This window comes from Mastacembelus armatus, chromosome 10 (genome assembly GCF_900324485.2).
Source record: "Mastacembelus armatus chromosome 10, fMasArm1.2, whole genome shotgun sequence".
NCBI classification, from domain to species: Eukaryota; Metazoa; Chordata; class Actinopteri; order Synbranchiformes; family Mastacembelidae; genus Mastacembelus; species Mastacembelus armatus.
The window spans coordinates 9,693,452-9,837,630 of NC_046642.1; the positions used below are offsets into that span (position 1 = coordinate 9,693,452).

General features: G+C 41.0%; 6 protein-coding genes across 16 annotated transcripts in view; 1 reads left to right on the forward strand and 5 right to left on the reverse strand.

Annotated features, from left to right (window-relative positions):
* Positions 1 to 7,027: 7,027 nt before the first annotated feature.
* f9a (coagulation factor IXa) lies at positions 7,028 to 10,301 on the forward strand. The gene is made up of 8 exons (XM_026330965.1): positions 7,028 to 7,091; positions 7,181 to 7,368; positions 7,449 to 7,473; positions 7,649 to 7,762; positions 8,168 to 8,302; positions 8,393 to 8,772; positions 8,939 to 9,062; positions 9,503 to 10,301. Exons 1-8 carry the CDS (start codon positions 7,028 to 7,030, stop codon positions 10,090 to 10,092), a joined length of 1,620 nt encoding a protein of 539 aa, XP_026186750.1. The 3' UTR covers positions 10,093 to 10,301.
* A 435-nt stretch (positions 10,302 to 10,736) lies between these two features.
* On the reverse strand, positions 10,737 to 34,847 carry mcf2a (MCF.2 cell line derived transforming sequence a). Of its 4 annotated transcripts, XM_026330851.1 has the most exons (30): positions 34,324 to 34,847; positions 29,747 to 29,815; positions 29,432 to 29,546; positions 28,950 to 29,040; positions 27,443 to 27,562; positions 27,115 to 27,231; positions 26,740 to 26,889; positions 26,471 to 26,586; positions 26,205 to 26,319; positions 25,841 to 25,960; positions 25,504 to 25,695; positions 25,231 to 25,422; positions 24,848 to 25,019; positions 24,241 to 24,317; positions 24,041 to 24,126; positions 23,846 to 23,912; positions 23,590 to 23,705; positions 22,951 to 23,020; positions 22,753 to 22,845; positions 22,416 to 22,508; positions 21,740 to 21,865; positions 21,318 to 21,539; positions 20,700 to 20,792; positions 17,022 to 17,100; positions 16,815 to 16,878; positions 15,500 to 15,600; positions 14,975 to 15,084; positions 12,925 to 13,037; positions 12,640 to 12,743; positions 10,737 to 12,550 (listed from the first exon to the last, which is right to left on the reverse strand). In XM_026330851.1, the coding sequence occupies exons 1-30, from the start codon at positions 34,436 to 34,438 to the stop codon at positions 12,510 to 12,512; spliced, it is 3,339 nt and encodes a 1,112-aa protein (XP_026186636.1). In that variant the 5' UTR covers positions 34,439 to 34,847; the 3' UTR covers positions 10,737 to 12,509. The 4 variants fall into 4 exon arrangements, 1 of the variants encoding a protein (XP_026186636.1); XR_003297174.1 differs by lacking the exons at positions 10,737 to 12,550; positions 12,640 to 12,743 and having other exon boundaries at positions 13,022 to 13,037; positions 14,975 to 15,133; XR_003297172.1 differs by lacking the exons at positions 10,737 to 12,550; positions 12,640 to 12,743; positions 12,925 to 13,037 and having other exon boundaries at positions 15,039 to 15,084; positions 15,500 to 16,541.
* Positions 34,848 to 36,043: 1,196 nt separating this feature from the next.
* On the reverse strand, positions 36,044 to 73,296 carry atp11c (ATPase phospholipid transporting 11C (ATP11C blood group)). 8 transcript variants are annotated; one of them, XM_026329892.1, is made up of 32 exons: positions 72,733 to 73,296; positions 60,852 to 60,971; positions 59,378 to 59,467; positions 54,666 to 54,746; positions 53,493 to 53,600; positions 52,765 to 52,893; positions 52,130 to 52,218; positions 51,466 to 51,516; positions 50,973 to 51,037; positions 50,792 to 50,873; positions 50,552 to 50,702; positions 49,894 to 50,091; positions 48,998 to 49,168; positions 48,389 to 48,621; positions 48,187 to 48,258; positions 48,024 to 48,097; positions 47,804 to 47,907; positions 47,461 to 47,642; positions 45,542 to 45,808; positions 45,267 to 45,441; positions 45,048 to 45,150; positions 44,793 to 44,938; positions 44,472 to 44,531; positions 43,645 to 43,772; positions 42,833 to 42,968; positions 42,656 to 42,721; positions 42,392 to 42,495; positions 42,104 to 42,260; positions 41,363 to 41,447; positions 40,019 to 40,895; positions 38,585 to 38,616; positions 36,044 to 38,327 (listed from the first exon to the last, which is right to left on the reverse strand). In XM_026329892.1, the coding sequence occupies exons 1-30, from the start codon at positions 72,757 to 72,759 to the stop codon at positions 40,834 to 40,836; spliced, it is 3,516 nt and encodes a 1,171-aa protein (XP_026185677.1). In that variant the 5' UTR covers positions 72,760 to 73,296; the 3' UTR covers positions 36,044 to 38,327; positions 38,585 to 38,616; positions 40,019 to 40,833. The 8 variants fall into 8 exon arrangements, with proteins under 8 accessions (XP_026185677.1, XP_026185683.1, XP_026185681.1 ...); XM_026329898.1 differs by lacking the exon at positions 41,363 to 41,447 and having other exon boundaries at positions 40,019 to 40,124; XM_026329896.1 differs by lacking the exon at positions 41,363 to 41,447 and having other exon boundaries at positions 36,044 to 38,333; positions 38,592 to 38,616; positions 40,019 to 40,127.
* Positions 73,297 to 118,010: 44,714 nt separating this feature from the next.
* Positions 118,011 to 119,733, reverse strand: sox3 (SRY-box transcription factor 3). The gene has a single exon (XM_026330327.1). It carries the CDS (start codon positions 119,541 to 119,543, stop codon positions 118,641 to 118,643), a length of 903 nt encoding a protein of 300 aa, XP_026186112.1. The 5' UTR covers positions 119,544 to 119,733; the 3' UTR covers positions 118,011 to 118,640.
* An 18,806-nt stretch (positions 119,734 to 138,539) lies between these two features.
* LOC113144939 (P2Y purinoceptor 4) lies at positions 138,540 to 141,354 on the reverse strand. The gene is made up of 2 exons (XM_026331270.2): positions 140,905 to 141,354; positions 138,540 to 140,141 (listed from the first exon to the last, which is right to left on the reverse strand). Exon 2 carries the CDS (start codon positions 140,089 to 140,091, stop codon positions 139,003 to 139,005), a length of 1,089 nt encoding a protein of 362 aa, XP_026187055.1. The 5' UTR covers positions 140,092 to 140,141; positions 140,905 to 141,354; the 3' UTR covers positions 138,540 to 139,002.
* A 1,859-nt stretch (positions 141,355 to 143,213) lies between these two features.
* Positions 143,214 to 144,179, reverse strand: part of inppl1b (inositol polyphosphate phosphatase-like 1b) — a 28,145-nt gene continuing 27,179 nt past the window's right edge. Inside the window, exon 29 of the mRNA XM_026330809.2 lies at positions 143,214 to 144,179. This exon is cut by the window's right edge and continues 1,245 nt beyond it. The gene's annotated coding sequence lies outside the window, so the exon portion shown is untranslated.

The window sequence follows — 144,179 nt, forward strand, 5'->3', positions numbered from 1 at the left end:
ATTTTAGGTGACAGGTGTTTCTGGAATGATACCATCATATGATCCTAGAAAGTGCTGGTGACTTTTTACTTCATACCGTAGAGACTGGACACGAGGTAGAGCTCTGAGTCACTAGTCGGACATGTGCATGTATGCTGGTAATGTGGTATAAAAAGTGAGGGTTAGAGAGAGTGTAAATGTCAGTGGGTTGTGTTCCCACTGTGTCCATAGCCTGCAGCCTCCTTTGACCTTTCCAGTAAGGCATAACACTACAGTCTCCCCCTGCCTGCTTAAAGCAAAGCCCTGCAGCCTGGTTGGTACAGGACAAACTCCTGACTCACACTCTGTCACCTCTGATGTCACATCACAGGCTGAATGCAGCCTGAGTGAATAACCCTGATTCACTTCTGTTCATCTGATGATTGCAGGATTTCTCCTCGAATATGCAGCATCATGATGTGTGCGATTTGTTTTTGCCATATATAACTATGTCTCATGGTAATGGGCAGGCTAACACATAAACCTAACAAGCTTGTGTTATAGCTCCAAGATTTGTAAACCATGACCTGCAGAGTACCTCTTGATTAGAATTGATTACCATGCCATATTATTACCCAATATACTTTGCACAGGGAGGCAGTACAGGTAGCAGCATCAAGTATTATACTGGCTTATATGGAAATGTATTATAAAAGATTCATTTTAGTTGTTATTATTGCATGCATAAGCAACCTAACATCTGCAAATATCCTCAGTCTTTCTCTCTTCACTGTTTCACTTTGAAAATCAACTTTAAATTGCGCTTTGGACCAATGATTTGCAATATGTCTGAGACAGATTTTTATTGGAGACTAAAAAGAAACAGTTACAACCCCGGTAGTCATAAAACCTAATTAAATACAAACTGATACACAGATGCTTGCCCTGCTTACAGTATACTGCAGTGTGCCATTGCAGATTGTTTAGATTTGTGCTATTTGTGCTAATTGAGGTGTCTTTCTTAAGCTTTTGGGAGCTTCATCCTTTTGCTGAAACTGTGTATTTAACATGACAGTCAGTTCAAAATCAATTTGCAACCACATGGGTAACAGGCACACTCACCTCATCTGCTCACTAAGCTGGCTTATAAAGCATTTGCATAGAATGACAGAGATGCACAGGACCGGTAGTGAAGGAGCTTCTTGAATTATCACTCAGCTAGATTGAATTTCACTCAGTGATATTTGTAGCTGAGTATGGGTGCTAGGAGAAATGAGTCCCAAAAGATGATTCTCTGAAGCAGGCAGCGAGGTGTTGGAGGGTGATTAATGCTCCAGTATTGTGCAGCAGTGTTAGTTGCCTGCCTGTGATTGTAGGTGTTTTACACTGATTTCAGCTCTGAGTGAGGCCGATAAGGTAATCAGGCTGGTTCTGTTACAGATGCGCCGGTGACTGTGGATACAAGCTGGAGGTCGAGGAGCGCACATAGAATTGATTGTAATTCTAGTTCAAATGTATCACAAAACTATTCAGTTTAACATTCAAATTGTGCCAGGAGTTACATGAATTACTAAATATTGTGATTTTCACTCTTTTGAAAGAAAGGCAGTTGTATACAGTTGTAGATGGTTTAAGTATATTATGGGTTTACTCAGGTAATATAGAAAACTGGAAACAATAAAATCTATTTGGTTGACCTGAATATATATGTACTTGGAAATCTTTTCCTATAGAAAAATAATTCTACAGCACTATGCAAGTGTAGTCTGTCATAGTCACATATGAATATCATAAGTGAATGCGATGAATAAAAGCAAAGTGGCAAATGCGAGGTAATAGAAGCTAAGGACAGGAAAGCCATACAGGTGTTTGTGCATTTGTGTGCACCTTCATAAGTTTGCACATAAAAGTGATGGGTTTCATCAAACATTATTCATCAGACTGTTGCACCTACTCATTTATCTCTGAGTATCATAGAGCTCAAGCACGTTGACCCCATTTCAAAGGTCACAAAGGGTTCAGCTGGTTATTTGACAACTAAGGAAGTCAGGGTCGAAAGGTGTGACAGGGTTGTATTTCTGTCACCTCTTCCTATAACACACCACATAATTGACTTGGCTGCTCTGCAGATTGCATTTTGAAATCTGTCATGTTATAGAGTTGGGGTGTATTTCATCTGTGGGGGAGATGGTCTACATGTATTTAGTGCAGCTGACACTCAGGTGACTTATTATTACCTGAAGCAGGCCTTACTACATGTAAGTGCAACTGGACCTGATTTCTTTTTATGAAAAAATACTTTGACCCATTTCAACCTCATTGGGTCTGTCCAGTAAAGCGTTTTGCAAACAAATTTCTGACATTCAACAAGAAAACACTGAGCTTTGCAGGCACTTTGTGACCAGGAGGGATGAGAGCTCCACTTTTCATTAACGGTGGCTGAACATCCCTGAGCCGGCAGCATCTGTCAACTTGACTGTATCATGGCTCACAGAACCAAGAGCGGATCTGAGCTGAATTTCTTTTAGGAATTCACAATAGCACTATATTTCTGATTCACTACTGGTACTGCTAAGTACATCTACTCAGGCACTAAGATAGTTTTCTTACAGTAATTGATCATTTCCCACACCTGAATGTGATGTGATTATCAAATAGTTTTACCTAATTTAGCTTTACCCGTTTTAATAAGTTCAGTCTAGAATCTGTACAGGATCATAGATACAGTATTATTGCCTTTAATTGGCCTTTGAGTACATGGATTTTCATAAAATAAGAGACTTCAATCAAGTTATATCTCCATATAGTCTTAGAGAATTAAATGCCAAATGAAACAATGTTATAATGTTTGCATCTACTGCTGTTTGCACTACAACTGCAATTGCATTGTGGTTTTAAACAGACCTAAATAGACTTTTTACTATGGATTGGCAGGATTTCATCTGAAAGCCTTCCAACAGTCTATTCAAGACTATTGGACTGCGACTCGTGTTTTGAGTCTGTAAATCCAAACACTACCTCTCAGTCTTCAGCAAAATATCAAGCCCATTGTTAAAATGTCAGGGTGTTTGGCTTTGGTGGGAATGTGTGTGGGCAAGCGGAGGAATGGGTGTGAATTGTGAGGCTTTTAAATTACAGAAAGGACTGTACTAATTAACAGAGCAAGACTCAAATATCAAATTAATTTTAATGACTTTATCTAGATGGGGGATGATGGAGGGGGGTTGTTCTTTCGGGCCCACAGTTCTTCTTCATAGATCTCATACCACTGGAAAGTCCCTGTGGATATCACTGGTCCACCTTAAACACCCACTAACACAAGTGTAGATTCAGGCTTTAAATCTATCATATTTCACTTTATCTACACTTTTATCATAATGGCTGGTTGAAACCTCTTAAAATAGCCCCACTATCATAGTAGTGATAATGTCAGCCATAGCTTCAGGGATGTACTGTAAATTGCCAAAAATTAAGTTTAACTGCCTTCTAACACATTTGAGACAGGGAATCCAAAATATCAGTGTTGCTTTAAATACTATTTCTGATATTTTAGAGAATATGCTTTAATTTGCTGATATACCACTCTAATGTCAGCCCATTATAATATTATATATGTATAGAGATAGTGCAGCTAGCCTGGCTAGTTTTGTCACCACAGTGAGCAGAGAATCAATTATTAAAACTTCAAACTGTCATTTTTACACTTTTGTTTTTGCATAATATGACATGAGTTATTAAACTATAGAAGCTATGGTTGGTAGATCGGTTTTTCTTTGGATAGTGTCCCCTTTCCCAGTTTTCATGCTAAGCTAAGCTAACCATTTTCTCTTCATATATGTAAGGGGCCGGTATGGGAGCAGTATTGATTGATAGGCATGGATGTGCTCATCTTACTTTGGTCAAGAAAGAATAAGTGAATTTTCCAAAATGTTAAACTTTTTTAACTATTGTGTATTAATTTGGAATCATTTCACTTTCCTGTGTTTTGCATATTCTCATTGTTTTGTTTTTTTTCCCCTCATTGAGTCAACATAATTAGTCTACATCATCCTATCAACATTTTTCTCGTGTGGATTTCCATCTGCTGACAGTGCTGAGTTTTCTGTCTCAATAGGATTTCACATAAAATAACCTACTGTCTTGTTGCTACTTGCTGTGTGAGATGCTGTGTTCACTTTAAACACATATAAGCTGTGATGAATCAAGTGTGTACTGCCTGTTCAGGCTTCAGGTCCTGTATAGTGCTTCAACATTAGCTCATCTTCCCCAGAGCAGCAGCAGACTGATTATCCACAAATAGATCAAATATAGCTGAATGCCAACATATCACCAAGGGCAAATACTGATAGCTGAACTTGGTTCTGATTGCTTTTATCTGAATATAAACAAATGATTCTCATGAGAATATTAATAATTATATGTAATGCCTGAAATAATGGCTGACGTAATTGAACAGAACCCCTGTCGCTGCAGAATCTTTTTATATCATTAACGTTACATCAGTTAATTGTCACTCTGTAGAAACTCACCAGCACTTAGACTTCGTAGATATAATGTTTCACATGCTGCAGTCAATTAAAAACCCGAAGCACAATCCAGGCAAAGGTTGTTCAGACCACACATAACTATATTACTGAGAGTGTAGTGTAGTGTGTGTCTGGGGGCTGCTGATGAGTGAAGATGTGGGGTCTGTCTGGGAGAAAGTTTAGCAGCAGCCCAGATACAGTTAGGTCTGACTGTCACACTGCAGCTGAATGGAAAATCTGGATGTTGTCAGTTGTTCAAACTATCATAATTCAAATGCCAAAAGTTTTATAGCACTGAAAGGCATTACGTTAAGTTACCCTTTCCTTTATATTCAGATAATTGATTGGGCCTATTAAATGACAAGAATTCAGTTATTACATACTGTACAGATTTTCTACCCTTGAACTCACAAACACTCTGGTTTATAACTACAGAGGAAGGTTTTACCCCAGCAAGACATAAGCCCACTGCAAATGACACTGAATCCCTGGTGAAAGACTGAGGTCTGGGCTGTGTGATCTGCCCCAGAGCCCAGGAGATACTATATGGTAGCAATCAATAGCAGTGAGCAAGCATCAGAGTTTTTATTATCTGTGAGGCCCTGACTCGATCTCCCACTGTAGTGACTAATCTAATTGGAGCCGACACAAACTCCCCTGCTGTGTGGTGCTGCCAAATAAAGAAGACAGAGATGTCAGGGAGATCTTCATAAATCAGTAGTCATTTAGAGACTATTTTACTTTTTTCTATATGCATCCACACTGCTCATCTAATACACTCTTGTTAGCCTTAGCCACCCACATCTCATCACCTAAGAGCTAATAGCAAAAAGTCACTGTTACTATTTTGTCCTGTATGTACTATAGTAAGCCCAGTCAATGGTCTGTATCCACTCTGCTATTAAACTAGACTGAGAGACTATGCGGAAAGTATGCCATTGTAGTTATAAAGCCCACAGCCTCTCCACAAGGCTTAGCAACAGACTTAGATTTAGAAATATGACTCAACAGGGGCTGCACAGACTGAACCTGTGGTGATGTTTAGGGCTAAAGTTGGAATACCTCCAAGAAAGTCTGTTGCATCAGACTTCAAAAGTCTTTTTTTAGTCACCAGACAAAATTATAATACCATGAGCAAATATACTATAAGTACTTTATTCTGATGTTCATACTGGCTAGAAATGATCAAGAAGCTTTTGTATTGAATGGAATGTGTTATTTATTTAATTCTGAATTATTCAGCCTTTGATTGATTTAATGAAATATAAATGCCTCCTGTCAATAGACGCCAACACTCGAGAAGGCTCTGGACTCCTTCTGGGAGGATTTCAGAGCCAGTGATGGGTTGCATCTTATTGGCCAGACCACACAGTGACAGAGTTAAATCTTTGGCTGGCGTGCTGAATCAGCACAACCTTGAGTTGTGATTGATTAGGCATTGATCAATCATATTCAATAATTATGAAAGGGTATTTGCACATGTCACTTAAAGATGCAATATGTAATATTTAGAGCAATTTATGAGCAGAAATAGAATATAGTGTGTTGTAATCAGTGTGTAATCAGAAAAATACCAATTATTGTATTTTCTTAATCTTAGAATGAACCTTTTACACCTATATAAGCAGCAGGTCTCCTTTCTATGTTTCTACAGGAGCTCAGAACAGACAAACCAGACACTGGCTCTAGACAGGGAATCACATTTTGTTTTTAGATCTCACCACTAGATGCCGCTACATATTTCACAATTTACACATTACACCTTTTAAAAAAATGTCTGTACTGTTTGTAAAAGTAAATAAAAGTATTTTTAGTTCCAATAATGCCTTGTTTTTTGTTTTTTTTTTGCAACATACTCATTTGCCATACTGAAAGACATATGAATACTGTACATTTATCATTACATTTATTTACAGGTCAAACCTTCATAAACAGAAAATAAATTCTGTACGTTAAAAAGCAAACTGCTGGCAGACAAGATGGAGCATGCAGAAACTTCATTCATTGCACTGTCCCCCTTGCTGTAGTTTGAAAGATTGAGGAACCTGAGCCTAGCAGCATTATAGAATGACTTGTGTATGTCTGCCACCTTGTGGTAAAAAGTCCAAAGCGCATTTAGACAACTCATCCCTTATATTGACCCATGCAAGATAAGTCCAGTTGGGGGTTTCAGGAAAAGAAAACTTCAGTTAACTTAAAAAGCAAATACAGGTGTGAGTCAGTTCACAAATATTATCTGCCTAATTCTAAGTCACTAAATAACTAAGCCTGAAAAAAGGTGAAAATCACATTAAAAACTGTTGTGCAGACAGACTTTTACTAAGCACATTATGATTGTTTTGCCAGTCCTTTTTCTTGAAAACACCCAATCCCCCATCACTTTGTGCACATGGGTGTTTACCCGCTGGCTTTTTCAGACAGAGTCAGAATGTCTTTCTCTGAACAAACACGCAACTAATTGTGAATGTGCATGTGTAAACAGAGTTTTGTACTTTGGATTGATGGCTCAGTGTGTTGCACTCAGGATACCACAGCAGTTTAGAATGGCACTAGTTTCTTTGTCTTTGCTGTCTCTGTTGCTTGTGGGCTTTCAGCTGGGCTCTGGAGGTATTATAAGATTATTTATGATGCTCTGAAATAATTTAAACTGGACGTTGAATATCATTTTTGTTTATTTTCTTTATATTTTCTTCTAGCACCAGCTACAGAATCGGCCCCAGTGTTTGTCTCTGGTCAGGCAGCTAACAGCGTTTTGCAGAGGCACAAACGCCATAACACCGGGCTGTTGGAAGAGTTTCTGAGAGATAACTTGGAGAGAGAGTGTATTGAGGAAGTCTGTGGCTGGGAAGAGGCCAGGGAGGTCTTTGAGAATGATGAAAAGACAGTAAGTTTTCATATAGTTATTTTACACATACTGTTACCTTTATTAGCTGCAGTCATCAGAGACTCTACTCTGTGTTGTAGATGGAGTTCTGGGTGGCATATGCAGGTAAGTACTACCAAAAATATAAATGTGTGCATTTGCTTACAGAGTATTTCATCTTGTAACACATGATTTTATTTCAAGATGTTTCTCTTGCCGCTGTTGTTATGTTTCCTCTATAGAAATGCTATCACATGATGTTAGATGTAAGCTAAAGTGCTATGCCTGGATTTTTTTTTAGATGGCAATCAGTGTGATTCAAGTCCATGCCTGAACCAAGGGTCATGTACAGACCATACTGGCTACTACACCTGCACGTGTCTGTCTGGCTTCACTGGCAGGAACTGTGAGATTGGTAAGTCCTGTGGCTGCGTTAAGTGTAAACATATGTGATGAGATTTTTTTTTTAGCTACATGATCCACATTTGGTGAGAATATGAGAGCAGATCTAATTATAGTCTCAAAGGATAGAGAGTCAGCTGCCTGATTTTCCTTCTTTCTAAATTAAATCATTGGCTCAAATTCCAGCCTTCATCTGGTTTTAGTCTCAAAATTAGATTGTTTATTTTAGAAACAGCAGCCAAGGTGCCCTCTGTGTGAATAGTGACTGCATTTACAATTATCTGACAATGCAGTAGGTGCCCTGCAAAACAACTGGAGTTTGCACACAGACGTTCTAATATGGTAATGAAATATTAATCTTATATATTGTATGTAAGAAAATAACTTTAAATTCTCTTTGTGGGTTTTTAACCCTCAGTTGTAGTAAAAAGATGTGACGTGAACAACGGAGGATGCATGCACTTCTGCAATTTACTGGGAACCTCTGGCACAAAATGCTCCTGTGCAACAGGATACAAGCTGATGGAGGACGGAGCCAGCTGTAAACCAGAAAGTACTGATATATTCATGATTAATGTGGTGCTTAATATGATAGTAATGACTTTTAATTTGACTGTGTGACTCCATTTTCATTTTCTACTAGCGGAATTCCCATGTGGAAGAACTGCTGTGGCGGTGGTGGGTGTAAGATCCCGAAGGTCTCTGCTCGGCCATAAAAATGCAGGCAATCATAGCACGACTTCACTAAACAATGTCACCAATACTTCAACCCCAGCATCAACTCCAGCAATTTCTTCTCCGGCAACATATAATTCTGTGACAAGACAATCTCCAAAAAAACTGCCCCTGTGGGTTTACAGTGAGGCTGAAAACCCCATTGAAGACCCTACTGAAGACCCCACTGATGACCCCAGTGAGGACCCCACTGTCGACCCCAGTGAGGACCCCAATGAGGAACAACCGCATCCTTATAAACGTATTGTAGGTGGTACGGTGGTGATTCCAGGAGAGATCCCATGGCAGGTATTTTATCGAGATAGAGGTGCTGTATTAATGGTTCTGTATTAATGCATGTCCTATTAATCCATTTGTGTCTGAGACAGGAAATACATGTGAGAAAAGAAACAGCAGCTATAATATGTTCAATTTCTTGTAGCTATTCACAGCCTTTTTCCCTTCTTTTATTCAGGTAGCCTTGATAGCACGTCCCAGTGGTCACCTGTTCTGTGGGGGCTCTATTCTCAGCAGACGTTGGGTTATTACAGCTGCTCACTGCCTAGTGGAGGCACAGGGCCCCTTCTTCATCAGAGTGGGTAAGATTCACTGACTGCCATAATTTCACCTCTGATAAAACGTAATAGAGTAGCTCTCTGTAAATTAGAGCTAGAGTCAGGCAAAAATGTATGAGGGCCTAGTTTTAGCTTCCCACATGTGATCACTTGGTCAATTTCTTAGTCTTAATGTGATGGAAAACTGAATAACTTTGACTTTTGGACTCATAGTTGGACAAAACAAGCAACTTGCATATTTTGCCTATTTTTCTTATTTTCAAGCATTTTATAGATCAAGCAACAGATTAACTGATGTATACCTTGGGTTTGTGTATCATAATCCTTGAAATAATCTCATGCCATTTATTACGCTTCAAGGGGAAATTCTCTTGCCCTCTCTGTGAGATGTCTCCTGCAGGTGTTTGCAGAGCAAATCCACACGGGGCCTGTGTGATAACTGTGTCCAATATCTCTCCCTGCAGGGGAGCATAACGTCTACGTCAACGAGAGCACAGAGAAGGATTATGAGGTGTTGAAGCAGCATATACACCCACTCTACAATGCAAGTATAAACTGGTACAACCATGACATCGCCCTGCTGCACACCAAAAGCCCCATCGCTTTCTCCAGGACAGTCCGACCCATCTGCATAGGGCCCAAGGCTTTCACTGAGGCCCTAGTGAAGCAGTCCTCCCCGGCTACAGTCAGCGGCTGGGGTCGAACACGCTTCCTTGGATCCACGGCTGACAGGTTGCAGAAGGTTGAGGTTCCGTTCACAGATAGGACAGAGTGTAAGCACAGCAGCAGTGCCAGGATCACTCCTGTCATGTTTTGTGCTGGATACTATAATGTGGCCAAAGATGCCTGTCAGGGGGACAGTGGCGGCCCTCATGCAAATGTTATTCATGACACGTGGTTCCTGACAGGCATTGTGAGCTGGGGGGAAGAATGTGCGAAGGATGGTAAATATGGTGTGTACACCCGTGTGTCTCTGTATTACCAATGGATAAATAACGTTATGGGGTTAACTAAACACCAACTGCCATCTACTGTGGAAGATCCCGATCCTTAAATTTTAAAGATTATACACCGTGGATGGTGTAAATTGTAAAAGCTAATGGGTCCATCCCTGCCATTTGCCTATAACATAGTCAACTTTTTAACATCTTATCTGACATTGTGCTGAAAAATATGTGTGTATGCCACTAGATGTGTAATAGACGTGAAGAAAGTAGATATGTAATTTACAGAGGACTGAATAAATTCCACCTTAACAATTAACTGCAGGATATGCACATATCTAAAAGGTTTTGAAGATACTTTACAAAATATAATATTATAAAATTGATAAATGTTTTACAAATAATAGTATTCAGCAGCAGTGAAACCAAAAGGATCTTTGCAAGGCCCAGGATTCAAATTAAATATGACCAAAATAAACCCAAAAAAGAGAACAGTCTACACAACAGTATTATATGTTAATGTATTTTATGTAAGTTGGGTACTATAAAAACAAGAATACAAAAGCAATAGATAAAGTTAGGATGCATGAAAGTAGTTTTAGCTTTCAGCCAAACATACTGCCCCATCTTGGAGCAGTGTATGTTTTGAATTACGTCAGTTACCAAAACAATTGCAATAAATAGTTTATTTTTATTTATCTTTTACAGAACTGAAGTCGTACAAAAAGAAGTCAGTTTAAGACAGTGACTAATACAAACCTGCTCTTTGTTCAGTTGCCATGCATTTTCATCTTAAACAAGCACTTAGCAACAAGCTTAGGTTACTTGGCTCATCAGGATACATGATATTTTAAGCTTTTATTTATTTATTTATTTCCAAATCTGGAAATCTGTGCAAAATCTGCAGCATTTGGATTGAAGTCACAAAGAAACCACCAGCTAAAATGAAAAATAAAGGCCTTGTTTTTGTGCAGTCAAGCATAGCTCCTGTAAATATATGGAGATGTCATTTCATTTGTGGCTGCACAGAAACCTCACAATATGAAGGAACAACATGACAGCATAATAAATAAATTACCAACCTAGGAAATGTTTAGTGCACAGCAGCCTCTGCTGCTTTCTAGACTTATTTCCATATCAAACACAGCATATCAAAGGCAGCCCTCCAACTGGGGCCTTAATTTGATGTGGTAAATTCATATAAGTCTGCAATCAATATTTAATTAAGTGTTCAACAGAGAGGGTATATTTCATGTTGGCTGTATGATCCTTTTTAATGGGGAACCAGAGATTAACTGAGCTGTAATGGTGAGGGGGAAACAATCTGTGCTTTGTGTGCAGCTACATCAAGGAGGCAGTCTTTCTCACTCTGCTTGTTTGACTCTACCTCACTCTTCCTTCCCTACACTGTGACTGACAGTCAGCTCCCATTTATCTGCATAAATGCGCTGCCATCGAGCTTCATCATGTCCGCATGAGTCTTACAGGACATTATCATCTGTGACATGCCAATTGCTGCCTGCATGTCTCCCCAGCCCTTCTGACACATCATACATTCAAGAATAAACAAAGGGAATAACAGCATGAATTGAGGAAAATACATACAAGAGGTAAAGCTGCAAGCAAAGAACACATTCAGTAGACAATAGGTGCGTATTTATCTATTATCCTTCCCCCTCATTAAAGTGCCTTTGGATATTTGTGAGGTAAGGTTAAGGAGCAAGAAGAGCATTTGATTACATAGTATATACAAGAGACTCCAAAAGAGCAGGGATAAGAAAAGGCATTATGGCATGGCACGTTTTGGCATTTTAACTCCTAGTCTGTTCAAAAGAGTGATGCCTTAAAGAATGAAATGTAAGAAAAATCCAGCAAAGTAGTTCAATGGAAAATGTCAAGTAACTACACAAAGACACTGAGGTACAACAAATGTTAGAAATGATATTGTATATGTATAAAAGTCTTTGTTTTAGGAAATGTATCAGGCAAATCCTGGATAAGCATCCATCTAGCACACAGAGAAACAGGAACACACACACTGATATTGTAACCACTAATATTAGCTGGAATGAGAAAGGGTTGAAAAATGTCCACAGTTTGAAAAATGACAAATTGTTTCTGTAGCAGCCTCAAATCCTAACTATATCTGTGTTGCAGATAGAGTGCCAGAAGAGCAACATACTCATCATCAGTCAGAAAAGAAGACAACCAATCAGGATCCCGGAATTGGCTATTGATTGTCCAAAAGGTCTCAAGAGTTCCTGTGCCTTAGAGCTGGTGCCACCCTGACTATCACAAAACACTGGTCCAGGAGATCGTCAGTCAAATCCTGGGAGAAAATGAGGTCTGTAGAGCCACACTTTGTTTTTTAGTAATGATTGAAGTTTACTGAAGAAAAGCAGGCGGCACCAGGGAATGAGGAGTGGGTGACTGATACAGCTATGAAACAGCTATGGCTCAGTCTCTTCCTTCTGACTGTTCATCATCCACAGGGTATATATCAGATTCTTATTCTGTGCTTTCGTCTCTATGGGGAGCTGAGCTTTCTTACCTTCAGGTTGCCTGGGTCTACAAAAAAAATATAAAGACTTTTAAAATGACAATCAAAGTTAGAAAATACTATATTGTCATCTTGGAAGAAAATGTCTTTTCTTTACCCCCTAGTCTGGAGGAGTGTCCTCGACTGCTGTCACCTATGATCAGCTGCAGGCTGGCAGCGGCTATAAAACCCTCTTGTCTCCGACTCAGATTTTTCACCAACCTGAAGGATTAGGAAATAGTGAGGGGTGGGTTGAGATGGCAGAAGAAAAAAAAGCAGAAAAACGATGGAAATAAACATGACCAGGTTTAGCTTTACATTTTTTTTTTTTACAGTTTTTATCATTCATTTTGATAAAACAAGTTTCTTAAACAATTGTCTTGTCAAAAGGCTGAAAACTGACCAGCGACCCTTGTTGTCTTCATACTGCAGTTGGATCACATCTTCACGTTTGATGGTAATGCTGTCTGGTCCATTTCTGAGACAGTCAGCCAAAGCCCTGTATCTGCCTGGAGACTATCAAAGAACGAAAACAAAGTAAGAAAACATATATTTATACAGAATAATTATTAAAGTGCAGCATAAGAAGGCATGATTAACGATAAAATCTCAAAACAGGATCAGTATTAAGCAAAATGCCATAAAATAGAATTTAAAAAGTTCAGAAAAGTGAGTGGATGGGTACGGAAAGTATTCAGACCCCTTTAAATTTTTCACTCTTTGTGTCATTGCAGCCATTTGCCAAAATCAAAAAAGTTCATTTTATTTCTCATTAATGTACACTCAGCACCCCATCTTGACAGAAAAAACCAGAAATGTAGAAATTTTTGCAAATTTATTAAAAAAGAAAAACTGAAATATCACATGGTCATAAGTATTCAGACCCTTTGCAGTGACACTCATATTTAACTCACATGCTGTCCATTTCTTCTGATCCTCCTTGAGATGGTTCTGCTCCTTCATTGGAGTCCAGCTGTGTTTAATTAAACTGATTGGACTTGATTAGGAAAGGCACACACCTGTCTATATAAGACCTTACAGCTCACAGTGCATGTCAGAGCAAATGAGAATCATGAGGTCGAAGGAACTGCCCAAGGAGCTCAGAGACAGAATTGTGGCAAGGCACAGATCTGGCTAAGGTTACAAAAGAATTTCTGCAGCACTCAAGGTTCCTAAGAGCACAGTGGCCTCCATAATCCTCAAATGGAAAAAGTTTGGGACGACCAGAACTCTTCCTAGACCTGGCCGTCCAGCCAAACTGAGCGATCGTGGGAGAAGAGCCTTGGTGAGAGAGGTAAAGAAGAACCCAAAGATCACTGTGGCTGAGCTCCAGAGATGCAGTAGGGAGATGGGAGAAAGTTCCACAAAGTCACTGCAGCCCTCCACCAGTCGGGGCTTTATGGCAGAGTGGCCTGACGGAAGCCTCTCCTCTGTGCAAGACACATGAAAGCCAGCATAGAGTTTGCCAAAAGACACATGAAGGACTCCCAGACTATGAGAAATAAGATTCTCTGGTCTGATGAGACCAAGATTGAACTTTTTGGCGTTAATTCTAAGCGGTATGTGTGGAGAAAACCAGGCACTGCTCATCACCTGCCCAATACAATCGCTACAGTGAAACATGGTGGTGGGAGCATCATGTTGTGGGGGTGTTTTTCAGCTGCAGGGACAGGATGACTGGTTGCAATTCAAGGAAAGATGAATGCGGCCAAGTACAGAGATATCCTGGAAGAAAACCTCTTCCAGAGTGCTCAGGACCTCAGACTGGGCCGAAGGTTCACCTTTCAACAGGACAATGACCCTAAGCACACAGCTAAAATAACAAACGAGTGGCTTCGGAACAACTCTGTGACCGTTCTGGCCCAGCCAGAGCCCTGACCTAAACCCAATTGAGCATCTCTGGAGAGACCTGAAAATGGCTGCCCACCAACGTTCACCATCCAACCTGACAGAACTGGAGAGGATCTGCAAGGAAGAATGGCAGAGGATCCCCAAATTCAGGTGTGAAAAACTTGTTGCATCATTCCCAAGAAGACTCATGGCTGTACTAGCTCAAAAGGGTGCTTCTACTCAATACTGAGCACAGGGTCTGAATACTTATGACCATGTGATATTTCAGTTTTTCTTTTTTAATAAATTTGCAAAAATGTCTACATTTCTGGTTTTTTCTGTCAAGATGGGGTGCTGAGTGTACATTAATGAGAAATAAAATGAACTTTTTTGATTTTGGCAAATGGCTGCAATGACACAAAGAGTGAAAAATTTAAAGGGGTCTGAATACTTTCCGTACCCACTGTATGTCAATTAAACGGAATGATCCTACTGTAAGAGAAACTATTCCATTAGAGATGAATTTGTTACCTGGTAATCTTAGAGGATAGGTGGAGATTATATTAGATGTCAAATTCTGTCAAATACTGTACTGTATCTAATCTGACTGTTTTCCTTCTCACCAGCTGCACCAAAACCTCCTCCTTGTCAGACGGGTGGAAAGCCTCCCGACCTTGAGGCCACCCCTCCAGACCCTCGCACATGTCTCCTGAGTGATGAGCGCCAGGCCAACCTTGGACACAGACATGGCTTTGGCTGTTAAGAGGTACTGATCAATGCATCTGTCAAAACAAGACACCTTAAAGGCACCATGTAGATACTTAGTAACTCTTTAGACATTATAATGACCTGTGTCACTTTCTGGTAAAAGTCAACAAGAACGTAGAATCAAAGACTAATCTCAGTAGTTTGACTCCCCCCCCCCCCCCATATTCTTCATTGTACCTGGTTGATTAGCTCAAAGTACACCTGAACTGCTGAGGGGGGAGAAGTTCAATTATCTACATCAGAGATTATAGAGGAAAAAAAAGCCATAGTGTGCAATAAATATAATTTCCATCAATACCCTTAACATTATTTGTGCTTTAGTTAGTATCTACTTCATTGTGACTTATCGGTAAACATATATATAGATGAGATTTACTTACTCCTGCGGTTGTGCTGGTGTTTAGAGGAGTGGGGTTGGGGATCTGGGCTGCTCCTCCCTGACTCGGTGTCCTCAGAGCTCACTGACGCCCTCTGCTGCTTGCTAGGAGAACAACACAAAACAACAGATGACTAATGCTGTACATAGTTAGCAGACAGAATCAGGACAGAGGTCATCCTCATTCACACGATCTAGGGTCAGCTGTCACTTCCTGAATCTGCTCTACACCTAAAAAAAAGGAGGAAACGGTAAAGCTAGCCCCAGACCTGTGTCAAAGAACAACTCTGTCCTGTTGTTTCTCACATATCCACAATCATTCAGGCTTCAGCCAGACACAGAGCAGCCATGTGCAAGCTCCTCTGTAAAAGGTTGGAGGTAGGACTCACAGACCACACATGGTTCCATGTGTCAACACAAGGGAAGATGTACTCTTAATTCATCAAGATCCAATTTTTTAATCATTTGGCTACTATTATTAGATACTATGTGATAATGTTTCTGGAAAGCAATTTCAGCAGTAGCGTTATCAGACCTCAAAAAACAAGCCCCAGCTTAAAAAGCAGTTGTCATGAGGAAATTAATGAAATTGATGAAATGAAACCCAAACTTTTTTGTTTGCCCTTTGCATTACATGCAAAATAGCAAATCTGAAATGCAGAACTAAGAGACGATTTTAAAACCATGTTAGAAATACAATGGAGGCAAGGGGGTGTGGGAGTTATAAACCAGAATGTGGGTATAAAAAGGGGGGTGCAGGTAACGATCAGTATGCAAACATGGCTGTTTGAGTTTTTGGTTCCCAAACTGGTCCAGCTGGTTCATGCCAGGGCGAGGCGAGCCGAGCCAGGCTGAGTTTACCACTGAGCGATAGGGCAGGTCAGTGGCGCTGGGGGTGATGGCGGGGGCGCGGCCGGGGCCGTTGCCGGGGGCTTCGGGGGCAGGGGCTCCGGGAGCGAAGGCACAGAAACACATCAGCTGACAGCGAGACAAAATCCAGCCCCGGCAGACAGCCCCTGGGGACCCCTCTGGACGGCCGCATGCCCCTGCAGGTAGGGGATGGGAGGAGTGGGGATAGGCAACCAGACAGCAGTGGACAGAGTAGGGCCTGTGCCCTTTCTCACACACTACCACACACACACACACACAAGCTTTCTAACAGGGCAACGTGAAATGATTTCAGATATGAAGATTTAGCAGGCTAGCAAATGTAGATATTGGTGCTGTGACTGCGTGTCTGTTTTGCATGTGGCTCTGTGTTCGTAGGTCTATGCAACTTTAGCCTACATCATGCGCTTCAAATCCAAACATCCACTGACCTCTCAGAGAATGGTGGAGAAAGCTGCATATGTTCAAGCATTTGGCCGTGTTGATACACTTCATCTGTGAGAAGAGTAAGAACAAGGTATTGTAAGATGATATAAAAAGGGATTTGTTTCTCTCAAAACTCTGAAACTGCTACAGTCAGTGGACCATTGTGTTTAAATTCACTCGGCATATTAATTTTACTGTATGTTTTCACAGACCTCTGAGCAGCTTTTGCTGGTTAGTCAGGATTCTCCGAAGCTCATTGAGCCAGGCCATCTTCACCTCCACTGTAGGAGCCTGAGTGACAACAGAAACATTGCAACGAGGCGGTGAGTGTTTTGTTCTTTAACACAGTATTTTTTTTTTTTTTTATCAGAAGTTAGTTCCAGTGCTATTGTTTCTTCTTCTGTTTCATTTTAAATCAGTGAATTTATTGGTCTATAAAATGTTTGTAAAAATAGTCATCACAATTACCTAGAGCCATTGGTTATGTTTTTAATTATGGGGATTTATTCCTGTCTTTATTCAAGAGCATGGTCTTTCACTTTGAGAGTTCAATTTCTTGAGCTCAAGTTCAGATTGTGTAATGCCTTCTCTGGAAACTCAGACTCAAGTACACCCTGCGTGTGCACACATTTGGCCTGCTCATGTTCAAATCTGTAAGTCTGCTCTCAGACATAAAGCTGCCTGTGCAAATTTCCTGTGCTCATGCTTAATTCCTCCTCCTTTCACTCAGACTGCTGCTGCATATTCACCAAATGTGTGCGCTCTGATATTTGTGCAAAATGCTGCTAAAACACTTGTATTAGCTCATGTATTTGTATGTACCTATTCTGCTCATATAGAACATCAGTAAAACAACATCTGCTGGACACTGAGTACAAGCTGAAAAGTTTGGTTTGATGATGGTTGACATGAACTACTCCTGGAAAGCAGACGGCAGTGACAAAAAGGTGTAGTCAAGATCTGGTCTCAGTTTAATAAAATGTCACCAGACTAAACTTTTCAGTGTGTACTCAGCATCCAGTAGTTGTTCTGATGTTCTTCTTTTGACTAGAGTGAGCGCACAAATCTCATGAGCCTGCAGCAGGAGCCTGACAGTGAGGAGGAAGAGGTCTTTGTTTATATTTATAGCTTCGTATCTGAAAGCAGTTTTACAGCTTTTTGAGAGAAAGCATTCTAAACTCAAAAACATATCCATCCATTCATTTTTTGCTGCTTTTGGGGCTGGGTTGCAGGGGCAGTGGTCTAAGCAGAGATGCCCAAGCTTCCTTCTCCCTAGACACTTTCTCCAGCTCTTATGCCGAGGCATTTTCAGGCCAGCCAAGAGACAGAGTCCCTCCAGAGTATCCTGGGTCTTCCCCAGGGCCTCCTCCTGGTGGGGCATGCCAGAACACCTCCCGAGGGAGGCGTCCAGGGGGCATCCGGAACAGATGCCTGAGCCACCCCAGCTGGCTCCTCCCGATGTGGAGGAGCAACAGCTCTACTCTGAGCTCCTCCCGGGTTACCAAGCTCCTCACCCTATCTCTAAGGGAGCACCCAGCCACCCTGCGAAGGAAATTCATTTCGGCCACTTGTACCTATGATCTTGTCCTTTCAGTCATGACCCAGATCTCATGACCATAGGTGAGGGTAGAAACGTAGATTGACCGGTAAATCGAGAGCTTCGCCTTTCAACTCGGCTCATTCTTTATCATAATAGACAGGAACATCAACCGCATTGCTGTTGCCACTGCACTGATCCATCTGTCAATCTCCCGTTCCATTCTTCCTTCACTTATGAACAAGACCCTGAAATACTTAAACTCCCCCACTTGAGGTAGGATCTCACCTCCGACCCAGACAGTGCAACTGCCTTTTTCCGTTTAAGAACCATGGCCTGGGACGTGGAGGTGCTTATTCTCATCCCAGTCCCAGCAAACCGCCCCAGTGCATGCAGAAGGTCCTGGCTCAATGAAACCAACAGGACCACATGCTACAAAAAGCAGAGATGGAATCCTGTGATTCTCGAACTGGACTCCCTCCGGCCCCTGGCTGAACCTAGAAATTCTGTCCATAGAAATAATGAACAGAACCAGTGACAAAGGGCAGCCCTGAGTCCAACATGCACAGGGAACAGGTCTGTCTTACTGCTGGCAATGTGAATCAAGCTCCTTGCTCTTCCGTCCCTTGGCAGAGGGCTCCAGACTCCCTGAGCAGTTCCCGGACGCTGCCACGAGGGACACAGTCGAATGCCTTCTCCAAGTCTACACAGCACATGTAGAGTGGTTTGGCAAACTCCCATCAAACCTTGAGCACCCTGAAGAGGGTATAGAACAGGTCCAGCATTCCACAACCAGGATGAAAACTGCATTGTGTCTCCTGGATCCGAGGTTCTACTATCGACTGAATTCTCATCTCCAGTACCCTGGCATAGACTTTCCCCGGGAGGCTGAGGAGTGTATTCCCCCTGTGGTTGGAACACACCATCGGGTCCCCCTTCTTGAAACGAGGGACCACCACCCCGGTCTGCCAGTCCAGAGGTACTGTACCTGATTGCCATGCAATCATGCAGCGGCGTGTCAGCCAAGACAGCCTAACAACATCCAGAGACTTAAGACACTTAGGGCAGATCTCGTCCACCCCTGGTACCTAACCACCTTAGTGACTTCAGCGATGGATGGATCAGCCTCTGCTTCCTCCAGGGAAGGCACGTCCACAGTTGAGGTCAACAGCTCCCCACCTCCACTGTAAACGGTGTTGGCAAAGCAACGCTTCCTCTTCCTGAGTCGCCAGACAGTTTGCCAGAATTTCCTCAAGACTGAACGATAGTCCTCATCCATGGCCTCACTGAACTCTTCCCAGACCCAGGTTTCTGCATCCGCCACCATAGCACGCTTGGCCTGCCAGTACCCCTCAGCTGCCTCAAAAGTTCCACAAGCCAACCAGGCTTGAAAAGACTCCTCCTTGAGCTTGACAGCATCCCTTACTTCCAGTGTCCACCATCGGGTTCGGGGATTGCCGCCACAACAGGCACAACAGGTGTTTGTTATGTACAAGCTGTGACTAGCACAGAAGTCCAACTACAAAACTCGGGTTTAGATCGGGGAGGCCATTCCTCCTAGTCACAACCTTCCAGGTTTTACTGTCATTGCCTACGTGAGTGTTGAAGTCCCCCAGCAGAATGACAGAGTCCCCGGTTGGAGCACTTTCCAGCACCGTTCCTAGGGACTCCAAGAAGACAGGGTATTCTGTACTGCTGCTCGGCCCATAGGCTGAAACAACAGTAAGAGACCTATCCCCAACCCGAAGGCACAGGGAAACGACCCTCTCATTCACTGGGGAAAATGGTGGTGGAGCTGGGGAGCTACAAACAAGCCCACACCAGCCCGCCACCTCTCACCACGGACAACTCCAGGCGTCACCTTTTCGGGCATTGCCCAGCCAGGCCTCATGGGGAGAAACCCAGCCACCGGGCACCCCAGGCCTGGCGCCAGGGTGGGGCCCCAGCTCTGCCGTGCCAGGCGACGTTACGGTTCTTGGTGTATCCTTATGCATAAGAGGCTTCTGAGCTGCTCTTAGTCTGACCTGTCACCTAAGACCTGTTTGCCTAGGGAGACCCTACTAGGGGCATGTAGCCCCTGACAACATAGCTCCTAGGACCACTCTGCCACTCAAACCCCTCCACCACAATAAGGTGGTGGTTCAAGGAGGGAACAGCTAATCCCCACATTTAAAAAGTCTTGTTCTGTCCAAATCCCCAATGAAGCTACCAATTGTATTTGCAAATTATTGTCTGACCCTGTTGACAGGTCTAGTTCACATGGTTTAAAACTGCAGTCAAAGTATGAAATTGATGATTAATTAGAAACGTACTGAATCTAAATAATATGTTAAGATCAAACATATTGCCTTACCTGAACCACATACACTTCCTCCCTGCCACTGTACCAGATCTCAAACTTTTTCACATCTCCCTTGATGTTCTCTGTGATGCCCACAGCAGTCATCTGCCAAAAAGAAAGACAGTGTTTACACTGATACGCAGGCAGCACGAACAGCACTGTGTACATCAGACTTACATCATGTAATGCATCGGTTCTGTCAAACAAAAAAAAAAAAAAAAAACACACACACTTGAGGATCACACTTCCGCTGTGCAGCTGCATCCTCCACACACACTCAATAATAAATCAAGATCAGCAGCTGTTGGTGGGACAGCCTCCACACATCAACACATAAATAAAAAAGATAACACAAACACCAGTATGAACTAATGTGTTACCAGTAGATCATCCATGTAGTGCTAAAACCTAACTTTAACCAAATTAACCTTTTTTTTATATTAAGGTGTTAGTATTGTGGTAGTGCAATTTTTGGAAGGAGTACAAGTATGGACCTAATGTATATAATAATAAGAGAATAATTTGGTATTTGTGGTCAAAAAATATTTTAACATATTCAGAACCTGTTTTGACCACAGGACGCAACTGGTGTTTCCTGTATGATGCACACATACGAAGAAGCAGAAAAACCTTGAGACAGTGCTTGAAGCTGTACGACGGGGTCTTATCACAGCCGTCCCCGTGTTCCTCCCTCCGCTTGCAGAAGAGCAGCGCTCTCTCATACAAGAACAGATGTCTCTGCATCGGCTTGAAGCGAGCCAGCTCCTTCATGCGTGTGGGACCTTTCTTATGGCTGATCCACACACTGAAGGAGCCCTGCATCAACACCCGGCCCAGCTCGCAAATGTCTCCCTGCATATAATGGAAAGGGAGAATATGTGTGTAAGCACCAAGTTATTTTCTGTAAAATATAGGGCACCTTTATAGTTATGTATTATTTGCATGTTCTTCCTGTGCACATGGAGAATATGCAAACTTCACACAGGTTTCTACCCAGGAACCTTCTTGCTAGGAGGCAACAGTGGTAACCATTATCCCATCGTGGTGCCTACCTCATAACCTGTGATAGCTATCTGATGCATGGAGTCATTGACTGATTTGAGCAGGTCCAGCATGGCTGTTAGCGCCCCCTGTAGCGCTGAGGTCCCTTCACAATCCGTACTGTATTTTAGCAGCTCCTTAGAAGACACACACGAGACAACAGCTGTGCTGGCAAATACATCCACATATAAATACATACAACCTGACACAAAAAAAATATAATAGAGAAGCAGTGCCCTCTAGTGGTTAGACACATAGACATGCATGTGGTTTTGTAAACATTTATAAAAGGGGGTCTGGAAACTGGTAGTACTGTTAATGCATGGACATTAGCTCAGTCTACACATGTATTTCTAGTTAATGTATCCTAACAAACTGGCAGAAATAAGAAACTAATTTTAGGCAGCTGTTATATCTGTTGAACATTTTAGTGCTAGAAATGCAATGTTAAGTACAATAAAAATATTTTGATGGCTTAATATATTTTCCATTTCTGAAGGTGCTGGCTTGCTGTGATATCTGTGTTCAAGCTTCACTACTAGTGAGTAATGTGTGTATCATAAGCAAAATCCTCAACTATGCATTTGGGACCAGTCAAATGTAAAATTTAACATGTAATTCCCAATTTCACCTACATACTACAGTGTAGCTGACTGTATTTGTGTGATATGATGCTCTATGTCTAACCTTAAGCAGCAGCTGGTATTTGGTGAGGCGCTGAACTGGTTTCAACAGGTACGAATCCAGGCCCAGTTTGTGCTCCAGCTTTTTTTGACACTCCTTCACAGAGATGACAAATTAAACCACAACGAATGTTAACTGTTAACTTTTAACTGTACTGTGCGAGGATAAAGTTTGTTTTAGCTCAGTAGAATTAATCACTTTTTTTTTTTTTAAATGTAGACATACATTTTTTTTTTTTTTTTTTTAAATTGAAAAGATTGTAAACAGATCGCACATCACCAAAACAGTGAATGATTCTGACAACATTGTTTAGCAAAAAGGAAATCATAGCAAAACTTACCTGAAAGAAAGCACAGTCTGAGAATTGTCTCCACAGCGCCTCAGAACGTGGCTTATTCTGACAGTAGCATTCATACATCTGGAAACTTTCTTTCTGGGAAGACATGAAAGAAAAATCTTATTGAAAAATATGGAAACAAGATATGCAGAAAGTATCAAATATAAGGAATCTATACAACCTAAACATTTATCATCTCACCCGCTCCAGAAAACAAGCTCCCACACCTTCAGGAGCCTCCAGGCATGCTTCCAGGTCCTGAAGAAAAACCCTAGACAGATGAGAGGCCAAGAATTAGATCTCAAAACAGTTTATTGCTGAAGTATCAGCAGTGGTGGTAGCATTTTATACCAATTCAAGTACAATGTAAATGTTGCTGCTTTTGCTCAATCAACAATACAATATTATTCCATCCGGTATCTACCACTTTTTCCTACTGTCTGGAGTCAGATGGCTGACATTCACACCTTGGAGTCACTAATCAGCCTAACCTGCATGTCTTTGGACTGTATGAAGAAGCTAGAGTACCTGGAGAAAACCCACAGAGGCATGGGAAAAATGTGCAAACCCCACACAGAAAGCCTGCAGGTTAAGGGGGATTCAAACTCAGAGACTTCTTGCTATGAGGCAGTAGTTTTAACCACAGTCCACTGTGCCAGCCATACGCTGTCATTTTGACATTTTAACATTTTGACATGTTAATTGTATTCTTGATTTATACTTTTTTGTATTGTTCTAGTGTGTGTGTGTGTGTGTGTGTGTGTGATTGACCATCTCACACACACACACTGGGTTGTTAGTGTCGGTTAGTGTCTGTGAAATGAGTCATTCATTACTTGCCTGCTGTGAAAATTGTAGATCTCAGGCATGTTTCCAAACAGGATGTCTCTCTTGCTGTGCAGGATTGGGGGCAGAAGGCCAGACAGAGCTGGGTTGTCCATCTCAGCCCTATAGCCCTGCAATTTAGTAAACAGTTCATTATGTATGTATTAAACAAACTTAGTGGGGATCATTTAACAAATATATAGAATATACAGATGGTGCAATTGACACTGTTTTTGTGTGACATCCTAAAAAGGAAAAACACATTTCTTACCAGTAACACTGACAGCAGCTCTTCCACATAGATTCTTTCTGTCTCTATGAGTTCCCTCATCACATGGCTGTGACACAAACAAACAGACAGAGCCAGAGGGCATCATTACTGCTCAACAAAGAGAATCACAAAGTAAACAACATCAAGAGCAGCACTGAGGACAGACAGATGAGCGCACGGGTGCCACCTCCTCACCGCTTCAACAGATCTGGGCTGTCCTCTCCCTCCAGACTGTACAACACACAGCTCCTGTTCTCCTGGTAGTCATGTATCACCTCTATCTGAACACACCACAGATGGACAGCACTGACTCTTCCATTTCAATTTAGAGAAAATATTAGCACAGAACTAATTAATAAATAAAAAGTCTTAAAAAAATGTTTCTTTTCCCTTACTTTTCTCTGGTTGGGGCTCTTTCGAGATGCTCTCTTCCCAGGCAGTGCGAGGTCAAAGGTAAACTTCAAACCATCACCTGTGAATGACACTCATACCGAATCAGTCAGTAATGCACAGCATGAACACAACAGCCTTATTACAGGCAGAACAAAATCTTAAATATTAGTAATCCTTTTTTTTCACACATACTCCTTAAGAAGAGATACATTCTGAAAAAACCCAGTTAAAACCTACTCTATAAGACAGATAACAGCTCTATACGGTTAATGTTGTGCAACCTCCTTCTAGACGCATTAGGAGAGGAGTCTTTAGTGTATATGAACAACACATGGTTTTACAGCAGCTATCCTCACTAATAGAGCAGTCATCTACATCTTGGCAGATGGATTATACCATCTACACTTGGTCCTTCTGCTGTGTAAGGGTGCCCTGCTAACCCCAGAACCTTTTCAGGAACACCTAGTGAGTGGGACCCAGTGATGTGTTAATTTAAACACAGTGCCTAAAGAAAACATTCAAGGGAGAGAGTGGCCGGTGCCATGCCATAAGGGCTGGGACATTAATGCATTATTTTATTACACATCTATACGTATGTCTATACTGTACCATGCTTGGGGGAGAACAGCGGCGACTTGCAGTGTGGTGTGTTTTCGGGCCTGGGGGCAACCAGCTGGACCGGTCGGACATGTTTATCAGCCAGTTTCCTCAGACAAGCCTGTCGGTTCTGGATCATCTGCTGCACTGTTGTGTGCTTCTCGAATGTTTTTGTTATCTGAGCCTAACAGAGAGAGAAGGAGACAAAGGATAGGATATTCAATTGTGATGTCAAAGCCAGAACAACAAATAAATGTGGAAATGACACAGGGTGATACAGTGAACCTGTATTCTCATAAATAGGCTACTAAAAATAGAGCTTTAGTTTAGTGGGCAGTCTAAAAATGCTGGTGTTAAGTTCTTTTGACATATTGCATCACAGTTGTGAATTCTACCTGCAGTTGAGGTGTGATTACAGCTTCATATTCGATTGTCAGGACTTCAGGTCCTGAGCTCAGTACAGATGGCGCCCCCTCCAGGAACTTCTCAATATCCCTCAAGGCAGCCTGGGCTCCCTCCTTCGACTGGAACTTATCGACCAGCTGATTGGCTAGGAGATATGCTGCATCATCACACCAAGTTTGTACCTGAAGGCAGAACGCTCACATGTATCACTATAAAGTTATGTGGGCGCCAATGTGCGTGTACATAGATGCGCGTCTCAGTACCTGACCAAGACAAAGCAGCAGCTGGTGTGTGAGCATTAGGCGAGAGTGTTTGGTCTTGAGAGCAGCACTGAGTGTGTCACAGCGATGACGAAGCTCGTTGCAGCGCTGCATAATGAGAGCCATGGCGTAGTGGTGACTGGCTGAGAGCTGGTGCCCATGAAGGATGATGATTTGTGCTCGAGCCATCACCTCCTGATTGAGGCAACAACAAAACACAAGAAGACATTGCCTTTATCGTAAAAGGGGCTCTGATCACTGAGACATTCTAGGTTTCTTGTGCCCACTAGATGTCATTGTGGTGTCTTTGGCAAACCCAGTCGGATTGGAAAACAGTGACCTGTGCATTAGATTCCAGTCTGTCCAACTTTTTGAGAGCCTGTTCTGTTTGAGGCAGCGTGTCCACTGATATAGACACCTCCCTCTCCTGAGTCATCAGATGCGCCAGACATTTTTCCATCTAAACAGAAAAAAAAAAAACATACTGTCAGATATAAACAAAAACAACAACAAAAAAAAACAAGTGTAAAGGTAACCTGGTGGCTCTGAGAGGCATTACAACCTACATTAAAACCTGAGTCTAGGTACCACACAAAATGATACATTTCATGAAGTATCCAAAATAAAAAAATATGGGCATGCATGTAGATATAAATGCATAAAAACATACACATATACACATGATAAGTGCATGATATTCTTACCTCCTGAAAGCTTTGTTCATATCTGAGCAGCTGCAGGTACTGATGGAGTTTCAGATGATGCTTCTCAAAGAAGCCATCAAAGGCTGATTCCATGTCTCTGAGCTGGGCAAGAAGCCTAAAAACACACACCATAGATCTTCCCAGTGTAACTAACTCAACTGTAAGGATTTTCTTGAATGACAAAGGACATCCACCTCCGTGGCAGGTTAAAATTTGACTTTCAAAAACATTTTAGCAAATAACCTAAAATGTGAGCATAGCCTTACCTCTGTACTGTCTCCCAGTCCAGCTTCACATCCCACTGGGAATCATCTTCCTTTCCAGAGGTCTCCAGGCTAGAGAGAAGTTGATGGCCCTCCTTTGACACTGACCTGATTGCATCCTATCAAACAGATTTTACACCCTAGATGAACAGCTTTCAACATAGTACCTATAAAATACAACTAGACCTTATTTCAGAAAAACAACAAGTTTAATATCATTGTGGTAATAATAACAATAAATGCATCTGATATCAGGAGATTTGACAGCTTACCTTGAGTTTCCTGTACTTGTCAGTGTGAGACTCAAGGAGATACTCTATGGCTTTACCCTCATCAGGCAGCTCTGCCTCAGCCAGCTCAGTGCCAAAGCCCTGTAGCATCTGTGCAATGTCTTTGACTGTGACAGCAAAACTTTCAATAGCCTGTGATGGAAGCAAAAACACACAAAAATACAGAAATATTGCAATGCTGATGCTTGTATATTGTACAGGAATGTGGTAAATTTGTAAAGTGGAAGAAAGGGAAGAATGTGCTACTCAGAACCAGAGTTAGTTTCTGGCAGCAACAAGAAAAGACAGCACAGACATTTACAGTAGCACAGCTTACTGTTTAATCCCAATATGTTTCAGAACTAATCTGCACCGCACCGTTCGTAAGACAATCCAGTCACTGTGACAATAGTCCAAAGTGCCTCCGAACTCTGATGTCAGCTGGTTCTCATCGATGTAACGCAGCAGGTCTGTGACAGAGCTCAGCATCACCACCTAAAACACAGACAAAATCTGAAAAACTTGACACTTTACTGTACGTTTCATTTTGTCCCATAAATTCATAGTTGTTTCAGTATTTACAGCTGAAGTCTAGGGCTGTTCCTGGCTGTTTCCACCACAGAACATTGAACTCAGGGTTGTACAGACGAGTTATACATTGTTGTGGTGTGTCATACGTTTGGTAACTGAGGAGGAGCTGCCTTACTGGCATCTTGAGCATGAAGTCCTCTTGGCTGAAGCGAAAGCCAATATCGGTGACAGTGCGGTGGAAGAAGCTGGTGGGCCGGAGCACCAAGACCAGGTGGAGGTTCCCAGGAAAGGAAGCCTTTGAGCAGGGGAAGAAGATCACAGACATACTGGAGATGATGCATAAAAAAGCTGGAACCAGGATAAAACAAAAACTGTATTTAAGCTCCTCTGGTGCCCACAGCAAACAGCACCTTTCCCAGTGTCTGCACAGGCAGAAAGCAGTGCAACATAACAAGCTTTTCTCTTCCATATGTGACAGGAGACACTTCAGGTCTCAACTCCTCTGTCACTCAGGTGATTAGTGTCAGCTCAGTGGACTCACAGGTCAGTCACTAAACCATTTCCACGCACCGTCAAGACGTCATTACTACACCCTGGAGCACATAGATAATGAAGAAGACTTCATTTAACATTTAATTCATACTTTTTAAAAAAATCACGGTCCCACGGAGATTAGCACACTTGCATCATGCAAACTAACTACTGTACCGCTTTGTCCTATAGTATTATTCTATCATTTCTTCCCATAGCAACAATGCATTGGCATGTGACGCACAATGCTGCTTTCTGACATTCATCTGTCCTGCCTCGACCACACTGGTCGATACCTAAGTTTCAGATTTCAGGACGACCAGGTCTTGAAAAGCCCCACATCAGTCAGCCTGGTTTTCACGCACAGCCAAGCGCATGACTAAGCACAAGCCGCGCTCTGCACCGCAGTGCTGCGCTCGGCAGCAGCCACACTCGGTGCCACTGCGGCAGTCTCCCCTACCCGCCCCAAAAACTTCGCCCAAAACTCTTCCCACGGTAAATTCAACTAATCCGCAGCTCGTTACCGGGCTCCTCCGGATCTTCGGCACTCTCCGCCGATAAAAGCAATCAGCCATGGTGTTGGAAGTCATTTCGGTTAATGTTAAGTTCCCGCTTGTCTCCTGGAAATCGGTGCCAAGCAAAGACATGCAGCTCCCACCAGCTGCCTGAACACAGCTGCAGCGCTGCTGCTGCCTCACAGACGGAGGGTGGCCACTGACTGCAACGTTTCCCTCCCGCCTGGATTCCTCCTCATCCTCCTCATCCTCTCCTCCTCCTCTCCTCCTCTCTTCATCCTCTCCTCATGCTCTCCTCTCTTCATCCTCTCCTCTCCTCTCCTCATCACAGTTTTTTGCTTACTCACACATTTGCAGCAATATGCAAAGGTGGAACAAAATGTTTAGGCTACTCTTCAAACTGCGCATCATTAGGAAGCACAGGCTGAGCATATGATACATAACAATGCAGACATAATCATGCTCGGGTTTTCAGTAATACGGGCAGCAGCTCATTAATAAAACAGCAGCCTACAGCCACAGTCAGGCAGCTCACAAGCAGTGGTGGATATATGCTCTGTACATTATATATAAACTGTCTAGTAACAGTATTGATTAGATACAAATGGCATTGATGAAAAGAAATATGAAACTCACTGCTATCCTTGCCAGTGCAGTTTTGATAGAGGCCCATGTATCCAGTCTTCGGTCTAAAATGATGATAAATTTGACTCCAGGTTGCCTTGTTCTGCAAGACAAATGAGGCAGTTGTATAGAGTTATGTCTTTCTGTGCAATCAACTGCAAAGCTGGTTATTTAAAGCTATTCAGTAGGAAGATGAGAAAGGATAACCAGCCAAGAGCAGGTCAAACTATTCCTACTTTTAAATGTCTATCACTTACAGGCACCTTGCAGCTACAAGGCTAAGCTCTTACTCAGGAAAGTCACTGCAATGGCACATGCTCTGGACTTGATCCAATTTAAACTTTGACTCTCTTGGAGAGTAAGGTTTGACCATAGGCAGCAACACACTGAGCTAAGAAGCAGTGGAGGCCAGCTGTGATCAGAATACAAGCACTGGGCTTTTGGCGCACTGCAGAAAGGAAAAGGGAGAGAGTGACGGGAGGAGAGGGACACACCGAGGGATGAGAGTGAGGTATGTAAAGACTTTGGCTAAAGCTTCCTCTGGAATGTCACTGAAAGCTGAGCATTCAGGCAAGGTGATGATGACACTGGAGTCTTCCCCACGTCCTCCTGCAGAACAAATAGCAAAGGTCACTTTCTTTGTAGGACATAAGGTTATGTCCACATATGTTTTGAGTAAAGAAAAAAATGACAAGTGCTTTGCTACTAAGTGTATAAGAGATTGAGATTGGGAGAGAGATGCAAACAAAAAAAGGACAGTATTTTATATGACATAAACTGAAGGATATAACGAAACAAAAATGCATCACCTGACAGATATGCCACCTGTTTTTCTATGTAGCCTCCCACCTCCTTCATGCTCACAGGAACAGTCACCTCTGGAAAAAGATACATGTTTTAACAACCAAGACTTAAGAGAAGTGTTCTGATGCTGTTATATTACTTCCAAATACTTTTAACATTTTAGTTAAGAAAGCTTTTATCAGGTTTAACCCCCCCAAAAAAATGGGGCTCGTGGCTCATTGCGAATTGGCCTGTTCAAGACTATTTTCAATTTACTGTTACTGGGTGAGTTCCATGGGTCATCCAATTACTCTCAATGCTGCCATGCTGTGGCAGAGGTACATATTGCACCTGCTGCAGGAAACTCATTTGCTCTATAGCATATAAACTGATGTGGGTGTATTGCTAAATTTGCTGGCAGATGGCCCAGATTGGTGCCATAAAAGTAGTGTGATTAGTCAACAAACAAGAGCAGTAATACAGAGCTGCCAGTGCAATTCAAAACAGCCTTCCATCTGTGTGAATCATTCAACTGGATGTGTAGAATGCAGATTCACTGACCTCTACACCGTTTTACATATGCCCACACTGCACTGGCAGGTGAATGATGAACTATGACCTTTTGTAAGGACGTTGTCTTTTAAAAATAACTGTGAGACTAAAATGACAGTGTCTACATTCGCTCTTGCTTATAAAGGACTACACACATGACTCACTTTTCTTTACAAGGCATAAATATACATACGTATTAAACATACAACAAATATACAGACAACATGCTCTGTCGTATTACTTAAAAACACACTCCTTGTGTCAACTTCAGTAACAGTGTCTGTCTGGCTGTCAGGGAAAGAGTAATGAGCTTTGCTGGTACCTGCTGAATATTTGATGTGTGTCTGTAACAGAGAAGAGCTGAAGCAAGCCGGGCCGGAGCACGACCATTGCCCCGACTGTGCTAACCTACGGTAGATGCAGGCTAAAGTTACCGTCACATTGAAAAAGTTATATAACCACTTACACCCCGTGCCACAGGAGCTTGAGGAAGCTGAGCCAAGTCTTAAGTAAATAGAGGTAATATCATGTTGATGTCTTTTTCCATTGGGAAATCTGCAATTTAGTGTCACATTATGCTGTGAACTATTTAGATAAAATAATGTTCGAGCCTGTTAGATGTAGACTAGCACATGGTTCTTTGGGTTGTGCACAAAACTTAAATCCAAATACAAATCCAATAACATAATTATTAGAGCAGTGCTGACAGCAAAGCAAAGGATACACACACACACACACACGCACACACACACACAATGCAGTCCTGTGCTGTACTTAAACAACGGAAGGTCAGCCTGTGCTGCAAACTGCAGTGTTTTTAGTAAACTTGCCAATTTGTGAAGATATACTCCCTCTGCTGTTGAGTCTCACTAGCAGGTCATCCCCATGATGGAATGCATGTGAGAAGGCTGCCAAATAAACTTCCCTGTTCTGCATCAACCATTCCCTGTGATTTACACAACTAAAGAAATATAAAGGAAAGAATTAAAAGGTAATATATGTCACCCTTTTAAGCAGAGTAGTAAACGCTGAGCTCCTTCCTGAATCTGTGCCCTTTATATTCGTTAAACCTTAGATTTCTGTATAGTAACTAACTCAATCACACATTTTCAACAATCAAAGCCTGTAGAATCTTGATGAGCATATTGACATCCCAGTCACAGATCAGTATTATCTTTCCAGAGTTTAGGAAATGCTCCGGTTCCCTTCAAGCTTGTATCATTTCCAGGTGACATGAAAGTCGACTTAATCTCTGTTTACTCTAAAAATAGGAATGCCAGTGAGGATGGAAAGTGAGATTTGCTGCCAACCACGTAGAGTAAGACTCACACCAATACCTTCAGTCTGCATGCAAAGATGAAGGCAGACAGCTTATCTCTGTTGTCCAAACAGTGATAACCAACTGCACCAGTTTCATTACATAGAGCTCCTATAAAAGCATTCGCCAAGCTGAGTGTTTTTATTTTATAACACAAAGGACATTAGGCTTTCTGATGAGCCTTTTATGTGAACACTGATCTCTACAAACTGAGGAGTGGCCAAGGAGTCATAGGAGTGTGCATTGTATAGGCACCATAAGCTGCACATACTAATGAGCTGGGAAAATGTTGAGGCTGTTTGAACATGACTCCTCCCTGAAAATCTATTGAAATGTTCTGTGTAGAAAAATCAACACAGTTTAAGAGTGACTGGATTATCAATAGATGGTAAAGCACCACATCATACTCACAAATTATATAGAATGACAGTAAATAGAGGCTGAAATAAATGTAGAAAGAGCTTATATGCAACATAGATCTTGTATTAGGCCTGATTTTTATAGAGATCTAAAAAGCAGACACAAGTAATCCCTTCCAGAGCAAAAATCTTCTCTTACAGATATAAACATGTTCATAGTACACATCAGCCTAGCGTCATACTGCTTTTAGGTCATGAGATATTTTGCTTAACAAAGCTTTTACTGCTAAGGGGATTATAGTGCTGGGTGGTTACATTCTGATAGAAAAGGGTAGAAGAGAATGGGAAATTTCAGTGGCATTTATGAAAAGTAAATTGGTTTAGGCTATAAAGGCTTGGTGGTAATCAATAACCTTGCAAGGCTTTAGTGGCCTAGTTGCTTTAATGTTACTGTGAGCGATGATAAAAGGCTGGGTGAGATTTGCCACAAGGATGATGCTTAATCACTGAAGGGATTTGAACCATCAACACTGGAAGCACTGTAAATTTCAGACTCACATTTAGGCCGTGTAGGCAGTTAAACAGTTTGTATACAGTATATTGTAGTACTAAAAGTAGATGCACCAATAGGCAAAGAGTAAGTGGTGAAACCAGTTCAAGAGCTAAAAGCCAAAAAACATGTCAATGGATGTCTGAGCTATAAAACAAAATCAAGAGTCAGTGAATGTCGAAGCATTGAAAGCAGTTAGACTGTCAGTTGAATAAAGGGTAGAAGACGGAAAAAAGTTGAAATAGTAATTTGAAGTTCAAGTGCCAATGATATTTGAAGTCTTGTGCAATCTGTAGGCACTGACAGCAGTTGAAACGTCATTTTAAAAGTTAGAATCAGTTGATGTGTCATTTGGCATACAGACAATAGTCGAAAGAGTTCAAATGACAGCTGAAGCAGCTGTGGAAAATTTTACTGTGCTATGGGCTGTTAGCATTTGTGTTTAGTAAATCATAACTCACATGGTTTTATGTCTAATAATTTAATTTGACGGTGCTTTGTTTGCTACCCTGCTGTCACTGTAGAGAAATATATATTTGTTCATGTATCAGTTGAAGTACTTATTTATAGTTTTACACACACTTTACACAGACTTTTTTTTTTCCAAGATTGTTTTTCCAAGAGAGTCTTCTCTTCTATTGTTTTGTCTAAAAACAGTCATAAATGCCTGTGCCATGAGTACTGCATAAATTGTAGGTTTGTTTTGAAATCGTTGCATTATTTAATGGATTCAAGAAGGCTAACACATTCACTGGAAGTAGACTGAAGCAGAAGTGATTTAGTATGATGTTGAGAGTAATATTCTGTAAGAGGGAGAAAGCATAAGGTAAGCTATGTAATGGATATTGTATCATTACGCATGGAGTAAATGATCAAGCTGTGGTTCATTCAGTAGTGTGTTCGTTTTGCTCACCACTACATCCCCTATAAGCAGATTAGGACAAACCCAGAGTGCAAAGCTCACATTTCACACAACTGGTATAAACAGAAACCTAGCATGCTGTCCCAGCACACACCCTTTGCCCCAGGTACAATGAACGCAGACATAAAAAGGCAAAGGCCCTTCAATTAAATAATAATGCAAGGCTGCCAAGACCCCAAAGTAATCACATTAGCCTTTGGAGGAAGGTGCCCCATGAAGCTGTCAGTCCTATCAGGAGTTATTTCTGTCCATCATTATGCCTTCTTTCCCCAATTTGTCAGCCATTTGCAAGTCATACATTCAGAATTAATTCTGACAAATGATGAGGAACATTGTTTGTTAAATTAGTTGTATTACTGTATGAAAAAGACCATGAGCCTTTTCTTTTTGTGCAAGTTCAGTTGCTTTTTTTGAATAAAATTCGTAATACATTTCTCACTGTATTAGCTCTGTCATTCACTGTAATGCCACAATAGTATACCCTGAAAAAGGAAGGCTGCATTATGTGCTTTCTGAATATATTTTTTAATGGAATTGTTAACATGCATTTTTCTTCCATCACTAACTGACAGTTTTTAGTCCAGATATTCAGGGTACAAATCATACTTTGGATAAATATCTATCCATCTGTGGTGGCTTAAAATAGCTGATATAATCCCTGCAATGGCCCATTCAATGAGCAAAGCTGCAGGAACTGGCACATCAATAACACTGACTATCGTAAGCTATAGGTTACAGTTCTCCAGTTACCTCATGAAGTTACAAAATGAACATTGTAAATCAAAGTAAATAGACTTATGTTACAACACATTTCAGTTTGTTTCATTTTACTGAGAAGGGTGAAATGTAGTGATGGGTAGTGGGCTAGTCTGTAGTGGGCTGTCAGCATTATGTGTACTCACGCTGCAGAGTGCTCTCAAGCTGGGAGCCAGCCTGCAGAAGGCAGCGGTAGCTCTCCATTTCCTCCTTGGATGCTTTCGCCGGTTGTCTCTCCTCCTGCAGTGAGGCTGGGCCCATTCCCTTGACTCCAACACAGAATCAGGCTGGGAGAACTGACGCTCTTGTGGGAAGTATTGACTGTAGTCTAGGCTTCACATCCTCTTCAGAGTCCTATAGACTTCCATGGTGTCCACATATACAGGATGGCAGCTGCAGGGAAATGGCTCACTTTCCTCTGCAGGTCCCAATAACCAGATGGGACAGATGCCTGAGGCTGCTGGATCCTCCTGACCTTGAGCTTCATAGAGTGCCTCCGCACCGAGCAGCACAACTACACTAGAACACCTGTCCACCTGTACACATAAACACAAAACTGGTTTGCTGTCCTGTTGTTGCCCAGGTTGGGTGTGATGCGCTTTCCCCCACATACGCTCTAACGCCAGCACACTGTTCTGCTATCAGCAACAGTCAGCTACTCCAAAACAAACAGGGCTCCATCTGGCCACTGCTGTCTGTCGCTCGCCCCTCCCCTCTCTCTCTCTCACTAAGCTTTAGTGCGTCAGCTCTGCACACAGCAGGAATCAAGAGTGTACTCCTGACACAACGCCAACTCCCTCCCAACTTTTCCTCTCACTTCACAATCCTGCATGCTCCTTTTTGCTGTTTTCTATGCCTTCAGTATAATGCTGACTTTAACACAGTAGGCTGAATTGTTAGGCTGTCTGGCTGCTATGTTCACATCCCCACTTTCTCCTCTTACTGTAGTATTGATGCACACAGAATAGATCTATTGTAAAAGGAAAATGAAAATCTACCGCACCCTCAGCCAACAAGTTTGGCACATGCGAGCACAGAGTTTAATACACAACAATCACATTCAAACAGAAGAACAAATATGAAAGGGTGTCATTGTGTACATACGTACTGATACACTGAACCTTTCTCAACTCCCCACTGCTCAGCCCACAACTACTCTCAATGGGTCAGGACTCATTAACAGCAGAGACTAGAGTTTAGAAATATATATACACACACAGAGACATGTAACTTCCTCTCCACAGTGACTCACAGTGTTGGATGTTTTTTGGGTGACTTCACATGGGGCATTGGCAGAGCAGCAGCACAGCCGAGTCTTCACAGGCAACCACTTAGCTGATCCAGCTTAGCTTCTCAGGCATCTCATTACTGCACAGCATCTGCTTAGTGTAGTCAAATGCATACAAACACAAATACACATACACATACACACTGCAATCCGCCCACACACACACAAATCCCAAGATCAGACAGAATCTGCTGACAAGTTCTGGTACAACAAAGCACTATAAGACATTGTTTTATCTTCAAAACATTCTGCTTTATTACAGAAAATCTTCAGGTTTTTAATATACTAGTTCCAAAGAGGTACATTCAGCTTGGAGGTTTGAAGTGTTTAGGCTGGAGGCCCAAAGGGCTGGAGGTGTTCCTGCTGCATGACATACACCTGTTGAGGTGCCTGAAGGTGTCCACCCCCTCACAGACAGGGACAGCTGTCCCAACCACAGAGCCTCTCGTGCTTTTTTTTTTTTTTTTTTGGACATTTAGATGTTCTTATAAAAGTGGCTGGAAAAAGGTTGCATTAAAAATACAATCGATTCTTTTATACTTTTCATTTCAACAGGCAAAAAATTAGATTTGAAGATATTTGTAAGCTCTGAAAATAGCATCTCTGATGTCACTTAAAGGTTTATTTTTTGTTTTGTTTTTTTTTTTTTAAAACAAAGCAGGCAGCCCCTCTCTGTATCCTCTTAGATCCACTATCTTCAGCACAGTGCTGTCTGTATGAGACATCACATCACAGGGTAAACAGTGTCCTGTCTCTCCTAGAAAATGACACTGAAAGGCATGTACATTTTTCCAAATGAACATGAATGTATTTTTTTTATAATTCTACACTTGATGTTATGACTGCATGTGCCACTTTGCAAGTACAATGTATCAGGTATGAGAGGCTACACTCAGCAAGGTTAAATACAAGACCAGTTGCAAGACAGTACTGTAGTGGAATTATTGTGTAAGCAGAGACCAGTGCAGAAGAAATAGAATATATATAATAAAATATAAAAATCGCCATACTGACAGATTGTATTATACAGTAATTGGCTGTAACACAAAACACAAAGGATTATCGTGAAAACAATTGGCACTGGTTCAAAGGTTGTTTTTGGGATGGTGTGGGGCTGCCTGTTTTTGTATGACACAGATTGGATTGGCACAAGTTCACATCAGGGCTGGAAAAACACAGGCTAACGCAAATGGCACAAAAGCTGATCAGATTCCACAATAAAAAAAGATTTATGTAATAAAAATATAACATTTTGTGAGTAAAATTACATTTAAGAATAAATATTCAAAAGGGACAATACATACTTACAGGAAACAAAAAAAAATCATGGCATGTTTAAATGGAATGTAGAAAGCACTACACAAGTTAAAGGAAGGAACAAACAGCCAAACGGTCCATGCCATCATCCCATGGGTCAGCAGATATGACCAAAAACAGAAGGAAGCAGCATGAATCATGTCTGCTGTTTTTCTTTACACTCCAACTTCAGCATGACTGAGAAGAAATATGCAAACTAAATAATGGGTAATGAAACATAAATACCTCATTTAGGCTTTAGTGCATGTGAGCATTTAAGTGTATGGTTTATTGTGTGTGTGTAATGTTCATTCATCATATGTGCACGCGTGATCTGGCATATATTCACATGCCGTAGTGACCATCTACACCATGGCAAAACCAGTTTCCTAAATAGTACAGGAAATGTCTAATCCAACTACACTGACAAGATTCAAGTACTGGTTTTCATTACACTGTCATTTCTGGCTATTCCCATCAGGTACAGTTGCACACACTTAGGTTATACACACACTGACTTGCCACTTTTTCAGGTCACACCTGTGTGGTCAAAATCAAGATTATGTTCATCTTTTTGGCTTTGAGCAGATGCTATCATACGTCTCTAAGCTATATACAGTGCAGCACATAAAATCATTATCTCATCTTAATTGGACTCTTTTTAATTATCGCTGAGGTTAAAAAATTTAGGTCATGCTCCAGGCAATGTTTTATTGCCAGAAAATGTTTAACATCTCTAATGTATCTCTCTGTCTCACATAAAGTACACACACTTTTTGGACTGAGTGGTAATATGACTTCCATTAACATGTCTTGCACATTAGTAATGAATACAGATTCTAGATTCATTATTGGAAATACATCTATAAACCAGGAAACAGTTCTAACAGCTCTGAGCTGGATTGCAATCACTTTCAGTAACATATCTTTAACAACTTGGACCCACATAGAAGTATTTCCTGAAAGGTATAATTCCATTTAAAGAATAACTGTAGAAGCTTTTAACGTGTAACCACTGAGAATGGGATCATCACATCTTGATAAAACTGCAGAATAGAGTGACCGAACAGTAAAATGAAAAGCTCTTCTGAGCCTTCTTTCATGCAGGTAAATCATTCTTGGGGTGGATATTACAACTGCTTGTTAAAACACAGCAATCGGATAGAGTTACTGGGAAGGCAGCTGTGTATGCATTCATTTGTAAGCTAGAATTTTAAAAAAAAATCTAAAAGAAAAAAACTCATGCCTTTCATCTGAGTAGGTATTTTATAAAATACCGCACGTCATGCGTGGAGGGTTAGGACTTGTTGGGATTGGGCAAAGGGGGACAGAACAGAGAGACAAGCAAAAGACTCCTTTTCATCCCATTCCCACACCAGCACATCTCTTTTTCCTTTTTCCCCTCCTCTTCTCCACCTCTTTTCAGTTCAGGCATGGTGTCAGACAGCTCTGATCCAAGAGGCATGGGAAACTGAATGTGGCTGATGTTGCTGTTTCGTGAGCTCTTGCTGCCTTCTAGTCTTGCTCCTTCAAGTGCTTGTACGATAATGGTGTGACAGCTGCAATCTGGATAAAGAAAAAAAAGAGTTTACTCCAGATTATTCACTGCAAGCTTGTGCAGAAAAAGAGGAAGACAACAAGACACCTTGAAATGACATAAAATCAACAAAGAAAGACTGATTGGTGACATAACATCATACTTATACATCACCAAAAGAATACCTTCCCCACCACCAGAGAAAAACAAAGAAGTAAGTGCTCCAGATTTCACCAGACATGGTGAACAGAGACAGACTAGTTTGGTTTGACATTTTGTGGTTTACCTGGATTTTTGTAGGAGGCTGCCCTCTGAAAGCTACAGGGAGAATAGAAATGCATGTTAAACTGTAAAAGCTGATGCAAAAACCATGCCAGTGACCCTGGTCAAGGCTGATGAGAAGGTGCAGGAACAGGAACAGTCAGATTTACCTACAGGGGCTGACAAACAAATACAAACACCTAGAAACATCTAATGCAACATCAAATGGCCAAATCTTCTAAATAATTACCTTTATTATTCCCTATTATCAAAAAGACCAAATGCTAATAGATTAATAAGATATGATATAATCTTATGAACAAATACAGGCAAAATACATAAACCACAAAACGGTAAGAATCAATCTATTTGTAAAACATAGCACATTTTTAAATGGTATTTCTTTCTGTTTCAAGATAAGCATTTGTAGGCCATTTTATTTAACTCCAGCAGTTATCCTAATGAACATTTTATTGAGTTTACTGATTAAGTCTAAGGTCAGTTATATGGATTGATAGTTTTGGCATTCAGACCACAGTAAGCCTGTCCAAAAAACCCTGCAATAAATAAAGAAGCAGGATGAAATAATATTTTGTAATTAAGAGCTGAATGTTAAAATTTCCTTAGTCTATTCAACATATTCAGAATATATATAAAACCTGTTTGTTTTGTCTGTATTTATTCACATTACATAATTCTATATTCACAGTGAAAAAAAAATTCAATATTTCACTTGTATATTTTTTTTTAAATATTTTGAATTGGTGTTTCCATTTATTTTGTTGACTACCCACCATAGGTAATGCAGAAGCATTTGGCCCGAGGTTAAGGCAACATCCCATGTTATGTCATGCAGTGAGCTAAGTTCAGCACACACAAATGCATCCAGTATTAGCCAAAAATTAAGCGTTCAACCACCACCGACAGATCTGGACATGCACACAGCACAAAAACAGTCATGGCTAAAACACCACATTACGCACAGTGCATGAATGTCAAACCAGCGAAGTTGTAATCACAGGTCAGTTCTGTTGTTTTAAACTGCCATAACAAACTGACACAGACACTTCACACTTGCACATTCCTAGTCTGTAAATAAGATAGACCAAAATTACAAACATTCATTTGGGTTTGTAAAAGCACATGCAGAAGTTAATATAAGCTGCGCTTCCAAAGGGAGGCTGAAAGGAAAATGTGTCTCTACAAAAAAAAGTTTTTTTTTCCTGGAGATGCGTTTGAGTTACGCAAATGCACCTTTTAACTTAAGTGTGACATAAAAAAAAATGGAAGCCAGCCAATATCAGCTGACACATAACATAAGATCACTGGGTTTTGCTGGATGTGGCCTGTAAGTCTTCAGGTCTTTGATTCTCTTGTTAAAACTCAGAATTAGGGAGGAGAAGTTGGCTAGGGAAGCTAGTTTTTGATTGGCTTAGAGGGCCTAAAGTTAGGCTGGTACCTCTTTAAATGACAGTATGGGACTCATCTGAAAAGGTTCTCATGAGCAGGGGCCTGGCTGAAGACTGAGAAGACGGGAGGCCCCCCGCACTCGACTGAGCCAGCTTCTTCTAGAAGGGCAAGAGACAATGACATCACTACGCTGACAAATCCATACACACTTCACATTGTGTTCTCTCTCTCTCGCACACAGACATACACGCAGGGAACATCTTCCTCGGAAAAATAATCTTCAGATGCCCTTGCACATTTCTCCAACGACATACGATACAGCATGCACAGACAAAATGCAGCGGCCTGTAGGGACTGTGGTGAGGACCCAGGATGAAGTTGCTGACTTGAACCTCATGCAGGTCAGTTTGGGTGCTTTGATGTGCTGCATTCACCCGACTGGACATGCAGAGACAGCAGGCACTGGAGCAGCACAGGCAGCTGAGAATAGACACTGACTGATACAACTGGACAGACAAGGATGGTAGACTGACTGCATATGTTCAGCACAAACACCCAGACCTACTCCACACTGCTGGCTGAAGTGGGCACACGTAAGCCCACTGACCAACGTTCCTTCCAATTTAATCTAAAGAAAAGCTCTACCATTCCTGATGTAATCATTCAAAAGTGTGACTTAACCTGTCCAATCAAGCAGAGACTGTAAAAAGCCACAGAATACCAGCTCAATGTACTTTGGAGGTTAAGAAAGGAGTCTAACAGTGGGAGAAGGGAGGACACAAAAGTAGGAAACGAGCAAGACTGGCAGCGTAAGAGCTGACAAAGAAAGAGAGACCTCAGTCATTCCACGAGAAGCTGTGAGTGCTAGCAGTCTGCGACAACATGAAGATAGTAGATGTCCCCGAGGAAGGAAGGCGATGCTTCATCTTTAGAGCAGCAGGTCCAGACAGGAAGAAATCAAGAGATGGAAAAAAAAGAGTAAGAATGTGTTAAATGGTGAAGCATGAAGATCAGCTGGGGAAAACCAAACTTGGAAAGGAAGATGTCAGTAAAAATAAGGTTAAAGGGGGTGGTCTAAAACAAAAAATGCCACATACTAGAAAGTTACAACTGCCATGTACCCTGTAGACAGAATCCATACTATGCAAACATTTACTCTAACAAAAATATTGAGATATTTATTTTGGACATTTTTTATTTGCTACTTTGCTAAATGACTAATACAAACTCGATTATTATAAGGTATATCCTGTACAAAAACTGCAGTATCCTCTCATATGTGCAAAACATTTGGTTTGGTTTAATGCTTTTCCCAAATAAACAAGTCTAGAATCATTTAAAAAAAAAAAAAAAAAAAAAAAGTGTGGAACACACCCGAGAGCACAGCACATACCACCAAACATTTCCAGCTGCTTGGAAAACAGATTATCCTCATGGGGCACTGATGGAAATGACAAAACATGTCTGTCTGTTTCTTCCTGAGGAAATGAGAGTTAAATTGAACTGTCCCTCTCAGACGCAATCACATTTAAAACATGCAAAAATCCTGCTGAGTCTTAAAAGATCTAGTTGTAAAAATACATGTAGCACCATCTTAGATCCCTGTCTTAGTCTCTAGCCTGGAACATCTTGTGTGATACAGTAAAATAATATCAAAACCCTTTAATTACAATTATTTTTTAAAGACTAAAGCTTGTTATAGATAGTAAAACAACATCAAACATCTTTTGTAGTAGTGGTTAGCAGAGAGCTAGCATGGTTGAATGTCAGCTGATAAAAATAGTGTTTACATATTATATACATCTGTCCACCACCTCCTCATCTGACAACAAAGCTGAAACTGTTGGTAGAGCCCAGCAGACCTCTATAGTGAAGCATTACTCTGTATACATAAAGCTGCATTCATTTTGCAGTAATTCAATGACACCTGAAAGGTTCGATTTGGATCTCCTTTGTAATTATTTCCCAACCACTAATTTCACTTCACTTGGAAACACATTGAGGATGGTTTACTTTAACATTCAAACAACAGAAGTCTAGGAGTGGAGTACTTCAAAGAGGGAAGAAGGAAGAGGGGAAGAAAATGAGAGAGAGAGAGGAGTGCAATGCGTGTGTGTGTGTGTTACAGCTCTACCTGATGAGAGCGGGGGCCACGGGGTTTGCGGAACACCACAAGCAGAATCTCTGGCAGTAGACTGAGCAGGATGAGCAAGATGATGACCAGCCAGGCTGACACCGAGCTCAGCATGTTGGCAAACACAAAGTACAAACGCTGCTGCTTTAGAAAAGGCCTGCAGGAGAGGGAACATTTTGATTCAAACTGGCTGGAAAAGCTACAGATGCTGAATAAAAATGAAAAAAAAAAAAAAAACAGGTCAGGTAAAATAACTGTTATTTATTTTAACCTAAATAGTTTTCTAACCATATTATTCCTCCCCAAAAGAAGCTGAAAAACACGTAGAAAGCCAGGGATCCCCAGATTACAAAATGGTTGATCCATGTCCAATGCCGTGTGTCCAGGGCAAGCTGGAAGAGTGGAGAAAGGTCACTGAATGCACATGTATAAGATCCAACACACTTGACCCAAGTCAATGTTGTGCAAGAGAAGCTATTTGCTCCAAACTCATGTAACGGCTGCTCTAATAATACATCATGTCACAAGAGAAACAGCCAGGGAATGGTTTACCTTTAATGTGACCGTGAAGACAAGCACAGTGAAGACAATTGTTCCATATGACCAGTTGCCAAAAACCTGGGTTTACATAACACAAACAGGCAAATGTACTTTGGAGAAAATGCTTAACAATGCTTAGTAATTGGATGTAACATCCTTTTAGAAAGCCAAATAAATCAGATGGCAAACCTGGCCATTATCCTGGAGTGCAGGGTTACAGAACAAAAGTCGAACACCAAAGAAGAAGAGCAAGCCATGGAAGACTCCCAGTAATGTCCATTTGAGGAATGGTCCCCACCGTAGCATCGCATTCTTAGCAATCTCTCTAAAGCAAGTCAGGCAAGAGAAAAATGAACAAAGTCATTATTTTGTGTCTCTTTGCAGCTATAAAAAGGAGAACCATAAAAGATTTTAGTGACGAATGAACAGCTCTGCTTAAACAAAAATAAAGTCAAACTGCTTCATCACGTAGATCAAGAAGACATGAAAAGGACTATAGTTGATTTGAGTATATTTCTGGATAAAGGGCATATGTCTGATTAACTAAAGAAATACAGAAATACAACATTTAAAAAAGGTGGACAAAACAGTAAATATTATTAGTATAAAAATCACATGGCTAATGGAGCATGGCCTCCTATTTCTTAAATTTTCTAAAGAAGCAGAAACAGCTGGCTGCTGTATAACTGTGGCTTTGGACAACAGATTTGCTCAAACTTCAAAATTCAATTCAATTTTATTAAAATTTTACATTTAATGGTGAAAAGGTAATAAGATATGCCTTGCCCTACACCTTCAGTCAGTGCTGATTTGACTTCATTTTGGAACTGGAAGTACTTGGCCACATTTCTGTTTTTCCAGTTTTAAAATTATTTTCCTTTTAACCAAAAGACTCAAAGTTTGGCCATTCAGACCTCAGCTCTAAATCATAAATTAGGGAAAAATATATATTGGAAACAACTTAAAGTGTAATGCAAACAAGCAGCGATTCCCAGGTTTACCTGTAGAGGGAAGCATTCTCCAGCAGAACATCAATGCAGATGTGCTGCTCCAAGAGGCTATAAGCCAGGATGGGCATAGAGGTGAAGCAGATGTTGTACATCGTCAGATAGGCTGCATCGTACAGGGGCTGGGGAGGGTGAGGGCATGAGAGCAAGAGAGGGGGGGAGTGAAGGGGGAGGGGTTGGTAAGGAGGAGGAAGGATGGGGCAACCAGGGGTTAATATCAAAACTCATACATACAGTATATCACATAAGCGAGCTTATATTCATCTTTCATGTTTTTATGAAAGACCTAAGTTGAGGGTCATGTGGCATGAGAGAAAATAAAAATAACATACCATACCAAAACATAATCCATTCTATTAAAAGGTATAATAAAGATGTGACTTTATGAATCTATTTCTATGTCAGGAACAATTTTTATTCAGTGCCCAAAAATATTTTAAAAACTACAAAACTTTTATTCAATATATTTATTTCTCATAAAACAAGTGTTTTTGGTTTGCTCCAAACTGTAATGAGGTCATCTAATCCCTACCTGAATTTATCCAGTGTACTCTCAAGTGATAACAGTTGTGAAGGAATGACTACACACTGCAGATATAAGCACATGCCACAATGACTACATAATACCCACATATCATAAAACATGAAACATGTCTGTATAAGATGAGTACAGAAATAACAATCAGAGCACAAACATCCCAGGACCAGTAAGGAAGGGGCAATCTGAGGGAAAGAAATTCGGGATTCGGGACATGTTGACTCAAGGAAACGTGTGTGTTCAGAACATCTCTGAACCTTAACTGGCCTCTGGACATACTCACTTGCTGGGAATAGCCACAGAAGAACTGGTACAAAAACTGAGGTAAGATGAAGCAAAGGTTCTGTTGGTAAATAGAGAAAGAGAACAGGCTCACAGAAATGCACATGACTGAAAAAAAAAAAAAACCAAAAACAAAACATTAACCTGAGTTTGACCTAAAATCTGTTTAACTTGTTAAGCCCATTAATTCTGCCATATCTCCATCTTTTTACTTGTTATTTTCCAGTGTAGTTAGCATGTGGGTTTGCATGGAAAATGCAAGGATGTACCCTTAGCCTTAACAATGAGAAGTCAATATGACAGAAGTACCTGTTCCTCCTACCTTGTAAAAGAAATACTGAACCAGGTGTGCAATGCGAACATAGTAGAGATGCCCATGAGCTAACAAAAGTTTCTTGAGGTGCCTGAGTTTGGGGATGGCATAATCACTGTTCCTCACTGCCTGCCGACCCTCTTTACCCTTAATGCCTGAAAAACAGAGAACAAATAATTAGATAATACCTTCACAAAAAATTAGACCCCTCTCTGCTTGGGACAGCAGAGTCAGCTTAATCAGCTTCAGCGTGAGGTTTCTCACCAATGCCAACATGAGCTTCTAAAATCATGCTGACATCATTGGCACCATCTCCAATGGAAAGAGTGATTGGGCTGCCTTTAGAGTTCTTCACCATTTTAACAATCTAAAGATGAAGCAAGAAAGAGGGGCAGCTTTTTTAAAAAAATGATTAAATCAAATATTCACTGTAAAAGATATTAATGAATAAATATTTTCCACATTTTAACCGATTGTTCTGACCTGTGCCTTTTGTAGTGGAGCCATGCGGCAGCACAGCACAGCTGTACAGTTTTGACAGATCTGCAGGAGCAGGCTCTTGTAGCGACTTGAGGTGGATTCAGAGGAGTTGAGCACCATCGACAGAGTGGCTCCATCTATGATAAAACCGTAGTCCTGGTTGGTCGAACACCAGCTCCTGTAATACAGTGAAGAGAAATGGGCTAAAGATTAGTCAAGAATAAGATTGAATAATCGGAAAAAAAAAGCTAAAAAATTATAAAAACCTGGGTACCGACCTGGTGATGCCTGCCTTCACTGGTGGTGCCTCCTGCACAGCTTTTTTATAATATTCAATCAAGAGCTCATGCAGTCGTTCCTCACGCTTCTTTCCTCCGTCCTCCAAAGTACGGACCGTTAGCTCCAACAACTCTGTGTTTCTCTGGAACAATCTACAAGCATAGCAGGTGGACTTTGCCGTCTCCATCTTGTCCCCTGTTAGGACCCAAACCTTCATGCCTGCTGCCTGCAGTGCCTCCATGGTCTCAGCTGCCTCCTCCTGAAGCCTGAGAGATAAGAACACAAAAAAACACATTAAAGTTTATTACATTAATGTTAAGATAGCTAGATGATCACTAGAAAAAAAAACTTTGGGAAACAATTCAATTTTACAGGAAGCCCTGTGAACGACAACATAGGGAAGAGAGATGGGGATGTTCTAATTATGAAGTGCAATCCCATGAATGACATGTTTCTGTTTCTTTCTTACAAAAGTCATTGTTGATGTTAGTCTCTGGATAGGATATGAAGAAAAAAATAATAAAGAAGTAGAAAATCACTGGCCTTATTCTTTAAAGTTTTATATCATCACCCTCTTAAAATAATGGCCCAGGTCATATTTTCAAGTTTTTCAAAAAACTGAATCAGATATATTATATTTATTAATCATTTCACACAAAAAGGTTATGGCAACACATGACTATTGGCATGCAAATAATGCTGTCATTCAGTTATGTAACATAAGAGGATTAGATGACTTAGGCCAATTTATGAACCTGCCTTTGCAACTTACTCAATTTTGAACTTGACCTTGGCCAAATTACTTCTGGAATAAATGACTTCGGTAAAACGTTGCATTTCTTTTTTTTTTTCCCCCACTACTGTCACAGACCATGGGGAAGTGTAAGCCACAAACATTTGAAAATACTAGTGGAGCACACAGAAACTCAGCAGTGAGTGGCCCTTTAGTCAGTAAACGCAAACTCAAACAGCAAAACTGTAATCAGTCTTAGATTAGACCAAACAAATGGCAAATTTGCCTGTGATAATGTGAAAGGATTGTCCAACTCTGTGCAAAATAAAGCACAGCTAAACAATTAAACAAAAAGGACATGTGCATCTCCTCACTTCTCCCTCCACCTTATCTTTGCTTTGTTTTTGAATCATATCACTTACCAATGGAGTCTGGGTCCTGTATTATGGCAATAACTTCGCTACCTAAGAGGAATTTCTTTCTTTTTAAAGCAGCCGCCATCTTGAATAGCCTATAAAGTTCCCTAAGTCACTCTGTCTTGTGACTTGGGCAAATTAAAACTGCCTAAGTCACACTGTTGACATAGGTAATTATATTATGGGGTTGAAATTGCATGATCTGTTCAACTGAGGATTTGGGCAATTTTACCAGAGGTGGCCAGCATCATGAAGAACTCACTTATGCAAAAAAATCATTTTTGTCAAAAAATGACTTAGGCCATTATTTTAGGAAGGTGATATATGGTGATATGATGATATATGATATATGATGGATTATGGAAGTGTATCACATGTCAACCACAAGATGGCAGTGTTGACTTACACTAAAAATAAAACGGCTTTTTTCTTGCACCTTTAGATTAGATTAGATTCAACTTAATGCTTAAGTAAATTGGATAAACCAAATCATATACCAGATAAACAATTACCAGGAATCTGGAAATAGAGAAGGAAAAGGGATCTGAAAGGCAGAATGAAAGAATCAAAGCAACGAAAAAAGTGACAGTGACACATCTATTTATCTTATTAATCAGGAGTTTGACACTTTCAAGTTTGTAGAAAGGAAAGTGAAAGGAAGCAGCATACGATATACAAGATAACAAAAGGCAAGGCATTCAGCAACTTCAAGCATCAGCAGGCACATCAGTGAGGGCTGCATGGTTAAAGTATGCTGGGGAGCACTCACCGATCCTCCACAGCTGTAGCTCCTATTAGACTCATGCCAGTCTCCACTTGGTTGTACACAGCCATTAGTTTCTCCTCTCTGTCCTGCAGAGCCAGTCGAGCTTCCCTCAGCTCAGCATCTGCCTGGGCATACTCCTCTGGGCTGAGACATTTATAGGCCACACACAGCGTCCGGTAGCCTTCCTGAACAGTGAAAGACAGGACAAGACAAGTTATGACAAGAAAATACAAAAATAATCAGCCTCTACATCATTGCAATCTAAAGTTAAAACTGCTTGCATCTAGAATTACACAGCATATGCAGTATGTTAAATGTGGACCACCAGTTTGCTTATTTCACCCACCGTTGCGTTACGCTCCACATGCAATCGTATCCCTTCGACCTCCTCCTGTCTGACACGGGGGAAAATGGAAGTGTCCGCTCCCTTACAGAAGAGCAATGTGTCACCTGGACACAAAAATCAACAAAACATGCAGACACAAAAACACACAACATTTTAAGGGATGGGGGTCAGCACTAAATCAGGGTCAATGCAGTAAACCTGACAGTAAGTTCAGGCTCACCTGATTTGGATCTCACTATTACACTCATTCGCCTTCTCACGGGATCAAAGTTCAACACATGAAGCAGTTCATATCTTTGGGAAGTACGAAATGGAAATAATTATTTGTAGTACAACAGTGAAATAAGATAGATAAAAAATACAGCATGTGTAATAACACTTACATTTCAACATCCTTGTTCCTGTTGAGAATTTTCATGGTTTTACTTTCAAGACCCAGAAACGTGAAGCCATACCTGCAGATGCAGACAACCACGAGTGAGACATTTAAATAGCGATGTGTTGTATGAATGTAGTAATAAAACATATACTAACAAAGACATTGTGTAAATCCTGTAATATTTACTCATGCAGCCCATTCTTTACCTCATAGCACCTTTGACCAGAGCAACCTCATCAGGTGAGGAGGCTATAAAGCCTCTCTGCTCCTGTGCTGGCTGAACCCCATCTCCATCTAACTGGAGCACTTCTCCAGCCACCCCTAAGCCATCCACCTGGTCTGTGAGTCCATCCCTTTGGCCTTGGCCCTGTTCTATAGGTTCCTTCACCTGGACTGTGTGGCACAGGCACAGGGCACGCAGAAACAGCTCTTCCCTCTCCTGATAACATAACATGAACTTGGCTTAATATAGGAAAAATAACTACTATATATATATGCTGTTTGAATTTATTTAATAATTAATTACTTTACAGCTGCATGTGGAGTCATATACAGTAGCTGGAGTTCAGATAAAACCCTGGATGTACAATCATTTATCTAAATTAGCTTCTTATCAACATACATATTTGTGCAACTGTGTGTAAGGTGCACAGCCTTTGCTGTTGAGTCTATGTTGCGTGAATATGTTGCCATGTCAAGGAAGCCTGCATGTAGGTGACCTGTGAAGGGACTTTCTGAGCACTGAGCTATGTAATGGCCATATGTTGCTACTTGTGTGACTTTTGCAACAGATGGAGGGACACCACAACACAGACCCTGCCAGCTTTCTGCTGTAGTTTGTTTGCAGGTCCATCTGTGACACAGAATCCATCCAGCTCTGAAGCTGTGTCCCGGTAGCTGTACTGGAAACCGTCGATACAGCACTCTATGAACTCCATGTTATTCTGAGTGAGGGTGCCTGTCTTGTCTGTGAAGACATACTCCACCTGCAGGGAATGTGATAAAAATACATGACAAACACTTCCAACCCCATAAAAATTCAGTTGCCCATTTAACAGGTTCCAACCATAAGATTAGGCAATTACTCCCAGATAGAATTACAGTGCATTAATCAGTTTAACGAAGCATCACCTTTAATTGAGGTAATCATCTGGCAAACCAAGTGTGACTCATCTATAACCGCACTGTTTGAAGTGCCATAAAAAAAACACAGAAGTCAATGCTGCAAAACCAAACAGGTATTAATAAAAGCAGCTCATACTATGTAGTGTAGTAGCAATGTCAAGAGACCACTGTGATCATGGATTTTTTTCTGGAATTTAACTTTATTGTCTTCAAATTTAAGTATATTATTTTTTTTTAGGACTTAGGTAAAATCCTTCATGAACTCTGTAGCACTTAGTTGTACCTTTGACTATAATAGATTTATGTGCAAACCTCTTTTCCTTAACAATTAAATAATGGCAGTTCTATGATAGGAAGTGGTGATGTTCCATTTGAAAAACCTGGTATGTTTTTGGCAATTTTATAGTGCTAGTTTTTTTTTTTATACATTACATATGCAATATGGATGCTGCATTTTAACTTTTGAGAAAAAAGGTTTATAGTTTGAATTTATTTTCTATTTAAGCTATTACATTGTGATTTGCACAAACTAAAATCATTGGTGTGCTCCTTTAAAACATTTTGAGGCTTTGTCCATCTGCCTGACCTGTCCCAGCTCTTCGTTGAGGTCTGAAGTGTTGACCAGTGCCCCCTCCTTGATTTCAGGGTCAAAGAAGTCCTTGTCCCATGTGATGAATAAGGATCCCAAAAACTTTTGCATCTCGACTGTCACATACATGGACACCGGAATGATGAAGTTGAAGAGCACCATGAAGGACAGGAAGTCAGTGAACATCTTTAGGTACTGACAGGAAAAAAAAGAAACACAGGCTCATACATAAATGTGGAGTAAATATTAAAATATGTCTCCTATGCATTACTAACATTGAAACAACATATGTAGTGCACTCTGGAATCAATCATTCACACAGATGAAACAATAATATCTTGTCCTTAGATATTGCACCACTTGTATCTACACTTTAAGGCTACACTTCCAGGAAGGCTTGGGGAAATTTATTGGCACCATAGATCTTTACCCACACTGCACCTGTTGTGAATAACATCCACAAAGTGCCTTGTTTGAGAATCAATAATCCAATCCAATCCAATCCAATCATTTTACTAATATTTACCATACTAAATACATGATAATATACTTCTCACAGCAGAGCTAATGCCTGTGAAGCTATCAAGACATGTATTGCTCAACATCCATCCAGCTACTAACAATTTAGGCTTAATGCATAAAGAAGTGTACTCACTAGATTTGTGTCCTTCTCTCTCTGGGTTTTCTCATTGTACCAAGGCTCATCCTGTCCAGGCTTGCTCTGCCACACATACTTGAGTGTAGTGCACACTAGAGCCTTGCTCAACAATATGCAAAGGTAAACCAGAAGAAAGGCATTGATAGACCTGAAATCACACAAAAAAATCAAATTCGTAAAGTACCAAAAGTATGTCATGTATTTTAAACTTTTTAACGCCTTTCCCTTTAAACGTACTTCTCCACAGCAGAGCGTTTCTGAGACTTGCCCTGGTAGTTGAGAGCCATCTTTGTCTCCATGCCAGTGTAAACTGCAACACCTTGAAAAACAAAAAGGAGAGAGAAAAGAAGATGGATTAGTTTATTTTTTGTTATTGTCACTAATGTCACTGTAGTAATATCTGTATAATTTGACTTACCACAGATTTTCTGTGTGTTCTTTAGAGTTGCCCCTTTCAGCAGTAGGTTTTCTGGGCCCAAAGACCTAGATAATAACATCAGTACATCAAGCAATTTAGTCATAGAGAAGCTGTGAAATCCACACATTCCAATATTCACTAAATGGAAACCTGGCAGGCAAGCTGGCATCCACTCTAAAATACGCAGTGACAATACACAGAATGACTGCAGTCTGGGCTTACACCAGTCCCAGTGTTCTTGAGAAGGACACTGGCATTTGTTTATACAACCATTACAAAGCAGTCAATGATAAATGCCTGTGGGAGTGCTTTGGAAGCGGCGGCTGAAGCTATGCCAGTCTGTTTTAATTTTAATGCTTGCCTGCAATAAAGGATCAATAAAATAATGATTTGTTGGTGATGCAAAGGGAAACAAATGAGTGCTTAAGCAACTGTGCTTTGATTTTGCTCTCACTTAAAGAAGGCTCAGATGGTTATACATGAGTGCTCTCACCTCACTGCATGCTCCTGATTGTTTTTATAGATGTTCATCCGGCCAACAAACCTGGAACATAATTACATACACATCCTGAATATTCAGAAAAGCACATTTGTAAAAAGGACATGGGACATTTGTTGTGCATATTATTCAATATATAAAAACTCAAGTGTATTTGATTTTGAGGTATTTGATACATGCAGAGTTGATTTATTTTCTAAAACTGGGAGTACTCAGTGACCTACAGTCAGGTGTAGATGTCTGGGAGCCAGGTAATTACTGGTGGTTGGCCAGCAGCATGCGGTCAGTTTTATTGACACTGAACAGTAAGCATTTGGCACCATGGTTTACTTAGCACATCTTAAAAGACCATTCTGAAGTCTGGGTAAATGACAATATTCCTACTCCTTGCCCCAAGGGGGAGGCAAAGGCTATCCATTGACTAAAGTGAGATTCCTACAAGTCAGTATGGACTAACTCAGTCCTGGGCAGAAAGATTTCTGTAAATACACATTTTTACAATATATTCACAATGGCTTGCTAAAACATCCCCACTCACAACTGACATCTTAACATTGGGGCATTTTCAACTGGCAAAGAGTTAGCACACCATCCAACAAACCACAGGCAACACATATTTGTTGTGCAAATCTGCTGGGGCCACATGATGAGTGCTTACTTGTAAAGGTCAGACTGTGGCTGTTCACACTCGATCGTGGCCCTGAGAGTTTCCAGGTCTGTCTCGATGTCTGGCACTGTATAGTGTGTCTGTGCAAGTGGAAGAGGCAGAAAGACAGGCAGAGTGGGAGCTGTGACTGAATTAAAATTAAGTGATTGTTTAGGTTCCCTCTTGCTGTCACACAGAGAGAGGGAAGACAGTACAGGAAAATGGGAAGACAATTCATTCTGGCTTGACCACAAAAAGGGACAAACACATACTTATTTTTCTGGCTGATAAATACAATAAGAAAATAACAATGACAGAGATTAACATTCCTGTTAATTATAAAACTACAAACTTAATGTAGCACAGCATATATCCACTCAAGTGCATGTGGAAATGGCAGTAACAGTAAAACTCAACTATAAATTAAGGCTCTTTTATACCTACTTCCATTCTAATCTTAATAAGTACCTTCTTTATAAAAATGAAGTGTACCTACTCTATAATTCATATAACTTTATTGAGGTAAGCAACAGATTTATTCTTCCAAGTCAAAAAGTTTGATGAAAATATAAAAAATTACAGCCTAATTATTCGATTATAAAAAAGGGGAGTTGGGGGGAGGGGGCAAGAGAGTGGCCCCATCTTACTTTATGGTTGGACTCTCCATCCAAACTTGCTGTGGTAACAAAACATGTGTCATCATCTCGGCTGGACTGCAACAGTATTAAATCACAGGGAAAGGTCTCATCTTCCTTCACCTCCACAACATCTCCAACCTGAGCAAAGGAATCCAGTACATCAATCCTTTGCTCTCAAGTTATTTTGGTTAATGTGTTAGCAAACAACTGTCTACTTTGAGATATAGCATAAACAGACTATGCATGCCTTCAAAGCCCTCTGTTTGACTATCGGTCAATATCCACTCAGCTTTTACCTTTGGTTTGATCTGCCAACTACTGATAGAGAAAAATCTCTCACCATTTGGCTTGTGACATGTTTACTTAAGCTTTGTCTGTTTCATTCTAGGAAGGAGCTTACAATGAACTTGTGTCAGCTCCTGAGCTGAGAGCAGCAGCTGTCCACAGTTTGTACAAAGCAACACCGTTTTGGTTTTGACAGCTTTCTGAACGTGTCGGTGGTACAACATTTTAAACACTCACAACTATATGTTGTTTTCTGCAGAAGACGGATTAGAATATACTGGAGCGCACAACACCCTAGATGCAATAATTACTATCACAACCATGTTTAAACATCTAATCAGCTGGGTAGCCAGGCCAGAAATGTCAAGCGTGCCAGCAGATTTTGCCTGGCTCTGTCTCTAAAGAAATATTTTTATCCAGTGGATCAAAGCTAAGATGTGACTGAAAGGTACCTTTATATTCTCGCTCTCCTTCCGTATCCTCTGGCCATTCTCCAGCACTGTCACTGGGTACTTGTTTACCTCATAGTCAGCCCGATGCCGCAGCCAGTCCTCATAGCCCTACAGCAATGTATCAAAATCAGAATCGTGTTATTTCAGTGGTACAGCATAAAGTACAAGGTACTCATCAAGTGTATACATAGTCACAGTAGACAGAACCTTTCACCAATCACAAGGAATATATTCACAATAAGTAAGTAAGAGTATCTTTAAAAGAAGAATGGGATATTGACTGACTGTCCAGCACACTGGAACAGTATACTATAACAGACAAAAAAAAAAAAAAAAAAAAAACAATTCTTTGGCTTACAACAACAGAGAACAGAGCATAGTGTGGACTTCATTAGTGTTTTAAAACAGTGATGAGAGAGAGGTGAGAGGGTAGAAAAGGAAACTAATCACCAGTGTTCTAAAACAGACCACGAGCCAGAAAGCGGGATTACTGGGAAAGGTAATAGGTGAGAGAAAATCTGGTTGAGTGATGCAGAGAAATTATGCCAGGTGGATGAAGAGAAACAGAGAGGAGGCATTCCTCAGATAGTTAGTGGAATTATACAGTTCACCTCAATCTAACTAATAGTGTTGGACAGACTGCTTTGGTGTCCCAATTCAAAGCCTGGATGAAGGCGGTCCAGCACTATCAGTGCGCCCCATATATTTTCAGAGGGAAGTCCACCCACTATTGTGCATTCCAAAGCAACAGTAGTAGACTAACTAAAAGTCAGTCCTAAAACAATACATCTAAAACTGGGACATGGAAGCAAGAGAGTCAAAGAGACAGACACTCCCCTTGATAATTTGCATCTCTGTAATAGACTTGCTCTCCCTCGCCCTCTCCCTCTCTCTCCATTTGCTCACACTCCCAGAGAGCCCATTTTGTCTTCTTCCCAATCAGAATTCACTAGCAGAGTACATTAATATAAAACCCAAGAGAGCATTAGTCACGTACTTTATACAAAAAAATCACAGCAAGGGAGTTATGAAAATGGGGGGGCTTATTATATGTGGAGGGTGGATGAATATAATGCAGTGAGAGACAATATGAAGAAATGAGGACATGGCAAAAGAAATCACAGTTAAATTTCGATTATCAGCATTCACTAGCCTCATGCGGCAGCGCCTTACCTGCTTGATAGCCGTTACTGTAATCACAAAAAATAAAGGTAGGCCACTGGTGACTGGGCTGGTGGGGGTGTCCACTATCACCTATTGAGGGAAGAAAAACAAACAGAACTGTAATGGCAACGAGCTATGCACTGAATAGTATACATTATGTTTTGTGTCTTAGCACATGTAGCACTGTATATCTGTGGTTGCAGAAGGAGGGGAGTGTGGTCATGGTTTAGAAAATGGGCCCAGGCCCCTAAATGCAAGGTGTAGACTACTGCTGAGATATTTCTACTATTCTCCAGCTTTGTTTCTCAGTATACCACCCCCATGGGAGACTATTTACATTTTGCAGGGGTCGAGGTACTGGGCCACAAAAATCTTAATCAAGCAGTCAGTGACAGAGTGCTTGATCTACAAGCGTGCCAACACTTCTTTATCTCTGCCAAGAAGTGGGAGTGGGCCAACACAAAGCTTGATTGGACTCACCTAACCTGCTTAAACTGTGCACGAGCTAGCAGAACAGTATAGGTGTTAGGTGTTTTTATGATTGTGTATGTATAAAAATAAGTACAGCACTATTAATCAGATAATCCCAAACAACCAGTTTAGGAGCAACACCTGACCAAGGCTCTCAGCTAAAACCCCAGTTCACAAATGTCCTAGTGTGACTGTGTGTTCCTTAAAATCATCTTAAGATGGATTTGCTTTGGCATTTATGATCCTGCAGAATGCAGGCGAGTCTCTTGAGCCGGAGAGCATACTCAGAGCGCTCACAGAAAGTACCCAGGCCATAAGCTATTAGCATTAGCAAGCTTTGCTTTGATTACAATTAACTGGAGGATAAAGCAGAGATAGACTTGTCCACATCGACCATTTGGAAGAATGCAGATTCAGAGAAGAGTCTGCATTATATTTGTAGTAGTTAGCAATTCTGGTGAGACAGAGGCAGAAGTAATAATTCTGCCACAGTGGCCTCAGGTGTAGAGAGCCAGAAGTGAAACTATTCAGTGTTTCAGAAGAGGATCACAACGATATATGCTATGTAGCCAGTGGGTTATTTAATGGCTCTTGAGAAAAACAATAGCATTGTTAACCCTCGACTTCATATTTGGCATCACCAGGTCTTCAAAGCACAGATGTGACACACATAGGAGGAAGGTAATGCAGCACCTTATTTTTGCCAATATAGATGTTTTAAAATTTGCCTAATCACAGAACAAAGAACAGCAACTACAGGAAAAACTGAGGACAGCATGTATACTTGATCCAGCAGCCAGACAGACTAAACTTAAAGGGTGACTGCAACACAATATGAGAGCTTCACAAAGCCATATTTCAGCCTAAATGTTTGATTTTGATTCATCTCGGCACCTCTATGACAATTTTGATGTCAGATGCTCAACAAAGAACTATAATAAGAAACAAATTGTGGTTTTGTCCTTTTTTGGTTTCTGTTCCTCAAAAGTGATTCTAAAAAAACCCAAATAAACAAAAAATACTTTCTTTAATCTCACACTTGATAGACCAGGCTTGATAGACTTTAGAGACATTACTATAAATGACTATTTCTAAAGAAAACTAAAACCTAAATAAAACCTCCCGTACGTCTTCCAAACACAAAATTCTCCTTCAAAGCTTATCTTTCGCAATTTATCTGCACTGATTCACAGCAATCCCTGACAAGCTTCCAGATGGCCTAATACCTTTCCTCGTTTGCACCAAATGCAAAAACAAAACAATCTCATGGGTGAACTGTGTGCTGCTTCTGCTGGTGTGATATCAGAACAAGAGCAGCACAAAATCTCTTCATCTGAGCTGGAAGTGTGTCAGAGTGAGAGACAGACAGCAGGTCCCCAGGGTCCCAGGACTGCGATGTGGGCCTTTGTGTCCCCCCCACCCCACCACCAACTTCACCTTCTCTTTCTCCATCATTTTCCCTCTTGTGCTTTCATCACTTTCTCTCTTAGTCTCTCACAGCGCTCTATTCCTGTTCAATCACATTCAAGCAAAGAGATGCAGGGCTATTTATAGAGCGAGTGGTGTTTTTTTTATCCGCTTGTGTCTATTTGTGGCACTCAGAAGTACAGAGGGCTTCCTGGTTACTGTCGTCAGCAGAGACTGCTGCAGAGAGATGGGCGAATGCGGGAGAGAAAGGGAGGAAAAAAAAGAATTAAACCAAATGACAAACAGAGATAAATGCGATTAAGGACAGAGCTGGAAGTTGCATGAAATTTGGTTACTGGCAGAGCATTTGCATGATGCCTCTCAGGAGAAGCGAGGTTTATTTCAATATGTGAAACAAGAATGCAAAATCAGTGAACAGACAGCCTGTGTACCTGTTTCTGATATAACAATAAGCTGCATGGGAAAAACTGAGTGGTTAGGATAAGGAGCCCCTTGAGAGAGGCTGGATTAGTGGAGAAATGCCAACCACGCTGCAGCTTGGGTAAACACCGTCAGCAAACCGAGGACACCCACTGAGTCACACATCGCATGCAGACTCACTTACACGTATAAAACACTCTCGCACACAAACATTCTACACATCACACACTGACCGTTGTTGTGTGTATATGAAACAATTGCTAGTTTGTGAAATTGATGCAAACATACATAGTGGTTTACTCCGACATAAGTGCACTGCATTAGCTCATGATCATCTGACGCAGTAGGTGTTTCCAGCATATATACAGTGAAATTGCAGTTTATCAGGTACAGTAAACCTAATAGTCTTACAATAAGTGCTCCTTTCTCAAGGTGACAATGTTCCGTGTTTTTGTTAAGTTGTTTTCGAGAGGTGTTGATTCAACTCCATTATCATTCTGAAGGTTTTAATTTGTGCTGCAAACTAAATATCGTTGTGCTGTTAGCTGGACCTAACTGAAAATAAAATAACTTTTCATTATAATACAATACAGCTAAAAACAGCATAACCTACATCTTTCAAAATTTTCATATGCCTCTGTAATACAGTTTATCCAAAAACTGAGCATTATCACTTAATCACAGCAAGATTTACTGGAGGACCGGTGTATTAGACTGTTGTAGTCATAGCTACATAATAAACTGTCAACTGAGTATAGAGTTAATCCAGACAAACTTGAAATTAAGGCTGGAGTGTCAACTGTAAACAGTAGGAAACAAGGCCCTAGAAAAAATAAACACTCAAATTCATCTGCTATTCACTTGAGAATGATGGAATTAACATCAGCAGTGGATATTTCTCCATTTAGTACAGTGCTGTGCTTAGGGAGCACACTGTCTGTGAGCTCATTCAGTCAGTATGCGACTAGTGAAAGCACACCCCTCTTGACTAGGTCCAAAACCAGCACCTGTTTACACCAGAGCACTGTGTGCTGCTATAGTTTAGGTTACGGCTAAAAGGAGAAAGGCTAGTTTCCATCTTCGTGCATCAGATGAAAGAGGAAGCACAGATGTAACTGACAAAAGATTCTTTCCTTTTTTTTTTTTTGTTCTGTGCTCCAATAATCAACTGACAGTTCCCGGAGAGGAGATGGATAGGGAGAGAGAGAAAGAGAGTGAAAGAGAGAGAGAAGCGGTCACTTAAGAGCACTGAGCAAGGGAATAAGCATGCCAGTCAATGCATTTTAGTCAGCGGTCTTGGTTGGCTCAGTTTCCACTCATGAAGACAGGGCAGCACACACAAAGCAAACTAACAATTACAGACACAAAAAGAATTTTGAGATCAACATATAGAACACAAAAATCAGATGAAATAGGTTTCACTTTTCAGAGAATAAAGTAATGACAAAAATGATAACTCAATTCAAAACTTCTATTTTCAGGTTGCACAAAACTATGAAACATTAAAATCAAACCATCTCAAGCTCAAATGTACCCTTCAAACCTTGCAACCTAATTATGGGGAAATTCATGAAAGATGAAAATAGAATGTGCACCCTCAGAGTCCTGGTACTAATAGCCCATAAAAATCTACACTAACTACTTTACACATGATCTAACAACTCAATGAAGGTAGTAATTGAGAAATTGTGCACAGCTTGCTGCAACTTAAAATGGATATTTGTTTAGAAAGATGGATAATGAAGCAAAGTGAATACAGCTCGACTCTCTTAAGGTAATTAAATGCATGTAATCTGTTAGAACAAGATATTATGAATATATAAGTGTTCACATACTTTTGTCATGTTTTTATTTAATTCACTTTCACCCTTGAATTATTTTCTACTTTAACTTTTGCTCTTTTTAATCATATAATACCACAAAGTACAAAGTAAATGCAGAATGTTTTGAGTTCGTAACTATGTCTGTCTCCTAAAACAACAAAAAAAGTACACATGTACACTGCTCAAGTCTTAAGGGAACCTATAGCAATTTTACATATGCTTCAAATGCACACAGATTTGAACTATAATGCAGAGTTCACGCATTGAGGAACTGTTCTACACCTGCCATGTCCACATGCAAATAGACACACTTTCTCACAGGCTCTACTTTCTCACACATTTTTTATTTTACAGTTAGCAGGTTGTGAGGCCAAGTTGGAGGCACACACTGATCTAATCACACGCAATGATCATCAACCTGCAATACAGTGTTGTCTGAGCATGCACATACAGACCCTGGATACACATTAACTTGTTTCACAACGCAACAGCCACGAACAAAACAACATATATGATTTCATTATTTAACAGTGACAAACAAATGGTTAGGTTTGGCATACTTTCAAGGCCTGTCCTTACCTGCACCAGGAAGATAATAAGGAAGTAGAAATTGGCAATTCTTCTAAACTGTTCAAATAGGTTCTTTGGTAGGAAATTCCAAACTGTATACTGTGGGGGAGAGAGAAAAAAAACATGCATGTACTATAAGTCACAGAGGAATAAAACAGTTTGTGGACTGATTTTTGCCTACCTATTCAGTTATGATGTTTTTAAATGAAACTTAACAGGTTAAGGCAGGTTAATTAAACTTAACAGGTTAAGAAAGGCTTGGCAAGAAGAGGAAGATTAGAGGTATTCAATAATCACAGACTTTTACACGTGTGTATTCTGTCTGAGCTGGGCAAAGGAAAGAAGAAAGGCAACTTCAACAGTTTGTGGTGCCTCTGTTTATACTACTAAATGGATGGCTCTTGTGGAACCACAGCTGTTCTGTTCATTCAGATTAGCAATTTATCTCTTTCATTTGGCTACCCTTGCATTGCAAAGCACATACATTTATTAGAAGGTATGTGTATTTTTTTCTTTTTTTTTGTAAGTGGCCATGACTACTGATACCATCACAACTGATCTGCTTAAATCTCTGAGACAACTCAAAGTTTCTGCTGGTAACACGCACGCGCACACACACTTGCACAGAAACAGCAATAAGGCACTGTTTATGAAGGGGAATGTCCGCATGTGAAGAGTGTCGAAATGCAGCGACAGCAGAATGGCCCATCTCATTTTGCCAGAGAGAAAAGAGAGTGAAAGTAATGAGAAAAGGGGGGCAGCAGCGGTGTGTGGTGCTGCAGTAATGACAGCAAGAGAGGAGAGCAGGAGGCTGGTCATTGCAGAAAGCGAAAGCAACAGGATGATAGAGCGCAGAGGCATGGAGGAGCATAAACACTACAGTGGGGGTAATTAAAGACTGTTTACCCTGACATAGTGGCAGGAAGAAATTGATTGGCCCATCCTCACTGGGACCCTCTGCACCACTATAAATCCCACTGCTGTCTCACTCTCGCACCGATTCCATCTCCTTTATAACTTTCATATCCATTATAACTTTCATATCCATAAGCTAGACAGCACCTGCCTGAGACAGCCGCTGACACAGGGCTGAGGGGTGAGATTTAGACGAGGGCGCGGATAGAATCTATCAGAGATGTTGAGGAGACGGCCGAATTGCCCACCCTGCCCGTACATTATTAGCAGGAATGTATTTCTGCCACAGCTAGTGCTCCCCTGACAGATACATAATCACCTTCTGCTGGGAGTGAAGGCAAGAATGTGGAAATGAAGGAAGGAATAATAAAAGGAAGACATGAAAATGCTCAGGACTGTTCAAGAGTTCATTTTGCATTTCAAATGGTAACTAAAAGAAGAAAAATGTCTGAAGAAGTTTAAATTCAGTATAATACGCAGAGGAACTGAGAAACAAAGACTTATATAAACTTCATCTTGGTATATGGCCAGACAGGAGCTGGCACATGCATATGAGCGTGCTGTTTACCTTTGAGGACACAATCCTGTTATCACAAAACTTGGGTGGGATGAAAGCCTCATTGGTAGAGCCTGGCCGATGACCAACATAGACAGTCCTACTGTCTACTCTTCTCTCATCGCCACCAAGCTGGAGGAGAAAACAGCAGAGGAGGGGGTGGAGATCGGAAAAGATTAAGAGGGATAGAAAAGTGATAATACTTTAGTAATCATGAATACCTCTCTTCACTTAAACAGATTAGACACTGATCCAGTCCTGACATCTCAAACACAAGAAAAACTAAAATGTGCATTACACAATAATTACTTAAGGCTAGGGAAACCATCTGAAATATGGGAGATGTAGAATCAATCAATAAAAGAAAAAGAAACACATATACAATAAAGGTAGATTTGTTTTATGGTGCATTTTTATTTCTGTTACATCAATGCCACAGTGATCACAACAGAGATGTGGCCATAAAAAATAAAATAAAAAAAAAAAAAAGTCTTATTAGCCTCAGGTTCACCCAGAAGAGAAAAATTAAGGGATTAGAATTTCTACAGTGATGCAGAAAATTAAAAAGACTTGAAAAGCACTGTACTGGGAAAGTGTTGAACACAAGCCAGTAATTGAGAGAGGGGACAAAAACAGTATGACAAGGGTCAATGGGCCAAAATGGTGATTCTGCAGACTATAACTTAACTTCTTCTCTCCCACATGGTCACTCATCAATGGTAATCATGTAATAAATGTGAGCAGCCAGGAGAAAAATGCTGTGCTCAGAATTACAGGCTGAGCAGCCTTGTTGTGATGCAGATGCTAAAGTGATCTGTAGGCCTATACGCACACAAGCATAATGTCTCAAAGAGGAACTACTTGGGTTCATTTTTCTGTGTGAAGTGACTTCACAGGTTGAGCCATTCAGCTTCTGAAATGTTTAATTATATTATTATACAAAAGGCTACCAAGCTGCATGGTTATAAGTTTATAATACCAATGGCCAAGAAACATAAATCTCAGGTAATACTTGACTGTCACACAGTCTGTTTAACAAGGCCAGTATAAATGCAAATATCAAATTAGCACAACAGCAGCATTGGATTGACTGTCCCTAAATAGAATTTTGTGCATCAAAACTTACAGCTGCACACAAGCACACACCATATATTTCAGTGCAGCCTAGAAAACTTGGCCTACTCTGCTCTCAGTGGCCTATATTTCTCTCCTGAAAGTTAACACACAAAAAAATATGAGGTTAAAGGTGGACAACCACAAGGGCTGGAGGATCAGGCTGATCATCACCTGAGAAGTTTGTTCCTCTGACTTTTCCCAAGCTCTGCAAACACATCAAGCCATCCACTGCAAACATGCCTGATCAGATGACACCTTGATTTTATCATTGTGGTTTATGTAATTGCAATGACGCACCCTACCACGCCTAGAAAAATTATTTTTTTAACAAGACATTAGTTCAAATGTCAATGTTTAAATTTATGCTGTGGCATAATGGGAATTCTTCTATTAGCAAGTTCATACACACTGAACAGCAAACCAGGCAGGGGACCTGCTTTACATGTGGGTTGAAGAACCAGATTACCATGAACATCTGATCCTGAACAAGCGACAGGGAACTTGTTAATTATGGCCACCTGGAGTGTGAGCTGTCTAAAGCCAAGGTCTGTTGCTGAAGAGAGATTAGATCAAAGAAAAGCTTCAAACACTTGGAAGCCTAATTTATGCAAGTAGAGACAAAAAAACATCCTATGTAACGCTAGTTTCCACTATAGTCTTCTTCTCATTAATGGTCAAACAGCACTAAATAAAGGCCACATTCATAATATTAGTTGTGAAATATTTCTCTATTCTCTCCAATCCAGACTAGAGCAGGGAGCCAACATGCTTACATAATGCTCTCTTATGCATGAGCAGCCATGTTCACACCTCAGTATGGCTGTCAATTCCACCATCCCCTACCCGCTCGGCTCACACTGACACTCCTTCAGCAGGACTGGAAGGACCTGGCTGCCAAAGGATGAAGCGAGAGAGTGGGAGGCAGAGAGAATGTGAGAGAAAGGAAGTACAACAAGATCCAAGGACAAAGTCATGTCCAGGTTTTTTTTATATCAAACAACAACCAGCCCCCAAGAGGAACAGTAAACCAAGAGCACCCCCATGGACTACCCTTGTTCATTTATTTGAATCAGATGGAACTGCAATGTTTCTGGAAGTTGCCCTTGCTCTCTGCACTCAAGGTAACTTCATATAAACATGTAATAGCAGCAATCCAGTTATACAATTCTGGTACTATTAGGTCACTATGTAGTGCTGAGAAATGCAATCCTATATCTATTTCACAGTGTGTGCAGACAAAACATACAATGGGAACAAGGAACAACTTACAAACCACATTAGCCTTGGGTCAAAGGACCTGCAAAAGGCTCTGGCTTGGATTTCAGGGTTACAGGTCAGATCATCAACAGTATTAGTTGGCTGGTTTCCACAGGTATGACTGATTATGCACAAGAGACATGCAAATGTGCAGTTCCAAAGTCACATGCAAATCAGATAAAATACTAGTTTTCATGTACACCAAGCTAAAACTGCTGAACAAAAGCAGTAGAACAGTCTACATTAGGAGGTTGTTGAGGAACCAGTCCATACCCTCAGGTAATAAAAGTAAGGAAAGGACTATTGAATGGCCATTGATCTACTGGCAGATTCACTGTAAAATATAATGGTCAGATTATGGGGCCCACTTTATTAACGAGTAGGTATGTGATGGTAATACTCATGTCCAGAACTGTGGGCTAAAGTCCAAACCAGTAATGCTAATGTAAGGAAAAATAAAGATGACTGCATTTTCATTGCTCATTATCAAAGTTTAAACAAAGTCATTTAATGCCAATGATGTTAGCAAGTAATGCAAAAGTGACCAAGAGTCAAGAGTTTTAGTGTCAATACCAAACATGTGCATCCCTGATTAAAACCATTAGCTACAAAACATGAATGGTGATAACTTAAGCCAACTTGCAATGCTGAACTGAACTTTAATTGTTTAGTCAGAAATAAATGGTGCATTAGACAATTGGGTGATCTTGAAACTTTACATTAAATCATGCTCTAAATTAAATTATGCACACATTCTGAAATGAGCACAGGCTTTGACAAGAGGGGGTAAGTGCTCCACTGACAGCAGGGGTAATATAGGGCTGCATTCACCCACTGTCAATGATGACTTGGGTCTGATGACACTGCGTCCTGTCACACCGTCTCACTATTCAGTGACTATCCCGCTTTGTCACAATCTGCATGCTGTTAGCTGAACAGTTCCACTGGGTAACCAGAAAATGACAATGCCCTACTGCAATACAATCCATCCTAACACTAACTCTGCAATACAAACACTGGGAAACTGATAGGATAATACGTAAGGTTAATTAATCCTAAATTTTTAAAATAGGAAAAATTTAAGTTATTATTTTTATTATAGTGTATACCGTGCAGGTTCTATTGCTTTGCACTCTTTCAGTGAAATACAAGGTGAACCTTGTCAGCACTTCTAATATAAGTAGGCTGGGCTGGGGTACTTCGTCAACTGAGTGCAGGAGTGTATCAATTCAACCAAAGTACTTCCCCACCCTGTCAAATCTAATCATAGTTAATTTAACCATGGGCAAGGTGGTGGTATAAATGATTTTAAGTCGTATCACACTGCCTGTGTAACTGTTTTAACAAATATTTCAATGTACATTAATGGTGAGAAAAGAATAAATTCCACTCATTTGAGAAAACTTTTGGAAATTTCAACAGTGCATTATGAAATAGGTTGGGTGCAGCGGGGCAAAGAATAAACCTGTTATGAGATTCATGTTCCACAAGACACCTATGCAATTACTGATAAACACCAACTTTATTTACTGTTTTTATTCTTTAAAATCTCCACAGGCTCACAAGTCCTCATTCAGTTGTCCTGATTGGTCAGGAGTCTGAATTTTAAAAGCAAACCCAGTGTCCTTTGACGTAGCCCTATTTCACTAACATAAACATGCTGCCATTTATGGTCTATAAGACTGTCAGAGAGAATACTGCAAGAGGTTCTGGCTTTCAGGGTTGCTCTGGACAGCATAGTGTGCTCTAATCCTTGTATCTTTAGTTGTCAAACCTGACATCAAATTGTGGCTCCAGCAGCATGCATGTGTAACTCCAGACGAGGAGTGTTTGGTGTCAGGCAATTTAATCTGACAAGCATCTCTAAGCAGACAGCAAATAAAGAAGATACCAGCTGTGCAGAAGAAAAAATTCTTTTGACAGCAGGTGTAGCAGTGGAACAGAAAGAATTATTTATCCTGACACAAATAGATTTTGTGTTTAAGCAAAATCAATGGTGTAACTTTTTCTTGCAAAAGTGCTGAAGCAAATCAAAAAAAGTACAGCCAAAGAATAGAGCAGGTTAAGCTTTGTTGTGATCAGTCTGCTCCTGTGGTTCTTTAACTCGAGTCCAGGGGATAAAAACACACAGCACATACGGTACAGAATGCAAGAGCTGTACCATTACGCTTAAAAATCCACTTAGAAAATCTACTTAAAGCATATTTAATGAGGTGTAAGGGAGCATTGCGAAGCTGAGAACACACTGGGGAGCTATGCATGTACTTCTTTATGTCCCTCAAATGTACTAATAACACTCCGCACTACACTGACAATGACAGTTTCGTTGTTCCCATTTGACCTTTGTATCCCTTTATCTAATTCCCTGAGCAAAAATGAACCAATTTCTCGTTCAGTTGTACCAGTACATCAGAAGAACTGTGTGTGTGACTCAGTCCTTTATAATATTCAACTATTTAACAACATCTGCTCTGTCAATATCTTATCTCTCCTATCACATTTTCTGATTTTGCTCTCAGTTTAAGTGGATTCATGAGAGGTCAACTCTGCCATTTAGTGCAGTAGCTATTACCACTTTCTCCTCTCATACAAGTGATAAGCCCTTAAAGATCTATGACATTAAAGTAAATACAGGCTGAAACATCAAACAAAAGCATATTCTGAGAGTAATGTAATACATGCGAGAGCAAATGCCTAACCAGCGTTTCAAGAAATGCTGATAACAGAAAAACAGCCCAACCACAACATAAGGTTGCCGATATGACAGGCTGAGAGGAGTGATGAACATCTGAATGCAAAAGAAGAGACTCACACACTGAGTCAACACTGCACTACTTTATATAACAGTTACCTTTATTTCCTCTCTCTATTTCCTGCTAGCCCATTTTCCTATCCTTCTTCAGAATACTCACTATGTTTAACTAATTGCAACTCTTTACTGTTCAACAATGTTTTGATTTGCAGAGGCTACATTACATTTTGAAGAAAATATAGCTCAAATACAAAGTTTATCACAACAGGGACTTTATGACCTTTGCTGCATTCGCTGCATAATAAAGACTTTTCTGGTAAAGCTGTTCACATGGCCTTATTAGTCTAATTTCATCACAAAGTTCCTCTTATATGTTGAAGTGTTGTGGATTTTGAATACATCTTTTTTTTTTTAAATATTTCTAATTTAGTATAATGTAACCAGCTAATTCCATACAGTAAGACCATTTGTTTCAGAGAAAACAGTGCACTATATCTCCCTAAATGATAATCACTGAATTTTATCTTGCAGTCACTTCACCCTCAATATATAGAAAAATATCAAAACAAACATACATTGATCACTTTCAGACAGTTTTGAAAAAAAAATTCTAACAACTGTTCCTGAATAGCCAAATGTATGTTTTACAATTGTACTAAACATAAGCCACCTCATTTGCTTGAAATACTGAAAAAAACATTAAATGAAAAAGAAAAAGCAGACAGGCACGGCACAAAGCACAATAAAATAAAGGCAAACATAAATGCGTATAAGTTAAGACATCTTCCCAGTGTGAATGAAAATTCAAAATTATATCAATAAACACATATACTGTTAACATCACTGTTGCCTATTACATCAATTTCCATGTACTGTGTCACAGCTAGAACAAATATGCTGACAGCTGAACGGATTTGGGCACCATGTAACAGGTATCAATGCACTACAATTTAGTTAAACACATTAAAATTAATAGCAGCGTTTAAACTGAATGCCACCAAATCAAGGAAAAGCAGAGCTATAATTTCATAGTGAAACTTTAACAGGAGTTACCTCCATCATCATGGATTCATCAACACTTGGCCTATGGCATAGTCTACAGACCCATATCAAAGGCTACTCCCTCCTCTGTCCCACAGAGTAATACTAACAGTCCAACTTGAACTGAGGGCAGATCCTAAGGAGCTGTTGCGGATAGGCAAAGGTCCATTGTTCTACTAGCATCCCTGCAGCTGTACAAGACACAGAGTGTACTGTAGCATTGGATGGTACTGGCCTACATAACACTCGGTCCCTCGACAATGGGGAAAGAAGGGAAGTGGCTTCCTCAATCATTTGTTTGCCTCAAAAAGCCACACACCAATGAAGGGCTAACAATTTTTTTCAACACCCTTGGTCTACTACCACTTTTTAAATATCTGACATCAAATAACAGAAACTAACACTTCGTGACTAGGCAACAAGTAGCCATGAGATAAAGCCTTTCCCCAAACTGAAAAATAAACAGCTCTTAGGTTGCTGTCACTGTGAAAACAAATTTTAGTGGTAAACATGTGAGTCTGCAGATTCTACCTCAGCTATTATTTGACATCAGAGACAATGATGTATAAAGTGTATGCTGTGGAAAACATTAAGAAACAAACAGACATAACTGGAACTGTCACATGACCACAGCGACAGAGGTGTGTGGTCATGTATGTGTTTGACCACACTTTCTTTAACACCATCTCACAAAGACAGGAATGGAACCTAAATGTCACAAAAACCTGCAAACAAGTTTTACATTCACCAGGCAAGCTATATTTTAACTTATTTTTATTCTTAAAGCATTTGTTTACATATAGCCAGGTTTTAAGGTTACATGTTACTCCATCTTAAATTAATACAGTCAAACAACTTTGTCTCCATAGCTGTTAGTTTGTGTAAATCCTGGAGAGAATGACAAAATTACATTATTTGTCAGCATCCTATTAGAGAAAACACACACACTTTGTTTGAAGACCAGCAAAACTGAACACATTTTGAGCCGCACCCTTGTCACACTTTAATCTATAATTAAAAAGAATTTAAAATAGTGTTGCCCAAAATGGAGTATGTTTTTTCCAGTCAAGTGCACAGAGTGTCTGTATAGAGAGTTGCTCTTTGCATATGGCACATGAGCTGTAGCTTTACTAAACTGCATAACAGCATTTGTTTGCATTTCCTCCACCATGACCTGGCAGAGGGCCACACAACATTAGAAAGGTACAGTATTTACAGTAGATCCTAAAGCTGACAAGCTTTAGAAATCTCCATCTCAGCTAGAGCCCTACTGATGACATTATCTTAAATAATGTACCAAGATTCACTGGCTGGAATTGCTATTCAATTAATTATCCCTAGACACTGCATAGGAGGGCAACAAGACTAATGACAAAAATCAATGTCTTTCCTTCCTCTGCTCAGAGGGTATGGTTGATTTGGGTTTGTTTTTTCTCAACAAGCATTTCCTCACACTGTGACTACATTAAAAGTCTCATTTTTCTCTCTGTGACTGCTTACTGCCTGCTTAGCTAGGAGTTTGCCAGGGAGATAATCATTGAAGGCTGTTGCCTAACCAAGGTGTTCATCTGTATGTGTGCGTGTGTGCGTGCATGCGTGCGTGCGTGCGTGGGGCAGGGTTGCATGAATTCAGCACTTGTTAAATCCTCACATGGATTTTACTGGTCCTCTTCAGCATTTGTGTGCACTCTATTATTTCAGGTGACAATGAACACAGAAACATCATAGATGCTGTGTCGCTCTCCTTGCTCAGACGCAGAGACATACAGACGCAGACAAAAAAAAAAAAAAAAAAAAATCATCCCCCACACATCTCAGCATTCTCTTCACATCTCACTGCGAATGCTCCGTGAGTAACGCTAGAGCTGGAGTGTGGCACAGAAAACCTCCGGATGAGACTTTATACATATATGGTTGACAGAGATATGGTTTGAGTGTTGCTAGCCTGGCGAGCATATACATGGGTCAGGAGGGGGAGGAGCAATGTGAGGAGAATTCAAAATATATGAGGTAACCTAAATAATTTAGAGATACAAACTGAGAATTCAACCTAGCTTTTAAGAGGAAGTGGAAAACTGCCACAAAAAGCCATCCGTGTCCCCCCTGTATCCAACACGACACACCCACTCCAATGTTACCATTACAGGAGGTAGATGGAGAAAGAGATGGAGAGTTGCAGAGAGGCTACAGGTCCACCCTGTGGTTTCACTCCAGTTTCTTGGGTTTGAGTCATGCATGGCTTTCCGGGCTCCCCCACTATATTTCATCATTCCACAATCCCACAGTCCTATTGCTGCCTCCCTCCCTACACTATAAACATATTTATTATCCTGCTGTGTGTTGCAGATGAGCTCCTTTGGCTGGTTTTCCATTACGAGGCAGAGTGCAAGAGACCAGAAGGAGCAAGGAAGGAAAAGAAAGAATTCAGAGTAAGCAATTCTGTTCACCAACCTGTACACAGTGCAAGAATAATGGTGGCAAATTTGAGTACGGCTCTAATCAATATCATCTCCCCTCCATCATACAGGCCTGATAAATCAAATGGCCACGCATGCCTTATATGGTCTGTGGCCTTCAGATGCACTCTTACCCTAACTGCTCACCCAAGAGTAGTGACTCTGAAGACTCTTGTGTCTCATCAGTTAATCAAAGCCCCTAATATGTCTCCAACAGGTGGTGCTAGCTGTTCACAGGCATCAGTGTGTGAAAGCAAAACTGATCTGAATGCACTATAAAAAAAGCTGGAGCCTTTTGTTGCTAAACAAAACATTAGGTCTTCCTCAGAAGAGTGATACCAGGGAAACTCTGAAAATATATTTATTCTTGTATGTTTATGTTAGAAAAACAATGTCTGCACAGTATTGCCTTAATGTGTAGTTTGTGTGCATGCATTTGGAGGATTTGTGTGCAGGTTAAGACAGGTATGTGTGTGTGGATGGGTGTACCTCAGACCTGCAGCGGCTCTAAACTGACCTGTGTAACAGGTTTGTAAAGCCCTGGGGCTTCAAAATGCATTTGGCATGCAATGCCCCAACATTTAGCCATGCCCCCTGCCAGGTAAGGTTCTATTTACTTGTCTTGGGTCAAATACAGTCAGTCAAATACAGACAAACCTGAAACCAGCACGCCTCAGTGAATACCTGCAGGATGAATATACTGAATGAGAGGTGAAGAAGAGAGCACAAGGAAGAAAGAGGAGTCCTTTTGATAAAGGAATGGATAACAATGATTCTGCAACCTGATCAATGTAGGAAAATATTTGAGAAATCACTGTGCAAACCATCCATCCATCCATCCATCCATCTTCTATTCCCGCTTTTTTCCTGAAAGCCAGGGTCACGGGGATCTGCTGGAGCCTATCCCAGTTCTCTCGTGGGTGAAAGGCAGGGGTACACCCTGGACAGGTCACCAGTCCATCGCAGCACTGTGCAAACCTTACAACACAACTAAATCACCATGAAAGACTGTTATATGGGAAACCCCTATTGTCTTGGATCTCCTAAGATCTCCCCTCAAAAGGTGTACTTCAAAGCAACACCAGGAAACATGAAATCAAAACTCACAGCACCAAAGAATTATTTATGGAAATAAACAGGAAATGTCACATGAGGAAGTAGACCATTATTTAAATAATAAAGAAGCAAACACGCACAATTTTGGGCTTTTATAGCTTAAAAAAAGAACCAATCATTAAAATACTTCTTTAATTAATAAATTAAATTACTAATTGTTTCAGCACCAACTCCTGTTCTTACATGATCCAAACAAATAGCAATTTAGTTTGGGTCAATATGACTGTTCCTGCCTTTGTGCACCAGGTAAGAGCTTACATCCTGTAACGGGGAAGTGCAGAACAGAAACACTTCACAAGCGCTTATGTGCATTTCATTACTGAGTATAAGGGATATCTGCTACAATAACAAGTCAAAATATAACGATGAATCTTCACACGTGTGATTTATACTGAGCTGGTGAGTAGGAGGAAGCCCACTGGTTTCAATAGTACAAAAAAAAGATACAGAGGTGCTGCCTGGATACTTTCATGTGCCACTGCTGTTAATGTGAACAGTGAATATTATCACAGTTCCACCAGATTTCACCTCTCACAGATCAGACTGCTGCCTTCAAGGGCTTGAACGAACATCAAAGGCAACCATGTGATTTTGCATTCCTGTCAAGAGCATTACAACCTCTGGAGCTTCCCCCCAATAAAAAGACTAGCCTCGCTCCTTCTCACAACCATCTTTAGACACACTCACGGTTTAGGGGACTAGTGCATCATAGTGGGAGAGGCAAGTGAGACACGTGAATCTTTCTCAGTGCCTTATGGTATGAGCCATGGCTCTCTCCCTCTGCACATATACCTCCAGTGAGCAAGAGAAGGGTGGTGTGAAGCAGAAGGGAAAGCACCAGAGCCCGAGATAACCGCACTGGGCACATCAATGACAGTGTGGCTCACTGGTCCGCACAAAATATTATTTACAGCTCACACTGAGGAGAAATTACAGCAGCAATCCTCTCCAAAAGCAATGAAATCAGCTGACCTGGCAACACTTAGAGAGAAACCAGGAGGAGGGTCAGGCATTACAATTATTATATTGCTTCTCCTTATTCACTGTCGGTATCTATATTGCTCACATATCTGGTGGGAGATTCATCCCACAGGTGGTGACAGGTTACCAGTGTATAAGAGGAAGATAAAGAGGCAATAAAACCAGTTTAGTATTTATAAACCTGGCCTTGCATATACTACACTTTCAACTAGCTGATTAACATATATGAAGGGCAGTGAAACTAATAAATGGACATTAACAGAGTGAGCACTTTTACTAAGCATGAGACAAAACACCAACTCCGGTAGCTGGACTAAAAGAGACTACAGAATAAAAACAGAACTGCTGCATAGAATCACCTCTTATGTACATTAATGAGGGCTGCAACTGATAATTGCTTTCATTAGCAATTATTCTGATAATTATTTTCTCCATTATTGGATTAATCGGTTTGAGGAACTCTCGAAGATGTCTTTAAACCTCTCATTTTGTCGGCTCAAAGGTCCACAAGAGTGAGACTTTGAATTTCTGAGAATCTAAAACACTGAAAAGCAGAAAATCATTAATAAGCTGCAGCCCTTGATATATATTTGACATTGTGGCTGATTAAATGAGTGATAAGCTTCAATGATTGATCTTGTTGAACTGTTTTAACTCTAATGGTGAGCATGAGGGCAACACAGGGGGGAGATCTTTAGATAAATATAACGTCACTGCTCCTATTTTTGCATTTAGGAGCCCAGATAAAAGCAGCCACGTATCAAAACACATGTAACACAAAGCTTTCCTTCCCAGACTCTTTTACATATACAGGTGCCGAGTTGTGTTCTCTGTCCATTGGATGTTTGGTTAAAGGCGAGTTTACACAGTGGGAAGTGATCATGCAATGCAACACTGAAAATGCAGTTTAATTACTGAGTTTAGCAAACATCAGCCCACATGTGTCGTGACTTCCTGCCTGCCAAGAACTTACCTAGCAGTTAGCTAAAACACACACATACTGAGGCAGCAGCCGGGCTGTGTTGTAAAACGGTGTTAAGTAAGAGTTTGTTGTAAGCTGTGTAGTTTCTCAAGCCTTTATTGTTCAGCGATATCAGGCTAAAATAGAAATTACTGGAAATGCCAGCAGTTAAAAGCGTTAGCAGGGGGAGCTGCAACGTGTTGGCACACTTACCAGCCGGTTCAGTCCTCTCCGGAGCATCTTCTTCTTGATCTCTGATTTCTCGACACTGATGAACTCTTCTGATTCAACAGACGCCCCCCCAGGCTCTGCTTCAGCTTCTCCGGGGAATAACTTTACATGTAGTGTGTTAGTTAACCTGCTAGCTCCTTAGCTATCTAGTCTCTACTCTATCGTTAGTTCTAGCTATATGAAAAACCGCAGCGACGCTACATGGTTCCCATTTCGTTTGACTTCGGTATCTTCGCACCATTCGCATTATCTCCCCCCTGAATATTTTCCGCGTTGCGGTTGTACTAGTCGCGCTTTCCTTTGCTCAAGGCTGAAACAGTCCCTGACATTTCGCTCCGTGCCCTGTTGCTGAGACGCGTACGCAGCATTTGTCGCTCTCAGGTCTGCCTCGCCGTGAGCACGGGAGCTGCAAAGCGACACGCTAAATAAATAATAAAATAAAACAACTTGTTTCTCGTCTCCAATCCCCCGTGCACAAATCGCTTCACCTCCCTGTCAATTTTCACTCCAGCCGCCGCCACTGAGCCACAAACGTTCCCACGTTCACAAGCTCCACCCGGTGAAGGTGCGGCGACTTTCGCTCGCACTGCACTATGGGTAATGTAGTAGTGACTTTGAACTACTGCATGTTCTGCAATAAAGAGCAGCATGACAGAAGTGACAGCCTCAGCTTGCACTTTAAAGATTATGGGGCACGGAGTAGAAAACAATTTACTTCTCTCGATAAAGGGAAGAGAAGGGATTTCCTAGAATGATAATAAGCAGATAATAAGCTCTATGTGGACAAATATCAGCACAGCCCTAACATGCAGCTGGTGCTGAGGTGACCTTTTACAAATAAAGAAGTCACATTTCAACTTACTGTCACACGTCTGCTGATAATTGTAAGAATGTAAGCCTAATGTAATTATTCCTTAACATTAATAGTATTGACCAGGAGATTAACATGTCCCTTTAGATTTGTCAATGTACTGTAGTACTTAACCTATATGTCAGAAATCTTACACATTTCTAATAAGTGATATCTCATTAGTCCTGTCACACTTTTTGAAAGGCCTCATGCACACAAGGTGCCTGCTGGATTTTACAGGTCTTGAAGGCGGTTCCCTGAAAAGTGATGAATATTGTATTACAAATAATAATTCAGATTTTTATTTTGATTTACTATTATTAAGTTTTATTATTGAGTTTTAAGTCATCAAGGATTTGCCTGATGTATTAGCTTTAAAACACATCTTATCAGCTCTTGCTTTGTTGACTTGGACCTTTAACTGCTTTCTGACTAAGGACTAACATAGCTTTGTGCATACTCATGGTGGAAATGTTAACATGGCTGAGTTCAGTACACTTCAAAAATATTATGATACAATATTATTTTTTGATAAAAATCTTTGCCAAGCTGAAGAGACGACATGGCAAAGGCATCCCAAGAATCATTGTTTCTAGTTGACGAAAGATCAAAAATCTCAAAAATCAGGGTTGTTCTGGAAAAATTTGTTGCAGACATCTTACTTTCCTCATCAAAGGTCAAAGCTGAAGTCACATTAATTTATATAAAAGAAAATAACACTGGAAGTCCGGAAAACTGAAAGGTTTGAGTTAGGACTTCTATTGGTGACACCAGATGTAATAAAATATATCCTACTCTGGCAAAGTAGAAACATAGACATGCTGAATTGGCTTAAATACTGTGGAACAAGGAACAGGAAATAAGTAGGTCCCAGACATCTGATGTTAACTTCTCAATGCACTTTGTGTATTATCCAAGGTCATAATGACATCTATACAGAATACAGATTCAAGCATTCTGAAATAGTTTGATGCAGAAGTAGTTGTAAAAGCTACCTGCTTCTATATGAATGTTCAGGCACATTGGTTACTTTTGTATGACATTCTGAAAAAAGTCATGGAAAATTAAATTCATCTTATTTTGATTTGTGAACGATATAAACCTGATTTAGGCCGCTCTTACTACAAATGTGCATAAAATGATTAGCCACAAATGTAAAGCAGGCTCTGTACAATTAAATGGTGTGGGGTGTAGGGCATGCAAGTCCTACATATAAATTTGACAAGCTACTTTGTATTTCTGTGTGGCATGAGTCACATAAGCAGACATTTGCATATGACACTAGGTTTGCTTTTTTTTCTTTCTTATTTGCTTCAGTGACTTCCTTTCAGAAGAATAATGTAGGCAGTGCAAAAAATGGAACAAGTAGAGAGAACATGTATTTAGTACAAAGTGCAGTGAAAACATAGATGACTTTTAGATGTTATCTTGCCATCAAGGACACCAGCTCAGTGAACTGAGGTCACCATTTTGTTTGCGTATGTGTTTCTGTGTTTGTATTGAAGCACCAAAGACTACATGGGAAGAGGACATAGTCCATATTGTTTGTGATTTATATAATGACTTTTACTGGTCTGCTCTGACAAAAATACCACATTATGTGCTATATATAATTTCACATATAATATGTGTAATATTATATTATATGTATTATTAACAGGGAAACCACAATCAAAACCCTTGAAAGAAATCTATTTATCTCCTTAGTGGTTAAAATGTTTTGCCATTTCATTTCAGTTTTTAAATAAACAGAAGGGACTTGTTGACCTGGATGCTATAAAATGTAGTTTAGAGAGACCACTGTGTTTGCGATCTATAATATAAAATATATTATTTAAGTCATCTAATGCCCAACATCATGTCAAATGAGGAAGCAATCAATGAGATTAATGTCACATCCCTGTCAGCCTGATATAAGCCCCAGATCTTAGAGTCAGTGTAGACATAACACAGTTTCAGACAGTCCTAAAATATACTGTAGTGCCCAGAAAGAGAATTTACTGTAGAATGATTCATGTTGCTTTTAACTATTTGACTCATCTAATGTTATTGACCTGACTTTTCAGAGAACCCATGAACAACAATACTTAGTTTTAATAAAAACATACTGTAGGAAATAAGTTACATTCAATCTCCAGATTCATTATGTCTTGAACAAAATGTCTTGACTTGCTGTCAAATTGCTAAACTTTTCAGACTGTTTTAGAAAATTTAAAGTCGGTTATTTACTTTCTTTTTTCCAACTAAGAGATAAACATATTTTCATAATGCTAATATTATATTAGGCCATTAAAGTAACAAAAGTGACAAAAGCAGTTGTATAAACGCTCCCACGTCATGTCTCCACTGAACTGCTGTAAGTTGGACTCTATCTCCATCATGTGTCTGAATGAAGAACTGCTAAATCATGTTTTACCATTTGCTTTACCATTTTGAGAATAACTGTTTTCCTGTACTTTCCTTTCAGGCCCAAGCACTGAGTTAGCTGCAGTGTAAATGAAAGGCCTAATTCCAAGCAAGTAAAGATTATTTGCACAAATTTACAAAAAAAAAAAAAAAATCATATGTAACGAATAACAGCAGGCTCATTTATCACTTTACATAGTTTTAGAGCTTTTGAAGAGTCTGAAATCAGCAGTGTGGAGTATATTGGCCTTATTTGAACTTTTTTTAATGCCTCAGAATGAAGATGATGAAATAATCTCACCAAAGGGCATTTTACTCATATGTCTGGGTGCCCTATGTGCTCAATGAAGTTGTAAAGCAATACAAAAGGAATTTTTTAAAAAGATATTATATATATACAAATTGACAAGAGAAATCTTATTATTGAATGGCCATCTGCTATTATTTCCTCTTACATGCAGATCAATGCTTGCAGATTCTCACCTACATGAGCAACTGGTTGCTGTAATTCAGTATATGTCCACATGGTGGCAGCCCAGTGACATCAATAATATGTCACAGACTTGTTGCATTAAGAGAAGAACATTTCAGCAAGGATATAGAGCATATTAGAGGATGCCTCCAATCACATCTAAAGTTAATTTCAGTCAGAAATTTTGAATTCCTGTGTAGTCTTTTAAAAACTGAATTATCAGAATTGTGAAGCAATTTCAAGACTGAAATGAAAGAAGGTTATACACTTTCAAAATATCAAATCAGCTTGGTCAAACACAAGGTTCTGTTTGGTACGATTTTAGCATTAGAACAGTTTTTAAAAATGAATGGAGAATGCAAAGATGTTCAGGCATCTTAAAAAGAAGTAAAGTAAAGAAAGTAAAGTAAAGATTAAGACTAAATATATAGAAATATGTCCTGATTTCCAGTGCAGTCAGTTGATTATAATAATGGAAACCGTACCTTGAAGCAACTGTGTTAAATTCTAATTTTATTTCAGGGTAAAAGTAAAAAGTAAAAAAATCATAAATGAGATTATTATAATGGACAAGGAGAAAAACATTTATTTGTTGGCTTGAGATTATTTTCTCTTTTCTCCACATTCATTAGAATTGGTACATTACAACCAAATATATTCCAGGGGGGGACTAATAAGGCATTTTTAACAGTTTAATCATTTGTGAAAATTATGTCTTTTAATATGAGCCAACGGTGGATGACGTTCGGATATTGCTGATGGTTCTGTCTTCTGGTCCTGAGGGAAGCGTACAGTAGCTGCTGAATTTAGTGGGCATTCCTTTACTGGTTCTTCCCCTGTGTGTCTCATTCGTATTTCTGAATTTAAACTGACAGCCCCTGTGGAGGAGTTGGGAGACTTCCCCAGCCATCTGTCTTAGAGCTGCCCCCCTTCGACAACCCCTTCCCTCCCTCCACGCATCCCTCATTCCCACACTGGGCCTTTGTCAGCAGTTCCTGTCCCTGGACTAGGCGTGGCGTGCGCAGAGGCTGGGGCGACCGTGGGTGCTTTCAGAGGCACCTGCAGATGGGACAAAGGGCCAAGGGTGCTGGGGCTGAAGACAGATTGATGCTTTGTGCACTGGGGCTGGAAAGAGCGAGAGAGGGAGAGAAAGCAAGAGAGAGAGAGGGTGGTGGGGGATAGTTAGCTGAGAAGTTTTCAGGGTGAGGATTTTCAGGGGAACTGGGGTGGGTTGGGGGTGCAGGGGGAGGTCTGTCACTCCAGTCTGTGTGAGTCCAAGCTTTGGAGGACCCGGAGAGATTGACAGCTTTTGTGGACTGCATCTCTGCACAATGGTCATGCTTTAATGGGCGGTAAAGCTAGAGTAGAGCTTTGGGGAAGGTTTGGAGGGGAGGTGGTCCTTGGTCGTGGTTGCGATGGTGGCAGTGCAGGGAGGCTAAGGGATGGGGGGCCAAAGGCTTTACTGCTTTGCTTGGTGGGGACCAATTCATGGGTATTCAGTCCAAGGCTCGTTATTCACTGAATGCATCCAGTGGAGGAATGCAGCAGCATCAATTAGAATGTGTTAGCAGATAGCAACGCAGGGAAGAAAAACCTTTCTCTCCCTTTTGCTCACAGGACAACACAGTCCCACTATAGGAGGTGTCAGAGCCACAAAGCCTTTTTTGTGGGTCTCTCTCCATTACATTACGAGTGCAATATGTAAGGTGGGGACTCTTTTGATTTAAATTAAGTGGAAAAAACACTAAATCCTATTTTTATTCAGCAGGGATAATGGTGTTATACTCTATAAAGGTCTTTAACTACTTATCTGTGGCTTAAAATCTTCCCCAGCTCCCTTTTCACTCCACCTCAGTGTCTTACTCTCATTGGGGGCATTATATTTATTCAGTGGTGGAGAGTCAAAGACAGACTGTTAAACAGAGTTGCTTGTAGCCTTAACTGCCGCATCACTTCTAATTGTGTATCAGTGGGTCAGTGGTTTGTTGTGTTGTCCCCTTGTAAGAAAGAAAGAGCGGATATGAATTTAAACAGTATCTGGTAAGGCATTGTTTGGAGTGGGCTCGGGCCACCACTTCAGTCTCAGAGGGCCTTTCAGGAAAAGAGTTTTTTTTTCTATAACTTTATAGACTGATATAAAAGAAGAGGAAGGAGTGCAAAACACTGATGGCGATCACATGTCAGGGCTGACACACCATTCTGTTTTTTGAATGAAGAGAGCCCAGTCGTACATGCCCTTCGAACTAACTAGGGTTGCACTTAATTAAATGCTTTATCTTGTTGTCCACGGCAAGCACATTCTGTATTTGAAAACAATGAAAATAGCATTAGTTTCAATTAGCCATATCCCTTAGTCTTTTTTTTTTTTGTTTTTGTTTTTTTTCTAAAACATTTCTACTAAATTCCCAATTCATTATCATGGTGAGAAATTTAGAAAACAGGTTTCAAAGGAAAAAGGTTATTCTGCACTGAGTGACTTGAGCAAAATGATTTTTAAGTTTTCCACCCATGCACTCAGCACCCATTTTGCCTTCAATTTCCTTGCTTTTAACACAAGATGATACAGATGGCATGTGTGCTGAAATGGAATTGGGAATTTTTGTTCTCCTTAGGTTTAATGAGAACTAACTGGCAGGAACCTCTTGTAGAAAGGTGTAGATTTCAATATGAGCAATTATGCTTCATTTGAAGCCAAATGAGCCAAATTTGCATCCTCTGAAAAGGGAACCAGAGTTAAACTGTATGAAAAGTGCAGTAAATTGGGGCAAACATCATAACGTGCAGAAATGCATCTCCGCTGTAATTGTGTAATTGTAGAAGAGCTCTAAATGCACAGCCCAATTAAACTTGCTTCTTCTGCAAGGCAAAGAATTGGCAGGTTATTATGCAGGAAAGTATCAGCACATTTAAATAGCTGCCTCCTTCATGGGTGGGGATGGAGGGTGGGATCATTTGCAGCAAAATGGAATATCTGATCAAATATGGACAGATGTCTTCATACATGTGGAGCGGCTGTGAATTGGACTGGAAGAGGCTGGATGGATGGATGGCCTCCTCTAAGAGATAGAGCTTCCTGCCCTGAGTACTGAGAGGGCACAAGAGGAAGAGGGTGAGAGAGGGGGAAGGTTAGGTTCTCAGTGGGGGGAGACATTTCCCTGAAACACCAGTTGATGGGCTTCTCCCACAAAGGGTGAAGTGACGCAGTCTGCACTGCTGCAAAACAGCCTGGTCTCTGTCTGGATTAGGCCCTGCAGCACACAAAGGGGAGCTCAAGTAAACGGTTCATGAATGTTGATTAATTGATGCCATTTTTTGCAGTGTGCCATGGAGATTTAGAGGGTAGGGGTACATGAGGGAGGTTGTGTCTAAGCAGGGAGAACTGTGATCTGAGGCTGGAAATGTATTTTTGAGAGTGTCTTTTCTAACTATTCAAATATGAAATAGTTATGATAGATTACAAACTGATACCGGTTTGATTCATGACTTCTAAGGAGCTTGCGTCATCTCTCTTAAAGTATGACACTTTGCCAGAGCATATTTCTGAGAGCTCAGTCAAGCTGGTCTATGTGTGCTTTGACTCCCAATGGTGTTGTCAGATGTGCCCAGCTGGCACTATGAGTAGCTCAGGTGGCAGAATCAGCAAGGAGGTTCCCACGATGGGGTTTAGGGGTACAGGTGTCCTGGGAGAATGAGGGTGGCCCAGGGTAAGGAGGGGTGAAGCACTGGCCCGTAGCTTACCTCAATGGAGGGATCCCAGGGGCCAACTCAATAGCCTGGGTTCCACTTGATGGAGAGAGAAAGGAGCGTTTCAGCCGCTGCCCAGCAGGAAAGATCTGGTTGTGGGAGAACTCTTTCAGGACTCACTGTTTGTCTGAAGGCTGTCACAGCAGATGAGTACTCAGCAAACAGCGTGAACAAGGATTTGAACCAGAAAACCAACAGAGCCTTGACAATATTGTGATTGGGCCTTGTCTCTTTAGAGGGGGCTGAAAGCCGAATTGAGCGCAGTAACAAGTGCACATTCAGACCAGGACGGGGATGCCTTTGGATGCCTTTGGGTTCTGTTTTATGGTTTTGAGGCTTGTATGTGGGGGATAAAGCAAAATCATGTTAATCTCCCTTTTCTCTCATCTAAAAGCAGAATAGAAGTGAACCTGTGGCACTTGAATGGTCTAACTAAAGTCTTAGAAAGTCATTGTTCAGTCTTGTAAAGTCAAATGTGAATTAGACCTTTGGAGTCACTTTACCAAAGCATTATTTAAAGATGTAAATACAAGCACTTTAACAAAGAGTAAAAAAAAAAAATATCTATGTTATTTTTACTCTTTGTTTGGTGCTTTGCCTCCTATTGACCCTAATAATGAGCCTACTGTGGATAGATGTTAAAGTTTGTTATATTGTTCCGCAGCTTTCCAGCCTCTTTTTGTGTTCCTGTTGTGCCTGATGATATATTGTAATACTCACTGTGCCTCTGTGCAAGACGTACAACAAAGACTGGGTAATAATATATCAATGTAGAGAGATGTATCTTTTTAATATACCATTTGCACATAAGCATGGATGCACATATTTACATAAGGCATAGACAAGGTCAAGCCTACATGTTTACACACTAATTGTGACTCACACAGATGTATACTCACCTTTGCTTTGTCACCTGGTTTCTGCCCATAAAATGGATTAGAAGCAGAGATGCAGCTTATTCCTGTGTAGAACAGAATATGAGAAGAGAGCCTTACTAACTGCTTACCACACACATACCTGTGTTTTCTGTTACCTACCCAATACACGTGTGCTGGACTTTGTGTATGTAGGATTAAAATAATACTAATACAATTAAGCATCACTAGTGCCTTTGTTGTTTATTATGTGCTTCAAAATCAGCTTTATTAGTTTGGACCAGAGTGTTTTCACATCAAGAGGTTCAATAATATCTATGCATCAACAAACAGAATGAGGAGTGGGAATCAGTCAAATTAAATCACACATAAAACAAACTGATTATATGCTTCCTTTGTTTCCTCCCTGACTCTGTATACATTTGTTGACCTATTTATCCATTTGATGGTGAGTGAGCTGGGCATACAAAGAGCAATCTTGTCTTTTGGAGGAGTTGAGCTAACTTTGAAGGTTTCTGTACAGAGAGGCTTGTGATGGAATGGGCCGGGAAGGACTGTGACTTCTCCATTGAGAGAGTAGGGGCACGCTGGATTAGCTTGATTTGCCTGTGAATGGGTGCTTTCCATTATTCTTGTTAGGGAGCTGTCACATCGAATTGAGAAAGTGAAAACCTCCTTTTATCAACCTTTTCCAAGTGAAACTGAACAGGCAATCAATAACTGAATTCAGGCCCAGGGGAAAGTCAAGCAGAATGATATGGGTCTCTTATAAAGAGGGTATTTGTCAAACTGCTAATGGGAAAAACCAGATAACTGATGTAATTTTGGCTACAGATGCTGTTCAGTATAACAGAAAACTGAAAATAAAGAAATTAAGTCATAGCGGCACAAATAAAATGAGCTTCTAAAGATAGTTTAGTGCTAGTAATAAAATTGTAATTATTTTTGTATTACACAACAAATCAAGAACTATACTACCACTACTTGCACAGCTCCTACTTCTAATAATAATATGAATATGAAATAATATAAGAATATAATGTTTTACAGTAAATAAAGTGCTACAAAAATCGACAGATCAACAAACAAAGCCCTCTAATGTATATTATTAAATGCATATTTAATTTTATGAATACAGTTGTATAATTTATACAGCAAATCACAAAACTATTTTTCCTACATTTAAACCAAAAGCCTTTGAATTTATTTTTTCAGAGTTTAAGACATTATACCCTAATTTATTTGTGGGTATAATTGAGTCGATGCGACCACAAAATCAATAATTGTTTTCAGCTATATTTATCATATTATGATTATGATCATTTTGAAATGAGCTCATAATATTACCCAACTACTGTTACAAGACCAAACCAACTGGGAGTGGCTTGCTTTTTATTATACGAATGACACCATATTGTTTTGGAGTTTCATTATATTGACCTTATTGTGCCATTGTGCTTGTTCTGACACCATGATAATGCCTGAATACAGAGGGAATTATGCTCTGTATAAATAGATCCCATAGTCAAGGATCACTTCAATTATCCCTCTACACATTGACAACAAGAACAGAATAAAAACTAAAGCCTTAGTCCAAGCTGGTCTCAAGGCACTCTTCAAACATTGTTTTGGCCATTGTTAGAGGGGCAGACGAACATCATCAACATCAATGGTAGCGCAGAAAAGAAATCTGATATATTAACATTTATCATGCAATCAAAGTATTAGCTGAGAAAAGTAAATGAAAGGAACTATATTTTTAGCTTCATGTCAACTACATTATTATTTTTTTTAGACCCAACCAGCTCTGTTTGGACTGCCTATTTCATATATATTTATTTGATTTTAATCCATTTGCATTATCTCCTCTGAATAGGTTTTAGTGTTTACACTCATTCTCTATCACATTAAATTGCACAAATAATTATGGTAAAGGGCTTCCTGCACATCACCATTCATCAACAAATTTTCTCATATTACTGCTCCCAGTTTTTACGCTTGATGGAGAAAATGAATTGAATCATTTGGCCTCATCAATCAATTTGGTAAGTGATGTCTTAATCGTTATACAGTTAATTGAGCACCTTGATTGTTGCCTGTCATTGTTCAAAGTACTCAGCTACATTGCTCAGAACCCCCAGTGTGCAGCAGTTTTAGGGAATTATAAAAAAAAAGATGACTTTTGTTTTCTAAAATGTTGTTATATCATATTCATATAAAAATATAACATATATATATATATATATATATATATATATATATATATATATACATATATACATATATATATGTTTAGAAAACATGATAAAACAAAGGTGTTTTGTATTTTTTATGTCCTATAAAGTGCTGCTGTTTTGAAAAAATACTGAAAAATAATGATTTTGAGTGCTCTATTCCTGCCAATGAGTGTATGTGAGGTTTTCATCAGTGTAATTGTCAGCCATCTATCTTCTGTGCACAGTCACTTGGTAACAGCCTATGAAAAATGACTCATATGACTCATGGACGTGTCTCACCTCTGAACGGTAACCAGGTTCACAGCCCTCCATGGGACAGCAATTCTCCATTTATTCCACTCCACCGTCTTTTCTCCACTTCATATACCCTCTTACTTTTACAATTTCAGATAAAAAATACCTTTCTCGCTATAGCCAACCCTGACATTAGTTAAATACTCAAGGCGCACGGCCAGATAGCTGAGGCTGGAGAGGCCACAGGCTCTCAAATAGAGAGACTCCGACCTCCTTTAGCTGTGGATAGGTATAGGTTAGCAGTTAGGGCTCGGGGGGACTGTGGGGTAAGAGTCCTTAATTGAGTTACAGAATACTTTAATTTCAACTATTTCCCACAATCAGCTTTACACACAGTATGTTTCACCAGAGGAAAAAAAAACCCCACTCAGTTCCAACCCCAGAGTGCAGCTGCGAGGCAATTATCATCAAGAACCCCTGCATCTGTGTACAAACAATCCCACAGCTGCTGGCATTGATACTGTATATGGAGAGAGGAGCAGATAAAGCTCAGGTTGACCTGAGGGCTTCAGTATCACCTCCTAGACCATGATGTATTTGTGGCATTATGAACACTGCATCTATTTACACTTTCAAATGAGATGTCACATATTGTTTACCTCAGTGTGTGCTCTTCGTTAATACAGAACGTTGTTAAATGTTTGTATCATTATGCAAATCATTAGGTGCCTATTGTAGCACATACTGAAGTGTAAGCTCTCATTTACCCTAAATATTCAATTCACACCGTTGTGTAACGACACTTCTTTAAGAAAGACTGTACCAGAGAAGGACAAATAGTCTACATAATGTCACAAAATATAATATAATATAATATAATATAATATAATATAATATAATATAATATAATATAATATAATATAATATCATAATTTATTAACAGTGAAACAAAAATTAACTGGGTGCAATCATGTACATAAGGTATACATTCATGCTTTAGGATAATTTTTCGCCTGATGCTTTTTGAACATTAAAACATATTTAACTGTTACCACATTTTTGTGCTGGGCACATTAGTGTCTAGGTGAGGTGAATGTGTGGGACCAACAATGTGAGTGGGCTGGCGAGTGTGAAAGAGTAAGTGAGTGGGCCTATTTGTGAGAGCAGCATGACTGAGAGGGCCACTGTGGGATAGAGAGGAGATGGAGGATGACTTTATGACACTGACGGGACAGGATCAGGGGCAGAAACACAGAGAGACTGGCGGAGGTGGCGGTGGTGTGGGGAAAGGGGCAGCCCTAGCTGTCAGCTCTGAGGGGCTGCTGGAAGACTCAGCGGGAGCCCAGCTTGGCCCCCGGGATGTCTTGTCACCACGGCAAGGCCCTGGAATGCACCAACACACAATGAGCTCCTGGGGCTCAGAGGGCACTCTGATTTGATAACCACATTAAAGTCCTAGCAACATCTGTTGGGGTGTAGGAGAAAGGCTTACTGGCAGGCTTTAACCCCCCAAAACTGGGATCATTAACCCTCAGCCCTGTGAGAGAAGGGGGACAACGGCCCTCTATTTGTCAGGCGCCCTGCACAGGGTTGCGGGGGCTAATATTTTACCAAAAACAGCGTGAGAAGAGAAGCGGCCTGGGGCACCATGGAGAGCGCTCCTTCACACTTTACACACACATTAGCAGAAAAATACAGTCTGTTATAGTTTATGGAACTCACAAAAACATTTGCATAGCCTGCAAAGTGGAGGACTTCTGAGTATGTTGCTGATTTACATGATATTAATCAAACAGCTGTGCTTGTCTCACTAATTGTAGCTTGTATTAGGTGCATATTTAAAAAATTAAACATTAAAACAAGTCTTACAATGATTGCAAAACATTATAGTGAATATCAATTAAATAGAAGGGACAGATGGACATCATCTTGATGTCATATGTTAGGCATTAACATACACAAGGATGTGTTGTAAGAGGCAACGGGGCGAAGTTGATCAAGGACGGAGAAATAACAGGTGTCCTGTCACAAAGACACATCTCAGGCTCCAGGATGCTCTGGTGCTTCGTGGGTCAGCGCCAAGCCTCATCCACCTCCACAGGTTTCAAAGCAAAGGCCACCACTCTGTAATGAATAATTAAGGAAACAAAAGGCACTGAGGGGGTGAGAGGGTGGAGGAGGGGGACGCTTTGGAGGGCTAAATGCAACTAGGCCAGATGCAGTGAGGAGAGCTGAGGTTTTTGCCCCTGCGCTTCATAGAAAGCATCATCCTAAATGTATTCCCCTGTAGATGAGGGCCTGCAGGAGGTGCCCCCAATGTACAGGGTCCTCAAGTGCCTCCACACAAGTAATCCCATTCACTGCAACTCATTACATGGGCAATTAGGTGCTGGGGTGGGGGCGTGGGGTGGGGCGGGGAGGATGATGGCAAAGTGTGTACGTGTGTGTGTGTGTGTGCATGTTTGTAAGTGTATAGGGGGTAACGAAGACCCATCTTTGGGTTTTAAGGATCAAAACCCCCACCAATCTGCTTCCCACTCACTTGGCTTTGCCCTCACTTGCCGAGCCTGCCCCTCCCCACTCCTTCACCTGGGTTGGGTCTCTTTGGACACCTGCCTCTCCTAATGAAGATCCATGGCTTCATTTCCATTTCTGGAGTCATATCAGAGACTGCAAAGCACAAAACAGGCCTGTTTCCTCAGAGGCCTGGAGAGCCGGATAGAATGACACGGCTAAGTGCTCTGGCAGAGCAGGGCAGCTGCGGAGCCTGAAAATGGGATTTGGTCGGGGGTTCTGAAGTGGGGGGCTCGGATGGAGAGGACCTGATGTTTGGATTGGCCACAATGGCAGCCGTGTGCTACCTCAGCAGCTCCTCTGCACTAATGAGGCTTTCTGTGGAGATGGAAGAGGAGAGGAGAGGGCATGAGGAGGTGGAGAAGAGGGGAACACAGGAGTAGTGTACCACTACACACTTACCTCACACAACACTTTCACCTCCACTGCTGACAATGGCTTTGCAAACTCTTGAAGACACACCAAAAATCTTCTGTAACACACAAAGAACAAACACATACTGACTCCCTCATACACACACAGTTGCAACTCTAACACAATGTAATCTCTGGGTTATTTGATTTCCACCTCACATTTATCAAAGATTTACAGTGCACCTGCTTTTCTCTATGGCTATGATGGTTACCTGGAATGATTATAAATGTTTTTAGTACATAATGATAACTCAAATATTTTATTTTTATATATTTTTATGTATTTTAAAACAGTTGAAAGCTATTTAAGTTTGCATTTAAAAAAAAACTTGAGAAAAACTTTTATCAAATCCTGCCATGAACAAATCAGTAACTCTGAAAAACAGATGCCCAGAACTTTGCATAGATGTGTTTTAATACACCAGATCTGATTGATCAGTACCAGCCCTGAGCTCTCCCCACCCCAGCCAGTTTACCCTTGTGCAGTGAGCACGTGTGTGTCTTTCAATACAGTGGTCAAGGCTGTGCTTGTTAACATGTTCTAGCTCACTGACTCCTCTCAGCACTGGGGGGTAGGGCCTTAGAGCTGAGCCAGGTGAGGAAGAGGAAGTGGAACTGAGAAAGAAAACAAACACGATGACATCTCGGCCATATCACAGCTGCCTGCTCCAGTGACACACCTGAAAGAAGTAGTCCCCAAGTACCACAGCCCATTTTATACAGTCATCAAACATATCGAGTCCATGGAGTGCCAGGACAATACTAAGTAGTAGGAATCCCTTTTTGCTCATTTTCAGAAAAACAAACTCCAAAAATTTCATGTTTGAGCTGCTACAAATTAAACAAAACAAAGGAACCACTAGATCCAGGGGGAAAACAGCAAGGTTATGCAAAGAGCCGACCAGTTTCTACACATACCTCATGAGTCACCATCAAATGAAAGGCTAAATACATTTGGCACGATACTTTAAATTAGGATTAACCATGTGAAAAAACCAGGTCAGAGCATGAGGCATAAAGATAACCTATTTGTGTATGTAGGGGTGGAGCCTGATGGGGCATGAGTGGGGTGGGTTGCGTATGGTGTCATTTTGCAGGTCCTTCTGCACTCACCTGGAACAGAGCACTTCCCCTCCCTGAATCTTATCAGTTCCCAAAGGAAATACCTGCTGCAGGTAAACACGACCTTTCGACCTCTCGTCCATCCACTTTGCGCCATTCTCAGCAGCCTCCTTAGACTGACTCAGTCTGGATCCAAGGATTAGGTCTCTCTCAGCCCCTACATCCAGCTCTAAGCCTAACCACACAAACCTGAGTGTGACCAGGTCCTTTGACAACCCTCTGGCCCCTGCCACAATCACCTTAGATGTTGTTCTTCATGCATCAGTGAGGAAAGCTTTACCCCCCCCAGCCCCTCCCTCCCCCCAATCACTCTGTCTCAAATTTAATCTTATCTACATATCACCAGGTGTAACCCAATACCCCTCTTATCAAACAAGGTGTCCTCAGCTCTGTTTTGCATTGATTCAAGAGTGATTTATTTAGAAAAACTGAATATAAATATGTCACATGTCACAAGAACTGTGTTGTTTTTGCGATTGAGGTTAGCTTCATTAGAGTATGAGAAATATGATGAATTTTCAGTGATCATATTAAAGAATGATTGTAATTAAAATGGACTCATAGTCTACTCTTAATGACTTTGGAGCATAATTAATTCTACAGTATCTATAACAGAGTTTCTAATAAATGTAGGGGTGGTGATTTATTTTTAATTACTTTCTTAACAATTTTGAAATAAGAGTTTTTCTATGAAATATGACATAGTCAGTGATCATAGTTGAGCAAATGCCACGCCCTGCTCCTTTGACAGATGACACACATGCATGCACATGCTTGGGTACCCATGTGAGCACAGATAAATACATATGCCTATTCCAAACATAGATGTTTAGAATCCAAACATAGATGTTTATAGAATCTTTAAATATTTGTATATTGATAAAAAGGAAATAAAGATTTCAAAATAAGTCAACTTTTCCCTATATGCTAAAGTAAATAGAAGTATCACACACAATAGGGGAAGTTGCTGCATTTTGTTTTTGAACTTGTTCTCCCAGTCCTACAGTGGTGTTGCTGGGAAAATGAAAAATAGGCCGGAAGAGCTGATACTCTTGGAAAGAGCACCATCTCTCAAGGGAAAGCCGGCCCTGTTAGAAATTCCCACAATCCTGTGTCTGCCTCCAGGATAGAGGGCCAGGCCACAGAGCGCTGCTGCCAGCCCAACCCATCGTGGCCATCCCTCTACCACCTTCCTCCTCACCACTACCTCTACAGAGTCAGGGTTACTCTCACCCCTGAGCCACCCACATCTCCCCCTCTCCCAATCCCCCTGCCCCTCCTCCACTGTCACCTGAGCCACACAGGTAAATGCTTGACTTTATTTGATGGATGCGGTTTCCCACGGCGACAGTGATGTACACAGGCCCAGAAGGCCCTCCCCACCTCCTCCACCTGGTGGAGTCTGGAGCTGGAGTGGTGATCTTGTGCTGATAACCTCCTTGGCTCAGGCAAAGGAAACTGGAGAGGACAAGACATCCTGTGTGACGCACCTGAATGTACGCCTCATCAGGCTGAAACAAAGAGGGCTCCATTTAGAGACCAGCACATCACACCCATCAAAATAACATACATAGTGCATAGTGAATGTGATAACGACAATGATGGTGTAAAGAATTTGTGTGTACATGTGCATATAACTATAAAAATGATCACCTTATTTAACAATATATAAAGTAACACAACACCTATTCATAAACAAATTTAACATAACCTTTCTGCTGGCACACAGCTCAAGTACAAATTACGGGGAGGTTAAGCTCTGCCCTAATAACGTGTCACCAAACCACACTTTAATTAACAAAAAATGATGTTTTTGTTCTTTATCAATGACAACACCTCCCTTTGTCTCCTCCTTTCTTCTCATCATTATTAGCAGATAGTGCTACATTAGAGATAAGCAGGACGGACAATGGCTGGGGTGAAGGCCTGGATCACAGTTGTTTCTTATCTCTCACCTCATCTGCAGCCTGTGGTGTCTCTGTCAGAGGATGTTGTTAAACCAAGTCAAACACTCAAACATCCTGTGGCATCAACCTGCCTATAGAGCCCACAGCCCCCCGACACATATACACACACACACACACTCGCAAACAGGCACACACACGCAATGAGGCACACACACCCACACCACTCTTTTTTATGGAAGTTCACACTTGGCTGGTGCCTGACTACTGTGGATGGTTCACGGCACCAGGGATGTTGTTTGCTGAGTTGAGGAGATCCTAGATTTCTTTTGGGACAACATCAGTTTTAAATATTGATTATGTAAAAGTGAGATTCATGAGTGTGTAATGAGTGAAAGTATAAACAAAAAGCTTGATTTGACTGTGATTGCTAAAGGCTCAGAATCTACCACATTAAAATAACCCAATTAATTAAGACAAATTGAAAACAATGACTCTCACTCAGAAATATCCACAAAAATAGTGAAATTCTGAGTGTGCCTCCTATTGACCAGTAACCAAAAAGCTTACACGATTGCACACGCGCACACACACACACACACACACACACACACACACACACACACACACACACACACAAACACACACACATCTCCTCTGTGAAGGGAGGAAGCCCTGGTGCAGGCAGGTTAATATCAGGAGCACTTGACAACAATGGTGTGTTATGAGGTGCTGCAGCGGTAATAAGGTCTTTGTTGGGACTTTAGAGCACAGCCACATCACATCATTACTCATCCTGGGAGACCAGTTGCCAGTCGGCATGGCAACCGGGACTTGGCTGAAGCCAGAAGCAAGACCAGAATCTAAATGCCCAGAGAGGGAACACACACAAAGAATGTTCTAGTGGAAAAAAAAAAGTTTAGAAGTGGCCACAGTGACCCCAGACCACAGCCTTGGAGATGGATTAGAGTTGATCTAAAAACCAACAAATTAAGAGAAAAAAAATATCTTTACAGGAAAGTCTACATTCACATGAGATGTGTGAAAGGGATTGCTCACTGAATTCCCAACTTCACAGGATAATTAAAATGTAAACTAATTCACTTTTACATAAACCTTCGCATCACATTGTCCAACATTTTATCCTTTAAAATAAACTTCTGATTAGTTCGGATAAACTTGATTGACGGGATTATTCCATCAAACCGGAATGGATTCAATTCTATTCTCGTTTCCATCTGTACTCATTTTGAGTGTGTGAATGGACAGATTAGGAGTGGACAGTGCAGTCACAGTGGAGGTATGCAGCGGTGTGAGAGTTTTATCCTGCAGGTTGTTGGGTGTGTTGGACTAGTGTAGAGCGGTCAGCAGCTGCTGGCTGGCCTAGGTCCCATAGTTCCCAGGCTGGGGGGATTGACAGGCCAGTAATAAAATCAGGCGCCCTGGTTGGGCTGTGTGCGGCCCATTGTTCCCCCAGCAAGGCCCGCGGCTGCTGTTTACTTTCTCCCATATGCATTATTCAACGGCACAGGAGCTCCCGGAGAAAGGGGCCCCATTCAGGGATCCTCTTGCCCTTGTTTTGTTTTGCTAATTTTGAATTAAAATAAACCATCTCTCGCTAGTGCCACGGCTGAGTGGGGAAAGAGAGAGGGACACTGTCCCTGCCATTCGGGCCATCTGAGGAGATTAGAGCAAATGTATAAATGAGAATAAAGTGGGATGTATCATTTATACTGTCAATGATATGTTTTTCTGTAGTAGGATTTAAATGGAGACAATGAAAGGGGTTGCTTCGGTTGAGAGCATAAACCGGCCTCTTGTTATTGTTTTTCAACATGTCCACCAGCATTATCTCACTTTATAAACCCAGATTAGATATGAAAAGCAAAAATAAAATATGTTCAGATTTAGTTCTGATCAGTTAACAAGTGCACTTTTGTTCAACTGCAGCATATTATGAATTTCACCCTTGAGTTGCAACAGGAGGATTACCATATGGTAAGGGTAAGTGTGAACTAAGACAATGACTTTTCAATAATGACTCCCAGAGGTCATTAAATGAAGCCAGCCAGGGCAGCCTGGACTAATCAATAAGTCCAGTGATAGCTCTTTTTAAGTCGCATCTTTCACACAGGAGGGGGCCGAGCCAACCTTGTGGAGTGCCGAGACAGATGCAGTGACAGTGGGGAACTACCAGAGTTAAAGATTCACCACACATCTGTCACTTCAACCAGGGCAGCAGCTCATAATCTGCCCCCACTGACAGCCTGCCTGCCTGCCTGCCACCCTGTCTACCTGTGACTGGGGTTTGCTCTGTTGCTAAGCTTTCCCATCTGCCTCTCCTGTGGGGTGCATGTTTGCTTGATTCCCTAAATGTCCCTTTAAATTTCCTACCTTAATGCTTCCCATTCTATTTCACTTTTCTTATTATGTACATCCACATGTAAACAGTTGATACCTGACATCCCGCTATAAATTTGCCTTTAAAAAAAATCTGGAAAGCAGTGTGAACTGGCTGACTCCCAAAGCCGTCACTCTCACTACCTGTCAACTGCTGATAATAACCGAGTTTAGCAGTAACCTGCTGTAGCTTGTTTTGAATCACACAGCAGCCAGTATTCATTGAACAAAGTCATTTACCACAGCATATGCAGTACATGTATGCCATCATCTATGCTGTCAACCAAGGATCTGCTTCTGTCTATAAAGACAATTTTTTTGTTTCTGGTGGCGGATCCGCACTAGCCTGTTAGTGCCTGGTAAGTGGGGATGTGAATGTGGAGGGCCTCTTAGTTTGGTTGGACACAGACTGTTCCCCCGCTGGGTGCAGGTGAGCTCTCAATGCAGCCCTTAGCACCTGCCCTCTTTGTTCCCTTGTTGATGGCTTTATGGCGTGAAGGGGATCCGTCTGTCTGGCTCTCGTAAAGCCAGCGGCGCGAGGCCTAGTAAAAGCCACACTGCTGCCAGGGCATTGTGTGGGGCCTGCATGGCTCCCAGAGTGACCCCAGCAGCCAGTAAGAGAGCTCGGTTTAGCACTTGATACAACTAATGCATATACTTCTAGAATACACTAAAACACTAAATTTGGAGTCATTGTACTTAAGTGTTTTTTATGCCTCATAATGTTTCTGCTATATAGGACTGTGAGCTGTTGTAGCTTTGATGCTTAAGTACTTTTTGGTGATTTGCTTATTTTTACTTAACTTATTACTTATTTTTTAATTCAGGATTTTATTTGTAACAGACAGTTTTTTTGGTTTTACCTTATGGTGATTCTTTTACTTAGAAAAAGACAAGGTAAAACATCTGGCTACATGTGTACTGCTTATAATAAAAAACAACCGTATCTCTTTTTTCATTTGTTCCTTATCAACATTTGGGTCTAATCAGACCAGTGTCAAGTAACTATGCCTTTAAATCCAGGGTAGTACTTATTATTGTAGTGCTTTCTACGGACTCAACACAATATGAGTTCTTGATAAACTGATAAAACTTAAGTTTAAACATAACCAATACCTTTGTGTCTAAAAGCTTGAATAACAACATATACCCAAAGATATTTGAGAGTTTCCCCAAGTCTATAATCTGTGTATAAGAGGGTTTGCTGAAACCGTTACATCAGTTTGAGTGACAAACACTGAGTCCCAAGCCTGATAAAGCAGCTCAATGGCCATGGGAGGTCAATGATTGCACAGAAATAAGCCCTACATTAATGTTTAATTTATATGATTTTCCTGGATATGAAATCATACTGATAAGCCCAAGCAAATTAAGTGGCTGAAAAGAGGGCCATAAGCAGCTTGGCATTGGAGAGCAGGTCTTTGAGTGGGAGCATCTTAGAAACCAATTACCAGACAAGAAATAGATCATTATTTTTTCTTAGAGGATTGGGTTGTGAGGATGTGGGGGGGGGCAAAGGTGATTGCTAAAAAGAAGGGAGGGTTTTCTCGATTGAGGAGGGAGGGCAGAATAAAGACATAATCATCTACCCTCAACTTTTCCTATCCAACTTTCAGATTTTAATTTGCCGTCTGTGAAGTGGTACCTAATTTACTTTCGCCTCATCCCTTCAATGCACCATTGTTGCCGCTGCTGAGATTCAGAGCTTCCTCTCTTAGCTCACCTCGGCGTGAAATTGGTTTAATGAAGCTGAAAGGTATGGGGCTCTCACAACACTGTGGATTCCAGTGACACTGCTTGATCCACCCACCCCTCCTGTCAGTGCCACCTCCTCCCCTCAACCCAAGTCTCTGCACACTCACATTACGGTGACAATTTATAACACACCCCACAAAAGATCCCTATCTCACACATTACATCAGTGCATATTACTGTCCCATTGAGAGTGCTAACTCTCAGGCAAACACTGGAGGAAAAAATAGTGAGTGGCTGATCAGTTTGGGTATGTGGCACGCATGAGGCATTTCAAATTAAAAGCCAGTGCCAGTATTAAAAAGGATCAGATATGTGGCTGGTAAGAGAAAGAGTTTTAAAGTGAAAGAGAAAGAGGTGAAGCATGTGTGTAAATGAAAGAACAGATAAATATGAAGAGGTGAAACTAGAGCAATCTCGCTAGCAGTTCCCACCTCTTCCAATCTGTCCCTGTAAAAGGTGTTCTCCTGTTACCTGTCCTCCTGGGTGTGGTTTCAAATGGGAATGGAAAGGAAGTCCTCTGGCATTATTGTGTGTATGCGTTACATTAATATGATCCCCTCAAGTCATATCACTTACTTCTTCTTGCCCCCTTTTAGGACAATCAAATGGAAATGTATCTGTAACTAAATATTCCAGCCTGTACCACTCATTTCTGGTTTGAGGCCCAGTTTGGAACTTGCAGTTTGTGGAAAAAAAAATTAAAGAAAGCCTGAGTGTATGGAAACAGCAGGATGTGTGAGGTTACCTATTGTGTTGGCTTCCCATGTCAGAGGTTAGGAGGGAGTATAATGAGCAGTATGTGTTAAAATAATAGTCAGGTGGCTATATGAACATCAAAACAGGTTTTGCTTGATTGAATCATTCCTCCTGTTGATACTGGCTGTGAAAAATCCCTTCCAGTGTGAGTGACTTGGGACAAAATGGACAATTTGCTTTCCATGTAAAGATACAAGTGAAGAGAATACATGAGATTTCTGCAGTCTGTTTTAGCTAATTAAATACATATATGTTTAGTACATGACTCTCTCCACTGCATCTTCAAGGAAAAACTGACCGTGAAGGCAAAAAGGGGGAAAGATACCGACTTGACTAAGATTCATATTAGCCCCAGATAAAAGTTTTGCACCTGTCCCATAGTACTTTAGAAAGGGATCTGTTAACAACCACTATGAACACAGAGGAATTACAACATCAGTTTCAGTGTTTCAGAAAGAGAGAAAGACAGGAAAAAAAAAGTTTAAAAATTTAAAGAGGACAAGAACAGCCTGAAGGCACAAGGGTGATTTACAAAGGGTTTTTTTTTGCACTGTAATGACACGGACATTATGCTGAACTTTGGCTGCCGTAACTCAAAAAGAATGACCACTTTCACTGCTGTGGTGCTCCGGCCAGCAGCATGTACTGCTGTTTGTCTTTCAAGTGCCATTGTGGGTGAGGCCACCAGTGTACGCACAAAGTGCCTGTTACAACTTTCCATTCACTGTGGGATTGTGAAACTCACAAAAGAATGTCAAATTACCATCTGACAATTTTGTGCAATTTTGGATGCCCAATCATCACCTTGTCAGAGTTGGCAAATGAGTTTTTAAACACTTTCTTGTTTGCTGTGCTTTTATAGTCTCGTTTAGTGGCAGCATATCAGCTGTTATGCGTACAGCCTACAGTATGCAGCTCTCACGCACATTTACACAGAGAGTAGTGCTAAACTGTTGTATTTAACTTCTTCCCAAGCTAAAACCTGATCTGCTGTGGATGCAGACGGGGAAGATTACATCTGAACAGAACCACAGGAGCGCTATCTTTTACAGGTAATTACTCAATTATCAGTAAACACTGTGGCTGGAGACACAGTTCCATAGAGGAGATCACACAAACCACTGAATGACTCACTTCAACACCACAACAACATGCAGTCACAAAGAGGACAGCCAGGTAAAGAAAGGAAAAAGTCTTTACACCCACTTTGTAAGTGCTTTTTTTTTTTTTTTGTATGTTACAAGAAAAGACATTCGGTGTACACTAAAAAAAACTACATATGTTTCTGTCTTTACTTGTTTCTGACAATAACACCAGTGCGTCAGGTTTGTGTAAATACTATACTGTATGCATGTGTATAACTTTAATTGATAACAATAAAACATGATATTGCTCTCTTATTGGATATTAAATGCTTTAAACAGACAAACTGAGGACTATCACCTCCCACTTTGGCTTCGTCAAATACTGCTTTTTACCACTAGTGGGAGCTGTTAAACAGATGACATGAGGCTCACAGGATCCCTACAGGCTCCAACTCTGAAAAAGTTCTTGTTTGAACAGTATTGAGAACCAACAGTGATTTTATACATTTGTTTGAAGATACAGGTTAAGACACAGACAGTCAGGTAGATAAATAGATAGATGAGTTTGCAGGGGTTGGGTGTTACGTTACACTGATGTAGCCTAAAAGGATGAGCAAATCCAGGCTCCTTTCATTAGTCTGTAGACAGACTTAGGCAGAACTAACAGGGAGGATAAGATGTGACACTTGTCCTGAAATTCAGAGCTGTGATACGACTGGCGGAGGGCAGAAGAGCAGTCAGATTTGATTTTCTTTCTTCTTAATTTAGTTTGAGGTTGTTGGAAAGGTTAGTCAGAGTGCAGCATATTTTCATTTGGAGCGTAAAACCACACACGCTTACCAAGGATCCCATATGGTGTTACCTGCCTGCGGTCGGTGGTCATACACCTGGCCTAAAGCATGTCCCACAGTCCTTCCCTGCGGTCCTACACAATCACCACATAGGTTAACACACACTGAGTAAAAGACTCTCTTCCCCTGAAGCAGCCCTACAGGCCTTCTAAATCTCCCCTGAGACAAGCTACAGCAAGGAATTAGAGAAGAGGAAGGAGGTCTCCTGAAGATTTACAGGTTTTACCTCCTGCTAATGTCACCCAGGAAGAGCCACAGGCCTGTGGCCAGCAGCGATAACAACAACCACATCCTAACCAGCACAGCACCATCTCACAATTACTGGGAGATTTGTAAAAGGAAGGCATAGTGGCCACACCACGGATGGTAAAAAGCAGCTTTAAATGGATATTAATTCGCAAAGTAGTCATACACACTAACTCACTGGTCTATTAAAAGCTCATATGTGAGTTATTTCTGCACTTTTTGTACTTCTTACCATACACACTAATGCAACAGTACACTCCTGAACCTGTGAAAGTGCATTTATACATTTCTTAAGTGTTTTTGCATACCAACATAAAATGACTTGTTTTTCTTCTTATAAACTACATACAAGAAAGCTAAAGCACCTATTGTTATTTATGAAAACCTTAATTCTGAATATTCTTTTCTCCAAAATATCAAATCTAATGTCACAAATGCATATGTTTTCAAAATGTCATATTTTCAAAACAACAGTAAACAAATAATATAATACCAATGTATACATTTTTTGGTGCTGCTACAAATAAAAAGAAGGTAGATAAGTAGTAGCTTTTATACAAACATTAGCATGTGATCCTCCTTTGGGCCCATGTGTGCTACAGTTACCAATACAGTGCAACATAAACATGAAAGCATGAAAAAAAAATTATGTCAGTGAACTCACATGTTAATTATTTGGCACTTATATGTGGTGGTTGTTGTTGTTTACTTCTAGATGTGTTTAGAGACAGAGCTTGTATGACCAAACCACTGTTGCCACTCCTCATTCCACTTCGCTTCCTCCAGAAATGAGCTGGTAAATTCTCTGAAATTAGATTGATCAGCCTCTGAGCCTTCATTTTCTTCTAAATTTACTTCCCTCTTGTCCATATATTTTAAATAGTACCAATTAATAATTCTCCTTTCATTATGATACATTAAGCATCTGGCACAGCCATAGAATACGTTATTAATAGGAATTAAATAGTGATTGAATGAAAGTAAAAAACCTAATGCTATAAAGCACAGGCACTACACTGAGCAACCATACAGGCTCATGTAAAGCAGGACGTGATGTTTTAGAGTTTTGTAACCGAACATTGACCCACAAGTGGGTGCTGATACAATCATGGAACAAAAAGATAAGCAGTGTTTTTGATTTAAAGTTCAAAGACAGACAACAACCGCCCACCCAAAATCAATCACCCATAACTCCAAAAGAATATCCTGATGTGATATTTGTCATGCATTTGTGGTTACAGACAAAATACCACCCTAAACGTCACCATTATCCAAACCTCATGAGTCTGACTCATTCAGATGTCATGAAAATGGCCACTGGTTTAAGAAGTACATTGATTCACCTGCCAGATGACTGTAGAAAACCATCATGACTTAGCCTCATGACATGCATTATCTTAGGCTTCAGAGATCACGTTAGTTATTTAACATCAAACTTTTCATAAACACCAGCTGGTTGAAGCACACTGTGAAAATATGAACACGCAGACGTTTTTTATGAACTGACCTTTGTAACTGTGGGACACCGGCATTACACAGTGGGGATGCACACTGACAATAAATGATACTGAAGGTCAAATAGGATGCTTCCTCTCTCAGTCACCACACTAACATGAGCCATCTAAGTGAGGGGCCCTGTCTACAGCAGATAGGCTTACACCCTAGACAGGTATGTACTGTGTAATTTCCAGACGAGCTCAGAACATGCAATAATCGGTAGGCTAGGTGCTGTACAATTAAGTATGGGGGCGGTGGTGAAAACAACCTTTAAGAGAGACCACTACTGTCAGGTGTCAAGGTTTACTTCTCCTGACAAATCGTCTCTGCTTCACAACAGTCAGGGCGCTCTCTAAGACGAGGACCATCTCATAGCATGGCATGGGCCACAGTAGGTGTGTCCAAGCATGGGAGAATGTGTGTAGGTGTGCTTACGGTTTTAAAAATAGGGCATGCCTGAGAGACAACTGACAAGCTGAACACACGTGTGTGTTTATGTTTGTGCAGAGGAAGGCCGTGTGAATGTAGCGTTATCGTGTCTAGGTCTGACACGTGGCATTAGAGTGTGTAACGTCTCCATCATCAAAGAGAGTGGTAGACAGAGTGCAGGGATGGTAAAATGCATGTGTTTGTGTGTGCATTAACGTATGGTGTGTGAATATGTGCATGTTGGATCTATGGAAATATGAGGAAGTAAAGCATGCTGACATGCTTGAAAACAAGCATGAGAGATTTGCGTGATTTTTACAGTGTGTGCGTGTTTATGTGTGCACGCATGTGTGTTTATTCAGCCATGTCTGCAGGGTGAGGTGGAGGCTGATGCTTTGGCAGCAGGTCTGGCACGTCTTTCAGGCCCAAACCTGCAGAGGAGAGAGAAGAGGGGCAGAAAGCAAATAGGTGTGAGAGACTGCCTACCTTCGTGAGATATGCTTCACTTCAACCTCACCATCATTAACTGCTCCTGGCACCGTCAAATCCAGGTCCAGCTAAGTTAATGTCTCATTTTTGATGGGGATACAGTAGTTAACGCATTGAACAGTGGGACCAGAATAAATGTTCATCACTTAAGTTCATTCACATTTGCACACCCAAAATGAGTTTCTATGTAAATATATACATATTTACTTTTTGTTTGCGTCCAGCTGGGTGGTTAAAGTTTCCATTTCATACACTATTATGATGTTCTTTTCTTCATGCTTCTATTCAGATTCATATCTACACATTTGCCTCACCAAAGAGCAATGAACAAGCGTGTGGGGTATCATTGTTTTGCTTTGCTCTTTCAGCCAGGCACATCACTCTTGATGAACGCACTGTATTTCAGCAGTCACGCATTTCAGGTATGTGAACAAACTGTATTAGTGTTTCTCTTTTTTAAAGTTCAGTTAGTTTTCGATTGCTTAGCTTTTGTTTTAATGTTAAGTTTCACATTCAGTTTCATGTTCCTGTATTAAATGCAGCCATTCATATCACCAACTGGGCCCTTCACTCTTTAACTTGGTTTAGTGCAGAATGATCCAGATTATAGATTACATTACCAAATTGAGTCAACCCTCTGCTGCGAATATTGTTGTAAAAGGATTTCCTGAATAATATCCAGATAATACCTACACCTACACAGGAACACTTCTAAAGAGAGTATGTGTCCCCTAAGGCAGTAAATCGCTCTACATTGTGACCATGGCACAAAAGTGACGCTGGAGAGTGTATCAACTCCATAACCTCAAAGGAAATCTCTATTCAGTGGGTATAAAAGAATGCCTTAGCCCACTATCACTGTGGGGCCGATTATAAAAAGAGAGAATGGATTAAGAGAGAAAACAGAGAGGAGAAAGGTAGAGAGAGTACAGGTGAAGTCCTATGGCTATGGAGGTTTGCTCAGCTGTGTGGTATTCTGTGCCCCACCCAGTAACCAAAGGCCTGAATATCTTTCCATTTCACTGTTTTCCACCCTCTCTCTCTCCTTCATATTTGCACAGGTGAGAGGACAGCAGTCCAATAGGTGCGTGTGGGAGACTTGAAAGGCAGGTTTGCCTGGCTGTGAGAAGGAGTTCACTTATGGGCTGTGGATGGATGGAGATCTGATGGTGAGGGCACAACCACCCTTTTGTCTGGAGAGACAGACAGTAAAAACACAGACAGAAAAACAGGAATTCTCCCCATGAGCAATTTACTAAAAGGATCAATAGTCATAATGGACTGTAACACAGCAAAGGAATAAGTGTAGGGGGCAGAAATACATAAGAAATTGAAATAAGGAGGTACAGCACAAAGAACACAAACCTGTTGGGCACAAATGATTTTAAAAAGATCTACAAGAACATGCGAGATGAAGGGAGTGACCAAATGAAGGGAGGACAGACAGCAAAGAGGCAGGCAGGGCGGGACTCATAAGGGTGGAGAGGTTTTACTCCCAGGGCCAAAAGTTCAGAGTGAGGCAGTGCAAGCAGGTAACCCTACCCACCATGTGCCTGTGCCTCACGTGTTCTCCTCATTGTCTTAACAAGCTGGATCTCAGGTTTCTGGAGCACCACAAGCTTCCTGGGAACAGAGGTCCATGCACCCATACCCACCCACCACCTTTCCCATCTACCCCACAGACCCCTTGCCCCACCCTGCAAAGGTAAACACACACACACAATAAGCAAACACATAACATAATACCTCAACACATACACATGCGAGCATCAGGCAAACACTGGAGTACACTCTCAAGCTTGAGAAACCTGCCTTTATCATGCAAGGCAGACAGACACAAACAAAACCACTCCAACCAAGTGAGCAAATAATGTACATTTCAACCAAATTAAAGTGAGGCCTTTCTTATTACAGAGAATTATTATGAGCCTCTCAGCTCCTTTCCTAAAAAAAAAAAAAAAAAACATAAAGCCTATGTAATATAATGGTAGCAACTGGAGGAACGAGTCGTAAATCACCATAATTACCATTACGCCCATGTCAAGAGAGTCTCGCTCAGACACATAGGGCGGGATTATCAGACATGAGGATATGTACACTAGAGGCAATTTCCTTCCCTCTCTCCTTTTTTCTCACTCACCCTCTCCTCCTGTAACTCCATCTATGGATATTTGATTCATAGCCTAGTCAATAAGATGTTAGTTGTCAGCATTCTCCACATGTTTTGGTTAGTGAATGACTAAGTTCAGCTTCCTTTTCACTAACATATTGCAATTTGTATAAGCAGCTTTAAATTAGTTTAGTTTATACTTCTGTCTTTGCTTTGGCAACTTTTTTCATTATATTCAATTTGCACCGCAAAAAATCTACTTTCTTCCAACTTAACATTTTTTGTGTGAAACTCAGTCCTTGAAATGTTCTTTCCTTAAAACAAATTTTTTAAAATTGCAGTGCAATAAGTTTCTTTCAACTTAAATTAGCCAGTTAGTCAAATTTTATTTTAAGTCCAATTCAAAACGCTGCATTATTTTGTTCTTCTAGCAAGGTACATTGGAATTCTGAATACTATTTTAAAAAGGGTGTTTTTAACTTGAAAAAAATATTTATAACTACTATATATTAAATATAGTTTTTATATATTATTTATATATATAATATTTTTACTGCATTGATAGTGACATGTTTTTCAGTATCAACGCTAGTGTCACATACAACTCGCTTTGTATTTGACACAGCACTTCAAGCTACATGAATGTGATGACTATCACAGACTGTAGCAAAAAGATATTAAGAGTTCAAATAGCTTAAAGAGACTGAAGATGGAGACGGTCATGCATGGCATTACATTGGTCCCAAGTCAGTCCATCCTTATGACTTTTTCGCCCTGATGTTTCTTCTGGAATGGATGACTTTTTTTCAGCTGGATATATTGCCTAGTTTTTATTTTATGTTTTATTTACAAACCTGAAGCATGGTGGCTGAGTGGTTAGCAATGTTGCCTCACAGCAAGAAGGTCATGGGTTCGCAACCCGGCCTTTCTGTGTGGAGTTTGCATGTTCTCCCCGTGTTTGTGTGGGTTTTCTCCAGGTACTCTGGTTTCCTTCCACAGTCCAAAAACTGATTTAGAGTCACTGATTGGTGATTCTAAATTGTCCATATGAGTGAGTGTGAGTGTGCGTGGTTGTTTGTCCTTGTGTGTCTATATGTGGCCCTGTGATGGACTGGTGACCTGTCCAGGGTGTACGAAAGAGAGCTGGGACTGCAGATCCCTGTGACCCTGGTTAAGAAATAAGCAGGTAGAGAAAATGGATGGATGGATTTACAGACCTATATAAAACCTGATTTTCTTCCTTGGGTGTTAGAGAGCTACATGAAACTTAGTCCACAAAAGGATGTTTTCAAACATAGATGAACCTGCTTGACTTGCTGTGTTGGTTTGGCTTATTTCTAATGTTTAATGATTATTGTATTTGAAGTCTGAAGATTAAGGTTGAAAGGATGCAGGAAACGGATATTTAACCTTTTTACCCAAGGATGTGTTCAGCTGAAGAACTCTATTTACTAATGAGTCTGCAAACTGTAATGTCACTTTGCTGGAGAGATATTTATAAACCAAGAAGGACTGCAGTGTATTGTATGACAAATCAATATATTATTTATTTGTTAGTAATAAATACTGTATTTTTTGTGTAATTCTGGTATTAACTTGGTGTAATTACAATACAGATAAAACTAAGACAAAGACGATTAAATAGTTTGGATTTTTGATATCTATGTCGATCACAGGCGACCAGAAGGAAACCATAAAAAAAAAAAAAACACATCACCCTGATGAAAAAAGGTATAAATCATGAAGGATTGTGCCTCAAGTTTTGTTTTAGACTAAACTTAAAACTTGAAAATAAAATGTTGCATAGAAATGTCTCACTTTCTCTGTCTCTCTGCATTTCTGTCAGCCCTGAGCGTCTCTCTCATCCACCAGAAGGACCTGGACCTGAGGCCCATGACCCTCGTTACCACCGAACACACAGCCATGAATCAGTGTGAGGTCATCAGGATTCCTGGAGGCCTACACGGTAACCGTCTCCACGACAACATAACCCAACCGGCTTCGGATCGGAATTTGTATGAGTGCAAGAGCGAAAGAGAAAGACCGACCCTAAAAGCCTGACCTACAATCACGCAGCAGCAACTCCCCCAGAAAGACACTGTACCTGGATCAACATCAAGCAATGTTTATCTAAAGCATAACTCTGAAATAGTGACCATAACCATAACCATAACCTGCAACTCTGACTTAGAAACAGTGCAAACCGCTGTCATTCCCACAATAGCTGCACAGTGTAGATACTAATAGATAAGCATGTCTCGCTACAGAGGAGGCAATAGCCACCCAGCCACTGGTTAATCCCTGATTGCTGTTGACAAAGACCTCAGGCTAATGGTCTCCCACTGGGAGAACAAAAGACCCCAGGAGTTACAGGCCACGGTAGGTGGGAATTCTTACACGTATATGTAGTCTCACCTGATCATTAAGCTAGTATTATTATGTAATCTGAAGATAAGAAAAGCAGCTGGTAGGAAAATAAAAAATGAGCCATATACTGTACATTAGCACAGTGAACATGACATTAAAGCACAACTTTTGCCAAAATGGCACCAGAAAAAAAAACGGTTCAATCCACTGTTTTAGAAATTCAAATGGAGTCAGTGAATTATATGATTACTTTGTGTTAACTTACTTTTCGTTCACTGAGTGAATAGATGTGGATCTTGTGTGAACCTGTGTACATAAATTGTGGACAGATTGGGGAAATGCATTTTAAAAGTTGGTGATGCAACAACACAAACTGGGGCCTTCAAAACCTTCTTTCTGAACCAACACCAACAAAAAAAAAAGGAGCAATACATCATTCTTAAGGCTATATTATAGGAAGTGATTTTGTCAGGGGGTCACTGTCATTTGGCTCAGCACCTGTATTTTCTCTGCTCTTCTCAAAGTTATAAGAGCTTTGAGTTAAAGTCTGGTTTTCCTCTACATTTTGAAGCTTCTACAGAGCCTTGGGGCGATGTGTGGAGGTGTGAATGCTAACATGTCTCAATCTCTATGCCGGGGGGAAAAACAATCCATGCTAATCTGCCACCACAGACAGGAGCCCAGTTAGGCCAATCAGGAGGGGAATCATCTAGAGTGGAGAGGGCTCAGAGAAGCCTAGATCAGGGTGCTGATTGCAGCAGGGTGATTTACAGCCCGAGAACAATGATGGCTGCCTGGGTCAGCACTGATGGAGAGGCTCTGACTGCATCGGCACAGACAGCGCAAACTCACCTGACATTCATGCACTGATGTACATACATGCATGAGCACACATGCTGGCGTGCACACACACAAACACACAGCTGCCAAAGCACTGACACTTTGTAGCAGTCAGAAAGGTAGAGGAATCAACCTTACCAGGTTTAGTCTGTGACCTAAATATGCCCCCAGGGCTCGCATTTGACCCTTTGCATTTCTGTAACACCACAAAAACCAAAACAACTCAGCAAGCTACTTCCTATGAACTCAGCTCAGATAAAACGGGAACCTACCTTCGCCCTGCAGCGGCATATGTAAATACGGCAGGAAAGACTAAGGTTTGCGTGAATGAAAGAAAGAGGAGGGGGGTTCAGATGTTAAGTGTGCATATGAGGGGAGTGGGGCAGAGGGGCAGGGAGGAGGGGAGGTCACCATCAAGAGTTTTCTTTAAAGCATCCCCTTTGATCTGCCTGGTCATCATTTCGAGAGAGAGGAAGGACCTCAAGGGACGAAAGGTTGTTTTAAAGAGACCTTGTAACAGCACGATCACTTAGGTAATGAATCAGACTACGACGAACATATTTAATGGTGTCAATGACTTTGCAACATAACCCAGGATCTTTGTGTAGTACCACCCAATTGAATGCCACAGTTTGTGCGAACTGTTCTTACTGCACGAACTCAAACTTACACAAAACCTATTGGATTAATGTTTATGCTACTACCTAAACCACTGAACTTAGTTGATTCGGACAAGGCAAAAAAGATGACAAATACCTAATGTCACAAATTGAATAAATAGTAAAATAGAAAAATGAAATAAATAAGTAAATCTCAGTACTGTTAGAAAAACCTTTAACATTAAAAAGTTTTGAATCCTTTCATTTCATTGGAAATAGAATTTGAAGGCAGTCTCAGAAGAAATTATATTACTCTGCATTCATAAACCTCACAGCCAATGGTATAGCAATAATGCAAACACACCAATATCCTGTAATTTCATTTCTAACTGTTTGATCATTGTTTGAAATGCAAAGGATGCTTCTCTATGAGGATCTGAATTAAGAGAAGGATTGAAAGGCCTATAAACAGACTTCACTGTCATTGACAGTGCCTGGATCCTGCAGCTCTAGGTTGTCACTTTAAAGTGGATCTGCTCCTACTTGCATCTGCAGGAGATATATTGGTATTAAGGAAGCGTTAATGCAGGGTTTGTTTTGTGTGTTTTAAAGTGGCCACGCTTTTGCCCCAGGTCCTGCGTGGGAGTAGAGAGCCTGGCTTTGACGTGCGATACTACACAGACGAGATTTCTGTCAGCTTCTAGAATAGGCAGGTGAGCACATGCACACGAGCCCCTCCATGCACACACTTACACACCAACATGGATACAGTCAAGTCAGGTCACAGGTCATGCAGTGATCAGGCAAATTCACTGAACTGTATTAGGGTGGAAACTGGATAGCAGCAGGTAAAAAGTTATATTTGAAATAATATTCACTTTTTTGGAAATGTTTACCCTGAGGTTTTATGGTGCCTACAATGAGAAAAGACAGCTGTTTTGTAAACGCTTGACAGCGATAAATGGACATAGACAGAGATTGGTAACCATGACTACCGTTGCAAATACATCCTGTTTTAGAGCTTGGGGGCATGACTCATAACACCAAAACCAACACCTAATAGTTTGAAGGTTCAGTTGTTGGAGGTTCTCTTCTTTCACACTGCTGGAAACAAACAGGAAACTTCCAGCAGCCTGTGTACAGTACATCCCAGAGCCTGGGCAGAAAGGCCTGGTGAGGGTGAGAAGTTACTGGGAGGGGAAGTGAGATGAGATTTTTAGGGTGCCTTGAGTTTTTGGGGCTGAGTGGGTCTATTTAGCCCCCAGCAGTTTCCCCCTCTCTCCTTCCCTCCCCTCATCCTCCTCCACCCTTCTCCTCCCCCTGGCTTTGTGTGCCCTGAGCCCACTCCTCCCCCTTTTGTCACCCGGGCATTCCGCTTTGGTTAGCACACACAATGGGCGCTCAGTGCTCACCCTCCTGACACTGCATTCTGCCTGTGCACCAGGGAGTGGGCATGGGAGGGGGAGGGAAAGGGGGTCCGGAGGGGAGGGTTAAAGGATGACAGCAACTCACCCCATGTGACTAAAATGCCATCAAGTATCACCTCCCCCTCCTCCCCTTTTTTCAAAGACCATCATCTAACTTCACCCATCCATACAGATGGCCAAGACTAGTGCCAGCGGGCCTGGTTGGCACGGTGAAAAACAAAACCTCGACTTCACTGGCCAAACAAACGAACAGGTGTCTCTTATGGCTGACTGGCGATGTGGAGCCTTGCCTTCATCCAGCTTGCTTCTCTGTGTGCCCAGCTACATGTGTGTTCTCTTCATCTCTATGCTGCTGGGCACACATCCTAAATGGAATTTTAAGACCTGGCTTCAGAGCATTTTTGTCTAAAAATTAATCCCCTACATCGACAACAGTAAGAGTAAAATTGGCATAATTACAAGCCTGGGCCTTACTGCTCTGACATGTTTATTAAAGATCTGGAACTCTTCCTGCTCTCCAGCAGTTTGCTCCACTGATATAATTGCCAGAGTTTGACATGTCACAGCGTATGGTATTTTGTAAATAGCTGCACGTGCACAAGTGACAGATTATTTTAAACGTAAGTTTATAGGTGATAAAATCACATACAAACTCAGAATCACACAGGAGTGTTAACAAAAGCAGCTTCCTTTCTAATCTGTACAGATACAACTAAACCTCATTCACAACAAATACTCCAGTGCACCATGATCATCACATGTCACTTGAAAGTGTCTGATGTGGAAAAAAAGTTGCGAATAAAGTTGCAGAGCAAGTAACTACTTACTGAAATGAAGCTGAATTTCTCCTTAAATACAGCAACCAGTGGAGTGCAAGTGGGTCTGTATATGTGTGTGTTGCAGCAGCTCAGAGGCTGGTGGGGGGTTAGTTTTAATTTCAAAGACCCTGCTTGTTCACCCATATTTCACACCATGGTGACATCTTAAAGCCTAGACAAGCCTGGTTGCTTCACCATCTCTTTCACTTTCTGAGGAAAAAAAGGGGAATTGGGATGTGAGGGAGGGGGTACTGAAATATATGCAAATGTCCCCCAGAGGGGATACGAATTTTATGGGTTTAGTTTAGTTCAGCCAACTTGAATAATCAAATGTGGGAACAAAAAAAAAAAAAAAGAGCCCCACCACCACAACTCCATACCTCGAGCTTCAGCCCCCACCTCAGGCCTCATCTCTGTTCTCTCCTGCCAGGTCCACACATAAGAGGAGCTCAGTACGTCCAAACTCTTATTAGGATCTCCTTACGGGGCAGGCGAAGGGAAGAGAAATGAGGGGTGGGGGTGGGGGTTTGAGGAAACATGAAGACGGGCTAGTGTACCTGATCAGGCAGAACTGCCGGCTCCTGATTACGACACCATTTTCTCAGCAGGCTTCCCAGCCTCATCCTGCTTCTGTGAATATGGAGCATAGGGCCAGCCAATCCCCACAGCGCTCCCTCTCATCTAATGGCAGAATTAAGACCGTTTAGAGTGATTTCCTCTGCCTTCATGGTCACACTCTGAAAGAGCTGAATCTTTTTCCCTTTGCGCCGATTTACAATGTGGGGGGTCTGGCATACAACGGGTGAGAGAAAAGTTCTACATGACTGAACATAACATTACAACAGGTGGGGAATTGAACAGAAACTCCACAGAACAAGGCTGAGAACAATTTTACTTCACCTATACATTCTCGTACCACTATTTTAGTTTGGTCGAACGTTTATAGCACACTTACCTTCATGTGGGTTTATGATTGTAAAACCAGCTTCACTGGAGAACCATAGTCAGAACTAGGGTCTGTATATATCCACGACAGTGTCTTAATTTCGGACATCTAAATAAAACATGCAAAGTAATGTTACAGATGCCAGTGATATGGTACTATTACAGGTCATGGTTTAAGGGATAAGGCTAGTGTTGATCTGTTTTTGTTTTTTTTTTTTTAAATTCTATGAAAACACCAAACACCATCCACAGGTTAGTCATTGTGGCATTTGTTTTGGTCATTTTAAATACAAAACAGAATATCACCACCATTTCTTAAATAATCAACTATATGTATGTATGTATGTATATATATATATATATATATATATATATACATATATATATATACAAAAGGCAATTAAAACCTATAAAAAAATCATATTAAAAAACATGTTCAAGTTTATTATTATAACTAGTTGTACTTTATAAAGACAGCTGTTCAATTTATATTTAGTTGGTTTGCAGTCACATTTTTCAGATAAACAGAAGGTGGTAGGTGATCCTCTATGGCTCAGAAATGATCTCTACTAATTAGACCTAATAGACCATTGGAATCTTTTGCCTTTTGGAGATACATATTGTTCAGAGATTTGTTAGCTTTATGTACATGACATGCTCAAGTGGAAGCAAAGCATGCCAAGAGTTGAAAGCTGATCATGTGTCACATCAAACTGATTCATGATGACACAAACCCAAACAGGGTGTAGATCTGGACACAAATCTGGTTAAACACACTCCTTCTCTGTCAAACTGCATTATATCAAGTTCATCACTGTGGAATATGGCATATCACCATATCAAGCAGCCACAGTTTGGACCTGTTGCTTTTGTATTTCCCGTGCTGTCTAATGATTTACCCACTTTTCCACCAACCTCCAGTAGATGAATCCTTCAGCTTTATTGCCCAGACTCAAGGGCTGCAGGTGCACAGGCCACAAAAGAGAAAGAAGAGGGGGAAGGAGGGGAGTTGAGGGGATGGAGGGGTGGAGGAGGGGATGGGAAAGAGAATGGTCAGTCGGGAGATAAGAGAGGAAGGAGCAGAGACCCCCTATCCTAGTTTAAGCTCTATAACCACCCATCCTACCCCTGAACTCTGTCTCTAGCCCAGTGCTGTCCCCACCCTGCAACACCTCTCTGTTTTGCTCTACTGCCTTGCCACATGGGAGAGGAGTGCAAACTGTGAGAGGTGCCGCCTGGTGCTACCAGGCCTTCCTGGGTGTGTGTGTGTGTGGCAGGGGACAGGGGGCAGGAATGGCAGAGTGGCCTTGTGGCGGAATTGGCCCCTTTCTTCTAAACAAGCAGAGGAGCAGTAATGACTATGGGCTACAGCTGTGCCTACTGAGGCTTGCCCTCCCTTGCCCTGCAGTGGCCCCAACCTCCTCTCACCATGTTGCCCTCTGCTACTGTTTGTGGAGTCTACAAATGCATTCACCTCCACTGAAATACAACTTGGCCTGTAGTTTTAAATTGTTAGTGATAGATGAGATGAAGACCATCTGAATATTTATAGTCGAACACCAAGACTTTGTACATTACTCCCTCTGAAAGTCTTATCCATATAAAAAATGTCATTTATTTACCTCACTGAGATCAGACTCTCCTTGTACATACTGAAAGTAGCAATGTATCTGCATCTTTCTAGTTTGTCTTAAAAATAAAACAATTATAAGTGAATAATTAATTATTAAATGTTTTTAATATCTTTTTAATATATCATTTTCTGTCAGAAATCAGAAGCTCTACCTGAAATAAGTTCCATTTTGTTTTATATCGAGGAAATGTCATTTATGTGGTTTTGTTGTTGGGGATACGTGAATTGGTTATCTAAACAAAACTAGTTGTATGTGACAGTTTAGTATTTGAAGATTTTATTTCCAAAGCTTGAGGTAGACATATGCTTGCTACCTATAATTATGATTGTAGACTTTTCTTACATTTCTTGTTTGTTTATTTATTTATTTATATATATATTTATTTAGTTCATTTTATGTAAACTGCAGAATTTCAACTACTACATAACACAAGTCCACTGTATGTTTACTGGTTTCTAGGAACTTAACCGTATTGGTCGACTAATTGCCGTCTTTTCTACTTATGTCTTCTAACACTGTGAGGGTGTGTATTCTGTTTGACAACACAAAAATAGATTTCCTTCATTCATTTACTATTTGTCACTTCTATAATTACAGATCCATTGGGTGTCTCTTTGCATTTTTATCCCCTATTGTTAAATCCGTACCTTTTCGAACAGCAACACAAATTTCATTCGTTGTCTACTTATAAATAAATCACTTAGATTGAGTTGGAATAGTCGATATCAGCAGAAATGGGTTCAAATCCAGAATTATGATGATGTGGGGAAAAAGTGGGGTGGTGAAATAAAACCAGCATCATCATCAAATAGATGGACGGGTTTGTTTGTGTTTTAAATGAGTCAGGTTAAAGGAAGGGAAGGCCTGAACAGGACACACAAGTGAGTCACAGATAAAGAGGATGGCAGCATAATGCCAGTAAAGAAACATTTAAACATTTAAGGAAAACAGCAACTTGACGTGCCAGCTCCACATGTTTACCATGCCTCCAGATTCTACATGTAGACAAATAGCCATATAAGTTACACACAATGTGCTAGCACTTACACACTAACTTGTGCTGTCACACATATATGAACACACAATCCTGCCTATGTTACTGGAGCTGCTGAGCTGGGAACACACCCTGAGGGACAGGAATAACAGGCCACTCCAGAGGATGAGGACATCTGAGACACAGTGGCACCATACAAGCATGATGACTCTTTAACGTGTCCTTATCTGCATCCCTAATCCGCAGCTGCTTCACCATCAGCTACTGTTTACACCAACCACAAGTCAAGAGTAAACACAAAAAATGGACTTTCTTAATTTTGAACAACTAAGTCCACTAAGAAGCCATTGAAGAAGGCCTCTGGTGTGGAGGGAGCCTCATATTGAATAAGGATTGAAATTTACATGACAACTTAGGAAAAATGCTTTTTTATTACTCATTCATCCCCTAAATCACTTGGCTCCCCCACTCCTTTCCTCTGCCTGAGCTATTAAATCACCATCTTGACCCTGCGACCTGGGGCCGCAACCATAAAGAGCCCCCTGTGGGTCAGAGGCCTGATTGTAACATTTGAATATGAAATGGACTTGGTTGGGACTGGAAACAGCCCCATGCACTGAGACACTGGCTGACCCCCAGGAGAGAGGCTTGCCTCAGCAGTCCTGGGCCTGGAAGCTCCCTCTTCTCTCAGCGAGGATTTACTTGGACTTGAGAAGGAGAGAAAGACAGAGAGAGAGAGAGAGAGAGAGAGAGAGAGGGAGAGAGAGAGAGAGAGAGAGACAGGGCTGATGTCGGGGGTGGAGGGGTGGTGAAGTGGGGTATGGGTTCAGCGAGAGTGAAGGAGAGGAGAAAGAGAGAGGGCAGACATTTGAATAAGACAAGAAGCGATTGGTGTTTGCATGACAAAGGAGCCCGCCATCTCCCCTGATTGGTGTCACAGTGCAGCACTAAAGCCATGCAGGCCCCCCGGGGTGGGGTGATGTGAGGAGCGCAGGCATGTTTATGCATCCAAGGTGTGATATTAGGGAGGAATAGTGGGGGCCTGTCGTCAAGTTTCGGGTGAAGAAGTCTGTGCGCATATTCGTAAAAGAAGAACTTGCATTATTCCAACTATAGAGTTACAATTTTAAGTGAAACTCAAGTCAAAAATGTTGTAAGACCATGCTTGAATCTTAAGAAATTTACAGCCAGCTACAGATGGTTTACAAGAAGAAGCACGAACTAATAAATACAGTTCATTAGAATATAGATCGTGACAGCTTATTTTCTATCACTTATTATTTTAACTCATTATACATTGCACCAAAGTTATTGCTGAGATGTGGAAATATTGTGATTTGTTATATCTGGGCAACAACTGTGAGATTTCAGGAATCCAGACAGGTTGTAAACAAACCTAAATAACTGTAATAAATTGTCTAACAACTGCAGTAACTATGGTACATAAGGGTTGATTCAGGGATTCTGATGGATTTTTACAACAGGCAGTTTAGGTGATAATTTTCCATAAGTACCTTTGTATTTGTGTTTTTTCCATGTTTCCTTGTCCTCCAATTTCACCAAATAACTTATAAAACAAATGGCCAAAACTATGAAATGAAGTTTGAAACAATAACATTATTCTTTAAATCTGTGTGATTTTGATAAAAGAAAAAAAAAAAAAAAATCAGCTTTGATATTACAAAACCGGATTTATAGAAGGCATGTTTACCACATCATGAAGTATGCAGAACTGATCTTTGTTTGTCTTTGTGTTCCACAGTTTCTCTCTGAAAATAAATACTGGTATGTCACCATGCTTGCTACCTATACTTGTGAATCATTCCAGGGGTGTGAAGTCCACACCCTCTGTGTCTCCAAAGCATATTGTCATCAGTTACTGCAGGCGGACCTCTGGCCATCTCCCTCCTGCACCCATAGCAAACACTCCATGTTTGATGCAAACTGACAGAGGATCATATGAGTAGGCAAATCCAGGAGCAACAAAGGGGATTTCACTGCTTATTAAATACGGACATTTTTTTTTCCAATCCCAATTATTAAACACCCCATGCGATTAAGTGTATGCATAAACATTGGCGCATTTTCTCCGAGATGTTGCAGATTGGCTGGGAATTGGTGCACTAGTGAGCAATGCAAACGTGTCTGACATGCAAGAAAAAGTATCCCAGGGGGTCAGAAAGAGGAGGGTTTAGGATGAAGTAGCATGAGTGAGAGTTACCGATGTCACATGCTCACATTCACTCATACACAGTGTACATAGCATACACACTCACACAAACACACACTAACCCCCTACAGTCCAAGTCTCCACAGGCTCATCTGGGCAGTGCTGCTGCCCCTCAGGGACACACCTCTAAGAGAGATGGTCTGACTAACTCTCCATGGCAACTAATCAATAAGTGACAGTCTGAGTCAGAACTAACCCAGAGCCGATCGTCCCACCTCCCCCCATGTTCCCAGCATTACACTACTATAAACCCCCCCCCACCCCCCACACACACACACAGACAGGGATAAAGTAAAACACAAAGTGCCTCCAGGAAACTAAATTGGTGCTCATACTTTGGGAACATTTGACAACATTCAGAAATGTTTTTTTGTGCAAGGAGTGTGTGTATGTGTGTGTATGTTTATTATTTTGCTCCTGACAATAGTAATATGATCAGAGGGCTTCTGATGGAGTAGTTACCACACCACCATTGTGTATCTGTCAATCTGTGTTCCCTCTTACTGTCCTCAACATACACTAATCAATATCTGCGCCCTACATGAGATGCATCATCTCCCGTTTGTCAACCCCTTAACTCCTAATCCCCCAACTCTGTATTGTCTTGTAGCAGTCCCATACTCACTTCACTGTCCCTAGGCATAACGTATACATCAGCCCATATGCACTTGGCCCCATTTTTTCTGGGTTTCCAAGACAGGTCAGAACTCTGGTTTGGCAATTTAAACCCAAAGCTACATGCTCCAGTGTTCATAGACAAAGTGATGTGTGCTGCAAAAAGCGACCATCTGCACAGACACACTAGAGAGTCTTGCTTTGTGTCCGAGCTACCCTTAATGCATATTGGAACCAGCCGTTTGTATGTAATTGCCCTTACAAGTTATTCAGGAACAAGCCTCCTAATCCAAGTGCATTCTTGGTCGTGTATGTGTGGTTTTACACATCTTCCTTTAACCACAAATACAAGCAAAAACAGGTTCAAGTTAACCTCAGTAGCGGTTAGTTGAACAAAACGTCAAAGGATCTTTGTCGTAAAAATTTTCTAAACATACAACCCAGGCAGAAAAAAAACAGAATCCTCCCATTTCAGCTGTTCGTGTGATTTGTATTTGTTTTGTTTGGGATAAAAGAGGCGGTAATCCCGTCTCATATTTGACAAGTCTCATATTCACACACACCTGCTGGGACAAAGTAAACACACCTTCAGAGTCAGACACCTTAATGGATGACCCTCACATTACAACCTAAATCAGGATAAACCCTAAAGCAGGCATGTTGACATGATATTAGTAAAGAGACATGCCCACTCCGGATATGACTGATGGAAAGTAGCCACATCACAGCTAACGCAGATATATAGTGTGTATAGTGCGTACATAGGTTAAAAATCACCATGGCCATGGTGAATTCCATTTTCTCTTCTCCCTAAATACAATTATTTGCAACAGACTGTTAATAGATTCCCTGAAATTAAAAAAAAAAAAAAGCCTTATGAACTGAAATTAAAAAAAGCCTTATGTTTTAGCTGTTCGATGCTCCAACACACAAGTAGCAGGGCTTTCTAACCTACTGATATCTCCTCTATCAGACTAAAGCCAAAGCCACTAATACTAGCAGAGAAAAACAATCTCAAAAGGTAAAAAACAATTATTTTTATATCTGAAAAGTAACTTGTATTTAACCTTTCCTATAGTAGCTCTGGAGCCCGAGTCTATCATGCCTTAATTCATACAAATTTACTTTCCACTGGCATAAAGAAAAGTTACTTGCTGCTGGGTGGATGTTGTTTTTTGAGTGGCGGCATGCTTGTCTTTGAAGCATTTCCCACTCAGCATTCCTTGTGGTTGTGTAAGGCATGGCAATATAACCACAGCTATCATTAATGATGCATTTGCATCACCAAACAAGTCTGTTGGTGCTCACCTACATTCACGTAAGGAGCTGAACTTTGGTGATGTACTTAAAAGAGGAGAGGTGTAAAAATGGTCAAATGTGATTTTCTAGTGTCTCTGGTGAGTGCTGTCAGTGAATGAGTGGCTGAGTGAATGGAGAGGAGATTGAGAGGACGGTGCAGTGGAGAGGGATGGCTCTCAGTGGGTCAGCCCAAAAGCCCTGACCCCAGGAGGATTTGATGCCATTTTCCCACGCAGGGAGTCGACCTGAGAGGAGCTCGTTAACAACATCTGCCCCAGTTCAGGGAGATTAACCCCCACCCCCAACCCCTACACCTCTACACACACACACTGAGCCTTGCTGTCAATCTCAGTATCTCACAAGAGTCCCTCTTGCTCTGGACAGGCCTGCCCAAGCTGGACGGGCTATGCTGGGCCCCTGCAGCCTCAGCTCTAAGAGCTTCCTATAGATCCAAGCCAAAGCAAATCAGTACAGTCTAGCACTGTCATAGGTGAAGTCCCTAAGCACACTCATCCATTCACAGCTAAGACCAAACTATGTTGTCTGCATGTCGTCTGATCAGTACACCAGAGGAGATTCCAGATTTTAGTTTGAGATTACATGAAGAGTTGCGAGTATGTCTAGGTGTGTTCATACTGCACAAGTTGCCCAGCCAGTCGAGCAGGCAGGTTAGTGATGTCACCAACGTCAATCTTGTAGTCAGATTTGTGTAATGAGTTTCCACTCATCACACTGACGTAAAAAGAGGCATTCAAAACACACTCCTATTACTTTTACCAACTCGTTCACATATACTCCCACTAAACATGCAACTTACGGGGCATGTTCTGACATAATGTGAGGAGAGTGAAAAACAGGATCGACAGAGACATGGCCTATGGCGCTGCCGCTATTAAGCTGGAGCCTTACATGCGCCACACACATACATAGGTGCACATAGAGACACACTGGCAGAATCCACTGGGAATCCGCTGAATCCATGTTCTACAGGGCTATAATTAGGTTAGTTTTTGGAGAGGGGGTTAAACAAACAGGGGCTGTGAGGTCATAGGCAGATGGAAGTGGGATATGCCTGCACTTGCTGAGTGGGCACAGCTCCACATGACAGGAGAGAGAGGCCCTCCGGGCGCTCAGCAGGGGGAGAGCGATGGGGGGATGGGGGGGGGGGGGGGGCAGTAGGGAGCCCAACTCGGATGGCCTCACTGCCAGAATATTCAAAAGCAATCAATAGCCGTGCACAGTCCGCACAGGCACGCACTTTCGCCAAACACAGATTTTCAGCTTAAATCATCAGTCATCATCAGCAGGCATAACATTTCTCTGCCAAATTCCCACTGAACAGAAACTGTATGAAATTTTGACCTCACTGGCAGGTTTGGTTGAATGCTAACCCCTCACCTTGGAGCTGCACAGGTGAACAGTGATATTAGTTTTCTCAAACCTTCACTCTGTCCAGCCTACAGTAAATACACCTGACCCAGAGGAGCAGGAAGAGAAAAGCTGCTTAATTACAAAAAAATGAGTTGGAGAGTGTGATTAGGTGACGGGTGGCTGCTGGCACGCTAGTGTGACTTAAGACCCTGTCAGTGAATGCAGGGAGGTCTGGATAATCTTTCCCTCCACAAAGGTGCGTGGGGCTAATCCAGACCGCTGCCCTGAGCTGTGGATCAAGTCCTACAGAGAGTGTGGGAAGGCCAGCAGGACCGCCACTGCTCCGACCCTCTTGGTGGCCAGAGCCTTTCTTATCCCAAGGTACACTGCACCAGCAGGCCAGTTCATTCGTCCATACACCTTTGCATTAGCATTGGCCACAGTGAGCGCATTGAGAAGCCAGTTAAGTTTAGAATTTCAATACAATATCACCGTAATTTGCTGAAAAATAAAATCCATCCTATAAATTATTAGTTTGCATCATCTGTAATTTTTAACAGAACATCGCCACAGGGCCCAGCAATTAGACAATGATCCCAATGTACATGAACAGTACAAAGTTTCCCAGATAATATACCCACGGCTAAATGAGAAAATTCTCGTCAATAGACAAAATACTTATTAGAATTTAATTATTCAAAATGATGTATTACATTATTCTGTATTTCAAACCATAAGTCACAAATATACTTTGTCATATGAGCAATGTTATACAAAGTAAAATAAGAACTTTTCAAAACACTTTCAAACTGTATATTTTGTGTTTTATGGGGCATGTTTATAAATTGAATATCATTCCTGAAAAACAGTGGTGTGATGATTTAACTCTTTGTGCTAGTCTTATCCATGTGGATTTTTCAATGGATTTTAAAAAGTAGAAACTAAGAAAGTCAATTCTCGTGGGAAAAAAGAAAAGAAAGTGACAGTTCGTAGAACAGTCTGCCTTCAACAAGTAAAATAAATGAGTGAGTGAACTGGGTCAATGCGACAAAAGTGAAGTACTACAACTTGATGGGGCAAAGACAACAAACCATTTAAAGTCGCTGAAAAGAGAAAAGTGGAAACTGTTTTAGTTGTCTATTCCAAAACCAATGTTTACCAAAAAAGATTTGCCCCAGGAATTAGGTAAAAATGAAGTTTCTTTTTATTATAAAGTGGATGTTTAAAATGTCCAATAAAGAAAATTACAACTTTAAGGTTTGTAGAAGACCAACTTATTCAAAATATCAGCCTAATGCAAAAAAAATCTGATGTTTTCTCAAAGTGAAAATGTCTCCGAATTTACTAACAAAATAATTGTAGGTGTACAACCTACATGTCAAAATTTTAAATTCCAATTCTTTGGCCTTCACAAATCTATCATTGAGAAAACACACCGTCATTCAGTGTGTGTGAAACTCTTTACACAAACAACTAAAATAATCCTTTTTATTACAATTTCATGTTTCCTGGGGAGACAAACACTCCAGGGATTTTAAAAACAATCACAAGTGGCATTTCCAAACAAAAGGGAGTCACAGATCAGTTTGTTTTGTACAAATTTATTCAGCATTTAAGAATAGAGGATGGTCTTAAAATATGTAGAAACGCCAGTTTAAATAAACCTCTTCGCTCAGGAGAATGAGTAAACATGACACTGCCAAAAAAACCATCACAGAACAGAACATTTTACAAAAACAATTTGTCCACATGAGAACACATCGGGTTCACAAGCTAAAAAGAAAAAAAAAACAAAATGTTACTATAAATTAAAGTTTGCGACCCGCACAGTCTTAACATTTCGCCTAGACCATGATGGGGAGAAAACAAAAAGACTACAAAATTTGGACACAGTCGAGACAACTGACATTCTACAAATTAAGTGTAAACATTTATGAAGCAACTTTCCATCCAACTTTTCTGAAATACACCAGCCTCTGCATGAGGCCACATGCCTTTTCATAGAGTGAAAATATGGCATTATTTAAAATATAGAAGTCCAATTCTTCTAGGTAAGTTGATTGCTTATACTCGTGATAAAAAGCCTCTTTGCAACGCAATTTAACTCTGATGGGCTCAACCTTCAGCTTCGATCCATTTCAGACGCTTCTAAAATGGACAACTCGAGACAATCTGACAGAACTGTTTTTGAGTCCAACTGTTGAACGCTGTTTGTTCAGCAACCAAAAAGTTCAAGTATCCGAAGTACTTTTTTTTTTTTGTTTTTTTTTTTAAAGTTTGAAGTCTTTTTCCTCCGTTGCTCTCAGATGTGGGTGAGAGGTAGCGTCCCATTGACGCCAGTCCCTGCGGTCTGATAGTGCGGATGGACGCTGTGTAACCGGCTGCTCTGCAGGGAGGAATGCTCCGCGCTGTCCCCGCCGGGAGGCAGGTACATGCTTATCATATCCCTCAGGTCCCCCAAACACGCCCGCTGAGAGTGGGACGTGATGGCCGGCGGCGGTGAGCTCGGCTCGGTCTTGCACACGGACGCCATGGAGCTCAGTCCCATGGCGTTGGTGTTCTGCTGCGTGTAGGCTGGAGACATGCTGTACGTGGAAGCCGCGTTCATGTAGGTCTGCGCCGAGGACATCATCGGGTACTGGAGCCCTGCCATCTCGTACCGGTGCATCTGCTGAATCTGAGGGCTGTTCATGCTGTGATGCTGAGGGTAGGCCAGCTGGTCCTGCATGAGGGAGTACGCACTGTTTGTCCACCCGTTCATGTGCGCGTAACCGTCCATCCGCTGCCCCACCGACACCGAGTTGTTGACGGCATTGGCTCCTGGCGCCAACAGTCCCCCGGGCAAAGAATACTTGTCTTTCTTGAGCAAGGTCTTGGTCTTCCTGCGGGGACGGTATTTATAATCCGGATGCTCCTTCATGTGCATAGCGCGTAGACGCTTGGCCTCGTCGATGAATGGCCTCTTTTCAGCGTCGGTGAGAAGTTTCCAGTCAGCACCAAGCCGCTTGCTGATTTCAGAGTTGTGCATTTTGGGATTTTCTTGTGCCATCTTCCTCCGCTGTCCCCGAGACCAGACCATGAAGGCGTTCATCGGCCGTTTCACCCGCTCCTGGTCGCTGGCACTGTTGTTCTTTGCGCCCGGCGCCGAGCCCGAGTTGGACTGCGGGAGCGGGGTCTTGATCTCGGTTTCCATCATGTTATACATTCAGGCGACTTTTAGTGTTCACTCACAGGCACATAAAAAGTTCACAGAAAGACCAAAAGTCAAAGAGGTAGCCTAAAGGTACTGACCAGTGTCATAAAGAAGAAGATGGAAAAAAAAAAGTTCTGCCCAAAGAGGCAAATGTGTCTGCAGGTGCTTCTGGTTTCTCTCCGCTCAAGGCTGCTCTTTCCCCCACGGCTCAGAAACAGAAGTCTGTAAACTTGTTCGCCAAGCTCATCTGTTAATAGGCCGGACCATGTGATGTGGATTGACAGCATGACAATCAGGGAGCAGCCAGCCAATCAGCGCGCAGCTCCCATACCCACCATGTAACCAACCGGAGCACGCAGCGCTGCGTTTTGTTTGGTGGAGGAGGGAGATGTAAAGTTTTAAAACAAGCAGCGCAGATCAACAACCATAACGCTAATTATTGGACTCACAGCCTTTACAGTGTGATTCATGACAATGAGCTGCAGACAGAAAAGCCCCCTGTACCTTCATGTTACTGAAGCGATTTTACCTCAAAAATCAGTTTTGAAAAAAAAACAAAACAAAAACAAAATAAAAATAAATCTTAAAACATGTCATTTTGTGAAAACACCTCTAGATTAAAAAAAACAATCAAACATGCAACAAAAATATATAAATAAATAAACCTAAAATAAAAACATAAATAAGCAGTGCAGAACCATGTGGACTGTATTTTCGAGATAAAACTAGAAGTGCAGGTAAATGCTGCAGGGAAACTAAAGTCTTAACGGATCAATGTCAGTAAATTAATTGCAGAGGCGGATCCCAACAGGCCAAAACCGAAGTAAAATGAGTCAAAACACTTCAAGTAAAAAGTGGAATATTGGAATAAAATGAGCCCAGGGCAGAGACTAACCCTTTCGTCTCTCCGTCTCTTTCAGTAATTTCACAAAACTAATTCTTTGGGATGTCAGTGTTGTCAAAACTCAAATATTTATTTATGGACCTATATTATATTTTCTCCACAACCTGTTTGCTCATTAAAATTTCTCAATAGTTTCTGGTCTTTTCCGGGACCGTAACATGAATATCATATAAACGACAATTTAATCAGGTGTGGGAATAATACGGTTTATTTTAGTAAATCTATAATTTAAAGTGTGTAGAATAAAAGTCAAATGGTTTTAATAAAACAGACTAAGGCTGATGATGAAGCGACAGAAATCTGTAGGCCTGGTGATTTTTGAAAATGAAAACATGCGTCAGGCTTAAATTAGAAAAACAGGACCCTATGATTTTCCTACTGAAAAGAGAAAGTGTTTAATTCCGAATTAAATTAACGCCACGTTATTTTGGACGTTTCTGCAGCGTTCAGGTACCCGCGATGCAAAACTTTAATACATCAACGACCTCTTGTGGAGGGGACGGGCCATCTCTTTAGTCTCCTGAGGAAAAGTTTGGAAAAGACTGTGCTCAGCCTCAAAACTCGCCGGAGACTGTTTGTCGACGTGTTTTCTGTCTGCGGCGCTAATGGTTATTAAGATGATCACCGTGGAGTGGGTTCATTTGCATCTGTCTCCTTACAAACGAGGTGAAACGCCGCGCTGTCGTTGAAACCAATAGACCTCACACCTGCTGATGGCTGGGAGTGAATCGCCCATCGAAAACGACTATTAACACGTCGGTATTTAGACGAGCTCTGCGGGGATCACTCTGGTATATGAGCATTTTACAGCGTTTCACCGCCCGCAGCTTTAAAAACTTCAAACTCCTGTGGGCAGCGCGTCCTCCAGAGACACCACAGCTCCATCTCTCCTGCATCCATGTTTTAGACAGCAAAAAATAAAATAAAATAAAATAAAATAAAATAAAAGCGTGTTTGGAAAATTATGCAGAAAGTGATTTAAGATCAGTGTGTCCTCTGCCTTAAGGCTTTAATAAGCTGTTTCTACATCAACTTATCAGTAGTATCTGTCGGTCACTGTCGTTCTTCTTTCTCCCCAATAATAAAAGCCTCTTTTTAAAAAGTAAAACTAGAAAGTCAAAGCCAAAATAAACAAAAGCAGATATTGCATCGAGGAGCGTTTGCACTAAACACATATTTCTATTAATGAGGTGTCCATAATATTTATGAGCTTTAAAATGAAAGGCACTAATGGCTTGAAGAATAAAGGCTGGTGTGTGATCCTGAAGGAAGGGAAAGCCTGGAGCCCCTCAGAGAACAGTTGCAGTAAATCAGCTGAAAAGAGACATCACTTCATGAATTTCATTTTCACGTTCAATGGGGCGTTACAAACACAGCAAGAGCAATAAAACTAACGTCCAATTAGTAGTCGTCTAATTCTCAGGGACTAGTTATTTGTTTATCAGGGCAGATCTCAATACTGATCCGCTTGTAATCTTCTTATGGAAATTGACCGGTAGCAGACAGACAGAGAGAGAGAGAGAGAAAGGGGGGAAAGGGGGGAGAAAAACACCAGGAGCAACCCGGAGTTTGGTAATGGGGCCTCTGTGCAGCTAATTTCCTAATTAAGGAACGGAGGACCACCAGCACAGTCTGCTCTGATTCAGACAGTCTAAAGGGGCTCTCAGGGGCGCGGCTGCAGGATCCCACTGTTGAATGTTGGGAAATATGTGGATGTCCTGATGGGAGTATATAACCTGCCATGCAATCAGCTCGATCTAGATAATTTGATATTTTCCAAAAAAGGATGCATTGCGCATGTGCAGGTTGAGGTTTTCCTCTCAAACCTTTGAAAACTCACAGCACTTTAAACGTGTTCAATAAAAACATATGTGATGTATGATACAGCATCACGTCTGGTGACTAGATTTGACAAAATAAACCCTATAAAGTCTAAGACTGACCGTTTGGCTTAGAAAATAAAACAAACAAAAACAAAAAATGTTATATTTGCAAGTGAGATTTAGGGGAATTCAAATCTATTCAGGCCGACTAACTGACACAAAACGACATTAATCCCATCTTTGAAAACATCCCTCAGGCCCGCATCCTTTTCTCCACTGTCAATAAAGCTTTATGGTCATACAATTTCAATTCATGGCCGACAAAACACGCTCAACTTTAATGTTACACGACAAGACACAGGCGCTGCGTGTCTGCCATTCAACTGAAAATACGCGATAAGAGCTGGGAAATTATTGGTTATTTATAACGTCTTTTGTTGTTGCAGCCTGCGTTTATAGATTTGAAGTTTTTCTGCCAGAAATAAACAGATTTTTCATGTACAATCCAAAAATCACATCTCAAACCCAAAACAAATAATATTTTTACGTGTCCACTTTAAGCCTCAAGACCTCTAGAATCAATAAGTTTTTTTTTTTTTTTTTGTTTCAGCTCAGTGACTGCGGACAAGGCCTTTGAGAAACAGTAATTAATAAAGAATGGGTTTTCAATTACGGCCACAATGGAGACTGTCTCATTAAGATTTGCATGATTTTTGGACCAGGAATGCAAATGAAGATGCAATTTACGCACGGTCTGCTGTTCCCATTGTGTCGGCGTCAATGGTTGTGTCCTCCCAGTTCAACACAGGTAAAATAATATTCACGGGTCATTTAAAGGAATAAAAGTGCTGCTATTATCACCTCTTTATTCCACAAAGCACTGCTGGTATCCCTCACGGTAATTTGACTTATTTGACCCATAATAGTTGTCGTTGATTTAAAATAATAACAATAATTAAGAAAAATATCTTAAAATGTTTAATGTCTGTATGTAATGCAGAGTCATGGCTCAGGAAATATTTAGACACTGCTGATTAGATTTTTTTTTTCTTTTTTAGTTTCAACATTTTATTAATGTGTGTGCTAAAGCTGCTAAAAATAAATCTAAAGTTTTCTGAATAATGAACATTTATTACTGAATGCAGACATGAAAACTGTGACCTAATCAAGCAACAGGTATTAATAAATTAAGCATTTTAGTGGCCCTGTATGGCAGGTCTCTTAGGACACATCACCTAATGTGAGTTTTTGGATTAGTCTCAAACCTTATCAAATTTACAGATTTTCTTAAAAAAAAAAAAAAAGAAATAATAGGAGAATGTTTTGATATATTTTTGAAAGTTTCCCCTCAAGAGCAGTAACAAACTCTGAGAAGTGAACATCAAATTAATAGTCAAATATTTTAGAAAAAATATTCAGTCCAAATAAGAATGGTCGAACTTTAAAATGAATGAGCGTAAGACTGATGTGTTCACTGCCTTTTCACAGAGGAGACAGGAGAAGAATTAATGTGCATCAGGGCAGAGATCCATTAAAGGCCTGCATGGTTCTTTAAGAGAAATGAGGTTTTCCTAAGTACAACTATGTGTCATCACTTTGCCTTGATTGTTCCATCATAGACCTGCTGCATATGGAGCTTTAGTTGTCATGAGAGAGAATGAAGCAGGCGGAGTAGTAAACTCACCATGATGAGATGCAATCCCGTGGATCATCTCTTACTGAGGGCCCATGTGAGGCAGTGAAAGCATCTAGCTGAAGGGACCGTCACTCAAACCTTTAAAAGAAGCAAAACACACACTCTGAGGACAGATTTTTTTTTTTTTTCCAGGAGAGCTCTAGTGGAGTGTTGCAAGTCTGTCAGGAGAATTCAGCGCTAATGGAGAACGCTGCATTCTTGCCTCCAATGCTGCAGAGTAATTTGTGTTTTCATTGTGGTGATGGGGGGAGTGAAGCCCAGGAGTGACATGTCAGCCACCTTGTTCAACTCTGTGGAATCTGTGCGTCTTGCTTATTGACCTCTGCTTGTAAAACAACATGCAAAAAGCTGTTTGCCTCCTGTAGCTGTCTGTGAAGAATGTTTCCAACTTTAGCCTCTTTTTCTCCCCGGCAGGCCAAGCATGTCTTTCCTCATTATGTTCTTGTGTGAGCCAGGCCAAGGCTGCTGACACAGACCCAGTGTAATCTCTTTAACCCGCCACTGTCATGAGCAGACAAGGCGTGACCACCCAGCTCTCTGCTCCATCTCACTTAGCCAAGGGAATAGTTTTTCACTCCATCGCCTCACCCTCTTTGGTTGTAGCTGCTTATCATTTAGGGATGCACATTTCAAACACATTTGATCAAGTATGCTAACACATAAGTGCGCACACACATATATATAGATATATATACACACACACACTCAGGGTTAATCATTGTTACAAGACCACTTAATATAATCATGTGCAGCAGTGTGCAGTTAAAAATTCATATACTCACTGACCCTTGGAGTTCCCATAATTGGCACAAGCATTTTTTGCTGTGGTTACTGACTAATGAAGCTAAAAGCAAATGAAATTATATCACAGGACAGGACATCTGTGGAAGCATTTTTAAATGAATATACAATCATTATTAGCTCCTTGAAGTCATTTCTTAGACAAAGACTCTTTACGTTTACTTAACAGATTAGGAGAAACATTCATATTAAAATATTTGGTATATGATGCGTTAAATGAAAAATAAAATACTAAATTACTGTGAATTATAAGATCCTATCCATTGAAAGCTAATTTCAATTCAGCTTAAATTAAGCGAAAATTTTCAATAAATATGCTTTTGCTTCTGAGCCACTGGGTGAGGCTGGATTAAGCCGTCTAGCACGCAACATGATCGCTTCTGTGTTTGCTCAGGAACAAAGTCTCCTGCCTAAACTTCCTCAAGATAAAGCTCAGCTCTCACTTGAACCTCTAATCTGTGCAATCTTCCTTTATCCTACAGAGACATCGTATTACATCTCATTTGCTGGTTTCAAGATTTTGCTACACAATGGTTTTAGAGTATTATGAGATGCACTCCAAATAACACCACATGCTGCATATGTGTAACAAAAAAATAATGCCATTTAAATTGGGCCTCCAGATGTTTTTCTTTTTTTTCTTTTTGCTCGTGTTAAAGTTATGATAGTGTGTCAGCAAGCAGATGCCTGCTGAGTGGCATTATCAAGCACCTCTATACGATGATCATTTTAAATACTGTTATTGCTTAACAGGCTAATTACAGCACTCATTATTTTCCATGTATCTTTTGAATCATTGCCATGTTCAGTTTTTCCAAAAACAATGGAAACTTTCTCCGTTTTTTGTTTGGAAGTAAGTGCTGAATCGCCACTTTTTGCTTTGCGCTGTGCCCGAGCAAGCGGCCCTCTTTTGTTTTAGTCATAATTGAGATCCCACTAATCTAGCCTCTTTTAAAAAATGAAACAGTCTCTTTGTCAGGCCTTCATTAGTTTAAGATAATATTGTGAGTATGTGCAATTAATTTGCAGTGTAAGTTTAATTAATTAAATACACCCAATTTTGTAATATGATTAATGCCACCAAGTTGTTATCTGTATTCTCCTCCAAAATGAATATGTAACAGCGATACAGCGCTGAGCATTAATTGCAGAAATTGGGGCATTTAAGAACTTAAAACTAGGTTTGATAATTATAAGAGGTGATTTATGAAATCTTAAATAAAGAAACAAACAAGCATAAATTGATATATAAATCATGAGTACCATTATGTGTAATCTAGCAGTGATTTGGGAGAAAATGACATCTTTGTTGCGTGCCAGGCACTTGATAAAGCAGATAGTGGTCATAAATTTAGCCCCAGTCAAGGTCTCATTAAAAGAGGCATAATTTAATTAAGAGTTAGCCATCGCCCTCTAAATATATTAATTACCTTGAGCATGATGAGATGAGTGTGGTGATTATTGCATATTTCATTAGGGTAAGGCTTCTGGGAGAAGAGCAAACTAAGGTGGGAAGCTGGCTGTGTTGACAAGATAATGGATGAGCTGGCCTGAGATGAATTTGGTCACCTTGCCTTGGGTTGCGCTCAGAGAGGTGAGACAGAGGACAACACAGGGTCCTCGATAAATATCTCAGCTCTGTTTACTTGGATTATAATATTCAGACCTTTCAGGTAAATAATAAAAATATCATTGCAAGGTCTGTATACACTTAAACTCGTTTTAACTGCAAGAAGCAATTAAGAGGAACACGACAAAATGATAACGGAGTTATGAGAGACTGTAAAAAAATGAATAAATAAAAATTCCATTTTTGTTTGTGACATTCCCAGCATGACAAACTTTTTCTCAACCAAATATGAAATTTCATGCAAAACTGACAGTGTGATGATACAAGATGAGAAATAAATTTTTGATTTGAAATTAATTTGGTATTATCCCAAGTAGAGACTGTACATGCAATCCTTAACTTATGGTCTGTAATATTAAATGTTAATGTCGAATCAAAAGAAAAATAAAATAAAATAATTTTTTAAAAAGGCAGTAAATAAATAACCAAGAGTATAAAAAAAAAAAAAAAAAAAGTTAAATTCTTATTAAACTTCTTCAACTTAGTTTTTTTTTTTAACATTCTGCTTATATATGAACTTTTGCCAGTAAAGAAGCACAGAGATGTGCCACCTATTTGTACACATGCACCCACATCCACAAACACACACACAGACTAACGGTGTGCAGAGGAGTGCGGAGGTGACGGCTCATTGCCCCATAGGCTGATATGTCAATGAAACATACACGATGTGACCGCTGCACTGGAGCGATTTCCAGGCTCGCTCCTCTCCTGCCTGACAGCAGGACAAAGAGCCAGAGCTGCTATTATCTGGAAGCAAGCTCTCATTCTTGCTTTCATCTTTCTCTTCACTTACACAAACACAGATGTATGTGCTTGTGCAAGCATACGGAGCTCAGCATAAAGTCATTGATCCATCCAGTGTGCATATCAAACAGGACAAACCTTTAGTATTGTAGGGAGTTTGAACATTGTTGAAGTCTTTAAATGGTTGTAGACTGTACTGCATAAGAACTGAAATATAGCCTGAGTTAAGTTTGGATTTTCTGGGTCTGTCACAACAGAACAGCACAACTGTCTTATAGCATTCATATGTCTACTGTTTGGTTCTCCCTTAATAACACTGCCTGATTGAAACGACACCTAAACCGACAGGTGATTTTAAAAATAAAATCATTTCAGCTGACTAAGACACACAACATCCTTAACAAATATACTGTATATGTGAACAGAGCGCATAAACACAGCTCACAGGACACTCCTTGCTCCTTGCACCATCATGCCCCCTCCCTCTTCTCTCCTCTCTTTACTGCTAACCTCCTCCCACTCTGGCCACAAAATTGAGGACACTCACCAAACTCTGACTGGTCCAAAGGCTGCTGCTGCTTCCCAATCCCTCTGTTAGACACACCTTCAACAGCTGGCTGTCAGCAGGCCCACAGCCCAGAGCCTCAGCCTGGACTCCGACCACAACCATTCACACGAGAGTACCACCACCACCACCACAGCAGCTACCAGTGCAGCAGAGAAGTATAAAGAGCAGGGGAGCTGGGCACTCACTGGTGTGGTAGTGCACACTGCAGCTGAGCTCTCCCTGCTCTGAGACCCATCTCATTCAGCCAAGATTGCTTCATACAAAAGTTGACAATGCACCAGTGAAAGCCATTGTTGATATTCAACATTTTTTAAATAGCTGAGCAGAATAGACAACATGGCAGGCTGCAAAACTTGGCAAGGGAAACTGACCTGGAGCTTCCCGTTTGAAAGGGTTGCCATGCTGGGTGAGAGGAGAGAGGGCTATTGTGTTAGAAAGAGGGAGAGCTGGTGTGAAAGAGCTCAAAAAACAAAACATCTCCCATCCCGGGAGAGCAGGGTACAATGTTTTCTGTGCAGCAGAAAGAGGACAATGACCCTGCACGGTCACAAGCATATACACATTACCACGAAAGAGCAGGACAATGAAATCAATGCAATCAGATCCATTTTAAAACAGGATATTGTATTTCTGAGGTTTGAACTGAATAAGAAGGAAACCCACACCTTGGATAAAAATAGACCTGAGCACACATTTGTGTCAAATCCAACATGCAGGTCTAACAGTTAAATAGTTTGCCATTAAAACTAATCAAAACATGAAAATTATAATTCACTCCCCGCACACTGGCTTGGCTACTGTCCAGAGGAATGTCTTCCAGGGAGCCATCTATTTCTCTAATGTTGCACAGATGAGGATCATGCTGCCTGACGCTGTTAATGGTGTTCTGTTTCCGTCATTGTCAAGCTGACAAGCTTGCAGATTGATATGGATATTTAAGAAGCCTTTAACCTTCCATATGTCAGAGCATCATAGTGCTGCTTGTGCCTCACAAGCTATCAAAACATCTAGCGTATGCGTGTGTGTGAATGTACGCCTGGTAGCCCTGAGGCGGGTCTCAGTGTTGTGTTTCATGCATCCTCATGTCTCAAGGTGGGAGGGACAGCACAAGGCCTAAGTGATTAATGTGGATTTTTAAAACCCTTGGAGGAAACAGCTGCAATATCTGGGACCCTATTTTTCCACAGGTAAAGTATCCAAGAAGGTTGAGTTTATAATGATTTGAAGTAAAACAAATCTGAAAATGTTGGAGGCTTTTCATTTGGTACAATACTCATTATTTATGTATTTTTTACAGTTGTTCATGAGTTAACCCTAATGTTTTGTTGACATTGGCTTTACTTTCCCATTGTTCCCATATTCCCCAGTGTCATGGAGATAAAATACAAAGAGACTACAGTCTATAAAATAAAGCAACTAAATAATGATATGATTCATTTTTGTAAGTCACATGGGCTATGTGTAAAAGATATATATATATTAATTTATATATTAAAAAAATCATTTGCAGACAATTGCAGACGTACATTGTGGCAGTACTATCACTCTGGGTAAATTACATCCCTGAGGTCAAACTTCCTCAAAACTGTTACAGAAAGTCAAATATTGTGAACTTTGGGTAGGGTTCTACTGTGGAAAAATGACTGTCATTAACAATTATGGAGATAAATAAATATTGTATTAAACCATATTTTACAGCAGGAAAGTGAAAACTGCAAAAATATGATTTCCAAATCAGGTCAATTGAAAAGCCATGACAAACATCTTCTGAGCTGATAAAGAAGGCTCAGGGTTTCTATAAGGCCAAACAGAACATCAGAGTAGACAGAGCAATCATTTCAGTATTACAGTGGCATACACATTGTGTATACGTCAATAACAAAATCTGTGCCTGCTCGCATCTCACCTGGCCCTGGAACATGAGGCTTGTTCTGCAGTGTTTGGTGTGTGTGTTTGTGTGTGTTTGTTTGTGTGTGTGTGTGTGTGTGTGTGTGTGTGTGTGTGTGTGAGAGAGAGAGAGAGAGAGAGAGAGAGAAAGACGCAAAGAGAAACAGGACCAGCCCCTTGGCACAGACAGGTTTGGAGTCGGAAATGTATAATTACATTGATCAGGAAGAAATTACAGCTCTGAGAAAGACGACATAGCCTGCATAAGCTTATAGGTAGGTGTGTGTGTGTGGAGGGGGGGGGGGGGGGGGGGGGGGGCAGAGCAACAGGGGAAAGAGGGAGAGGGAACCTGTGGCGTCCTTACTGGAAATTCACGTCAGAGCCACCCATCACACACTATTAGCTGCCATCAAAGCTCTAATTTTACTCTAGCATTACATCCCACTCCCTGTATCCCCCTCCCTCCCCTGCTGGTTTGGATGGTGCAGCCTGGTGGGAAAACGACATTCAATCCGCTGTCCGCCCCATTCAGGCCAAATTGGCAAATGACAGTTCTGTGCCTCTCAGATTTCAGGAAGTGAAAGGTACCACCGCTACCATCCGCCTGAGCCTGCAAAAGCTGTTGGTAGGGAAGGAAGAGGAATGAATACAGTACAGGGGAAGAGTGAGAACCAGTGAAGACGAGGAGCAGGCCGAGATGGGTTAACAGCCTCCCTTGTCCTTTTCTGTGGCGACGGTGTTGGACAGAGAACACAGAGAAAAGAGAGGAGAATGCCTACTCAGCAAATCAAAGGAACTTCCCTGAGACCAATGGGAAAAGTTTACCTCAATCCCCTAATCACCCACTTTACCACCCCAGGCCAAGGCGTGGGGGCAGATGAGAATATAGCATTTGCCCTCATGGAGGTCAACAGCAGTGAAAGGGCAGCACACAGAGTTAAAGCCTATAGAGTTAGACAGAGGCACACTGACTTCAGATTACAGCTTTTATAACTCTCTTCTCAATGTATTCAAACAAAATTTCTGCAGAAAGAATCACAAAGACCACGGACTGCGACATGTTTGCTCTGATGAGCTGCATATTCAAACAAAAAGGACATTAAAAAAAACGGAACCTAAGAAAATCCGTGGAACATGTCGACAGCAGCAGCAGCAGCAGCAGCACTCTGCTCGACACACATGCACAAACAGCAAGGTCTTTCATTAGTGTTTCACCATGACACACAGCGAAAAGACACAGAACATATTGTGTTAGACACTAACTGGCTGCCTGACTGAATGGTACTCTTACTGCTAATTAAGTGCTAATGGCAGATCCCCCTGCAGAGAATACTAATTAATGTTCCATTCTTCTGCTGGCTGAGCGCGTACTCCACTGCGGCCTAATGAGGGGAGGCAGGTACATCTTCTCCCAGGCTGGGTTAATAAGTACAACACAGTGGGGTCTCAGTAGAGAGGGCCATACCAGGGGGCTGCTTCCTGTTCCCTAATCTTAACAGACCCCCCTCAGAACACACACAATGGACTATAGAGGTAATGAAAGGATTTGTCCCATGAATTCAGAAAATGGGGCTTCTTGTGTGTCGGTGAGAATACCACATCAAAAGTTTCGGTAGCTGTACTAATTTATTTACATTTACATGGAGGAAATTTTGGATTTAAAGATTTTATGGCAACAAAATAACATACACACTAATTAAAATGTATGTATGTTTTTCTTTCCTTTCCAGACGAAGATATTTGTGAACATTTACTCGGCATGTGTACTTTAGTTTTCAGTGTGAAATATTATACAGTGTCTGTATGTAACTATTTGTATTGAGGAATGCTAAAGTATAAAAGTACACAGAAAACTTCCTTTAAAAAACAAAAAAAGATTCTTGGCACCGAGTACCCTTTCATTTTTCATGTTTTCCCAGTGTGCCTTCCTACAGAATCCCTACCTAGAAACTGCTGATGTCTCGAAGAAAACAACTTCTATTTTATATAGTTTCCAACTGCCTGAGAATATGCCCTGCTGAAAAATAAATAAATACGTTACCTGTTTGGATGCAGGAGGTTTGGGAATCAGATTCAAAGTGCTGAAGAATGAATGGGTGCACGAGTGTGTGGGTGCGTGCACGAGCGTAAACATAGATTGAGGATGGTATTGGAATTACCTGAGTGAGATAATGGTAGTGCATTAGATTAACTTTCAGTCCTTAAATGCAACACATTTAGGCAATCTTGTCCCCCAAAAACATGTCAATGTCTGAAAGGCCTTCCTCTCGCTATCAGGAGCCTCTGTCCCCCACACTGATGCAGCTGGCAAGGCGCTACTGTCGACTGTCAAAACGCAGCGCCAGATCTAGTTATAAAATAATTGAATTTTCATATCAGAGGGGACCAGAGTCCCAGCAGACAATAGGACTGCTGAGTCCTCTCTGATATTGGCTCAGGGCCTTTGCCATGCGCATGAAATCAGTATGTTAATGTTCCAGGGTTTTCTTTTTTTAAGGGCACTTGTGCTCTCGCAATGTACTACCGATGCGGTTTCAAAAAATTGCAACTATTGATAAGTAGGCAGCCAGCAACCCCCTCGACCCCTCCTCCCACCCAACATGCCCACCCCTCCTCCCCCAAACACCACCAAGGCTCTAGACGTTCTCGCACCCCCATCCTCCCCCATTATTAAAATTGTAATTTATTTTTCTAAATCAGAATGACAGCTTGCTTTCTTTTCTCTGCAGCAGGCAGTGAATCACCAAGCTTTAATTACTTTCGTAACTTCGCTGACCCTGTGAGCGTGCTGCTCTGCCAGAGAAAATGGGACCTCCAACAAAGGCCCTCCTCAACCATAGCTGCCTTCGGTTCATTCAAAATACAAAAATTTATCAAACTACGGATTTTATAAGATTTTGTTAACATTTCACCTCCTATCTTTTTCACACCTCCTCAAAACACCCCTGCTCGCAGCAGTCCTGCACTCCAATCTCATGGCCCAACTCCTGAGGAAAACTCAGTGGATAACTAAACAACCTTTTTCTAACTCTTCCTCTTTCGTTTTCTACATCTTTCTGTATATACGCTTCTGTTGACTCAACAAGGTCTCTCTGGGTCAAAACAGCCAGAGGTCATACTATTATCAGTAACCCCCTCGATCCAGGAGCTGGCCTCGGCAGCAGGGAGGCAGACGGAGCAGCGTCCTGAGGCCACAAAGCACAGATCAATAGGGATGAATGCTACATTTGATCACTTCACAGATCTTTGGCCTGCAGACATCAGGGTCAAGCTTTAGTCCGCAGAGCCGTCAGAGTCTATCAGACAGCCTTTACTGACCACAGGTCACTGCCACAGAGAAGTAGCTTTAGTGTTTTAAAGCACGAGATGCTCACAAGGATCACGGCCATGACGCTGATGTGTGTGAGAGCGCGTCGAACAAGAAGGTTTAAGATACTGCCCTCTCCTGCTTTGTTGCTATTGAGTTCAGGCATGTTTCTTGTTTGCCAACAGATCCCTACTCGCTTCACATCATTCCTAGTACCTGACTTATTAAAGAAGCTAATATGTTGTAATCCCTGCTATCGCTCTCACCTTCTCATTGGCACACCTCAGTTTTGGGCTGTGCCACTGCGTGAACCAGGGGTGTGCAGGCACGGTTGGTCTTTTGCTGACTGCCTGATAATTGAATGAGCGATTATCCCTCCCATTAACAGACAATGATACAGAAAGCACTGCCATATGTACGGAATATTAATGAGTGGCTGCAGCGGCCCAGATAAGAGAAGCGCCATGCAGTTGCTGTAATAGGGGTTAAAACAATTTGCCCCCCTACCACCCTATCCCTCCTCACACACGCATACACACCAGCTCCAGTCTTTTCCACTAGGCCTATCCGCCATGAACTCGCTAACTAAGCAGGCTGCCACCAACCAACCGCCCCCCATGGCCTGGACTTGTGCTGGGCGTTGACCTCCTTTGCTGCCAAGGCCAACCCACCTTTGTGTGAGAGTGCGAGCAGGGACACCTGACATGCTAATGAAGGAGAATCAGTGGGTGTTTAGTATTTATGTTATGAGCTGGGAAAACAAACAAAACCAAGACTTGTTATTCCCAATCATGTTTCTTCACCTCACAGTTTTACAGCTGAATCTGTTTGCATCTTCATGCTGTCACAAGTGTTTTGTCCTTATGCTCACCTGGAGTAAAGATGTAAGAGCAGCTGAAGCCAGCTGTGCCACAAAGACTTATCCAGCATCACCTCCATCAGCTTTCATTAAAGGCTCAGGCCAGTGAAACAGTTGGGGCGCACTTCTATATGAATCCCCACGCCAATCAATATCTAGCATCTATTAGCATTTGGAAAGCAATATTTCCCCTTTTACCTTGCAATAATTGTGCTTAATGCTGTGAAGTACCTTATCATAGGTCTGACGGAGAGAGAAAGCCTGGTTTCCATGGTGACTGTGAAAGCCATTGGTTTCCTTTTCAGCAGAATAATGAACTTCTCTCCTCTGTGTGTCACTCTTCCACTCCACTCTCAGCCTCTTCGATTAAATTGGAGTCCATGCGTCCTTGAAATCCCTCATCTCTGCCTTATAATTCCTGCCAAACAAGAAAAAAAAAAAAAAAAAACAGACTAAATGTTCAAGGCTCAACAAATGCATCACTTTAGGCTGAGGCGTAGGTGTATCTTACAATCAAATGACCTAACAGGAATATTTTCTCTTAATTAAAAGTTTATACTATCACTTATAGATTTTCTGTTACTCTGATTAAGCAGTAAGACATAACCTGGTTGTGAGATGATCATTAAAATTTCTCTTGGAAATAAAATAGATTAAGTAAAATTTGTAAGTTCCATGTACTTTATTTAAAAATAGCCTGCACTTAAATTCACAAATAGCAGTACTTTGTGCCTGAATTCGTTTTTTGCTGCAGGGAGATGACTTTAAGTGAATGGAGACCTTGTCAAAAGTGTTTTAAAATCAATAACACAGAGTAGGACTAGGTTGTTTTGTTCCAGTTCATAATGACGAATGCATGGAGCTGAACAGACTCCTCAAAGTAGTCTCAACCTGGCTCCACATTTAGGTTATTTTTCTGTATCTCTATAGAAAGAAGAAAACGCATCTCTCGCCTTTAAATGTCATGAATCCGATCATTGATTGACACTCGCTACTTGCAGTGTCCTTGAGCACAAACATCTTCAGTGCCAGAGGACAGCAAGGGTTTTTATTCACCGACGTGATGGTCGATTAGGAGGGGAGGGGGAAGCCCTGCAACTAATTCAAGCAAACCTGGAGAATCGAGACACACACAGATCCAAAAATAAAAAATAAAAACCTCACCAAAATAAGACAAATTAAGTGGAAGGAAACTGGCTTCATTTAGTTTTAGTTCAAACCTGAAAGTTTGATCTAATTATATTTTTTTTTTCATCAAAATGGCTGCTTTGTATAAACACTAAATACCTTTAGTATTTCAGAAACTGATTCTGCCTTGTAAACAGCAACCTCACATTACTCATTATTTACCATGAAACAAAAAAAAAAAAAAAAGATGTCCCTTCACTACGCGTCAGTTTTCAGCTAATTTGGCAATTTAAATATCGCCCTCCTACGCGGTCATTGAACGCAACGTGGATTTTTCTTCATTTATCTACAAATAACATTTTAAAATGATTTAAGACGCGTGAATATACGTGGCACTGTCCCACAAACAATATAATTCACCCCCTTTAAAACAACAGCAGCCTATCAAAATAAAACTCCCTTTAACACAAATTACGCCGTTAACTTTTGCTATACCAGCCTATCCTGACAGCATGACTTCATAATGTAAATCATTTAGATCAATATTTGATTTGATGTAACAAAACACGCCTCCTGAAGGGGAACCAGGCGCATAAAGTGAGCAGGATTGAAACAAAGATGTCTAACGATGTTGATGCATAGAGAGGTAATTATCTAAGACGTTTCCAGCAGTCAGGAGGGGGGAAAGACGTGCCCCTATAATATCAGATTACTGTAAACTAAGAAAATCAGCTACTCTATTTATCTCAGATGTGTTGCATCTGAAGCCAACAGTGGTGGAGGCCTAGAGAGGAGGCCTATTCTCATTCAGCGTGAAACACGAAAATCACCAAAAGATGTAATTTAGCTCTGTACTGTTCAAACCAGAGAGGAGCCTATTCATCCTTGGAGGAGAATTTCAAGAAGCAACACTGCAGACTTTTTTTTTTCTGAGATCAATGCGTAAAGGGCACGGCGTGTGCGTCAACAATGCAAACTCAAAAGGTGCAATTTACCCAGAATGATCATTCATCGTCTCCTCTGCACAAGTTATGGCGGAGATCACATGGACAAACAATACAAAACGTGACTTGTGCTTAGATTCCTCTGCTTTTCTCGGTATATTTAATTATGTTCGCTGTGTTTTATCCGAATCTGAGAGCTCACAGTCACGGCCTACAACATGTTTGACTGAAGCCTCTGTACATCGACTATACTGAGGCAAAACTAATGTGTTTCAACATTAAGATTTGTTGCCACTGGAAATGTTTGCAACACGTGGCCTGCGCTGCATGTTTGTTTGTTTGTTTCATCTTTTGTTGATGAAAGTTTGAATTGTACGTAAACACGCTTCTATCAGGGTGAATGTCCTGACTCTCTTACCGTGTCACAGGCGAATGTAGTAGGCTGCAGGGGGAACATATGGGGGGGAACTCAACGACTGAGGAGCTGAGCTGAGCTGAACTCTCCATGACCGGATACTGAGTGCAACTTCCCGGCACACTGCGACCACAAGGAGGCGCTAGGAGGTTTACACAACAGCAGCACATGAGCCGCATCACCACAAGTCAGTGAAACAAGTCAGATGTGTCAAAGTTAAGAGATCTTGTGTGTTAGTTTTAGACACTAAGAATTTGAAAAAGGTCCCAAATAAAGATGCTGGTAAAAGAAACTGTTTGCACTGATGAAACTTTCTGAAAGAGATTCAGCCATTCTTTAACTTCATAATGAATGACTTTATTTTAAATTCCTGAAATAGTTTGCAAAGATACAGAAGACATCAAGCACATCTTCAGATTCATTATATATCCAACCTATTCTGATGGAATGGGCTGCTGTAAATCAACAGTCAAGACAAGTGTAACGCGTTTGGGCAGTGACAGTTTTTTCAGGCTCATTTATGTTGAAATAAAACACTGGTTGCTGCATCAAAGTGCCAAGTCTCCATAGCTTTAATAATCCGACTGGGCTCAGGTGACTGACCCAGGCAGCTGAGGGTTTTCCACCTCTTCACAATGAAAAGCTCTTTGTTTGGGATTGTTGTCCTGCTGAAGGATGCAATGTCGTTTTGAAGCATGCAACACTGCTCCCCCCCTATGCCTCTGCATTCAACCTGATGCTTCTTACAGCAGCAAGATCATTAAATCCCCGTGTGCCAAAGCCATACATGACCAAGCCCCAACAGCACCAGCACATCAGACAGAAAAGCTGCGGTTGGATCATGATATTGCTCCTTTGTTTTCGTTTTGATGGAAGTGGGTTATTGTTTCTTAGAACTTTATTTCACAACTCTTTCAGTTTCTTTTTGAACATTTTGGGAAATACAACCTAAACTTCTCTTTTTGTGTTACTTATCAGGGGTTTGCAATTTCTGCTGAATCTTCAGAGGAAGGAAAGGAAACATATATACCTACATCCTCAAGAGCTTTCCTGATTTCATAATTGGGTATAAAGAGGTTTTTCTTCCCTGCTTGGTCCCGTGCACCTTAAAATGCAAACTGTTGATCATGCTACCCTAACTACCTTTGATATCTCTCTGATCAGTGTTTGCTTTTGTCAGCCTCATTATTATCTTTGCATGTATGGCCATCTCTTTCCTCCTCAAATTGTCTCCACCCTTATCTAACTGACAAATCAACCGTGAACCATATGTCAACTGAGTAGCTGAGTGTCCAGTTACTTTTGAACTCCTGCCATTTCCACTCTATAAGGTGTAAAGGCTATAGCTCCTACACTGCGCTTTCTATGATGAATGTCGCCTAGGCAAATTGAAACTGGGACTTGGCACTTTAATTTAAACCTATTATTTCAAATTCAATGAGACTGAAGAATGAAAAATGTGTAATTGTCAAAAAAAAAATCTATGGTCTGGACCGTAGCTTCAATGGAGCAGTGTAACACAAGCGGAAACAGAACGTGTTATATAGTTTGGAAATACTGTTGGTTTTTTTTTTAAAGTGACTTTAGGGAAAATTACAAAGGAAACATCCTGATCCAGTGGATGAGTTTTATGTTTGGGAGTATAAGTCTGGTTGTTTCATTATTGACAGTGCTTATTTAATCAGCAACCCTTATCCTAAAAGGAGTGATCATAATGTTCCTGTTGCTGAATAGGATGTGGAGGTGGTACACAATCCAACCTTCATAACAAGTACTGTAGTGTTTTATTTTTGCTTGGTTTTTTTTTTTTTTTTAGCTGTCTCACAGCTGATGGTAGATTTCAAATGAAAAATATCTTGCTGTTTTTTTTTATTCTGCTTTCACTTCCCAAATATCACCTGTGCTGTTTGAACCCAAGTCACAGCAGCTGGGGTTGGCTAACTTCTCAATGATACCTTCACATCCTGCTAAACTATCAAGGAGTTTAACATTACTCATACACAAAGCTCTTTCAAGCCCATGTATCGATCCCAAAGGTAAAAGGGGAAACAGGAAAATCCCTTATCCCTCTAATGAGGTTTGGACAGACTGAAAAGATATGTCTTGTCCAGATCAACCTCCCATCTTTTCTTCCACAGTTGAGCAAACAACAGCTGTGAAAGCTGAAGGATTAAAACAGCTGGGAAGAGGAGGTGCACCAGCTTCGGTTGCAGTCTTTGGATGACATGCAGACTATTGCTAAAACAGGAAGGACTGTTTCATGACTGTCTCATTTCTCAGACAATAACTAGAGTATATGTCATTTTTTTGTCAGATATAAACTTTAATATTTATGTCAGTGAGTGTCAATTCTAAGGTGAACATGACAATAATTCACTGCCCAACCCATCTATGATTTAACCACTTGAATGCACCTCACACAGTTTGAAAATACAACTTTTCTCTTTCATAGGCACCATATTCCCACAAAGAAAAACACTGTACAACAGAAAAGACTGTCTATTGCATACTGAGCTTTGTGTATTTATCCTTTTGTAGCAGGAGACTGTTTGCTAAGGAAAGGCTACAGACTCCTTTCCACCTCCACTTGAGCTTCATTTCACAAACATAGAAACATAGAACTGAAACAAAAACACAGGCATTACAGACGTGTGATTATGTAAATGTATACAGGGTCAATATTACAGTAAACTAGTTCTCTTCCAAATCTCTCACAGCCCAAAGTTAAAGTAGATCATGTGCTTCTGAACATGTATTTCTCACTATGTCCCCAGCTCTCCCCTGGCATTAAGGGCTGTGTTCTTATAGGTCAGAGTGATGCCACGGTTGTTGTTCATCTGTGCCTGGTCATGTGTTTGGCTGTTTGGCGTCCTTCTTTTTCCTGTCAGAATAGACATCATTTTGGAGCGGTAGTGATCCCCAGCTAGGAAATACAGAACTGGGTCAATGCAGCTGTTGACACTGGCCAGCGGCCTGGTGATTTTGTAGGTAAAGTTGACAATGTTGAGGAATTTGCAGTTAAGATTTAACACACGAGAGGTGTAGTAGAGGGTCCGTGTGATGTGAAATGGGACAAAGCTCACAGCAAACACCACCAACACCACGATGATGAGCTTGATGGACTTTTGACGTGAGGCGGCACTTTGCTGGTTCACACCTAATAAATGCCTGGGCTGGCACAGAGCCCGTGCCATCAGGCAGTAACACACCATTATGACCATGAACGGGATGCCAAATAGGAGCACCATGACAACAGAGCTGTAGTCCACGTACTCCTCAAAGGACTCTTGGTTGGTTGTGTCATGACACAGGGTGTCATTGTCCCTCCTGGAGGTGGTGACAAAGATGAGGTTCGGCACCAGGCACACAGTCACCACAACCCACACCAAGCCACACACCAGGTGGGCATGGCGGGACTTCACCAGGGTCAGCGCCTTAAGGGGGTGGCAGATGCCCAGATAACGGTGCACGCTGATGCAGGTGAGGAACAGGATGCTGCAGTATAGGTTGGCATAGAAGAGGAAGCGCACTATTTTGCAGGCAGCCACTCCAAAGGGCCAGTGGCTGCGGTTGGCGTAGTAGTAGATGAGGGTGGGCAGGGAGATGACGTACAGGAAGTCAGACAGGGCAAGGTGGAACATGTACACCATACTGGGGTTCCACGGACGCATCTTTAAGAATATCCATAAAGCTGTAGCATTGAGCACGAAGCCAACCACAAACACCAGACTGTAGGACACAGGCAGTAAGATGTATTTAAACTCCTCATCAAAGCGACAGCTAGAGTTAAAGATAGAGGTGAACAATGTCGACTCGTTGGCTGTTCCAGGGCTGCGGACGGCTGTTTCCATACTGACGGGACTTCTCAGCACATCTCCTTTAAGCCAACATTTGACAAAACCTTGGAAGGAAGAATAAATACTGAGACATTAAGACTTTTACATTATTCAGACCATTTTCTGCTTCCAACTTCTCTTTTTAATTTCATCTGGATCTCTGGGTTTAAACCCTGGGCTCTAGGAAACTGTGGCATTTTTCACAGGTTTCAAATGACCAGTCAAGAAAATAACCTGCAAATTCATCGATAATGAGGAAAAATTGTTAGTTTCAGGTCAAAGAATAATTTACTGATTTGACCAAATGTTTCAGTTGATGTTAAACAGTGGCAGAAGAAATAATCAGATCCTTTCTAGTGTAAAAGTAGTGTTTTGTTTGTTTTTTTTTTAACTTTTTTGTTTAACTTTTCTTTAACTTACATAGACTTAGATGAAAAGTAAAAACATTCATAGGAGGATGGCTCCATTCACAATTATTATTATTATTTATAATAATAATAATAATAATAATAATAATTTAAATATTTAACAAATCAAGTAGCTCTCAAATAAATGTTGGAGTACCTGCAGGATTTCACTCTGAAATGTAGTGAAGTGTAAAGCAGTACTAAAATACAAACACTGTAGTAAAACAGTGGTATAGCTGTTGTGTTACTCTTAACACACGAACAGCGCTTGCTTCCATTACTGTCCAGCGCACTTTGACCACATAACTGCATCCACATCTGGCAAGTTTCCCCAAAGTGGTCAACACCAGCTTCTGCACAGAATGTCGCTGTTTTCCTGTCTCACAGTAACATTAAGCACCGAGCTATCCAAACTACTCACCTCCAGCGGGATCCTTAAAATGAAAAAGGTGCTGGTCTCAGGCTGGTCTTGCAGGAAGAAGCGGTCCAGATTGATTAGTTTCACCTTTTAGCCGAGTTCTATAGCTGCTTTCCACACTCAGTCTTCTTGTTCGTCCCTGTTTCGCCCAAACCAGACGCACTATTTCCCCGTAAGAGCCGCGTTGGAGTCCATGGCAGCGCCGCGCACTGAGCTCAGGAGTCATGGAGGGTACGCTCTATATGGCTGAAATGGGAAGTCACATTTCTGAGCTGCCGCCCAGAGACGTCTTCGGTAGGCCTATAAGTCACTTTCACTTTTCTGAACCACATAAAACTGCTGCCACGGTTAATTTACGCAATCCATGCTGTTTGCGTAATGTATGATGAGAGGCAAACTACCAGACTGAACACTGACTGGTTTCACTCAGCACAGTCTGGACTCCATTTAGCCGCAACAGTAAATTTCTACCCACAAGATAACACCCTGCCTGACACATGAGGAGTACTTTACTCTCACTACCAGGGCTGGGTGATACCAGTGCCGATATATCCAGGGCCAGGATCACCAGTAATACCAACACCAATACTTTTTACTGCTAAAAGCAGTTGGGCCACTGTAATATCATGTGTAAAGTTGTTTTTTTTATCAGCTACATTATTCTCTTCAGTGTATTTAAATTCCCTCCAAACAAGAGGCATGTTGATACTGTTTAACTATACGGTGATATAATTGAATTGCTCAGTACCTGGCTGATGTGGTAAAAACAGGGTAGATCAACATACCTGACCTCAGACACTGAGAATACTGAGAATGGTTTAACATATAAATAGAAAATCAGCATCAGCAGCAGCAGCACAAGCATTTCACCCCTAAACACCCTTTAATCAGTGTAAGAAGACAAATGAATATAGTGGTTAGTGTTGGACTGTGTTTTAGTACATCTGCCAGTTACTTTAATCTGGGCTCTCATATTGTGTGTTGACCTAGACTGGTCCTGGTTGAGGACTGAAATACCAGTGAGATAAACCAGAATAGTTTTCTGCCTCCTGGTCTGTGTAGCTTCTCTATCAGCTGACTCCTGGGCTGGTTCAGGATCAGGATCAGGATTTTCCTCTTTCATCTCCTTTTTATGGTTTGCACCTACTTTACTCTCTCCATGTTGTTTTTTGTATTTATATTTTGGCATATGTCTCACTGACACACAAATTCTGTAGCCTATGCAAAAAAAAGCATGAAAGCAGAAAAATAGGCTTTTGGCCACCTTTTGCTTTGATAACAGCACAACCCTTGGCTTTGCCTCAAACAGTTTTATGATGTTGTGGCCAGGAATGCTGTTAAAAGAGTTCCCACATATGCTGAGCACCTGTTGGCTGCTTTCCCTTTATACTGCAGTCCAGCTGAACCCAAATTTAGTTTGGTTTAGGTTTACGTGACTGTGGAGGCCATGCTCTCAGTCCTCCTCCTTGGTCAGATAGCCCCTCCATAGACTGGAGCTTTGTTTTGGGTCGTTTCTGTTTCAAAAACACATGATGGTCCCACTGCGCTCAGACCAGATCAGATGGGGTGTTGCTGAATATTGCAGTAGTCGTGCATGTTATCTGTGTCCTAGTATTTCTTGCCCCAAGCATTTATCTCCTTATCTGTCTCTCTCATTAGTGGTTTCTTTGAAGCAATTTCAGCAGGAAGGCCTGACTCTCCTCCAAAACAGAGAATTTTTGGGATTCTGGGAAACACTGACGTGGGCAGTAGGCAGAGGTGCCGTTTACTGGCAATTTCTGAGGCAGGAAACTCTAATGAACATAACCTCTGCAGCAAAATCATGGTCTTCCTTTCCTGGGCTGGTCCTCATGAGAGCTGGTTTCATGACTGCATTTTTAAAAAGCTCCCAGCTTTCTGAATTGACTGGCCTTATACAGTAACAGGTTTGTCACCTCAGTAATCTTTGTCATTTCAGGGTTTTCTGTAAGATTCATGTGATAAGGTGTGGAGTTATAAAGTCTGATCATAAAGGAATAAAAGTAGACACGATGAGCAATGCTGTTGTCAGTGACGGACAATAAACTGAGGTGAGGTGAGGTCCTTCACTTAATAAGTTACCAAAAACTAAAGCTTGATTGACCCACACTTGCAAATGAGATAATATACATTCCAATAAGTCAAAGACTATAAACATATTTGGTTTGAATTAGTTTTTTTTTTAATTTTTTTTTTTATCTACTTCAAGACAGATGACTGGACAGCTGAAGTTAATCCTGCTTTGACTAAAAAAAAAAAAAAAAAAAAACAGTTACACTTTAATTGTATTTTCCAGTTTGTTTTTTAGACTGAACACCAGAGACCTCTTGATTTGAGATACATTTTAAAACATTTAAGAGTTTGAATCTTGATGGTTAGTAAAAGTAAAAATGAAATTTAAAACATATCTTTCACATATGGAAATTGACCCCCTCACCCTATTCATAGACAGTGGCGACCTGAGTGTGTGTGTGTGTGTGTGTGTCTGGGTCAGATGGGTGCTAATGTGTGTCTCTGTGGGAACAGGTCATCAGCCTCAGTGTGAGTTACTCTGTTTGTGTAGCTGGATGTGTTTCTGTGGCTTGTATGCCTGGACTATGAGTCCGCTGTTTGTCAGATCTCCATTCAGAGAGCACGGATAGATTTCCAGAACCTCACAGACAAACAAACAAATCCACTTTATCATCAATGGATTCGTCAGTTGTTAAAGGAAATATTCAACATTTTGGAAAATACACGTATTTGGTTTCTTGCCAAGAGTTAGATGAACATCAATACCACTCCCATGTTTGTAAGGTAAATATGCAGCTGCTGCCAGCAATGTGTTAACTTAGCTTAGCACGAAGACTGAAAACAGCAGGAAACAGCTAGTCCAGCCCTGTGCAAGGAACAAATTCCATTTACCAGAACTTTTAAAGCTCACTAATTAACATGTTTTATCTGGTTTGTGTAGTTATGTGTCTCACTGTTTTCTCTCTGGCACAGAATTTGGGCAACTATGGGACACTCCTTTAAGTTAATCCTAGCAGCTGACAGCTGAAGCTTTGTATTTATCAAACATACATGACAGATAATAAAGAATGAAGTGAAAGATTGAACTCATTTTTGAGTAAATATGGATTTTTTTTTCCCCCCAAATCGACCTCTCCTGTTTTTTGTCTCAAGCTTTATCGTACCTACACACACATTTTTTGAACAAATAGCTCCACACTCATTTAATAACATGTTTTTACATTATCAGAAACCATCTACTGCATGTC

Excerpts from the sequence above, each read along its gene's own strand:
- LOC113144939 (XM_026331270.2), bottom strand. The coding sequence starts at position 140,091 with ATGGAAACAGCCGTCCGCAGCCCTGGAACAGCCAACGAGTCGACATTG.
- mcf2a (XM_026330851.1), bottom strand. The coding sequence starts at position 34,438 with ATGGGCCCAGCCTCACTGCAGGAGGAGAGACAACCGGCGAAAGCATCC. Across the intron at positions 29,041-29,431 it reads TACCTCACTCTCATCCCTCG|AACAAGGCAACCTGGAGTCA; the intron begins GTGTGTCCCTCT and ends TTTGTCTTGCAG. Across the intron at positions 27,563-28,949 it reads CTGCACTGGCAAGGATAGCA|GCTTCCTTTCCTGGGAACCT; the intron begins GTGAGTTTCATA and ends CCCTGCTCAAAG.
- sox3 (XM_026330327.1), bottom strand. The coding sequence starts at position 119,543 with ATGTATAACATGATGGAAACCGAGATCAAGACCCCGCTCCCGCAGTCC.
- atp11c (XM_026329892.1), bottom strand. The coding sequence starts at position 72,759 with ATGCTCCGGAGAGGACTGAACCGGCTG. Across the intron at positions 48,098-48,186 it reads AGGAACAAGGATGTTGAAAT|ATATGAACTGCTTCATGTGT; the intron begins GTAAGTGTTATT and ends TACTTCCCAAAG. Across the intron at positions 42,722-42,832 it reads CACTCCAGGATAATGGCCAG|GTTTTTGGCAACTGGTCATA; the intron begins GTTTGCCATCTG and ends ATGTAAACCCAG.
- f9a (XM_026330965.1), top strand. The coding sequence starts at position 7,028 with ATGGCACTAGTTTCTTTGTCTTTGCTGTCTCTGTTGCTTGTGGGCTTT. Across the intron at positions 7,369-7,448 it reads TTGAGAATGATGAAAAGACA|ATGGAGTTCTGGGTGGCATA; the intron begins GTAAGTTTTCAT and ends TCTGTGTTGTAG. Across the intron at positions 8,773-8,938 it reads CAGGAGAGATCCCATGGCAG|GTAGCCTTGATAGCACGTCC; the intron begins GTATTTTATCGA and ends TCTTTTATTCAG.